Raw genomic sequence first — 132,229 nt, forward strand, 5'->3', positions numbered from 1 at the left:
AAAGACAGAGTGATGACTTGGGGTGTATATGTGTATGTTAGAACAAATGCACTAAAGATATATCAAATGTCAATTGTGGGATGAAAAATATAGGTAGTGTGTATCATTATCCTGCATTAGTCTATTTTCTGCATGTTTGAAATTTTCATAATAAAATTTTAAACCAATAAATAGAAAAAGATAGATAACAGAGTATTTTCTCCAAAATTAATATATACAAACGGATCCGATATTATAAACATAATACAATTATGAAATACATTGTAAAAATAATATAATATTTCCATTGTAAATATAATGTACTTGATAACTGTTTTATTGTATACAATTTTACTATTTAGAGCTGAAAAATTTCGTATTTTTAAAAAAGAGTAATGTTAAGGGATATTTGTACACTGTGTGAAAATGTATTGCTCTGATTTTTGTAATAAAAACCTGTTGGCCAATAGTAAGGCAGGAGATATAGGCAGGACTTGCCAAGACAGGATTCTGGTAAGAAGAAAGGCAGAGTTGCCAAGGAAACATGAAGAGGAAAAGAGAGGTGTATGATGGATGAGAGGTAATATCATGTGATAGAATGTAGATTAATATAAATGGGTTAATTTAAGTTATAAGAGCTAGTTAGGCACAAGCCTAAGCTGTAGGCTGAGCTTTCATAATTAATAACAAGTCTCCATCTCATGAGAACTGGCTGGTGGGACAGAAATAGACTCATTAAATTTCCCAAGCCCAAGGCCTTTAGCTTTGTAACCCACTAAATTTCACCAGCACAATCCCTATGACTGTGGATGTGGAATGACCCATCGCCCACTTTAACTAGCTGCGGCGAACTTCTCCACCAGCGAGGAAGAACAACCACCACACGAGGATTCTTCTCAGATCACACTTTATTGGAGTGCATCTTGGTTGAGGGGGAGCAGGAAGTGAGGGGCCCTGAGAACACTAAGGCAGCTGCTTATATAGGGAGCAGGCACATGGGTCACCCTGTGATTGGTTGTCACCATCAGCTGACACCAGACTGCATCGGGATAGGCCCAAGGGCCCTTATCTACCACGCATGCGGGAAGCAGGGGACACGCAGCTCCCAAAGGCATAGCCATATATGGAGTTGTTTATTTCCAACGGGACAGGATGTCAGCACCATCTTGTAATGGCAATTCTGTCCGGCTCCCTGCAACTAGCATGCTGCTTGCTCTGAGAATGGGGAGCTCTTAGCATGTCCTCATGTGTAGTTTCAGGTATTTCTCCCTGCTCATAAGGTTGCTCCTCACCCTGTTTTCCATTGCCAGTGTCAAGCAGAATCCTTTCAGTCTGATGCACTCTCCTGTGTCTGTTCTTACTCTTGTACCTTGTGCTATTTATCTCTGATGAAAACCATCTTTGCCTCCTTTAAAGTCTTACTCATTTCCTCCTGTTCTACTCTAGCAGTTTCTTTTTGTTATTTTTTGGTTTGATACTTATATTTTAATTCATTTAGACTTGACATTTGTAATTGGTGAGAGACAATGGTCTAGTTTCATTTTTCTGTGTTTAACTATCTCTGTTACTTTATGTAATAGAGAAATTGCCCAACCAATACTCATTATAAACATCCTCACTGAAAATAAGGATGTAGGTGTTCATGTTTTTTTTTTAAGTTTACTATTCTATCCCATTTTTTAAAGTATCTCTTCTTTGGCTGAGCCTCACTGCTTGCATCACTAAAACTTATAGAATGAAGCCAGACACTTTTATGGTTATTGCTTCTTTTTTCTCAGATGACGTTCACTGTGAAGGTTTCTGTCCGGTTCCATATTGACATTTTAACAGGGATTCTATGAAGTTTTGGTAGGATGGACATTTTAGCAATGCTGACTAATCGAATCCACAGCAAGAATTGCCTTTTTGTTTTGTGACATGAGCACCCCTGAGGTGGGCATGGGAGCACATACTGCAGTTTTTTAAATGTGCAGATGTGGGGAAACCAGCTTTTTAAACGCTGGTAAAGGAGCAGTAAGGTCTGTGATTATACCCCAATAACTGCTGTCAAAGCTGGGGTTCTGAAGACCTGGGGAGAGAGAGATTGCATTTTTAAAACATGAGGGGCGTGCCTCCAATCACAGATGATAATGCTGTGAGTTATTTGGGATATGTCAACACTTTCATCATCTGTCACTTACCATTTCATGGGCATTTATAATCTTATCATGCTTTTTTCTATTTCCTTGGAAAAAGAAGAGCCAGGGCAAGCACACTGTATTGCTCGCATGCAGAAGGGCTTAGAAAGGATTCATTTCCGTTTTGACAAATGGGTGGACTGATTGCAATAGACTGACTTAATACTTATTGAGTGAAGTGGGATAATAGTCACCTGGAAAGGCTTTGCAGAGCTTTCATGTAAAGACTGAAAGTGCAGGTGCAGGGTGTTTCCAGGGAAATCCCACCCTATATACCTTCAATCTAAATGCCAAGTGCATGGCATCTTAGGAATTATTGTTTATATACATTTGTATGTATGTATGAACTCATACATACATACATTCAGATGCACAGATACAACATCTTATATTTTCTCTAACCCAACCTGCTTTCACAACACATAGTAGGTAGTCAGCACATTTTGAATAATGCTTCACATGACAATCAGAAGGTTGCAGCTTCTGACCAAGTTTGACTGTAGAAGTCCATCTACATGAGAACATAGATGGGCTTTGTCATTTCACTGTCCAAAATTCACAAGGCTTTTGTTTGTCATCTTTGTGATATATTTGCAGTTGTAGCCTCTCCTTTTATATACGAGCAATTCTGTCTCCATCTGCCAGTGTTGCCAGATGGAGGAAAAGCAGGGAGACCAAGAAATTAATGAAGCAACTTATCTAGTTGCTTTGAAAGCAAGAATATATATGAAAATCAAATCTGTTGAGATGCCCTTTCCAAAGAGCAATGATTTCATACTGTATATATATATGAAGAGTCTGGAGGCAAGAGAAAAAAAAGGAGAAAGAAATAAAGGGAGGGAGGGAGGGAAAAGGAAGGAAGGAAGGAGAAAGAGACAGGGGAGGGGTAAGAAAAGAAAGGAATAGGGAGAGATGAAAAGAAGAAAATAATTAAAGAAAGGAAGAAAGAAGGAAACAAGCAAAAACTTGTGGGAGATAAGATTGTTGATGATTTGTAAGACATCCATCTTAGAAACCTCAAAGTATCTGATTCTCTCCAGCGCCCACGTTAACACCATAGTGTCAGAGGACATTAACTCTTTGTGACCACAAGGGTGAAATTTACCATACTGTAGAAAGCATGGGTCATTAATAGAAATGTGTCTCCAAGGCTCTTATCTGGTGATGGGCTCAGGCATCATAGAATAAGGGTGATCTCTATCTCCAAGGAAATCTGGAGAACAAATGCTGTTACCTTGGCTTACAGGAAGAAGGAAAAGGCAGAGTCTGGAGAACACTTTTCAGTCTAGTGAGACTCTGGCACAACAACAACAAAAACAGACAGCAGCAGACATCAAGCACTGAAAGTTCAAGGACCTCATGGCATATGTTCTTTCCCCAGAACCCAGCGAGAACTGGCTCCTGAAACTTGTCCTCTGACCTCCACACTGTTGCCAGGAAATGCACACACATAAAAGAAATCTTGAAAACATGTTATCATTTCTATCAATGTAATTGTTGTAGTGTCAGCTTGACAAAATGGGAAGACAGTCTCAATGGGATTGTCTGTGTGTTCTTCTTGTGTACCTGTCATTGGAGGTTTTCTGAATTAATGTGGGCACTTGCCCACTGTGGGCAGCACCATTCTCTAACAACGAAGTCCTAAACTACGGAAGTGGGGAGAAGTCCCTCTGAGTGCAAGCACACAAAAGTGTGAACATGCTTTCATTTACTGAGGATGTGAGTTAAATTCCTCCCTGGAACTGTAAACTGTAGTCTGGAACACACACTAGGACAAACACTTTCTATTCAAATGGCTTGTGCCAGGTAACTTTGCCAGGGAAACAGAAGAGAAGCAAAGCAGTGACGTGCACTGGTCGGTTCAGAGACATTGTTCATGACACGATTGTAACTGTGTGATTCTGCCTAGTTGGGGAATACTTTCATTCACGAGAAGCTAAGAAGATTCTTCAGCTATTACTGCTTGTTTCCTGTGAGCTATCCCATGTCTTCTGACTAAATAGGCATATTTATAGTAAGGACATCATATGCAAAAAGCTTCAGCAACTCTCATTTTGATGGGCCCCTTCACCAAACTTCTAACTTCATGTTTGTAGTTCTATGTACTTTTTTCTGTAAAAAATGGATCCTCACGAATTGAACAAGCTTGAAATCCCCCCTCGGCCCTAGTGCTAGCTCCAGTCATTCTCTGGGGTGCATTCTTTGTCTGCTTTTATCAGTTATTTATCCTCCTCTGCAAATTAGTCCTTCCTCACAGAATGGAGGCCAGTTCTGAGAATTCTACCTCCTCAGGCTATTAGACATGAAGGGTGAGTCCCATGCCAAGTGGCTAAAACATTCCTTTCCTGAAGATAAATATTTTATTAGCCCAATTTTGCCCATGGGTATTCATATGAACATGAACACACATGTATTCACAAAGTCCGTGGTACACTTCAGACAGAAGTTGTCTTAGTCAGTGTTCCATTGCCCTGAAGAGACTCTATGACCAAGGCAACTCTTATAAAAAGAAAACATTTAATTGAGGGCTTGCTTGCAGTTTATAAGCCTATAGTGACCATTCTCATTCAAACAACCACAAAAGACATTCTTTATAATGGAGACATCTATAGTTACCAATACAAAGTGAGAAGCCTAGGGTCTTGCGACCACTGACCCTCAGCACAGCTCTGCTCATGAGGTCACCTCCTGTTTTAAACACTTTAGCTGAGACTCTTTAACTTGCATGCTAGGGTCCTTGGAGCTACAGCTCTGGCTCTTCTCAAATGGACAGGGAGGTGTGCTGCTGCTGCTGCTGCTGCCGCCGCCGCTGCTGGCTGGCTGGGAGGCAGAGGATGGGGAGAGGACTCCAGGCAGAGAGCCCATGAGCACCCTTTCCGAAGCAATGATGAAGTGTTTCTTTCCTTACTCAGCTCCAGCAATCACTCTTACTCCTTATCTAAGGAACCACATTTTTACAAGTAAAATTCTAAAAGTCTGCTTTCAGTTGTAGATTTCTCTCCCCTCTAAGTGGGGGAAAGAAAGTTGGCGTTTTAAAAAAGAAGTATAACAGGTCTTTTGACCTAAGAGTTGGCTCCAGTACAACACAGTTCAAACAGTTGATTCACTGGAGTTTGCAAAGTGGGGTTCTTGTCTGAAGTTGTATGGTGCTGCAAGCTTTTGTCTCCGTTTTGACAACGTACAGAATACGAGGGGTGCCAGCGAGCATGCTCAGTGTGTGGTTAGAAATGAACGCATCAGGAGGGGCTGGAGAGACTTCTGAAGTATGCTTACAGCATGATCATGAGGATGACAGTTCAGCTCTCAGTATCTATACAACAAGCTGACATCCAGTACAAGGCTGTGAACCAGCTCTGAAGGGCAGGAAGACTGGCAAAGCACAAGGGGCTTGCTGGATTCAGCAACAAGTTAACTTAGCCTGCCTCAAAGACTAGGAGTGGAGAGACAGAGGACCCCCGATATGTAACACACACACACACACACTTACACACACACACAGACAGTGGGAGAGGGAGAGGGAGAGGGAGAGGGAGAGGGAGAGAGGTGTGTGCCTGTTTCTGGAGCTCAGAGCAGACACTGGTAGCATTTTCATTATGAAAGTGTTGTTTTAAAAATCTCCCTAGACAACGAACCTAGAAACACACACAAAAAAATGAGAAGGCTGCACATGCAAGAGTCAGAGAGGAACATGCTCATGTACCTGCAACAGTGCACCACGGGCAGCCATGAAGACAACACTGGATCCCTCAGCTTGGAGACTAAGAAGTCAAAAGTCAAAAGCAGCCAGACCTGTTGCCAGCTGAAGGCCTGCTGCCTGGTTTGTATAGTTATCTTACAGCGGAAACTGTGGAAGTCACCTCTTGAACTTCCATATAAGAGAGCTTACCTCATTCATGAGCTTTTCTCCCTCATCACCCAGTCACCTCCCAAGATTCCAACCTAAACCCCTCACCTGAAGACTGGTTGTCAGCAGATGAGTTTCATGTGGAGAACAGCTACTCACTCTACAAACGTATCAGCAGCAAACGGGAAAAGAACCGCAGGGATCAAAAACTAAAAGAAAGGGTCTGGAGAGATGGCTCTTCCAAAGGCCCCAGTTTGAGCACACTATGAGATACCTCACAGCCATCAGTACCTCCAGCTCCACGGGATCTGGGCCTTCCTATGGCAGCAGTGGGCACCTGCACTCGCATAGCAGAGGCTCACACAGACATACCATCGCCATACACAAAAACAGTTCTTTAAAGATGCAAGCAGAGTAAGGACTGTGTGAAGCACAGGACGACATGCCGTAGACAGCATGGCAGAAGAGGTGTCACTTTGGTTTGAGAGCGTGCCACTGGTGGGCTTCCCATGCCCAGTGGATGTCCCCCTCACCGTGTCCATATCGGCAGCACTAACTGGACTCAGAGAGTTAAAAATAAATGAATGGGTAGAGTTGGGGGAGATGTGAGATAGGAGCTCCTGGTCGGGGAGTTGTCAGGGGAATGGGAGGAGTGTACAGGATCAAGATGCTCTGAATACATGCATGGAATTTTAAAGAAAATTTAATATAATTTTTAAGGTAAGAGAGGGGGTGGAGAGATGGCTCAATGGTTAAGAACACTTGTGGCTCTAACCTAGGACCTAAATTTGGTTCTCAATACCCACATGGTAGTTTATTTCTAATTCCAGTGCCTTTATTCACTTCTGACTACTGCCGGCACCACACATGCACACGGTACACCTACATACATGTAGGCAAAACATGCACACACATAAAATAAGATAAATAATTCCAAAAAGGAAAAGAATAATAAGTGCTGGAAATTTAGTATAATCAAGTACTTCCGAAAATTCCAGAAAAATAAGGCACAGTCACTGGTAACGCTAGTGAGGGTATTTTCAAAGCCTGCTTGCAACGTGAGGAGACAGAGCTCTGATTACACGGGATTGATAGACATCATTAGACAGGAGGTGATTTTAAATAACATCTAAATGCCTGAGGATGCATACGTTTCAGCAGAAAAGGGATACCAAACAGCTGAATGAAACCTGGGGTAGATAGATTCACCAAAATGGAGGTGGTGACTCGATTATTTCAATACACACATTTATCCTAAAGATTCATATGTATCATATGTTACACCCACATATTTTCTCTCTTTAGCCGTGCTCTCTCAGAATAGTCCTCCAGCTTATCCACTACTTCACAGCTGAGGAGGCCATCAGCAAGTTGTCAATGAAGAACATTTGCTATGTGGGGCACTGCTTTCATTCACACACAGAGGCTGGAAAGAGAAAGATGGCAACATATATTCCTTAGGCATAGACTTTAAAATCTAACTAAGGTGATTAAACAAATAGACAGGTGTCTGGAATGAAGGATTGGGTAGGATACCTGCCATATGGCCTAGTGTTCAATGCTTCATGATTGACCTTCAATCTAATCTGCCTCTAGATTAGCAGAATTTGATTTGTTGCCTCCTATCACTCTGCAATGGTAGAATCACAGCACAGAAAATGTTGATGATAATAGAAAACAGTTTCATAGCCTATCCACTGCCCCATCACTGAGTATAGTGTATTATAGTCATTGTTGCCGAAACTTTCAGGGCAGATATTGTGGTAATCACCGGGTAGGTGACAAAGACAAGCATATTGTGTGAGCATCAGGAAACTTTTTACTTGGCTCTTGGTTGACTATGTGGTAAGCAAAACTCCAGAAAGTCAAACAATGCTAACGTTATATGACAGTGATTCAGATTTAAATTATTTGATCTCTCTAATTTTTGTTGTCATGAGATGGTCCATTCCTCAAACTATGATTTTGCCTGTAGATGCATCTCAAAAAGTGTTATTCAGGTTATAAGAGGAAAAATCTGAAGCCAAGTTACCTAAAAATAAAACCCACCTGCACACGCCTATTGCTGACAGTGCCAGTCACCCTGGAAGATGTCTCTGACCTAGGTCAGCATTCCTTACATAATCCAATCATGCACTGGATTTGCTAAGGGAAGTGAGTGTTTTCTTAATAACCACAGGACAGAAATTAGACTCCCTAGAGACAGATCTGATCTCATAAAATGGAAGAGATTCTCAAAGTCAAAGCACACTGTCATTTGGGAAAACTGCGAATCTACAAAATGAAGACTGTAGGGTTAAGACAGCCCCCTTTAGAGGGCAGGGTTTGCCTCGGGCGAATGCCTGCCAATAAATGGTGCGCGGAGAGGCGGCTCGCTCTCTTTTTTCCTCCCTACCTGTACTACGCTGGAACTTTGGTTCTGTAAGTTTATCATTAAAGTGGTAAAAATTCTTTGATATCTGCATTGCATTTATTTTGCGTGGGTACAATTGGCGCCCAACGTGGGGCTTTGCCGAGAAAAGGCCCCAAATCGGAGTCTCTTGCACCCCGGGCCGCTGCGGCGGTCTCTCTGGGCGTGCGCGGAAGAAGTTGAGATTCTGAGCAGTCTCTCTGGGTGCGCACTGAAGCAGCCGAGATTCTGAGCGACTCGATTTTCCCTGCTGCTTACTAGAGTATCAAGCAGCGGGTTTGAATTCAACAGAGCCTTTTTAACAGCACCTAAGTCGAGCCGCCCCGGCCAGAGCCACCTTTTTAGCCCGTGCCCTCTCACGCCGGCGCGCGCGCTGCCTGACCGGGCTGTCTGTTCCCCTCCCACCGCCGCCAGCGCTCGGGTCACGTGACAGCGGCCTGAGAGCCCCGGCAAAAAAAAAAAAAAAAAAAAAAAAAAAACACCGGCATCCCTTTGATTTGTTTACTTTGCTGGCTTTTCTTATCAGCCTGGTGTCTGTTTCAATTTTGTTTTTGAGTCATTTTATTTCACATTTAGGACACGTGGATTCAACTGGACTCTTTCACCACCACTGGAAGGAACCAGTGTTCCTACCTCTATTTTGGTACAAGAGTATGCTTATATTGTATGGATACATCTATCATATAACAATGTACATTTCTACCTCTGGTACTATTTATGTAATAACATTGTTTACATTTGATAAGTAATGACATTGTTTACAGGTGAAGATCATTGTCTTCATACATTACACAATTGTTTATTCTCTTAGTTTTCAAATTAGATAGGTATTGAGAATTATATGTTTGTCATATTATTTTTAGGTTAATCAGGTCTTTTAGATACATAGAGATTATTTTCAGTATAGATAGTATAATCTTCAGCCTCTTTGAAGAGCTGTAGAAAATGGCCTTTAATCTAACCTAGAATTCTGTGCCATCGAGACACAATTTACTCCTGGCAACACCACTCTACTCCCGAGAGAACGTTGAGCACCAAAGACACTCCACTTGTCTTCTTGGCAGAACTGGCCTTTGGGTTAAGAAAAACCCATACCTCAACTACTGACTAAGATATAAAACAGGATTGTCTTATCTTGCCAAGACAGGGTAGGATAATCCTAAAAAAGTTCCTTACATTTGAGAATGGTATGTCAGTTATGTTAGGCCTTAGCCAAAGTTGGTTGTCTCAACATTGCAAACGAGATTTTGGGTGATTGCCCAGGCAGTCAGTTGTCTCTGTCATTTGTTGCACATTTTGGATATCTCTCAATTGTTAAGTAATATTTACTCCCTTCTCAGATCTTTGATGGAGTTGAAGATTATTTAATTGTAGTTACTCTCTAGCAAAACTTTTGTTTTCAATATTGTTTGTTATATTTATCATTTGTTATTATTGTTTATAGCTATATTTGGTTTAGTTGTGTCTTATTTAGACAAAAGGGGGAGATGTAGGGTTAAGACAGCCCCCTTTAGAGGGCGGGGTTTGCCTCGGGCGAATGCCTGCCAATAAATGGTGCGCGGAGAGGCGGCTCGCTCTCTTTTTTCCTCCCTACCTGTACTACGCTGGAACTTTGGTTCTGTAAGTTTATCATTAAAGTGGTAAATATTCTTTGATATCTGCATTGCATTTATTTTGCGCGGGTACAGAAGACATCTTGAACAATTATACCTCTGATAGAGAGTGTCTAGAATATATAACAAAACAATTTTAAAAACCTAAACATCAAGGGAACAAATAAATAAAAAATGGGATATAGAATGCAGAGTTCTCAAATCGCTGGAAATAAAAGTGTGGTGTTTACCACCACTGCTTGATGTCCAATATCTTTAACCATCAAGGAATGCAAGCTAACATTATCTTGAGATTTCCTCTTTTAAGAAAATGATTTATATTTTTAAAAATCATTTACTGTTGTGGGGGGGGACTTTGTGTTTGTGTGTGTGCATGTGTGTGGGAGAGGAGAGAGAGAGAGAGAGAGAGAGAGAGAGAGGGAGAGAAAGAGAGAGAGAGAGAGAGAGAGAGAGAGAGAGAGAGAGGGAGGGAGGGAGAGAGAGAGAGAGAGAGAGAGAGAGAGAGAGAGAGAGAGAGGTGGCATCCATTTGGAAGTCAGAACATTCCTTTCAGGAGTCAATTCCCATACCATATGGATCCTGGGCATACACCAGGTCTTCAGCTAACAGGTAAAAGACTTCTGCCTGCCAAGCCATCTCACTGGCCATCAAGACTTAATGGGGGAGTGTCGTATTTCAATCTGTTGATTTCATTGGTTAAGCAATAAAGAAACTGCTTGGCCCTCATAGGTTAAAACATAGGTGGGAGGAGTGAACAGAACAGAATGCTGGGAGAAAGAAGCTGAGTCGAGGAGTCGCCATGATTCTCCCACTCCAGGCAGACGCAGGTTAAGATCATTCCTGGTAAGCCAGCTCGTGGGCTACACAGATTAATAGAAATGGGCTAGTCCAGGTGCGAGAGTTAGCCGAGAAAAGGCTAGATATAATGGGCCAAGCGGTGTTTAAAAGAATACAGTTTCCGTGTAATTATTTCGGGGCATAAGCTAAAGCTAGCCGCGCGGGCGGCCGGGTGCTGGGGACGCAGCCCCGCCGCTCCTATTACTACAAAGACTTACCCTTGATCATAAATAAATATGGCAGGGTAGAAAATATTTTCTTCAAAATACACAAGAAAACTTAAGAGATTGATAAAACAGCGGATGGTGTCCAAAAAGTCATTTTTCCAAAGCTGTGAAATTAAGGGCCGGGCGGTGGTGGTGCACGCCTTTAATCCCAGCACTCAGGATGCAGAGGCAGGTGGATCTCTGTGAGTTCAAGGCCAGCCTTGTCTAGAAGAGCTAGTTCCAGGACAGGAACCAAAAAGCTACGGAGAAACCCTGTCTCGAAAAAAAAAAAGTTGTGAAATCTCGGCTATTTTGTACCTACACATCACTGCCATGGACTGAATGTCTTCTCTGGCCTTCTGAGGTCCTAACCACTTTTTGGCATGTTTACCAAATTAAGAAAGACGAAGCTGTGGTGCCTAGAGCGCGTGGGCTAGTATATTGATCGCAGGACACAAAACAAGGACTAATTCCTGAAAGGAAGGAATGTAGAAGAAGGTTGATAACAACCACTAGTAGTTTTGCTCTAAGTTGAGGGCTGCTATCATTGAGAGCTATCAGGAACTATCTTGATAGCATCTCCCAAGGACCCTGAGGCATACATAAGAAGCCAGCTAGGTGTCAGCATCTTATTTGAACCACTTTCAAAGAGAGGCTACAGACTGCCTCCTCTGTGGCCAGAAACTTCTCCAGTCACCTCCTTCTTGGAGAACCTTTTTCTGTTAACATTTGCTTTAGGACCTCACTTTATTTTGTAATCATTTTTTTTCCAAGTTTCTACTGTTCTCATGGCAGTTACTTTTAAACTACTTTCAAGTGAAACTGCATTCACCTGCACCCATGCTTCAGGGTGATTTACTGACATTAGGGAGGTTGTAGTAGGCACTTATTTGAGAATTTTGTAATATTTAACATTTATTCATTTGCAAGAGAGAACCTAGCAGCCTTTCATTATTGAGGTCTAAAACCTACCAAGCAAAAAATACCTATGGAAAGGGTCAGAGGGTTATATCATCTAGGCCAGCTCTAGCTAGTGTGTTCTGGGAATTACACATTCCTGCAGGGCAGCCAACATTGACTACTAACTTATTACCATTGCTCATGTGAGCTGCAACAAGACCTGAGGGGCTGCAACAGTCCCTGTGAGTCATGGAGTCTTAAGCATATACTGATTGATCCTTAGTGAAAACGTCACCCTCTTTTGGACTCCCATCAACAGCAAACCTAGTTCATATTTCTATCCTCAGTATTAATATTCTTAGTAAGCAGGGATGCTGGCATGATCCAGGCTGAGCTATTGTGAGCATAGCACTCTTATTTCTGATAACAACATTCTATGATTTGTAGGAGAAAGAATCCTAAGAGCAAGAGGGGCTGAAGACACCAGGAGAACACATGCCACAGGACCAACTAAGCAGGGCTCATAGAAGCTCAGAAAATTAAAGCGGTAATCAAAGAGCCCGCATAGGTCTATCCTGTTGAATGAGGTTTTTCTTTCCTGCCTGGTTCCTGCAGTTGTTAAGTCCCAAAGAAATCACACAAAGGTCTACACTATTATAAACTGGAGCCTTGTGATGTTAAAGCATGGAAGAATGGCAAAAAAAAATACAAATTAGTTTAATTTTAGTATGTAACGTTAGAAACTTTTCAGGCCTTAAATGGAGGACATCATGTTTGTATTTTGGAAATATCAGACACAGAACTAGAGATATAACCTAGGATACAGATTCTTCAAATTGTGAACAGTGAGAAAGAGTAATACAAGGAGATCAATTTAAGATAGCACATAAGAAGAGAAAAAGTACTGTGTGTGTGTGTGAGTGTGTGTGTTATCCGCTTTAGTATGAAGAGTAGAGGCACAGAGAGAAGTAGAATAGTCATTGCCTTCTAGCTCAGAGTTGTGTGGAAACAATCAAGGAAATTGTTGGTTGTATGTTATGATAAAAGCTGTAAAATACAGAGTGGGAGAACAGGAAAAACATAGACAATGTCAAAACAAAATGAATAAATTGTTCTTGATACATCACACAAATGTGTCTTCCACTCCTTGCTGATGTCTGTCAAATAGTTCCAGAAGACTTCATAAATGCTCCTGTGAGCAGAGACGCATATTCACTCTCCCTTCTGTGGACTGACATCAGCAAATGCTGACACTGTGCTGTATACCATGCTGCCTGGTTTATATTTCATTCCACACCTACATCTTACAATAGCACTAACTGGTATGGGTCACTGCTTCTGTTAAATATATAAAATATACATACACCTTTCAAAAGCTGAATAGAAAGCAGCAGTGAGAGACACTTGCTCACTTGCTGTGGAAGACTGCTCGGCAGGGCTTTCTGTAGCCTACAATATCTCTCCTTGCTACCAAATGATTCCCTTGTTAGTTAGAAGCACAGTGGAACCTGGTGTTGTGGACTTAATAGACAGTTATCATTTTGTGAAAACATTGGCCATACTTGATCACATCAGAGCATTAAAGCACACATGAAACATTGCAGTTATAAAGTGCTTAAGTGTTAGGAACTTGCAAGAGACTGATAAAACCAGAAAGCTTCTGAACATCACAATTTAAAAGTCCCTGCATCTAACAGGTGAAATTAAAGACAGATTTGAGTGGCACCCAGTACCCTGATGTCACAGTGACATGTATTATCCTAGAATATGAAAACAGAGTAAACAAGGAATTTTTACATTTTTGATGTTTTCTACTTTTTCAAATTATTAATTTGAAAAGTACTTAATTTTTTAAATTAAATAATTAAATAATTAATTGGAAAATTCAAATTTAATATTATTAAATACTTAATTGCTATCTCTGCATAGTTTACAATTGCCATGATATAGTTCCATACATTCTCCTGTTGATTTTTCTCTATCTTCCCTGTGCTGACATCTCTGCATAAAGGATAAATGCATCAAAAATAAACACAAGAAATATCACAGTTTTCAAGGAAAATGGCAGAATGTTTAATTGCCATAGTTTATACTGCTGTGGAATACTGGCTTAAGATGTGTTAAATTAATTTATGCTGTGGAATATTTGTATAAAGATGCAGAGATACATTGCAGCCTTTTATGTTGCATTTGTTTAACTCTGTGAAGCTGTGTTACTTTGCCTACCTAAAACACCTGATTGGCCTAATAAAGAGCTGAATGGCCAATAGCTAATCAGAAGAGAGAAACAATTGGGGCCAGCAGGTAAAGAGAAAGAAGAATATGAAGAGGGGGGAGCAAGAAAAGGAGAAGGAAAGAATACCCGGGGCCATGCACCTAGTCAGACAGCCAGTCAGAGAGTAAGAAGGAAAGAAAGATATATAAAATAAAAAAGGTAGAAAAGCCCAGGGGAAAACATAGATAAAGAGAAACAAGATGATTTAAGTTAGAAAAGCTGGCTAGAAACAAGCCATGCTAAGGCTTGGCATTGATAAGTAAGAATAAGTCTCCATGCATTATTTGGGAGCTGAGTGGAGGGCCCCCAAAGAGTGTAAACAAAAAATAAAAAGATACACTATATCGTCTAAATCTTATGGGTATAAATAACCGATACATTGTTGAAACCTGTATTTTTGAAAAAGAAAACTCAGAACTTGTTTTAATAAGATAATAAGGAAATACATTATAATTCAATAAATGAAATTGGGTAATTAACATTTTTGCTGCATATAATGTCTTAATAAAATTCAGCAATAAGAAAGGAAATTAGCAGAAGAAAATTGAAAAGATTTTCATAACTTGCCATCCTCAGAGCCTAGGGAAATCTGCAGTCATTAGGAATCTTCTTCATGGATGATGTCACGTAGTTTTGGTTCCTTCTTGAACATACGGATACATAAAAAGCCTTTACAAGTGCAAACTCATAAAGATTCCAGATTTGCATTATGATCAGTATGAAAAACACTTGAAACCCTTTTCTCTTTCAACCTGAGGACATTTATACCCAGACCCATCTTTTGTAGAGCCCATCTTCCAACTATTCTTTCAAGTTTCTTTAAAGAAAAATAGTGTCCAAATTTATAAGTATCATGGGGTGTGAGCTGGGGCTGGTCCCTTCTGGTTATCTTTTAAGAGACTTAGAGGTATAGTATGTCCTAATAAAGTCAACCTTAGCTTTAGCCTCCTCTAGCCGTGCACAGCCTTTCTGAAAGATGAGTGTATCGATAACAAATTTCTCTTCACAGTGTCTTTTACGAACTTCTTCAGCCCTATGAGGAAATGAAAGAGGAAAATAAAATAGTTGCAGATTACTAAAATAATACAAACTGGGCTGCCATGAACTAATGTAAATGTTTTCAAACAGAAACTTATGAGCAGCAAAAGGCCAGAGCTCAGTCTATATATTATATTACTAAATGGTAGTAAATTCATGTTGTTTCAATAATTGAGATTTCCACTGGAAAAACCTGAGAATCCTCCCACAGTTCTGCTTAGATTTCCCCTAAAGCATCCACACTGCCTGTGTTATAAAGAGCATAACTTCTTCCCAAGAGTCAGGAAGCCCATGTTCCTTTCATGCTTCGACATAGGAGAAGATGTATTTGCTCAGAATTTCTTTGCTATAGCCCCGGCCACCCAGTACCTTAGCATGTAACTGTATTTGGAAATAGGACTTTTGAGACGTAACTGCAGATTAATGAGTTCATGTGGGTGGGTTCAAATCCAACATGGCTAATGCTACAAAGATAAAAGAAACACACACTAGTAATGTGTGCTCAGGGAAGAAGACACATGAAACCAGTGTAAGGTCTTGGCCTTGTCCTCAATCGAGTGCAGAAGCTGGGGAAAGTCACACCTATGTGCACTCCTGTATCACAGCAGTCAGAAAATTAGTCTATCTACTCAGGATGCTCAGCCTACAGTACAGCAACCCACGAGATGAATACACAGTCTACGTTAGGAAGATCCAGATCAGATTACTCTAACACACTCAGAAAATGTCAAAGGATAGCAAAAAAGTCATTCACTCATTCCCATTCATTCATTCATTCATTCATTCATTTTCAAAGTATGAGACTCTCTCCACATGCTTCAAAGAGAAATAAGAATCAATAAATAGAAAGATATCCTCAAGAAAAGTGCACAGGAGATTAAGAGAAAGATACAATGAATACTTGCATCAGATGTCTTACTACAACAGGGAACTCATTACAGAACAAGACAAAGTGAGAGAAGAAGGGAGGTAAATGCTGATGATGGAGCCTACAAAATGAGTAGGGAGAAGACAAAGAAAGATCCAAGCATGAAATAACCACTGTGATTTAAAAAATACACATTTTCAGCCATAAAATTAGAGATGAATCATTTTGTCAGAACTATTGTGTATAGCATGAATGGCTAACACTGAGGCAGAGAGAACAGTATACCACCATATGTTCTGATAACTGAAAGGTACACTCTTTCTGCCCCACTCAGTTCTGGGGAAACATCTCAGTTTATTCATGAAGTACTGTATTTCTACAGGCAGAATCAGAAATCTGGACTCAGGGAGGAGATCAGAAAGTTGGATTATAACCTTGCAACTTACTAACTGGATTTCAGATGGATTCTTTAAATTTGTTCTACCTCATCTTTAAGAAATGGATAATCTAACTCACAAGGTTCATTTAATAAAAGACAAAATTAGTTACACATTATAAATTCTTTTAATATGGGACATAGACCTAATCTACATGGGAAGTAGAAAGTAGAAAAAAACAAGATCTCCTGAGTAAACTGGGAGCATGGGGACTTTAGGGGAGGGTCAAGAGGGGGAGGGGAGAGGCAGGGAGGAGAGCAGAGAAAAATGTAGAGCTCAATAAATATCAATAAAAAATGATAAAAAAGATGGCCTGGCATTTAATGAGTCCTTTACTGGATAGTTAGTAAGAAGTGTAGTAAGAGGCAGATGGTGAGAGAGAAGTCACAGCTCTCTTTGGAAATTTTGATCATCAGGACTATCCCTGTGATCACCTCCCGAGACCTAAGACTGGAGAAAATGTGGCTAACCACGGCAACTCGGGTTGGACAGCCAATCATTTGATATATAAAGTCTATATATGAAATTTAAGGGTTGCACTTTTGGATGTATTTAAGGTGCTTATGTCTGTTTTATTCATCATTGTGGAAAGGACAATCCAGCTTAGACATTTAGTAAGAAGCAACTGAACAAAACAGAGTACACAGCATAGGGGCAGAGATTCTGTCTGACATAAACTCTGCTTCAAACTCCAATGCTGAAAAAAAAGTGGTTATCATTTGATAATCATTCAGCTGAAGTTAGCAACTCTGTTATGTCTATAACACAGATAATGTACATAGCTGAGTATAAATCAAGGCAAAAAGAATGTTAAAAATACAAAGGAAGCAAAATGTAAGTCATAGTAGCATACTGAAATCACTGTGTTAAAAGAAAAATAATGAGCCATGGACAAATCTTAATAAAACAAATATTTAAAAAAAACCAATACATGTTAATCAATTCTACTTGGACACATCATCATCTAAAAATTGAAAAAGGAAGTCAAATCCACCTATCATGCAAAAAAAGCACACTTAGCTATGGATATTTAGGAAAAGCTACAGAAGGTCCATACCTGAAATGATGTCTGCTTTGAAATGCTACAGTGACTACTTGGGCCCACCTGGATAAACCAAGATGACCTTTCTCATGTGGACTAATACCCTTACACACATTGGTGGAACTGCTTCTACCAGCATGTGCACCAGCATGGCTGCTTGGCATCCTATTTGGGGATTGGATCTCGGTCACCTTCTTCTTGGATTCAACGATTCTAACAGAGTTCTCATGTCAAATATAATGGTGATAATAAAACAGGTTGAAACAAATGGAAAATTTTACCATGGTCAATGATTGGGAAACATTATTACACTTCTAATTCTTCTCAAACCAAGATACCCATGTCACACAATCCCAAATTCTACACCAGGAACATTCACAGTAAGAGCTGATGCTGCCTTTAAAGAAGAAAATCAGACAGCGAAGGCAGAAATAACCTAGGCCATTTATAATTTCATAGATGTGGATGTGGGCTGTTGAAGGAATTCAAACTTTAGGGCTAATGCTCCTTAAAGGAATAACTTAGCCTGCTGGAATTCAAGGGTGCAGTTGTGTTTGGATTAAAACTCTACATTTGGCGAGGGCTCGGAGCTGTCCTTGGGGGTGGCAGGAGAGGTAATGAGTAATGAGCGATAGATGAAGTTAGGCTCAACATCACAGAGTGCTGATCCTGCCTACCGTGTGCAGGTAGACCAGATGGAGACAGCTGGAGTGTCCAGCTGGAGTGTCCAGACAGGATAGTAGAAGGTAGTAGAAGACAGCACAGAGAAGGAATACAGAGATATCAGGCAGAATGCACATCACAATCTGAAGATTGTGTGTCCTGTCTTACACAGGAGACACCTAAGGTTGGCATTTGACAGATGAGGGTCATCACATAATTTATGTAAACATGTGGTGAAGGCCAAGGAAAAATATGTTGGTAGATTTTAGGCACAAATAAATAGGAAATAGTTTAACAGCTCAGAGGTAGAGCAGTTCATAATACACAAAGGCTTTTGGATGTGTGTGAAGGTAAGGTATAAGCTGGTATTAATTGAAAAGTGCTTGGAGGACCTTTCACGTCAGGATATTCCTGTCATGAAAAAAGGAGAGGTTGTCTTATCAACTTGGAAATTATAAATCTACAAGATGCTGTTTGTAGGAAAGCTTTATAAACCAGGATATAAAGACCATAGTGAATGCTGCAGTTTGAATATGAAATGTTCTCTGATGGCTCATGTGCTCAACAATGTCCCAGCTGTGGAAGTTTTTTATTTGGTTTGAGTAGGGTTCTTTGTTATCTTATTGGTCTTCTGCTTGTTTATTTTGAAGTGTGTTTGTACGTGTGTGTGTGCATGTGTGTGTGTGTGTGTGTGTGTGTGCATGTGTTTGAGTGTGTGTGTGTGTGTGTGTGTGAGAGAGAGAGAGAGAGAGAGAGAGAGAGAGAGAGAGAGAGAGAAAGAGAGAGAGAGAGAGAGAGACTTTAAACTGGGGTGGCTAGGGAGGTAGGGAGGACTAGGAGGAGTTGGGAGAAGAAACTAACATAATCAAAATATATTGTATGAAAAGAAATTAAATTTAAAAAAATAAGAAGAAATAAACTCCAAAAAAAACAAAATTGATGTGGAAACAGGTGCAAATGCCGTTAGAGTGGATAGCAAAGGAGGTTTTTTTCTCCTCTGTGTTTTCCTTGCATTATAGATGGAGAGTCTAAAGAAGAGAGGTAGACACACAGGAACAATAGATGGAGAGTCTAAAGAAGAGAAGTAGTGACACAGGAACAATAGATGGAGAGTCTAAAGAAGAGAGGTAGACACACAGGAACAATAGATGGAGAGTCTAAAGAAGAGAAGTAGTCACACAGGAACAATAGATGGAGAGTCTAAAGAAGAGAAGTAGTCACACAGGAACAATAGATGGAGAGTCTAAAGAAGAGAGGCAGTCACACAGGAACAATAGATGGAGAGTCTAAAGAAGAAAGATAGTCACACAGGAACAATAGATGGAGAGTCTAAAGAAGAGAAGTAGTCACACAGGAACAATAGATGGAGAGTCTAAAGAAGAGAAGTAGTCACACAGGAACAATAGATGGAGAGTCTAAAGAAGAGAGGGAGTCACACAGGAACAATAGATGGAGAGTCTAAAGAAGAGAGGCAGTCACACAGGAACAATAGATGGAGAGTCTAAAGAAGAGAAGTAGTCACACAGGAACAATAGATGGAGAGTCTAAAGAAGAGAAGTAGTCACACAGGAACAATAGATGGAGAGTCTAAAGAAGAGAGGGAGTCACACAGGAACAATAGATGGAGAGTCTAAAGAAGAGAGGCAGTCACACAGGAACAATAGATGGAGAGTCTAAAGAAGAGAAGTAGTCACACAGGAACAATAGATGGAGAGTCTAAAGAAGAGAAGTAGTCACACAGGAACAATAGATGGAGAGTCTAAAGAAGAGAGATAGTCACACAGGAACAATAGATGGAGAGTCTAAAGAAGAGAGGTAGTCACACAGGAACAATAGATGAAGAGTCTAAAGAAGAGAGATAGTCACACAGGAACAATAGATGGAGAGTATAAAGAAGAGAAGTAGTCACACAGGAACAATAGATGGAGAGTCTAAAGAAGAGAGATAGTCACACAGGAACAATAGATGGAGAGTCTAAAGAAGAGAGGGAGTCACACAGGAACAATAGATGGAGAGTCTAAAGAAGAGAGGTAGTCACACAGGAACAATAGATGGAGAGTCTAAAGAAGAGAAGTAGTCACACAGGAACAATAGATGAAGAGTCTAAAGAAGAGAAGTAGTCACACAGGAACAATAGATGAAGAGTCTAAAGAAGAGAAGTAGTCACACAGGAACAATAGATGGAGAGTCTAAAGAAGAGAAGTAGTCACACAGGAACAATAGATGAAGAGTCTAAAGAAGAGAAGTAGTCACACAGGAACAATAGATGAAGAGTCTAAAGAAGAGAAGTAGTCACACAGGAACAATAGATGGAGAGTCTAAAGAAGAGAGGGAGTCACACAGGAACAATAGATGGAGAGTCTAAAGAAGAGAGGGAGTCACACAGGAACAATAGTTGAAGAGTCTAAAGAAGAGAAGTAGTCACACAGGAACAATAGATGGAGAGTCTAAAGAAGAGAGGCAGTCACACAGGAACAATAGATGGAGAGTCTAAAGAAGAGAGGGAGTCACACAGGAACAATAGATGGAGAGTCTAAAGAAGAGAGGCAGTCACACAGGAACAATAGATGGAGAGTCTAAAGAAGAGAGGGAGTCACACAGGAACAATAGATGGAGAGTCTAAAGAAGAGAGGCAGTCACACAGGAACAATAGATGGAGAGTCTAAAGAAGAGAGGCAGTCACACAGGAACAATAGATGGAGAGTCTAAAGAAGAAAGATAGTCACACAGGAACAATAGATGGAGTGTCTAAAGAAGAGAAGTAGTCACACAGGAACAATAGATGGAGAGTCTAAAGAAGAGAGGGAGTCACACAGGAACAATAGATGGAGAGTCTAAAGAAGAGAGGGAGTCACACAGGAACAATAGATGGAGAGTCTAAAGAAGAGAGGGAGTCACACAGGAACAATAGATGGAGAGTCTAAAGAAGAAAGATAGTCACACAGGAACAATAGATGGAGAGTCTAAAGAAGAGAAGTAGTCACACAGGAACAATAGATGGAGAGTCTAAAGAAGAGAGGGAGTCACACAGGAACAATAGATGGAGAGTCTAAAGAAGAGAAGTAGTCACACAGGAACAATAGATGGAGAGTCTAAAGAAGAGAAGTAGTCACACAGGAACAATAGATGGAGAGTCTAAAGAAGAGAAGTAGTCACACAGGAACAATAGATGGAGAGTCTAAAGAAGAGAGGGAGTCACACAGGAACAATAGATGGAGAGTCTAAAGAAGAGAAGTAGTCACACAGGAACAATAGATGGAGAGTCTAAAGAAGAGAAGTAGTCACACAGGAACAATAGATGGAGAGTCTAAAGAAGAAAGATAGTCACACAGGAACAATAGATGGAGAGTCTAAAGAAGAGAGGGAGTCACACAGGAACAATAGATGGAGAGTCTAAAGAAGAGAGGGAGTCACACAGGAACAATAGATGGAGAGTCTAAAGAAGAGAGGCAGTCACACAGGAACAATAGATGGAGAGTCTAAAGAAGAGAGGGAGTCACACAGGAACAATAGATGGAGAGTCTAAAGAAGAGAAGTAGTCACACAGGAACAATAGATGAAGAGTCTAAAGAAGAGAAGTAGTCACACAGGAACAATAGATGAAGAGTCTAAAGAAGAGAAGTAGTCACACAGGAACAATAGATGGAGAGTCTAAAGAAGAGAGGGAGTCACACAGGAACAATAGATGGAGAGTCTAAAGAAGAGAAGTAGTCACACAGGAACAATAGATGAAGAGTCTAAAGAAGAGAAGTAGTCACACAGGAACAATAGATGGAGAGTCTAAAGAAGAGAGGCAGTCACACAGGAACAATAGATGGAGAGTCTAAAGAAGAGAGGGAGTCACACAGGAACAATAGATGGAGAGTCTAAAGAAGAGAAGTAGTCACACAGGAACAATAGATGGAGAGTCTAAAGAAGAGAGGGAGTCACACAGGAACAATAGATGGAGAGTCTAAAGAAGAGAGGGAGTCACACAGGAACAATAGATGGAGAGTCTAAAGAAGAGAGGCAGTCACACAGGAACAATAGATGGAGAGTCTAAAGAAGAGAAGTAGTCACACAGGAACAATAGATGGAGAGTCTAAAGAAGAGAAGTAGTCACACAGGAACAATAGATGGAGAGTCTAAAGAAGAGAAGTAGTCACACAGGAACAATAGATGGAGAGTCTAAAGAAGAGAGGGAGTCACACAGGAACAATAGATGGAGAGTCTAAAGAAGAGAGGCAGTCACACAGGAACAATAGATGGAGAGTCTAAAGAAGAGAAGTAGTCACACAGGAACAATAGATGGAGAGTCTAAAGAAGAGAAGTAGTCACACAGGAACAATAGATGGAGAGTCTAAAGAAGAGAGGCAGTCACACAGGAACAATAGATGGAGAGTCTAAAGAAGAGAAGTAGTCACACAGGAACAATAGATGGAGAGTCTAAAGAAGAGAGGGAGTCACACAGGAACAATAGATGGAGAGTCTAAAGAAGAGAGGCAGTCACACAGGAACAATAGATGGAGAGTCTAAAGAAGAGAGGCAGTCACACAGGAACAATAGATGGAGAGTCTAACGAAGAGAGGTAGTCACACAGGAACAATAGATGGAGAGTCTAAAGAAGAGAGGGAGTCACACAGGAACAATAGATGGAGAGTCTAAAGAAGAGAGGGAGTCACACAGGAACAATAGATGGAGAGTCTAAAGAAGAGAGGGAGTCACACAGGAACAATAGATGGAGAGTCTAAAGAAGAGAGGGAGTCACACAGGAACAATAGATGGAGAGTCTAAAGAAGAGAAGTAGTCACACAGGAACAATAGATGGAGATCTAAAGAAGAGAAGTAGTCACACAGGAACAATAGATGGAGAGTCTAAAGAAGAGAGGGAGTCACACAGGAACAATAGATGGAGAGTCTAAAGAAGAGAGGTAGTCACACAGGAACAATAGATGGAGAGTCTAAAGAAGAAAGATAGTCACACAGGAACAATAGATGGAGAGTCTAAAGAAGAGAGGCAGTCACACAGGAACAATAGATGGAGAGTCTAAAGAAGAAAGATAGTCACACAGGAACAATAGATGGAGAGTCTAAAGAAGAGAGGGAGTCACACAGGAACAATAGATGGAGAGTCTAAAGAAGAGAGGGAGTCACACAGGAACAATAGATGGAGAGTCTAAAGAAGAAAGATAGTCACACAGGAACAATAGATGGAGAGTCTAAAGAAGAGAGGCAGTCACACAGGAACAATAGATGGAGAGTCTAAAGAAGAGAGGCAGTCACACAGGAACAATAGATGGAGAGTCTAAAGAAGAGAAGTAGTCACACAGGAACAATAGATGGAGAGTCTAAAGAATAAAGGGAGTCACACAGGAACAATAGATGGAGAGTCTAAAGAAGAGAGGGAGTCACACAGGAACAATAGATGGAGAGTCTAAAGAAGAGAGGGAGTCACACAGGAACAATAGATGGAGAGTCTAAAGAAGAGAGGTAGTCACACAGGAACAATAGATGGAGAGTCTAAAGAAGAGAGGTAGACACACAGGAACAATAGATGGAGAGTCTAAAGAAGAGAAGTAGTCACACAGGAACAATAGATGGAGAGTCTAAAGAAGAGAGGCAGTCACACAGGAACAATAGATGGAGAGTCTAAAGAAGAGAGGTAGTCACACAGGAACAATAGATGAAGAGTCTAAAGAAGAGAAGTAGTCACACAGGAACAATAGATGGAGAGTCTAAAGAAGAAAGATAGTCACACAGGAACAATAGATGGAGAGTCTAAAGAAGAGAAGTAGTCACACAGGAACAATAGATGGAGAGTCTAAAGAAGAGAAGTAGTCACACAGGAACAATAGATGGAGAGTCTATAGAAGAAAGGCAGTCACACAGGAACAATAGATGGAGAGTCTAAAGAAGAGAAGTAGTCACACAGGAACAATAGATGGAGAGTCTAAAGAAGAGAGGCAGTCACACAGGAACAATAGATGGAGAGTCTAAAGAAGAGAGGCAGTCACACAGGAACAATAGATGGAGAGTCTAAAGAAGAGAGGGAGTCACACAGGAACAATAGATGGAGAGTCTAAAGAAGAGAAGTAGTCACACAGGAACAATAGATGGAGAGTCTAAAGAAGAGAAATAGTCACACAGGAACAATAGATGGAGAGTCTAAAGAAGAGAGGGAGTCACACAGGAACAATAGATGGAGAGTCTAAAGAAGAGAAGTAGTCACACAGGAACAATAGATGGAGAGTCTAAAGAAGAGAAATAGTCACACAGGAACAATAGATGGAGAGTCTAAAGAAGAGAGGCAGTCACACAGGAACAATAGCCATCTTTGTGCCATGCACCTCCCTGGAGAGAGGAGGGCATCTTCATGTCTACACAGACAACACTGGACAGTCGATGGAAACCAGTGAGTGTTGTCATTTCCCTAACACAGACAGTTATGCTTACACAGCCCTCCTTCACACTGCAGGCTTGCAGGCCCTATCAAATTGCACAGTGGAGAAAAGTGAGACGATGTGAGCATAGTAGGAGGGGTAAGGAAAGGAGAGGTATTTGCTGTACTGTCTGTAACAATGCTTGCTGTTACAGGGAGAGATTAAAACAAAACAAAGCAAAAAGGTAAACAGCAGAAATTTTAAATTAAGAAAACTCCAGATTAAAACAGAATGAATTGCCTGAAACATCCTTTCAGATATCCTGGGAACAATGGCCAGATATCCACTTCAATTAAGAAATTACACAGTCAGAACCACTGAGGAGTTGACAGAGGGTTACCTCAATTTTATGAAGTCCTGACTTCAATCCAAGTCTCCAACACCCATAAACTGGGCGCTGAAATGTGATTTCACATACCTGAAATCCTAACCCTCTGGGGAGGCAGGAGGATCTAAAGTTCAAAGATACCCTCTGCCACACAGATTGAGGTCTACCTATGCTACCTGAGACCCTATCTCACACAAACAACAACAGCAAAAACAGAACCAGTTCATATTTACAGTTGACACACAGAAATAGGTCCAGGGGAGGAGAATAGAGGCGGAGGTCTGGGTGCAAAGGATCATGTGAGTTCTTAGATATGATGCCAGTTAAATTAGGAGAGACACAGGACGAATGGAGATGGTTCCATCTCAGACACTGGCAGAGATCAGAAGACAGGAAGAGCATTTCCAGTGTGCAGGAGGACCTGGGGGGTGCTGCCATCACTGCCGAAAGCAGGACAGCAGTGATTACCTAACTGTGCAACTATAAACAAAGCAGGATTTCTTCAAGAATGTTAAGAAATGGAAGAATTCTTGTGTTTCCCAATCCTTAGTAACAAACCAGCACATAATTTTTGCCATTTAGCTTGCTTCTGTTGTTCAAGTACAAAGTGTCAAGCTAAAAGAAAATGCATCCAAAGAATTCAGCATGGACTGTAAATCACAGCGGACTAGGACTTGGCTGTGCCTTAGCTTAGCCGTGTGCCTACCTGAGCTCCTTCATCTGCCTCATCAAACTTTGCTTGTATTTTTCTGTTTTCCATTTCTTGTTGACATTCTGGCACTTCTGTTTTAAGTTGGCCATGTTTTGCTTCATTCTGTCAACTTGCATGATTCCTCTGAGCAGAAGGGTCCGTTCATTGCTCATGGTCTGCACTAGAGAATGATCTGCAGCATTTAGCTTTTTTTCAGCTAGAAATGTAGTTTTCCGCTCTCTAACTTTTTCAAGGTAAGCAAGTTTTTCCTTCCAAACTTGCCGTAAGCCTCTCTTGATTATCTCATTATCCTTTTCCATTAGTTTTTGTGCCATATACGTCTTCTTCCTTAAGTTCTCTCTAATGTTGAGCCTAGCTCTTTCCTGGGCAATTTGTGCTTTAACTATGGCTGTTGATTTTTCTGATTGTTTTTCTTGATGCTTTCGTTCTGAGTGATATTTATCAAGATCATTAAGAATGTGGAGCTTTATGTCTGTCCTCTGTGAGGTTAAAAACTCTCTCCTTTTCCTCAGCTGCTGTAGAGTCTCTCTTTCAATTGCTAGCTTTGAACGAGTGCTAGGCAGGGGCTGGAGGTAATCCGGGAAATAGTCCTGCTTCATTTCCCTCAACATTGCACCATACTTGAATGATCTAGGGGAATATAAAGGAGACTTCACAGCAGATATCCTAAACTTAATGTCCACTTCTTCATCCTCAAAGTCAGATATAGACTCCTTCTGACCTATAACAGAGCAGACAGAAAAACAACGTAAGAACTTAGCTTAATTTCTCTTCAAAATTCTTTGGAAGCTACATAAAATACATTGGAAGTAATGTAATCACTTTAAGAAAATGTTCCCCATGTTTTAAGTTGTGATATTGCATGAGAAACTCTCAGTACAGCATCTTCCCATGTGAACGCACTTCAGAGGCATCACTCCTCAAAGTGATGTAGCTTCATGGCCTCAGTAGTGCCGCTTCATCTCACACATGCTACTCAGACAAAGCATTTATTACTAAGGATACAGTACTAACTAGGTCACAGCTTTTATGCACTTGGGTGCAGTGTTTACATGCTCAGGAATATGTTTTATGGAGTTAGACATCATTTTTAATATATTTAGACAGAATTCTGTAGTTTACTAAAATGAAAACCTCACATAAATTAAACTGAAGAAGTTACAGGGAACAAGCACAGCATGAGTCAGGTAGCACCCATCACCAGCGGTCCCCGAGAGTCCTCTGCTCTGTGCTATGAGCCGCCGCATTAATCAGTTTATCATTGGCCAATTTGGACATGGTCTGGAGTGGTCAGAGCTCCATTGCTGTGGTTGGCTCTGAATAGTTCTTCGTTCCAAAATAATTCTCCTATTAGGCTATTAGTTTTGTGCACGTACTGAGTGTGTTAGCTGAGGGATCTTGGGCCAGGCAGCTTTAGGTCAAATGTAGAAGAGCAGTATTATCCTGTGTTTTGCAGTGGTATTGTTATTAGTTAACTTTTATTTCTAACTGTAGTGAAATCTAGTAGCTGCCATCAAAATGTTTGTCCTCTATTTTCGAAAGACATTCACAATATTCGGTCCCTTTGCTTTGCTACTGCATGCCAGGGTGAGAGGAATTTCTCCCAATAGGGAACAAAAATGCATTGTCTCATCTTATCCAAGGCCATTAAAGGACATATGTCTCCTCTGCTGTCTTTTGACCACTGTACAAACCTGAGGATGACACAGGCCAAGAAGAAGCAGTGAGACAAAAGAGTTCCTGGTAATAGAGCCACCAGCCAAAACACAAGTCGTACATGAGAATTATCAAGCTGGGACTCTGATGGAGCCAAATAAAAGTTAGAACCAGGCAGAAGACCAAATGCACTTCTGGGTCTCTTTGTTATGACAGCCAGCCTGACTAATACAATAACTAACATTCTGTTGTTTCCATATTTACTCTTTATAAATCTACTGGTAAAGAGGGAAACACAGATATAAAAGATTATATAAGCCACAGATATAAAAGCATACTAATATCAAAAAAGAAATGCTTCCAGTATGAGACTGCCTCCCTTTGCTTGAGCTTGCATCTGGGACTACAGTGCATCATCTCTCTTCCAGGATTCCTTTCATGTCTTTATGTTACAGTGATCATGCTAGAGCACACGGTGGTGAAGTTGACCATGAAGAAAAGCTGCTGTTCGACACAAACAAGCAGACAGAACAGAGAGAAATGCCAAGCATTTTAGCTAAAGGCCCAAAGGATATCCATGTAAGGAGACGAAGCAGTGTATACCATTAAATAATAAAATGAGCAAATAATTAAAATGCAGTATTTGAAGATACAAAGGCAAAGTATCCAAAGATAAATATTTAAAAAATGGCTAAAGCCAGACAGTGGAACCTGTGTTGGTGTCTGCTGGACTAGCCCAGCAATTCTTCTGCATTTGTGACCTGCACTGTACCACAGTATTGCTCAGAAAGCACTCACGATTAGCGTGTACATTCCTGGAGTGTGCCTCTGAAATTTTTGTGCCTTTTGTGCAAAAGAAAACAAACTTTAGTGTCTCCTCACTGGCAGGACAAAGGCCGGTGCTAACTTATAGCTGTGGGTCACATTATGAAAAGGACCAGTCGTATAAGGAGCTGTCCTTACACTTACATACACTATATTCACCAAACACCAGGCCTTTGGGTACATTTATATTTTTGCGGAATGCTGTTTGTTCTGCTGTCTGTTCAGATTATTTTCACTTTTAATGTCATTTATACAGTATTTTTCTATAATCAATAAACAAGGAAGGAATCTTAAGCCTTATGTCAGTTTTCTCACCATGTAGTTGGTCACAAGCCATCAAAGGCAAGCAATGGTAACAAAGTAGACATAGGGCCCTTTAGGGAGATGCAGCTCCTTTGATTAAACTCCAGCTTAGTATTCTACACAAAATTAGTATCATAGAGTGATAATTCGTCAGCAGTTACAGTTGTTGGAAGGAAGGGTGGACAAATGGAGACACGAATCTGGTTCTCAGGAGTAGAATGGCTTCAACTACTTAAAGCCTTGAGTATGGAGCCAGTGTGAGCAGGTGAAACGCCTACTTCTACTGCTATGTGGGCTAGGGACATAACTTGATTCTCTAGTTTCCATGTTTATATAAAATCGTGTGTAATTTATATGCCTAATTCTTTTATACCAATTCATGTAAACCTGTGGACTCTTTTTTTCTGTTCGGGAAATGTTCAGAACCTCTTTCCAATTCTCTTTATTATGTTTGTTTCTGTCACCGAGAGACATGAGTTTCTTATGCTTTTTATATATCTTCCAATATCTGATATGCAATGCATAAATATTTCTTCCATCCCATGCATTATCTTTTGTATTATTTCTTTGTTATGCAGCAAAGAGTTAATTGATGCAGTCTCACTCATTCTTAGTTATGCTACCCATGTTATGTGTATATAAAATAGAGTGTTGCTAGGATTCCTGTCAAAACTCATGTCTCTCTGTTCTCTATAAGTGTTATAGTTTCAGGTCTTATAATAATTAAATTTCTAGTCAATTGAAAATTGCCTATTTGTGAAAGGTATAAGAGAAGAGTCTTCTTTAATTAAAAAGTGCATTGAATTATAGATACCCAGCTTGTCCCACACTGTGATTACTTAGCCTGTTTATTCTTGTTAATTATTTCAGTATCTTTGTCAATTGCACATGTGACTTTGGTTCACGTCTGTTTTGGTGACAATATATCTTTAAGAATTATCGTTATGCTTCTAAATACAACCATTTTAATTAGAGACAATTTCTATTTTATAAGAAGAGTCCCAAGTCCTTTCACAAGATTTAGGAATAAGAAGGAGGTTATAGAGCTCAATAATATGTGAATATGGTGTGGAGAAAGAGCTTTCGCCAAAGATGAGAGATTTCTCCACCATGAAACTTAAGAACATTAACAAAAGTGATCTGAAATATTGCTGTTCATCTCCTCGTTCTGTTCCCTTGTGATGACTCTCGTGTGTTAGTCTTCTCATGGATTTCTTCTGTGTTTTGTCCATGTCTCAACTCTGCTAATGGTATCAAGCATTTCCACTGGACCCTAGTGAGAGCATCATGATAGGCAAGAGAGTGGTTATGTTCAATTGTGGAGATGGCAAAGGGCATTTTCAATAGACAAATTACAGGTGATGTGGGGTAGAAGTTCCTTTGCTGCTGTCCATGAATCCTCTAATCATACACAAATCCACAACGGTGATCATTACAGCACTGTGCACAGGAGTTCAAACCTGAACGCTTGGAGACCACACATACAGCAGCTCTTCTGTAGTCTAGAGTAAGTCAGTGCTAAATAAAATATTTTAGTAATTTGTCACTGCTCAGGTTTGCTTGTTTCAGCAGACGTTTCTAGGAGATACATTCTCACAGCAGACTTCTGCCAAGAACTGAACAATGAAAATATCAATGTACATTTTAATTCCCAACCTGAAGATTCTCAGAGTCCCTTGCCCAGATGACAAGCTACAGACAAGTGATGACTCCCAGGAATGAGCCCCTGAATTGTTTATCTGATACAAAGGGGTCAGCCCTGAGGTCATACACAAAACACAAAAGGATATTCAGCATGACGTATTTACATTTGTGTATCTGTGGGTGTGTGAGTTGGTGTGTGTGTGCATGTGTGTGTGCATGTGTGTAATGATTATAAAGAAAAAGAAGCCATCAATCTGAGAGGGACATAGGGAAAACATGTAACTTATAAAGAAAAAGAAGCCATCAATCTGAGAGGGACATAGGGAAAACATGTAACTTATAAAGAAAAAGAAGCCATCAATCTGAGAGGGAGATAGGGAAAACATGTAACTCGGGGGGGCGGGGGTGGAGACAAGAAAAGGGACACAATTATATAATTTTTTAAAACTAAAATTATATTAACAAAAATGTTTAAGAATATTAGATTTAAAGTTAGCATCCTATTTTTTAATTGGTGAAAGAATAATAAACATAGTTTAAGAGAAATGGGCTAAAGGTTACCTGTCTAGCCCCATGGAGGGAGCACATCCTTTGGATAAAAGGACACTGACAGAAAATAATAGGGACTGTCATGTTACGGTGTGAAAACAAAGTGGAAGAGGTGACACTGGCACATTCCGTTCTGCATGTCTGACCTAGGCTGAGTGCAGGGAAATGCCCAAGGATACAAGGGTGCACATTTTCCAGACATTGCTTGACCCTGCTACTGAAATAGCCTTTTATTCAGCTTACTGCATCATGGGAAATATGACTCACATGGTTCACTTTAACACTCCTCATTCATATAGTAATTTTTTTAAATTTAGACTAAAAAGAATTGGCATTTGAAATGTACTTTTAGAAATCACAGCTACTTCACTGACTTAAATAGTAGTCCTGACGATACATAAAAAGCAGATATTAGCGCAATTCCTAGCTGTGCTGAAACACCACAATAGGGTAAAATATTATGGTGGAAAATTGAGCATGACCACAGGTGTCCCCTGAAACTCCTGTATCCTGGATGCACCAAGAGCCCTTCAACACTCACCAACGATGAATGTTTCTTCCTATCCTCAGGCTACAGCAACCATCTTTAACAAAGCGTGACTTTTGTTTGAGTAACAAAAATGGAAAACCTTCCTGTGTAAACGTTCTGCTTGTTTTTCTCATGACTCATAATGGAGCACAGCCTGCCCAGTAAGCTCCCCCCAGGTAAGATGAGGGCCATGAAAGGCTGTGGTCCCTGCCAAGGAGACATGAGGCAAATGCATCATGGGAGGAAACAATGGAGCCCTCCAGACCTGTAACAGAAACCAGCCCATTCGCAAAGAAACCTTTTCTAGTTTGTCACAATCTTTAACCCCTAATAAGGTTTGTGATTCAAAAATTTTGGGAAAACTTTAGACTTTTTTTTTAGTTTTTTTTTTCCTTTAGAAGAAGCCTAAAATATAAAATAAAATACTGAACTATTATTACTATCTTTTGGCTGGCTAACAGAGGAACATTGGCATGGCTCTTACCCCATACCCGAGAATTTAAATGCATGCCTTGTTTGTAAACCAGGAAGTTAGGCCTACCTGACAAATACGATCCTCCCCTAGAAACTAATAACTGTCCAAAGTGCAAATAAGGATGAGAAGTCCTCACCCTGCTAGCTCTATCTCAAGCTTGTCTTTTCCAGCTCCCTTGTGTTTTGATAATCAGTTGGAATATGTGAGCAGACCTGGGGCTTTATGAAGACCTTCACTTTCTGTAGAATGGAGAACCCAGGATGGCTGTGCTCTCTTCTAAAACAAACACCTTCAAGTAACATTTATAGAAGGATACTGCAGAGGCCCAATGAAGCAAGTTCCAATGCAGAAATAAACACAGTGTTAGAAGCCAGACAGAGCCTTCAAAAGATCATATATATTCACAGTCTCTTATAAAATATCTTGACCTCTTAGTTGCTACCTCAAACCATATTACAGCTAACTTCTCTCTTTCTTCTGAATTATTTGTTTCTACTTCATGTCATAACAATTCAGTCTGATACATTAATTATCCCACTATTTTAATTTCTTTCTAAATAATGGGCTTACTATATTAAAAAAAATATGTGGGCATTTATCTAGTCTTGGGTCTCAGTTCTCAGTTTCAGTGTTTTACTAGTGTAGAAGATGCCAATTTCCTTCCCCTGGCAGTCACTGAAATTAGATAGATATAGCTTTCTAAAATTAATTTGGTTGCATGTTCTAATTTTTTACCTTTCGATACACCTATTCATATTTTAGCATAATTGATACACAGAGGTGGAAAACAAGACATCCCTACTCAACTCCTTCTAGTTCCTAGTTCTTACTTTTGTTGTATACTTTAGTTTTCTTTTTTATTTGAGAATTATTTTTTAATAAATTATACCTATCTTTCTTTAATCCAAAAATTGTTTTCTGTGATAACCATAACCATTAGATAACAACTTTTCTCATTTACATAAATGAGAAAGTATATGAAAAATTGAAAATTTATTGTGTTTCAGGCATATCTTTTAAGAAAGGAGGTAAGTGAGACATTAAGAAATTAATTGTGTCTGGTCTCAAGAAATTTCTCTTGAAGCAGGGAAAAAGGTGAGAAGAAAACCTTCAAATAAGAACTAGTGTTCTAGTGAAGATGTGCACTGATGGTCAAGAGGTTCAATTTGGTGGAAGAGGAAGACATTTTAGGAAAAATTGACTTAATCCCGAATGAGGTCAGTAAGAAGGAACAAAAGAACAGCTGGGGCAGACAGTGATGGGAACTGCAGAAGGAAAGATGAACTACATTAAGATCATAAGGCGGCAAACTGCAAGACAGACCGCAGTGGGCCATGAAGAAGGTCAGGTGTTGCAGAGAGGCCACAGGAAACAGTGAGCTCTGCAGTCACGTATGTACAGAAGATCTGTGTGGTTTGTTTTTACCATAAAGAGAGCAGATTTGAACATGGATCACAAGGATTTAAGAGGGTGACTGGTTAAGAGACAAGCTGGTAGTTCAAACAATTTTTGTTGATGAACAGCAAAGCTATAGAATAACACAAACATGAGGAATGCTTCATATATAAAACCAGAGGGCTTGCTAGTGAATTAGATGGCATCTTAAAAAATAAGCTATCAAAGATTAATAGTAGTATCTAGATTGCATGAATAGGTGGGTAGTGGCAAAGTTTGTTGGGAAAAGGACGTCTGGAAGAAAAGATATGCTTGGTAAACTACATTAAGAATGCACGCAGAATGCTATTCCCACAATGTATAGTGTCTGTACCAAAGCACATACACAAGCATTCTACTAATTAAAAAGCATAATTAAATTCATTTCCCAAAACATATTTTAAATTTTATTAATACATTTTCAAACTGTTGTCTTCTTGCAATAAGAATATTCCTTTGGAGTAACACAAATTGTCAATATACACGGTTATTAATAACTGCAGTCCGCTGTCAATATACACGATTATTAATAACTGCAGTCCTCTGCACGAGTACTGCACGGTCTGCAGGTTCCCTTCATCTGTGCAGCTCTCTCAGTTGTCTCCTGAAAACCGTACTTCTGGAGAACTACCCAAGACCATGTTTGTCTGTAATCTCTCAGAAGAACTATTATTTATTGTAGACTTCACGTAAATCTAATCCAATTTCCAAATTTACCAAATAATAGTTAACATTAAAACAATTAAAATAACTTTACAACTTTTTAGAACTATTCAAATTGATTTTAAATTAAATGAAACACGTGTGTCTTAGTAGCCAACTGGTGAGTGCTTATAGTTACTTCTGTTGTTGTGATTTGGCTTCTACTCCTGACAGCCATATTGCAACACCATTTTTTTTATTTCATAATACTTTGGAGACATCTTTAAGCTACTGTAAATATTAAAGACTGAGCTATCACAATACACACTGGAGCCCATGTCAAAGGTAAAGCAGCTTTGTCTGTGGCATGAGAAAGTTACACTTGTACTCACTACCTTGGTGACATTTTTCCATGAACAAGACTGTTTCCTTGTTAACTGCCTTGTGCTCATAAATATACATAAACACACACACATCATATCCAATCAGCACTCATGTAATGTTGACTTTACACCAGTCTCATAGACTTGATAACTTTGAATTTGCATTATGTATTGGTGAATATGAGTTGTCAAGTTTAGTTTTCTTTATACACTAAATATGCTTTGAGCATGGGGAGGCTGTTGCATTCTATAAACATATATTTAGAACCAATGCTTCTATTTCTAATAACAAAAACTACTCATTAGGATTTTGACAAGGTTGTGTGCACGGCTCAGCTGCTATGGACACTTGCTGATGCTCACATGCGTGTGGATAGAAGTCTTAGTTATCATTGCCATGTTATCTGTTTCTTGATGTGAGATTCTCTTCTGCATGCTGTGAATATGTTTTATGCCATTGGTTAATAAACAAGCTGCTTTGGCCTATGGCAGAGCAGAATAAAGTCAGATAGGAAATCAGAACAAAGATAGAGAGAGTAGGTGGAGTCAGAGAGATGCCATACACCTGCCAAAGGAGACAGACTCTGGAACCTTACTGGGAAAGCCACAGCATCATGGTGATACACTGCATAATAGAGATGGGTTAATTTAGCTAGCTAGGGATACACATAAGCTATTGGCCAAGCAGTGCTGCAATTAGTATAGTTTCTGTGTGATTATTCCCATCTGGGAAACGAAAGAGCAGTCTCTGTCTACAGTTTCTGCCTATCATTTCTTCATGTATGCATTCCACAATTTTCAGAATCTATGTTTCAAAGTTTGTTTATATTTATTGTATATTGCCAAAGTGTTGACTTCGAATTTCAGTAAATTTGCCTCTTCAATACTAGTAACACATTTTTTTTTCAATTTATTTGGGAGGCTATTAATATAGTCACTTGAGACCCGGTATCTCTTTCTAGCAGGTTAGTCACATAGCATTTAAAACTCCCAAACTCAAGCATGGCTACGTTCAAAAATGTACCTGGAATGTTTATATGCAATACGATCATCCTTGTCTTCTCAGATTATCAATTCATGCCCATGACAGTGAGCATTTGACGTGCTTTACACCTGTGCTAGAATGAGGAACAAGTTCCTTAGCCACAATCTATTAACTAGACCTACAATGTAAGTCTCTAACCAAATTTAAGAAAATCTGAGAAATTAATAAAAAATAAAAACATAAAAATTAGTCATTATCAACCTGTTGCTCACCTTGTGCAAACATTGAACACCCTGATAAGACTGCCCAAGAGTCCCACTGACAGCAGAATCTCCATATGTAATGCCGTGTCTCCGATAAGGTATGCATAACATTTTAGTATAAAGATGTAAACCAAAAATTCAAGTCTTGTTTCACTGGTTCCGTGCCCCTTAGACATGCTAGCTACATGTAAATAATGAGAGAGAAATCTCAGGCACAGCACAGCACACACAACAGCTATGCACAGGCCTCACACTGACTTCTGAGCTTCCCTCATACTACTTTCCCTGAGTTCTTTTTGGGCTTTCTGAGTTTCTGCTTTGTTTATCTGCTCCATGAGCTAGGAATCACATGGGAACCTGGGTAAGCACTTCAAGTGCAAGGTACAAGAGCCTCCCATCTGCATGTGTGTAAGATTAGAAACTCCTTGTTTTCCCTGATACCACTCCTTGTTGCTGTGGGTATTTAATCTGTGGCATTCTACCAGTCCCAGATGGCGGGAATCATACCAAGGCTCTTGCCGAGGCATATCCAGTGTTCAGACCTTTTGTGCTCATCGTTGTCTCACTGCTCTCATGAAACTCTAGGAACTGAACAGAAGCTACTATGAGGCTATCCAGGAATGGTAGACCAGAAGTCCGCACACTCAGTACAACTCTTACCATTGTCAGTGTTTTCACAGGTCTAGGAACTGAACAGAAGCTACTATGAGGCTATCCAGGAATGGTAGACCAGAAGTCCACACACTCAGTACAAACTCTTACCCTTGTCAGTGTTTTTACAGGCTTCTGTAGATAGTTTTCCCCAGCATAGGAGGCCTTGATTTGGAAGTCTCCATGCTCACACTTTACTTTGCAAGTCACAGCTTTCCCATACCGGTCTTTTCTCCATAGGGTGAATGGCCACATACCATCAAGTACCACAGACAGAATCACTACTTAGTTTCCTGATGTCTTTGCTTTTAGCTACAGAATATCTGGCATATCAATGGCCTTTCATGTATTACAGGAAAATATATGGTATTCAAAACATATGATTGCCCTCTTTCCAGGTGAGCCAGTGGAGGCACAATATAGAGGTGACTATATTCCTATATTTCATCATTTGATGCTGTGGACTAAGTCTGCATTTGCCAGCATGGTTCATCACAAGGCTCATCACAGACAAACCCTAAATTTAAATAGCTTGGCACAGTGAAGCTGGTCTATGCTTTAAAATGTATGCGTGTCAGGAAGCCCACACAGCCATGTTAGTGGCGCATGTGTGCTCTGAGCATTACAAAAAAGACAATGGAATAATTCAATTTCTTGTTTATGACTCTGAAGTGAGGAGTTCCACTTTTACTCACAGTCAGGTGGAGAGACTGCTCACATAATTCACACCTAACTTTACAGGAGGTTACAACAGACTGGAGCACATGAGCTATGTGGCAATATTGATTAGTTACAAAATAAACCCAAACACAATTTGATTTCTATATAATCTTGTGCCACTCTGTTGCTGTCAGTAACATTAAGAAGAAAAAATGTAAATTATTATATAGTAGGAAAAACAAAATACAACATTACTTAATGTTAGATTGAAAAGGAATTTTTCTAGTTTTACATACATGTGCATTCAAATTGCTCATGTTAAGTGATTTAATTGGCATTACTTTAGCTAAAGGTCACCATCCAAACATATGAGGGGTACAGCAAGGACTGTCAAGATTGTGTGAAGACAAGTGGGCTGAAGTTACCAAGGTATGATCAGTGAATCTGAAGAAAACGGTTGGAGGCACAAAATGGAAACAGAAAATTTTCTGAGATTTCACTTCAGATTCTTAAGTAAATCTAGAGAAAGACAGAGGATGTAATGGAGAAAAATAACTGGAGACTGTAATAGTGTAATCACAGATACCTTGTCAAGATGACCTTCAAATAATTAACCCTGTGACCTTATACTCTGAATAAGATATGTTCTCAGAAATATCATTTATGCTAAAGCTGGTGCTTCCTATCAGAGTTGAGAAATGGCTTCTGTACAGATGCATAGGACATGTAAAAGGTCTTCAGAAATGAAGATCACCACTTCTACAAATTTCTTCCATCCCAATTCTAATGAAGGTTAAAGAATCTTAGCATTTCAGATACTCTGACTTCAGCTGGTTGAAGCCTTTCAGCCATAAGACATGTTTCTGCATTCATCAGTCACATGAAGGCCAATATTACCTGTAAATTTTGACTTATAATGAAAAAGAAAAGTGAAATTATTTTGTTAGACAAATAAAATTAAAATTAGAAGTATCAAAAGCACAAATCTAAGGTAAGGAGATAGGTGCAGATATTTGTTAGTTGCTAAATACCTTGTGTAACCAGTATCTTCGATAGTATTCACAAAAAACTTCAGTGACACCCAGAATCTCACACTGAACTAACTAGTACATTCAGTGTTCTACATGATCTCACACTGAACTAACTAGTATATTCAGTGACACCCAGGATCCCACACTGAAAGAACTAGTATATTCAGTGATCTACATGATCTCACACTGAACGAACTAGTATATTCAGTGATCTACATGATCTCACACTGAACGAACTAGTATATTCAGTGATCTACATGATCTCACACTGAACGAACTAGTATATTCAGTAACAACCAGAATCTCACACTGAAATAACTAGTACATTCAGTGTTTTACATGATATCACACTGAACTAACTAGTATATTCAGTGACACCCAGGATCTCACACTGAACTAACTAGTATATTCAGTGACACCCAGGATCTCACACTGAACTAACTAGTACATTCAGTGTTTTACATGATCTCACACTGAACTAACTAGTATATTCAGTGACACCCAGGATCTCACACTGAACTAACTAGTACATTCAATCTTCTACATGATCTCACACTGAACGAACTAGTATATTCAGTGATACCCAGGATCTCACACTGAACTAACTAGTATATTCAGTGACACCCAGGATCTCACACTGAACTAACTAGTACATTCAATCTTCTACATGATCTCACACTGAACTAACTAGTATATTCAGTGACACCCAGGATCTCACACTGAACTAACTAGTATATTCAATCTTCTACATGAAATGATGCAGAACACGTCATAATTACCACTACCAAGGGAAGTATGGAGGGAGGTACTCACTTCAGATTCTTACAGTCTTTCCACAGAGTACCTACCCCATTACCTGATGAATCCCTACATAGTCAGGAAAGCTCAGCATTGAGGGAGACACTCTGGGGCTAAGAGGTACTGAGAGGTCATCACAGAGTCTGCATGATTACATCACTAAGTTTATGTACAGCAGAAAAGTAGAGAGCAGCAACTTCCAAGGCTACAGTTCAGACGCAGCCATCTAGAGTCATTCGTACTTCATTTATTAATGGTTCTAGTTATCTGCTAAAGAACTAAAATTGCCAACATTGAATATGCCCGCAAATAACTAAAAAAGAAATATGGTTTTGTGGACACAGTGCTCAGAGATATGTGACTTATTACAAATGACATTATGCTAATTGTATAAGGTCAGAAAATATGTAATACAGCATCATTATATGTGGTTTCTAATCAATATTAATAAACCAGACATTGCAGCCATGGGAAGACTGATTATTGGCAAAGTTATTGACACAGGCTTTATTAATTTAAAAGTAACACTTACAAATTGGCATTACCTTCCCAGGTGCTGTTCACTCAGAGTTAGTCCTCTGAGATCCACTGACTGGCTCGTGTCTCAGGTGAAGCTGCCAGGAGCCACTCCTTGGATGTACACATAAAATCACACAGTATGTAAAATTAAAGCTACCATAAATGTTACTTTTTAGAGGCTCTAGAGGGAGCATAATATCCTATATATAAGCAAAAATCTGTGATTACCATTTTATCAACTAATTGTAACTTCAGATAAGATTTGGCAAAGGCCACACACATTTCAAGTTCTCATAAGGTTAAGCTAAGCCCACATGCATCTTTTCAGGATGAGGAGGTGGTTGGTAGTCTTCTTTAAAGTGTTAAATTTCCTTAGAGCTTGCTATGTAACTAGGGAAGAGAAAAATTAAGACGATGTTCAAGCGGGAGGATAACTAGCGCTGGAGTCTGCTGAGAGGCAGCCTGTATCATCAGCACTGCTCAGGCACATGCTCTGGCTGCGGGAGGGGATACGGGCCAGCTGGTAGGAGGTGGGCATCACCAGATTGTACTGTGATTAAAACAGAGTTACAACCTCACTCAGATTCCCCTTTGCATTAAATAGAAAGAATGACTATTACCTGACCAATAGACTACTTTTTTTGTTCACCATTTTACATATTACAAACTCAGCTATTAAGGGTTAATTGCAGGTACATTATTTCTCAAATGCTCTTATAATGTTCTTTTATACTTTAATTATAGTCAATAGTCATAGTATAAATATCACATCAAATGTCTTTGTACAATTCTGTACTTCTTTTATTAATTAATTTGATTTCCTTCTGTCTCAGTTCTGGGGATAGTGTGGGCATGAAATTATGGCCTATTTGTCAAGTAATTTTGCTTTTGCTTTTATGTTTGAGACAGGTTCTCACTCACTGTCAGATTGGCTCACAGTCCAGACTGGCCTTGTCTTCTACTATCATGACTTCGGAGTCATGACACAGTATTAGGAACTTTTCTTCCTTTATATTTACTCTTAACTTTATCCAACAGGATTCTTAACTTGACCACTATTAGACTTACTTTTGTGAATATCAACACTGAAACCCACACCTGAAATTGAACAACTACTATTATGTTATCTTATTCTAAAATCTTTCAGCTGATATTCAATGAAAAATAATAGTCCATTATTGAATTAAATTTGTTTTTATCCAAATTTACACATCATTTTTCTAAGGGAAACCGTGTTACATTTCATTTATTTTTAAAAATATCAACATAAAATAAAATAAGAGATGAACACTAAAAAACTTTGCACTGAAAGTATAATCTTTCTTCCCACAAACTGGCACAGAAGGAGACACGGCTCACTGGTAGAGCACACACTTAGCAGAAGCCAGGCCTGCATTAGTTGTCAGCATCTCACAGACACAGAAGGAGACACAGCTCACTGGTAGAGCACACACTCAGCAGAAGCCAGGGCTGCATTAGTTGTCAGCATCTCAGAGACACAAACAAGAAGCTTCACATAAAAAGTGCTCTTTGGACTGGAGAGGGAGGGGGAAAGGAGTGGGGGGAGGAGGAGAAGGGTGGGAGGAGGGGAAGGGGAATGGGAGGAGGGGAAACCTTTTTTTTTCCTTTTCTCAATAAAAAAAATAATCACTGTCAGAAAAAAAAAGTGATAAAATATTTTTAACTGCTGGGCAATACTCATTGTGCAAATGTACCATATTTCCTTTAGTCACTCTCCAGTGGCATCTAGGTTGTTGCTTGGTTCTAGATATTACGAACAATGCTGCTATGAACACAGTTGAGCAAGTGGCCTTGTGTGATGACTGAAAATCCTGTGGGCGCCCAAAAGTGGTATAGCTGGGTTTTGAGGAAGATTGATTCCCAATTTACTGAGAAACAGTCATATTGATTTCCAAAGTGGCTCCCCAAGTTTGCACTCCTACCAGCAATAGAGGTGTGTTCCCTTTTCCCCACGTCCTCCCCATCATAACTCATCTGCTTTTTGATCTTTATGACAGGTATAAGAAGGAATCCCAAAATCATCTTGATTTGCATTTCCCTGATAGCTAAGGGTGATAAACAATTTTTAGGTGATACTCAGCCATTTGAGATTCATCTTTTGAGAATTCTCTATTTAGATCTGTACCCCATTTTTAATGGATTATTTTGTTTGTTGGTATCTAGTGTCTTGAATATATATATATTGCAGATCAGCCCTCTGTCAGATGTGGGGTTGGTGAAGATCTTTTCCTATTCTGTAGGCTCCTCTTTTGTCCTATTACATTATCCTTAGCCTTACAGAAGTCTTTCAGTTTCAGGAAGTCCCAATTATTAATTGTCAATCTCGGTGTCTGTGCTATGGGTATTATATTCAGGAAGTGGTCTTCTGTGCCGATACACTCAAGGCCACTTTCCACTTTTTCCTCTATGAGGTTCAGTGTAACTGGATTTATGTTGAGTTCTTTGATCCACTTGGGCTTGACTTTTGTGGAGAATGATAGATATACATTTACTTGCATTCTGCATGCTGACATCTAGTTATGCGAGCACCATTAGTTGGTGCTTTCATTATTCCATTGTATAATTTCAGCTTCTTTGTCAAAAGTCATGTATTTATAAATGTGTAGATTTTCATAAGGGTCTTTGATTCTATTTCACTGATCAATCTGTCTGTTTTTATTTCAGCACCATACTATTTTTATTACTATAGCTCTTCAGTAAGACTTGAAATCACAGATGGAGATAACTCCTCCAGAAGTTCTTATTGTTCAGGACTGTTTTAGACATCCTGGGTATTTTGTTTTTCCATACCAAGTTGGGCATTGTTCTTTCAAGATCTGTAAAGAATTGTTTTGGAATTTTGATGGAATTTTGAATCTACATTGAATCTGTAGATTGTTTTGTGGTAAGATTGCCATTTTTACTATATTAATCCTACTGATCCATGAGCATGGAAGATCTTTCCAACTTCTGATATCTTCTCCAATTTCTTTCTTCAAGAAGTTCCTGACATATAGGTCTTTTACTTGCTTGATTTATAGTTACTCCAAGATATTTTATATTACTTGTGGCTATTGTGGTTTCCTGATTTCTTTCTCAGCTGGATTATCCTTTATATAAGAGGGGTACTGATACTTTTTTTTTTAGCTAATCTTGTATCCAGCCACATTGTTAAAGGTGTTTATCAGCTGCAGGAGTTCCCTGGTACAATTTCTGGGCTCACTTATGTATACTATTATATAGTCTGCAAATAGTGATACATTGACTACCCAGAAAGACAAACATGGCATGTACTCATTTATAATTGAAGTTATATTAGCTGTAAAGGATAATCATGCTACAATCCAGACCTAGAGAGGTTTAGTAACAAGGAGGGTTTGGGGGATGGGAGCAGGTTCATGAATCTCCTTGGGAAGGGGAAATAGAAGAGACTGAATGTGTAGACTGGGTATCCAGTGGAGATGGGAACATGAGGGATCAGGCAAAGGGAACTTCCAGGAGTCTACAAGGATGACTCCTAGCAATAGTGGATGCACAGCCTGAACTGGCCATGTCCTGTGCCCGGGTGGAACATCTAGTGGAGAAATTGGACTCTACCTCCAGCAATGCAACCATTGACTTGCAGTCTGTCCTTCCTACTGCATGTTTGGGATATTGGTAACTACCCCAGTTGTCATCAGAGAGACTTCATCCAGTAACTGATGGAAACAGATCTAGAGACCCAGAATCAATAATTGGGCCATGTTTGGGGAATCCTACTGAAGAGAGAGAGGAAAGAATTTACAAGCCAGGGGGTCAAGGTTGGGTGGGTGAAAGGATATACAGTGAAGGAATGGGAGGATAGAGGGAAGAGAAACTGCAGTCAGGATGTAAAATAAATGAATAAATTCAATTAATATAAAAGGAACTTTATTTAAAATGTTGGAAGTTCTTTCATATGGAAAAATATATGTGCACATTTTTGCATTATATATACATGCCTCTTTTTGTCTGTGTGTGCACATATCCACACACACACACACACACATATATATATATACATATATATATATACATATACATATTCCCTAATAATTTGTGTTTTATTTTAATACATTAATATAAAAAATAAACTCCTTTACAAATGCTATACACATTTTGTTTGTCTGGGGCAGGAACACGGCCCCACTTTCAATTACATCTTCATCAGTTTCCCATTTTCAGTGGTTACCTTTACTGCCTAAGGTTGGCTCTTCTGGAACTTGCTGTGTAGACAAGCTTAGCCTGAAACTCAAAGATCCAGCAGCCTCTGCCTCTGGTATGCCAGGAATAAAACTGTGAACGACCACATCCAGCTCTAAGCTTTTCTTTAGTTCCTTTTTACAAGTAGGAAACTTAGCTGGGTGGGATTTTTCCCTGAAGTCATCACTTCCTATATTCTATTTCTTAATTTGATTGTCTCCTTGAACACAGGACTTAGCTCCATTACACCTCCTGGTACTCTTTGTCTCCTCAAATTGTACATTTTGTGTTTTTCCTTCCTGCTCTTGCTGCTTTTCAGTATAAGTCTTCATTACAGGAACCACTAATAACCACACAATAGAGAATATACCAGGCTGTTTTGAGATTTCCTATGCCAACAAAATTAACCTAAAACCCTTTGCTTTAGCTTCAGGCACACTCTTTGCATAAGGGCAAAAGGCAGCTACCTTCTTCATCAAAATATGACACTATTAACATGCTTCTCCTCTGAAATCTCTAAATGCAGGCATCCACAGTTCTTATCACCCTCAGCCCACTGTCTTCCATGTTCCTACTAAGACTCCCCGTTAAGCAGCACTGCAAGTGTTCAGCCTCTGTTCTAACCCACAGTCCCAAGGTCTATATTCCTTCAAATAAAAACACGGTCAAGGCTGCACAGCAATACCCAAGTCCTGGTATCAACTTCTCTCTTAGTTAGGGTTTCTATTGCTGTGAAAAAAACACTATGACCATAGCAACTCTTATGAAGGAAAACATTTAACTGGGTGAATTACATTCAGAGGTTCAATCCATTATCTTCATGATGGGCCATGGAAATATGTATGCAGACATGGTGCTGGAGAGGAAGCTAAGAGTTCTCCATGTTGTTCAGGCAACATGATGTGATTTGTCTCAGAGGGTATAATTTTAGCAACAGAGAACTCAAAGTCTGCCTTTATAATGACAAACTTCAACAGGGCCACACCTACTCCAGGAGAGCCACACCGAAGAGTGCCACTCCCTTTGAAGTCCATTTTCTTCCAGTCTACAACAGTAGTCCAACAACAACTGTCTCACATTGAAAGGACAGAGACTGGAGTAGTTGGTAGTTTCTCAGTCCATGAGGCTTGGTTCCACAATATCACCAATCTGGCACTTCAGACCTGGAGGATTGCTGGGGAACTGCTGGTCTTGAAGCCACATTGGTAATTGGAGAAAAAAGGTTCATTGAGCAGCAACAAGAGAGAAGATCTTGCCAACCAGAGTGATGATATGCAGAAAAAAAATTTCTTTCAGAAAGCCTTCTTCCCATTTCAAAAAAATCTGATCAAGATAGCCCAGTCTTTGGGTATATTCCAGATCCAGTAAGGCTGGCTCTCAGAATTATGCTGCACAGATATGTTCTTCAAATTAACTTACGTCAATGTGATATATGCATGGATTATTTTCAACATTGTGATGAAATTTTGGCAAACACCTCACTTTTGCCTTTCTGAATATTATAAACCAAATGGACCTAACAAACATTTACAGAATATTTCACCCAAATATAAAAGAATATATCTTATGATCAGCACCTCATGTAATTTTCCCTGAACTTTATGACATACTCAGACACAAAACAAGTCTCAACAAATACAAGGAAACTGCATCCTAACTAACTACTATGGATTAAAGCTGAACAGCAACAGAAAGTTTACAAGCTCATGAACACATGCTACTGAATGAAAAACTGTCAGGATGAAAATTAAGATAGAAATCACCAGTGTTCTAGAATGAATAAAAATGAGGTGGAACATAGCAAAATCTACAGGACCCAATGAAGTCACGTCTAAAAGGCACGTTCATAGCACTAATGACTACATAAAAAGGGAGCGATCTCTTACTAGGAACTTCATAGAGCACCTGAAAGATCAAGAACAAAAAGAACAAATCACACACAGAAGAGCAGACAATGTGAAATAATCACGTCGTAGTTGAAATCCATAAAATAGAAACAAATAAATAAAACAATACAAAGTATCGATGAAACAATGAGTCGGTTCTTTGAGAAAATCAGCAAGAGTGACAAAACTTTATGCTCCATCAAAACACAGAAAATATCTCCAGTTGAAACCTTTATAAATAAAAATTTAGTTTCCCCCAAGGAAGTCTCACTGGAGAAACAATAGACTCTGAGGGTGGACTGCATGCCCAGGGGATGATGGCCAACGGAAAACATGCTCATGAGAGATGGATCTGGATAAGAGGGGAGAAGAGGAGGGATGGGAAGAAGAGAGAGAGGAGTCATAATCAAGAGATTATCGTGAGAAACAAAAATCTATTTCAATAATAGAAAAAAAAGGGGAAAGGAAAGGAATCTTACATACACCTGTTCTCCAGTGTTCACTCATAATTACTCGTTGGAAAAGCCAGGGGATGCAATAAAATCATCAAAGTTGTGTTTCAAAGCAACGGAGAGGAAACTTCTACAAAAACAAATGCTTCACTGCTGCCCTGTGATGCTCCCTTTCCTGGGAGAATACAAGATTCACTCTTGGAGATCATTTAAGTCTACTCTAAGCATAACATACATTCAATAAAAGAGAAAAGAGAGTAATAATAAAGTTGACTCGCTTTAGTCAATGAATTAATTCATATTTTGGAAAATGTGCCAAGAATAATAATTTTAAAAAACACAGCATTAAGGTTTGATAGTTACTTGCTCAAGATCAGTGTTCCCATTTCTTGTTGAATTATTTAGTTCACATCAAAACATACCAACCTTTATGAGTGGGAGGTCTTGGTGATTTTGGTTTTCTGTCAATATCTTTTGTTTTCAATTCATTTGAAAGGCAGGAAATGTATTTTATGTACTCAAGAGAGTATTTAAAGTCGGCAGGAGTATATGTTGTCTGTGGAAACAAACAAAAGGATTGATGAGTTGTTTCTTGGTGCTGTATAGAATACCTTGACAAAGGGTTTGCCTCCCAACTCCAGGTTCTAGTTCACCATCTGAGAGAAGTCAAGGCAGCAGAAACTTGGAGTAGCTAGTCATGTCATAGCCACAGTCGAGGGCAAAAAGCATGGAATTAGTGCATAAATGTTATGCTGAGTTAACTTTTTCCATTTGTATTATAGTTCAGAATCCTCTTCCTTTTTTTGTTTTTTGAGCAATATTTTTATTTATTGAGTAATTGTCAGAAGCACAGGCAAGCAAAGCCAAGTGAGATGAATACCACATCAAATTAAAATGCCTCTGACAACAGAGAACAAAATCAATAGAAAAGGTTACCTACGGAATGTGAGGAGGTGTGCATTTCCCCCACTATAACTCACATAGTAATTGTAGCTTGGCATATAACACTAGATGAGATGTGATTCTTTGTCCCTATAGAACTTACAGTTCAGGGAAGAAGAAGAACCACCACTCCAGGGCGAAGTGCACAGCTGTGCCCTGGGAAACAATGTCTCAGTCAAGAAAGGATGGATTACAATGAAATGGAAGTGTTCATATTGACTGGTATTTTTCTGAACCTTCTCTGTGTTTATATCTGTTACATAAACAAATACCATTTGTGTTACAATTTGTTGCAAATATGTTACATAAATTTTCAATGGCCTATAGTATTCAGAACGGGAATTAATTTTGAGCAATAAATTTTTCTCTGCTCCCCTCCCTGCCTCTCCTCTCCTCTTGAACCCTCTCCCATGGTCGCCATGCTCCAAATTTACTCAGGAGATATTGCCTTTTTCTACTTCCCATGTAGATTAGATCCATGTATGCCCTCATTTTCATCTAGATTCTCTGGAATTGTAATTTTAGGCTGGTTTTCTTTGCTTTATGTTTTAAAACCACTTATGAGTGATTACATATGATAATTGTCTTTCATAGCCAGAACCTGGAAACAGCCTAAATGCCCCTTAACCAAAGAATGCAAAAGGAGAATGTGGTACATTTACACAATGGAGTACTATGGAGCAGAGAAAAATATGACATCTTGAAATTTGCAGAATCCTCTTCTTAAGAAATGGCACCACCTATGGTGGATGTGTCTTCCTACTTCAACCAAGATACCAATACCCCAGAGACACCCATAGGCCAAATTGATCTAGCAAATCTTCAGGGAAATTTCCCTTCTAGCTGATTCTAGATCATGTCAATGATTATAAAAACTAACTACAACAGATGTTATCAAATCTTTCAGAGTTCTCAAGGAGCTTTCTTATGTGTGATACAGTGTTATGATTTTGATTTTTTTTAAATCTGTAAGACAAATATCATCAAGGAAAACTTTAAAAGCACAATCTATGAGGCAATCTCATAGAAACAGTTAGTAATATCCTGGGGATAATTCTTTTGTTTCTTATTGTTTTCTTTTTTATTAGATTTTTTTAAAAAAACAATCCAAATTCTCACTCCCTCCCCTCCTCCCATTCCCTCCACACACACTCCTACCCTACCCCTCCAATCCTAAGAGAGGGCAAGGCACCTTGCCCTGTGGAAAGTCCAGGGCCCTCTGCAGATGTACTACAGGTCCTACTACATCTAGGCTGAGCACAGAATCCATCCATTGAGAATAGGATCCCAAAAAGCCAGTACATGCAGCAGAGACGAATCCCAGTGCCACTGCCAGTGGTCCCACAGTCTGCCCCAGTCATGCAACTGTCAACCACATTCAAAGGGACTAGTTTGGTCCTATGCTTGTTCTTTCCCAGTCCTGCTGGAGTTAGTGAGCTCCCATTAGCTCAGGTAAACTGCTGCAGTTGATGACCCCTCATGTTCTTGACCTCTTTGCAGGCAGTGAAAGGAAGAAGCCATACCCATAAATGATAGACAAGATATCTTGTCATAAAGCCTGAGGAATAGTCAATGGAAGAACATTCCATACAGCCTGAGGAATGTTCAATGGAAGAACACAAAATTACCTTACAGAAAACTTAATGTACCATAGACAGGAAGATGGTACTATAAGAAAGAACCTTGGAGCAGGACCAAAATAAATACATGCCTTTTAGTACAACTGGAAAAGATACATGTGGGAAAACAACAGAGTGTGGATTAGAAAGGAGTGTCCTGGAGACCAATGCAGCCTGTGTCATGGTCGCATCTGTGAGGTGTCAACAACACTGTGCTGTCTTCTCTCCTCTGCAGACCGTGCAGGGCAGTTAGAAAAGGCTGCAGGTCATCCAGGACACAGCATCGGGGAAACCCCTCATTCCACTCTCACTGTATCTCCACAGCCTCCATCCTGGAAAATGGTGTCCACATTTGTCTTAGAAAGATGGAGACAGAGAGATGATGCAAGGGCACAGGCTGTGTTTCTAAATGAATTTCCCCATAGGTTCTTTAAAGGCTTCTACTAAGATCTCATTGGTGGCCCACTTACTTAAAGGAACTAAGGGGGAATGTAGTCAGGGGCAAAGTAGGGAGGAGCATGGCTGTAACAAAATGGGCATCCTGGTAAACCAAAAAACAAAACAAAACAAACAAAAACACCCATATTAGTAGATCATTAATAATGTATGTCACAGTGAAAAAATAGTGTTTTACAAAATTTGTTACTGTGTGTGTGTGTGTGTGTGTGTGTGTGTGTGTGTGTGCGTGCTGTTCAAGGCAGGAGCTTTGTACTTTTTCCTCCAGGGACAAATCCATGTTTATTTCTGCAATGAAAAGACTTTCACTTACTAATTTTGGACAATTCATTTTCATGATTTTCATGACAAAAATCAGTTTTTTTGCTAGACATAAAAATAAATAAGGCATTTTCATCACATGGACATTCTGTCTCCTAAGATTGACAAGCACACACTTCAAGACTCAAAACATCAAAGCACAGTAGCAAAATATGGCAAGATTTTAAATAAAGATGTTTCTATTGTCACTTAAATCCAATTCTATTAAAAACATGCTACAAAAAATGTGTATAGCACAACTTTTCGATTAAAGCTGTGATGGTCACCTGTAAGAACAAATGTTTATTCTAGAAACTATCATCCTGATCCTGTGCTATGGTGTAGGGGGTCCTTCTGTCTATTTGTTGCTCTCATTGGTTAATAAAGAAACTGCTTTGGGCCTATAGCAGAGCTATAGGGGAACAGAGGTGGGGGGGGAATAAAATGAATGCTGGGAGAAAGGAGGCGGATTCAGAGAGAAGCCATGCAGCCCCGCCTGAGCCTAATGAAACTTTATCCAATAAGCCACAGTCACGTGGTGATACACAGATTACTAGAAATGGGTTAAACTAATATATAAGAGTTATACAATAAGAAGTTAGAGATAATGGGTCAAGCAGTTATTTAACTAATACAGTTTCTGTGTGGTTGTTTCGGGGTTAAGCAAGCCTACGGTCAGGAGGAACAAGCCGGACCTCACCCTATAACAACCCTGTGTTGATACTCCCTTTCTTCACATGACTGCATATGTAGTTGATCACATGCTAGAAATCAGGTGAAATTCGGGCCACCTGGGGAGGTCACAGGTCCTCAGAGACTACTTACTGTTGTTTATTGATGAATAGAAATAATACCCTATCTTTCTATTTAAATTTTTAAATGTATTTCCTATTCATTATTTTCTCATCATTCTTGTTTTTCAATCTGTCATCTTAATATTCCTGTCTAAGCTCAGGGATCGGTGCAGGTCTCAGCCTTGGCCAGTGAAGCCTCTATTTCAGTAGGGTGTGACTGCAGATGTCCACAACTGTCCGTGTGTTCAGAATCAATGATGGTTGAGTACTACACTAGAAGCTGGACATCTGGATTGCACTATCCAAGCCTTGGGGAGCATCATCGGAGAGGATTAGCAGGACTATAAAACTAGAGGATGGGAAGACTGCCATGAAAGTGGGTAATTTGGATATGACACGGCCACAGAATTCATGAACTGCACAAGAATGGAAACATGACCATTTCTTCATGCTTGGAGAGGAGGGCTGGTGAGACCTGAGCACTCAACGAGAGACTCTGGGCAGGTGATGAGTGCTGGCATTGCTGCCACTGAATATTTGCCTATGCTCCATTAAATAGACTACACTCGAGCTCATTCAAGAAACTATCAGTAAACTCAGCGAGCCTAAAACTATAATAAAACCAGACATCAATGAGGAGAAGGCTGGTCAAGAAGTAGAGTTTGTTCCAAGACAGAAGGCTGAGAGTGGGCAATGTGGAGTGTAAAGTGCTCTAATTCAGTACCAACACATAATATTGACAAAGAATAACAGAGAGAAAGAAAGCATGTTAAATTCCACTTGAAACATAAAACGACCCACTTTTTCTTCTAGATAACTTATTGTATCTGATCCATTGGAAAATGAGCTTTCCTAGCAATCTTGTTTTACTAGTAGTTATCCATTCTTTTATCCAAAAAATAAGAAAGCAAAAGAATACCTGTTAGATATTAGAAATAGTCTTTATCATTAATGATATTAGATTATCAAATATATATATATGGTTAAATAAAGGAGGTCTATTTAAGTAGGGACTTTCTAATATATATGTTATATACATATATAACATACATATAATAAATATACACTTAATTCTCCAAATTTTCCTTCTTCACGTATTCACTTGATGTCTCTCGTCATTTAACTCATTTTTATTTTCTGACTTTTTCATGATGAAAGCATATATGTTAACCTGAGATAAATCTGTAGGAAAATCTTCAAGTAGTCAAATATAAGCCAGGGCTTTCAAAAGCCACCGAGATTAAAGAAAGTGTTTTTTCTGTTATATGTAAGAGGTGAGAAAGTGGATATGAGTGACCCATATGCTCACTGATCCTTGAGTTCACAGAGAAGAAAAGGTATCAAAGTACTGGACATATATAATACAGGCATTGTTTTCACCAAGATAAAGTATGAGCTATGTTATCTATACTGTTGTATACCACAGACTCATTCATGATGGCTTTAGAAAATATTTAGAGCTATTTGGTCAAGGAACATTACAAACTGATGATAAATTAAATAAGTCAGATATAAACTTATTTTAACAGAGTCAGAATTAACTCATGTTTAGATGTGTGGTAAATTTTCATTGAGCAGTATTTGATGACATCTTTGGTCACTTATCAAATGATAACATAATTAGGTAGAGATAGGAGAAGCTGAGTACCCAGAGCTTGTGCTGATGTCATAAATTAATCTGTTCTCAGTGCAATATTTATCATACTTATATGCAAGCTTTGAATGAAAATACAAAAACTCTTTATCACACTTTCTGATGAGAAGGCAAAGGAACAAAATCACTTAGCAAAATCCAGAAATCCTCAGTGCTACCAATGACTGGAGTCATTGGGGTAGCAGTATAGAAGACATTAAATTGGAGTAGATATTGCAGTTGAACAAATTATATTAAACAACTACCATTAAATTAAATCAATTAAATTACAATAAATCATTTGAGTGTGTATTGTGGTTTCAAAGATGGCTGATAAAGACAAAAGCTCTGAGCAGTAGCTGGGAAGCCCTGTGGGAAGTGGGAAACCCTGTGGGGAGTGTGCTACTCTTATCTAGACTCCATCAGACCCTGAAAACATGCTTTCACATACAAATATCCTAGACCATAAGAAGATGAATACCAACTAATGTATTTTACCAACTATGCAGTGTACAAACTAACATATTGTGAAAATAACACCCAGTCTAACTCAGTTCTGTACAAAGACAGGGAAGAGAAAAGGTAGCAGCACAATTCAGACTCCTTCTTTCCCAACATCCTTCAACCTTTAATGAGATTCTGGAGTTTGAACAAAGCTTGGAATGTCCATGCTAACCTTATCCTGGAGCAAATCTTAGCCCTTCTAGCTCTTGAATTTCCTTTACATGTCTGTGCACTTCTGGTATCATCCTTGTAGCCTAGGTCTAGAATCATTTCTTTCTAGTCAAATGCAAACCCATTAGTGGAATGAACAAGATACATTTATATTGGTCAAAATACATTTCCCTGTGGTTTCAAATACTCTGATGGTTTTTTTTTAAGCTGCTAACTTTTTACCGTGATCTACAAAATCTCAGAAAAATATATACTGTGACCATATCACCAAACTCATCTCATCTCTGGCCGTGGTTCAGTGAACCTCCTGCCACACTGGAGTTCATTCAGCCTCATACACACATTCCAAACAAAACAGGCTATTACATGGCCCAGGGCCTTGTGCAGGGCCTGTCTTTCCAGAACTGCGCATGGTCAGCTCCCTGTGCCCAGTCATTTACTACCAAGGTTCTTCTGAGAAAATCATGTCACTGTCTCATGAGAAAGTCTCCCTGCTCCCTGTCTTCATTAAACACCTCATGCATATGTCATCAGCCACCTATCACAGTGTTTGTTTGCCATATCATCAGTTACCTATCACAGTGTCTGCTTAGCTGTTCTAATATTTTCCCTGAAATCTGGTCCTTGGGAAGGACTTCACTTGCAATATTTTCTTGGATCTGTGAATGATCCTGGAACTCCAAACATACTCTACATTCTGATGGCTACGCATCACAACAGTTAACAAGCCAAGTGGGTGAAGAAGTAGAATGTCTCAAATTGCAGTAGTCCATGAAGATTCTAACAAGGAATCCGTGGAAGGCACATAAATGGAGACTTCAACCACATGGCATAAGTCCCGTGCAATCATAAAACCGCACATTTCCCAGCAATAAAACCTCAAGGCATTACTGAACACCAGGCTGCTTAACTGAGGATCAACTGAAGTTTGGCAGTTCATGAAGTACATTGGTATTTGCTTGCAAAACTAAAGCAGATAGAGGGTTATGTTTGGTGTTTCTATTTTCCTATGGAGATACAGGTTTACTATTTTGAAACACTGACAAGTGGGTCTCAGTGATGACACACATCTTCATTCTTGACCCACACTTAAATATTTTATAGCAAAACTTTCTCAGGTTCAAATTATGTGTGGGCCTTTTGGGTTGTTTTCCAACCTGTGGGCTTCTGTTTTCACATTTTCTGCTATGTGATAAGAGATTTTCTATTTTAATGGGATTGTAAAGTATTGAACAATGCAGTTTCATAACAAGCCACTTTATGCTGCTTTGGTATAATCAGTATTATTTCTACATCTGGAAGCATTTGCTTCATCACTATGTTTTAATGTGCGTGAAAGCAGTCAGGTGTTATGGGATCACCCTAGAAAACCACAAAGAATCACAGCTGATCCATAGGTCCTTGATATCTTATCCAGTGCTTCCAGATCTCAAACTGTGAATACCAAAGTGGGCTTCCAGGAACTTTCAAATACTCCTCAAAAGATGTGAGCTTAAGGTTACAAAACACAGGTTATTTCCTTTATCGCAATGGAAATTGTTGGCTCTGCTGTTCAGATCCACTGTCTTTTATCAGCAGAAAGCATTGCACTTCTGGGAGCTTCTGTGCTGTGGTGTAGCAAGAACACACCACTGTCCTCAGAGCTCTAAAATGTATTTGCAGTCAACTTTCAACAGTGTGTGCTGGTTCCCAGAACAAGACACAAAGAAGGGGCATTGTTCCAGATATACTTTTAGGAGTTATGATTATCATTTGAGATACTAACCTTTAAGAACAGTAAGTTTAACCATTGCCTCACAACCTGTTACTACCTTATACTAGATGTCAGTATTACTTTATGTGAAAGAGTATTAAGCAAGACAGTACTCCAACGTAAGGAAGAGAATGAACAAAAGGTGACCTAGATAAGCACAGCAGACTTAGTACATATAGGAGGAAACATAACTCTTCTAAACGAAACCAAACTACAACAAGAACTTGTACCCGCGCAAAATAAATGCAATGCAGATATCAAAGAATATTTACCACTTTAATGATAAACTTACAGAACCAAAGTTCCAGCATAGTACAGGTAGGGAGGAAAAGAGGGGCGAGCTGCCTCCCCGCGCGCCCATTTATTGGCAGGCATTCGCCCGAGGCAAACCCCGCCCTCTAAAGGGGCTGTCTTAACCCTACAAGAACTAGTCAATGGAAATGAGGATGCTGAATGTATTTATTGAAAATTCCCAGTTTCAGGTCATTTGGAAAGTTCACTGTAGAAATGCCATGTTTGCTCAACTTAAGCTTCTTATAGTTTAAGGTCCATCATGAACCATCATGATAGACACCAAACAATCCATTACTGAGCCCTCAATTTTACCATGGAGTTCTTTGTAGTGCAGTTTTTGAACCTAGTAAGAAAAGAAACTGCAAACTCCCATGAGATTTTAGACTTTTACTGCAAATATGAGAGGAAACAATGCTTAGCCTAGGCTCAGCAATGGCAATAACAAACATATACCTCATGGGTTCTATACACAGCACATTAACATACAATGACCACTCAGTGTATGCAAATAGGTTAGCAGGACACATCACAACAAGATAAGAGACAAAAAGTCTGGTCATCTCAACAGATGGAGAAAAAGCAGTCTATAAAACTCAACAGGCTTTGTGGTGAAAAATTAACATACCAGGCATAGAAAGTCCTATCTGAGTGTGCTGAGGACACCAATAATAAATCAACAGCTGAGTTTATGCAGAGTGGGGAGGTGCAGTCAGATCCCTCTCTCAACTTTGGACTAAGAGAGAGGTGCCACTTTCATCACTTCAAAAAACTATAATTGTGGAAGTCCATGCTGGATAAAGCAGCATGAGACCTAAGAATGAGTGAAAAATAAACAAGGAGACAGAAGAGGTTAAGCCACTCAAGTTCTCTCCACACCACATGAGACAGGGTGTGGGGGCAACAGACATAATATATGAACACATATGCAACCTACACTGTCAGAGGATACCAGAGTCCTAAAAATCTTCTGAAACTCGACAGCCAAAGTATCACTTAGCCCAGTTAAATCTGTGACAGGCTTTTGAGACATACTTTTTTCTGTTTTACATTGCAGGGTTACACATGACCAATTTCTTGAAAGTATGTAAAGTTCCCTCTCATACCCCACCCACCACCAGGCTTCTGTTCCACAGACTGTTTGTCTTCCACTGCCATGTCCTCTGGCATGCACAGCCATATGTCTGAAGCTCAGAACCCGCGTTAGAACTTCTCTCTCCAATTGCTTTCATTTTCCTGCAAACAGCAACTTTGTCATTCCATTGACTATTTTATTGTAAATGGAAACTTTTCTTTATTTGCTACTCAGCAGGTGGACTGCTAGGTAGGGTCCCCAGCTAGGCTCTTCTGGATATGAACAGTGCTGCAACAAACACAGCTGTGTTGAGATCTCTGAGGTGTTGACTTGGCATCTCTGGGTAAAGGCCCAGGAGGTACAGCCGGGTCATGGTTAGGACTAGGACTAGTTTTTTTTTTTTTTTTTTTTTTGGCTTGGGGAGGAATCTCCATACTGATTTCTATTTTAGAGGAAGATGTACAAAGATTCAACTATCCAACTAGTACATAAAAACAATATGACTAATAGATGAGTAAATAGAAATCAGAACATCGGTGAAATAGTATTTCACATCAGAAAAGAGGGCCGGTTTATAGAATAAAGACAGCTAGTGCTGACTGGCACATGAGAATAATGACCCTCTGCAGTTGCTGATGGGAAGATAAGTCAGTGTAAACGCTACTGAAAACCAGATGGAATGGTATCCAACAAGGTTTTCCTTCAGAGTCTAGGATAGTCTCTCTACCCTGAGTGTTTGTTGGTTAGGCTGTTTGGTTTTTGGGACACAATCTCTTTATACAGAGTAGGCTGGCTTCGAACATGTGGTCCCTGATCTCCCCTCTTCCCACGTTGGGAGTTCAGGCTGTGTAAAACCACTCAGTTTCATAGCACTGATAGCAGTGATGGAGGGTCAGCACCATAGCACCGGTATTTATTAACTAGTGAATGGATTAGAAATATGTGACAAGAACTTGGCAAGCAAAAAATAGCCAAATGCCATAATTTGTGACAAGGGTGAAAGGAAAGATAATGATGTTAGATAAGCCACGCACAGAAAGATGGGCATTCTATGACCTCACTCACTTGTCGAATGTCAAGTCTATCTCTGAGAAGCTGAGGAGAACAGTGTCTCCTGCAGCTGTGTGGAGTGGGTAGAGAAAGGGCAGTCCGTGGGTGATAAGCTGTACTTAGGCGCTGCCCTAGTGTGCTGGTGCACAGCAGCAATAATGCAGAGATACAGCTTCTTTGATAGAAGCACTGCAAAATGTATATTAACAGAAGCATCATTAAAATAAATTTCAAAAAGATTTAACTACCAGTTAAAATAAATTCAATCATTTAAATCATTAAAATTTAGCAACACTTTAGTTGCTAAAATTTTGCAAAAAAAAAAAAAAAACAACCAAATGGGTGTATTTTATCATTGGTCTTACAAGAAGTATATATTTTACTAATCACAGGCTGAAATGTAACAAAGAGTTAGTTGTTTCTTAGGAGTGCCTCCGGCTTCCTTAGGGGGAATAGTCTCAGCAAAACTGACACTCAGATGTAGAGTCTGAACCCTGTCTTACATACACTACAGAGCAGCCAGGGAGCCAACGTTAACATACGTTCTCCAAGGACACACTACTTAACATGCTTCCTGAAAAGCCACTGCTAGTGAAAAGAGGAGCTGGGAAACAGACAGTTGGCATAGGGGCTTTCGTTGATAGTGCAACACATAGAAACAGACGCTGTCTTCTATCTAAAAGCAATAAAAATTCCTTCTAAGCAAGTTAGGTGAGGAATGAACCTTTTATTGATTTTGTTGTGAGAATAGTATGGCAGCTTAAGGTTCCTATTCTATGTCCTTGCAGAGTAGGGATTAATGCAGGTTCCCTGCCTTCAGCTTGGGACTGGTGACACTAGCAATCTTAGATGAATAATAATTTCACAAGAACTTCAATGCAAGTTTCAATTTGTTAAAATATTTTGTCCTGGATGTATTATTAGGTGCAGTTCTCTTTTCCACCTCACACTTATCTTCTATGTACAGCTGACATCCCTAGTGTCCAATCAGAGACGGGCTTTCATGCTGTTGTCCGGGGAGTGAGGTGCATAATTCCTTTGTACTGCTGAAGGGTGAGTACGGACATCCAGCCCACTTCAGTGAAAATTGACCCACAATTTTGTTTTATCCTGAAGAAAAATACAGTGGTAGAGTTTAAAGACGGAAACATACAGTTAACCCCTTCAGATGTGACGAGAGCTAGCAAACATCGGCACATATTAACTCAGTCTGGGAGACAGTCCTCAGGGACTGCTTTCCAGAGCTCAGGAGATCTGTTCACTGTGGCTCTCACAAGGCAGCAGAAACCAACAATATGAATTTTAACACTTTAATAAGATCAAAGATATATGTGAAAGGCACTCATAGAACCCTTGTCTTTAATTCTACTGCTGTGAAGGGTCTCACTAATGAAATGCACCTTCATTTAATAGTTAAATAATAGTTGAATACATGTGTTTATCAAACATACAGGCTACACAGCTCTTTCAAAACAAAATCAAGAGTGTGAGGATGTATTATAAACTCAGAATATGCCCACTGGTACTTCTCAGAACACACTGATGTGTGGTTTCGAGGGGACAACCAGGCCATACTGAGCCACATCACTGCTCTGCTGTCACAGTTCTTGCTTCTAATCACAGGACAAAGGACTGCCATATGAAAGCTGCCTTCTGGAGTGTTTTCATTTTCTCTAACAGCCCTGGAAGGTCGATTACCCACTACATCAACCACACTTTCTGATCAGTCTGCTGATAGCCCAACCTAAAGGGCTACCATATTGGTTTCGATTCTGATCACAGCACCACGATCCCTTCATTGCTCAGCTTCAGAAAAACCTCCTGAATTCTAGGAGGCCAGGACTGGCCAGAACCCTGCTCTAATCCACATTGCTTGTGTTTTTGTTACATCACAATCTTATTGATCTCTGTTCAGTGGCATCCTTCACTTCTCTTGTTCATTATCAGCATCTCAGTGATCAGGATAGTAGGATAGTATTCTCACAGTAGCATCCTGGATTAATAGTTTTAGAAAATACACTGAATGTCTTTGAGTCATGAAGTATACCCCAAAATCTTATGAATAGAGTTTAGATTATATTTCTTTTTTAAATATAACAATTTTAATTGACTCAGTAAGTATTTAATTGACTCGGTATTATACAAATGTAAAATAATAATATATTTGTATATATTATATGCATGTATATATACATACATACATACATATCTACATATAACTAATATAATCAACATAAAAGAGGCTATCAATTTGAAAGTGGGGAGCCATGGGAAAAGTCTGAGGAAGGGCAACTGGGAGGGGCTGAAGGGAGGAAAAGGAGAAGAGAAGTAATATAATTCTATTCCAACCATAACATTTAAAAATAAAAAAAATAAATTTTGTAATTTTTATTATATTGTTTTAATGTTTCCTACAGATACATTACTGTACTAGGCAACTGGGTGGCCAAAAGAGTCACATCATAAACCCCAAACACACTGTGGCTTATACACACAAAGCTATTCATTTAAAAAGTGTCTTTGAAGGAGGTAGGTTATTAATAAATGTAACAGACACATATATAGTATGAATCTAAACAAAACTCCTGTTAAACCAGACACACCCACTTCTCCTAGAAATACAGAATTTTATTGAATAGAGCAAGTCTTTTCTTTGGGATCACATGAAGCACAGAAGGAATCAGGGAAGGAGGTACAATCCAGGAGTTTTCAGTCTGACCCTCACAGAGAAGCTGAAGGAAAGGGCATATTGGCACTGGCTGTGGAGTTGATAGAATAATTTAAGATGAAGAAGCAGTTTAGTGCCTATTTAAGACTATGGTGTTTGACAATCATTCTTTAAGATGAAAAAAAGCACCCCTTCTGAGACATTAAACATGAGGTATACCATGAAAAAGAGTGGTCTCAGTAAACGAACAATTGATGTTTAGGGGATAAGGTCAAATGTCAATTCTAAAAATCTTGATTCTAATACTAAATCCACTTACCATGTGTGGTATAATGCCTCTCATAAGGGAAACAGGGATGGCAGGAATATGTTGTTCCTACAGACGGGGGATTTATCTCAGTTGACAGAGAGTTTGTCCAGTAAGTGTGGAGTCTTGAGCTCAATTTCCAGCACCACCTAGACTGAGCCAAGAGGTAAGTGTCTGTAATCCCAGCACTAGGGAAGTGGAAGGAAGGAGGATCTGAAATTCAAGGTCATCTTTGGCTACACAGCAAGCCTGAGGCAAGCCAAAAGCCTTTGGCAAAAGATCTTGTCCCCAGTTATCAACAATAAAATGAAACAGATCATAATGAATGAATGGATTAATGGAAGAATTCTTCATCACAATGCTCCGGTGGGGGTACCGAGCTTCCCACACCCCTACTCTTTCCCTGAAATCACAGTACAATAAAGTGAGAGTCCTAACGTGTGTAGGCTATGAGACAGTCTAAATAACAAATGTGACTCCCTAATTAAAAGTGTTTTAAGAGTCATCATGCACACGGCTGCACTGTGGTACTGAAAGAGAGACAGGCAGCCCTACTGCCCAATGACCATTCAGATTCCCTCATGATAGGCAACCTTTCCACTAGTGATCCTATGCAACTTGCTTCTACCTTCTGCCTCACAAGCATCTTGTAATAGGACACTTCCCCTCCAAGTCACATTTGACAAGCTCACCCTAACCTCCACATCTCTGTCCTTCATTTGTTTCAGCAAAGAAGCCTTATTTCTGACCTTGAAGTTCCCAGTCGACCACATAATGCTGCCATTTTCTCTGTGTTAAGCTATTTCCTAATTTAAAGAACAATTTTTAAGGAAAAAGTATCCACTATTGGGTTTCCAAGACTACACAGATGTAGAAAAGACACTGATGACAGAGTATAGAACTTGAAGTTTCTAGAAGGTTTTAGAAGTGATCACGATTGTTATGCTAGTTTTGTGGATGTGCATGTGAATCCAGAGGGAGTACATGGTGTGTAGAGGACAACTTTGTAGAGCTGGGTTCCTCTGGTCACCATCAAGTGTGTTCCTGATACACAACCCAGGCCATCAACCTGTACCAAAACCCTTACCTAAGGAGCCATTTTTCTGGCCCAGAACTGGAAGTTTTAAATGAAACTTGAAATTTTATTAGTCGTATAATATACATATACATATGCCATTATTAATATTTACAGCTATAAACTTACGTCAGCACACAGACACACAAAAATCCTTAAATCATGTGGGGAAAAAAAGCTGTTTTAAAATAAAGCCATTATAGTTGCTGTGCCTTGTAACCCATCAGTGGTAAAAAAAAAAAAAAAGCATTTCTATGAATAGAAAAGTACCATTTGCCTCTAGGATTAGATAGCCTTTCTATTTGTCAAGTATCAGTAACTTTCTGTAAGATATATTTTTATCCTCCTATGAATCTGAGAATTGCAAATTTTTCAAGAACAATTTTTAGAAGAAAGTAAAATAGCACATGTGTGGTTTTGTACGGTAACTTCTGAACTAGAGAATACTGCTATGCAACATTTGAATTATAGAAGACAAGATGGCTCAGTGGGTTAGAACACTTGCCACAGAACCCGCATCCTGAGCTAGCTCAATCCCCACAAAGCATTAACAAGTAAGGGGCAACAAACTCTACTAAGTTGCTCTCTGTTCGACACACACACACATTCACAAACACACATACACATATATGCACAACCACATACATGTGCACACACATACATAAGTAAACACATAACATCCTACACAAAATACAAAACACCTTTTAAAAATAAAAGTGTGTTTGAAGTTTAAATAGGAGACACTGATGAGTCTATACAGCTAAAGACCCTTAGTTGTTGGTATTCTTCTTTAGTAGGGTATTTTTAATAAAATTTTGAAATGTCAAAGTTCTTACACAGATGGATATATGCCTCAAATGGATATTATCTGCAATTTAGGAATAAATACCCATGTATTATGACATGAATTCTGACAAGAGCCCAACATAGCAATGGGTGGAACAGTGAATTTTTTTTTAAAGAAATGATTCCTGATAGTTGGACATCTACATATAAAATAATAAATTCAAATTTTTATTTCACACCATATAAAATGAGAAATTCACAGCTTCAGTCCTGGCTCCGCAACTAAGTGTTAAAGCCCTCCCCTGTCAGATAAGAGCTAAGTGTGAGAACAGAAGCATCAATGGCAGCAGGAGACTGTCAAACCAACACTGTAGTCTATGGGTTGGAATCCAGGCAGACTAGCTGACTCATCTTAACATCACCCTGCACTTCCACTATGGGTTGGAATCCAGGCAGACTAGCTGACTCATCTTAACATCACCCTGCACTTCCACTATGGGTTGGAATCCAGGCAGACTAGCTGACTGATCTTAACATCACCCTGCACTTCCACTATGGGTTGGAATCCAGGCAGACTAGCTGACTCATCTTAACATCACCCTGCACTTCCACTATGGGTTGGAATCCAGGCAGACTAGCTGACTCATCTTAACATCACCCTGCACTTTCACTATGGGTTGGAATCCAGGCAGACAAGCTGACTCATCTTAACATCACCCTGCACTTCCACTATGGGTTGGAATCCAGGCAGACTAGCTGACTCATCTTAACATCACCCTGCACTTCCACTATGGGTTGGAATCCAGGCAGACTAGCTGACTCATCTTAACATCACCCTGCACTTTCACTATGGGTTGGAATCCAGGCAGACAAGCTGACTCATCTTAACATCACCCTGCACTTCCACTATGGGTTGGAATCCAGGCAGACTAGCTGACTCATCTTAACATCACCCTGCACTTTCACTATGGGTTGGAATCCAGGCAGACAAGCTGACTCATCTTAACATCACCCTGCACTTCCACTATGGGTTGGAATCCAGGCAGACAAGCTGACTCATCTTAACATCACCCTGCACTTCCACTATGGGTTGGAATCCAGGCGGATGAGCTGACTCATTTTAACATCACCCTGCACTTCCACTTTGGACCTCTCCTAACCCAGGAATGGAATGGGGTGAGGAAGGGAAGGCAGGGGAGCTCCCAGCCTAAACAGAAGCTGTGAGCTGGTGCACAGCTCCCAAGAGGGAGGACAGACTTCTCAGCATCCTGAAGCTTCAAGACCAGTGGGTGCTATGGGTACAGCCCAGGTCATACCCAGCTTTCCCATGCTGGTCCACAATACACTGTGAGAGGTCATCCACTGCTCAGTGCACTTATCAGCAACCCCGTCGTGGCCAACAACAGTGCTCATTCAACAGGAGCTAGACAAGCTCCCCTTCTCAGCCATGGACTTGGGACTGTGGTTTCTGGTGCTAAGGCCTCAGACTGCTTTTCCTGGCACAGGTAAGAGGACTGACTGCCCATGCTCTTCATCCTCACGGCAACGAGGTCACTAACCCCCAAGACTCCCTCCCAGCAAAGAGCACACTGCAGCAGTGCTCCTCCCGCACCGCAGCAGCTCCCCTCCCACTGTCACAGTCAAGGCCATCTCCACTAGAGAAAATTCTACACAGACCTCCATGTAGACACAGTCACAGCAAGAATTTACAGATAATAAATCATTCAAATTTATTTTAAGACAATTCAACTTGTTTTAATTCAATTTTACCATTTATTAAAGATTAGATTAAGTTTACATATTAATGAGGTGGGTGTGCTTATTTATTTTTACATAAACAATTAAATCCTGGCTGAATATTAGTTTTATCAGGGCTCAGATGTTTTCCAGAGTTGATTGATATTTTGATTTTATAGTTGTCAATCCTAATGAAGCTGCTTCACATAAATAGAGTATAAAATACCGAAAGTCTACCTAAGGGGTCATTTCAGTCACTGTTAGAAATTCTGTATGTACTAATTAATTCTAAGTCAAAATTCATTTAATGTGAGTTGACCACTTGAATTTTATAAACACATTGTTAACAGACAAGAGCTACCAGAGATACCACAGATGCATTATGTGCGTTATTTTGAATTACTTTGTGACATTACATACTCTCTCACCATTTCCAAGGGTTTTGTGCCTCATGTACCATGTTCAGATATGAATCCCAGTTCCCAGTTTGAGAATCTGAACTCTACATAGCCTAGAGCTAGGCTTGCCTCTTGGCTGGAGCTCAAGGAGCATGGATATCGAGTCTACAATTTCACAATCACTATGTTCAATTTTTCAGGCCCAAGAAAGGGCTCTTACTTGTGCACTCCTTCTTAAATAAGGATATTTCTGACATATATTGAGATGTTACTCCAACAAGCTCAGAAACACCTAGAAAATATTTCCTCTGTAGTCCATGGATTCTGGGCTCAAGCCCCCTGCTCCTAATTGTACTTTTTGACTAGGACCTGGGCAGATGTGATGGGGTTACTGAACCTTGGTGAAAGTGGATCATACTATACAAGCCATAGCATCAACTGTAATCATTTTATGCAACATGAGGAAGGTTCTCCTTGGGTTTCAAATCAAAGCTCTACAGTGACCCACTCCCCAGACTGAAGCAAGCCTGTAAGTGTCTGCTCATCCTTTAGGATCTGGGAAAGGACTCATATCCTATAAATCAGAAGCATCGTCCCTCACATACCAGATCAGGGCACATTCCATGTTTACTCTGACATGTAAAGACCATGACTACCAATGTTACCATGTTAGAGTCACCTGTACTTGACATAATGAAGATAGGGAGATTGTCTCTATATTTAATGCTGTTCTTCCTCATGTTGAAATTAGGGCTTGACTCTGTGGAACATGAAGAAACATGGATATAAAAGTGTATGCCCTTCTTAAAGTCATTCAACTCCCTTCATGAGCTTTTAGACATCACTGAAGACAAAGTTGGTCAAAGATAGTAATTCACACACAATCTTAATTCAATTTGGTGAGGTATAACAGAATGAAAACAATATTATAGAAATGATAATTCAGATATAAATGAGAGATAAAAAGCATAAAATAACTAATAAGGAGTGGTAGAAACTAAATCCTAATGGGGAAAAGGTGCACCAGAGAACCTTCAGAAAACTCCAGAGCAAACAAAAGAGGTTATATACAGATGGGCCTTATGAATTAATTTAGATGAAAGGGAAAATGTCCAAGGGAGAGACAGGACTGCAATATGTAAATACATTTGCATTAGGGGAAGGGCAGAAAGTGAAGACAGGAGGAAAGTTCTGGGGACAAAATGAAATCAGAACTGAAACCTCAGTTAATGTGGGATGTCCTTCTGTGTATGTGCTGCTTTAATTAGTTGATTAATAAAGCTGTTTTGGCCAATTGCTTAGCAGCATAAAGCCAGGCAGGAAATCAGACCGAGATATATACAGAGAATAGGTGAAATCAAATAAACGCCATGTGGCCGCTGAAGGAGAAAGATGACAGAATATTACTGGTAAACCACGGCCTCATGGCAATATATGATTAGTAGAAGTGGGTTAATTTAAGATGTAAGAGTTATCTAGGAACACAGCTGAGCCATTGTCCAAACAGTGTTGTAATTAATATATTCAGGTGTCCCAGTCTACATCAGATATCTCTAGAAGGATGTCACATCGATCCAATAACTGTATTTAGATTCCATTAAACAGATCTTTAATAGAATAGTTTAAAACCAAAATGTCATAAGTTTAAGTTTACACAATTTCTCACAGACATTGAAAGAAAAATACTCAATTTCATATGGAAAAACAAAAAACCAGGATAGCTAAAACAATACTGTACAATGCAAGAACTTCCAGAGGTAACACCTTCCCTGATTTTAAGCTGTACTATAGAGCTATAATAATGAAAACAGCTTGGTAGTGGCAAAAAAACACATAGGAGGATCAATGGATTTGCATCAAAGACTGTGATGTAAATTCACAGACCTATTAACACCCGATTTTTGAAAAATAAGTCAAAATTACACAATGGAAAAAAGAAAGGATTTTCAACAAATGACGCTGCCATAACAGAATGTATGAAAATGTAGAAGAATGCAAACAGACACGAAGCTAAAGTCTAAGTGGCTCAACCACCTCAATATAAATCCGCCACACTGAACCTCATCAAAAAGAAAGTAGGAAGTAGCCTTGAATGAATGTTGTTCCTGAATAGAACAACAGTAGCACAGGCACTGAGATCCACAACTAATGAGTGGGACCTCATGAAACTGAAAAGCTTTAGTAAGGCAAAGGACACTGACAATAAGACAAAAATGGCAACCTAGAGAATGGGAAACGATCTTCACCAACCCCACATCAGACAGAGGTCGATTTCCAAAATACATAAAGAACTCAAAAAACTAGACATCAACAACTCAGATAATCCAGTTGAAAAATGGGGCACATATCTAAACAGAATTCTCAAAAGATGGTTATCAAATGTTTGGGATTCTTAAAGAGATGTTCAACATTCATAGCCATCAGGGAAACGCATGGGAGGCCTGCTCCTTTCTGAATGGAAACAGAGGAGTGGATGGGGGGAGGGAGCAGCGGGGAGGCAGGGGCAGCGGGGAGGCAGGGGGTGCCAACAGCAGGAGAGCAAGGACAGAAAACTGCAGCTGTGATGAAACTAAATGAAAGAAATAAGAAGGAAAAAAAGAGTGAATACTCACAGCATAACCTAAGTGGGAGAGGATTTGATGTCATAGATCAGAGATCCATCATTGTCCTGACACTGACACCTCAAAGGGCAAGCACAGAAAGTAATGCAACTTCATTTATGACTACAGAGATTTAGAAAATTCTAAAACTAGTAAACACAAAAGACTACTTCATTCAAACAGAACTGAAATCGAACTCGGCTTACTTCAGCAATGCAAACACAGTACAAGTTCCAGAATGTTCCAAGCTTTAATCCAGTGTGTAAACATATTTATGAATGATTCCTGTAGTCCCTGAGCAGCACATGGTGGTATTTAGACAGCACTTGCTCTCTATGTAAACCAGCAAATCTGTAAGAAGGCTTTATTAGTGTGGGGAGTGTGGAAAGAAAGCACATATATCACATTCAAGGAGGGGAACACTGGAATATTATCAGTATGGTCAGAGAGACAGAAGACACCTATATATTATTATGCCTGAATGTCTAACATTAAATTTTATATTAAAATAATGAAAAATTTAAAACTATGATTTGGGAAAAAGAAGATAAAGGATCCTTGCCTAATTTATACTTGAAGAACTAATAAAATCAACTTAAAATAACTTAAAATCTTAAGTATGAAAAAGAAAATCAAAACATACACTTTATAAAAACTCTAATCTGGAATCATAATTCAAAATATTTGCAAAACTCCAAAAACAAAACTATTTTAGTATATTCCTAGTGAAAGAATTAACTCAATGATGACCAAATATGAACGCACCACACATATTAGGATGTTCTGAGCAGTTCCCTATGTCTGAAGTGTGTCACAAGCCTGTGACCTCAATGTCACTGTGAGACAAAGAAAGGAAACTGTGGGGAACAGACTCAGTGCATATCATACCACAAGAATAAGAATCATTCTTTCGTTCCCATTTATCTGAATTTGACACATGTAAAAATAGTTAGGACAATAACAACCAATAAATGAGCTCTCAGATGCACAAAATTACACATCCTCATCTGCCTGGCAGCCACCATGTTCTACATGGCACTAATGATTCCACCTTCACAGCATTTGATGTAATCTGTCCATAAGCGGGGCGAGGTAGTACTCCCGCTTTCATAGGCCAAAGGACAAATAATAGTTATTGTAATAGTAGGTAGAGAACTGCATCTCACCAAGAGAATATCCAGAAAGCAAGTGGACCTTTATAAACATGGTGGATCCTGTTCTTCACACGGCTAATGAACTAGGGCAGTAGCGGCATCATGTTATCCACAGTTATGCATGATAACATATGTGGAGATACAGTGATTGATGTTCCACTTTTCATGCTCCAGTCTGAGGCGGGACCTTGAGTCTCATATGCACGGAAGAGAGATGAGCTGCACCTAAACCCTCCACCCCGTGAGAGATGCAGGAGCCTCTTGCCGTCACATGCTGACTCACTGGTGTCTTCCTTTCCATTCAACAATGAACCATGTTAAGCATGTTTTCAGGCAGGAGGGGTGCGTGTAAAAGAGGAGAGCAAATGTTACCCTCATCTCTGCTAATCTGCCCCCTTTCATTCAATGAGTGTGGTTTCCTTTTACATTATATCACTCCTGAAATTCCTACTTCTGAAAGCATTAAGAGACCATGTCCACTCATCGTAAGAAAGGAGTGATTATCTAGTAATCAAGTTTACTTACTTTACTGTCAGTTTACGAGGCCGAAGCCTCCAGGAGGAACTGTTGTGTAGCTATTAAATCCTGTGTGTAATTTTTCTCAGTAACTTCTGAGAAAAACAAAATTGACTGTGCCAAAGGATATTTTAAATAGTTTTACTAACATGCCCCCCAAATCCTAACATTAGTACCCAAATTTCCCTCAAATCTTTCAGTATGGTATCTGAGTCTCCTTAAACCTGTGTGCAGCTCATCACTGCTCAATCTGCAGCCCAGCCACACCCTCAGCAATGTCAGGGATAGGGACCAAACTGTCCCGTCCTAACTTCATCAGACCCAGACTCTCAGGGTTTGTTTTATTGCTGCTGCTGTTGTTGCTTTTTCTTTCTGCAGTTGCTGACGGTCCAGTAAGGGACTTCCCTCATGACTCCTAAATTTCTATTTCTTGGGTCATGACTGTCTCTTCCAGAAAATCTGGATGCTAACTTCATATTTCCTTCTGAACGTTATCTGACTTCCTCCTTCTATCTCGTTCCAGCCTTTGTGTTACCAAAGACAGGAGAAATTTTAAATAATTTGGTCATGACTTTTACATCCCAGGCAGGACCATATTTGGACATTTGTTGCTTGACTGAATTACTGAATTCTGAGTGCATTCTGCTTAACCCATCCTACTGGTTTACAGGCAGAATCTACAGAAATTCACTCCCTATATCAGGTGTCTGCTCTGTCACTCCTTTCCTTAGTCTCTGACCTGTTTTCACTTCTTATACCTTAGATCCTGATTTGTCTCGGGTTTCCTCTGAAGAAACTTTTATTACTGAATTCCTAATAAGCCAAACTCCAAGACAAAACGAACTGGATAGGAAGTGGTACAGTAAAGTATTAAAGCTTATGGAGAATTCCATTTTGGCCAAAAAAAGGTTGAAGACCAATTTGCATAGAATGAATAATTCCTTAAAAAGTGAAACTGACAAGAATAGTTACAACTATTTTAAGAAACAAACATGAACACAGCTTGTAGGCTGGTTTGTGAATGGTGATTATAAACAATGGCAGGACATGAGACAGGAATCATGAACTATGAAGGAATGGGCCTTCCATGTCATTAATAGTGATGGCTAACAAACTATTAGTCATAAAGAAGAGATTTAAAGCACTCTGTATTTTAGCAAAAATGTTGTAATATTCAAGATGCTTGCAAGACCAATGTTATATTCTCTGAAACTTCACAGATATTAAATGATCTTTAAATAATGGATGCTATTCTAATTCTTCGCCCATGTGATAGTGACTTGTGCTAAGTTCATATGCGCATTCCCCCACATCCTGACTGTTTATCAGCATAGAGTAAGCAGGTTGTCAGCTTACAACACCAAGAGAGAGTCTCTGGACAAAGCAGATGCCACTCAGATGGTGGCCTGTGTTTTGTTGTTGTTGTTTTGTCCTGCCTGTGAGCTCTAAGTTTATGGCATGCCCTGTCCCTGGAACAAATTCACATAGGGAACAGTGACTTCTGAGGAGGAAATGGTGATAGGGTTAAGGTGGGGTACACTTGCCTTTAAAACAGTCATTGTAGCCCAGCCACTGCCATCAGATTTGAGGAGTGGACAGGAGTCACAACCTCTGTTAACACAGGGACACTGGGATCCCAGTGGGGATGCTCTTCCCATTATGCTCAGGGCACTCAGGCTGTTCACAAGAGAGGTAGGTCCACAGGTACTTTGACCACAAGCACAGAACTTTGGAGGTTGTCAAAGGCAATCACAGTTGATTTTACTATCCTGCTGAATTGTCACCTCTAACATTACCTAACACACAATCAAAACAAAATCCCCAAAATAATGGAGGCAGAAGTCATGTGTCAGAGTACCTGGGTCCAAAGACGACTATAAAGACACCTATCCCTTGGGGAATAAATTATGATCCAGAAGCAAAAGAGTTAGCGCAGTGTCGAGAATATCATAGACATTCAACAAGATCGAGTTTCTTTCTCTTTCCAGTTCTTTTCTCAAAACAATTTCTGACTTGTCAAAAAATACTGGATAAATGTTAAACTGTACATAAAACTAAAATTACCAAATCCTTAATAAGCTAAATATAAATATGATTTTACATTTCAAAACTAAGCGGTTTCATGTGACTCTTACTACTCACAACAATTAAACAAGAGTCATGCGTAGGCAGACACTGTCATGGTTACAGAAAGGTTGGGGGAGCTACTAAGGCAATGTGCAATACTGTTCTTAGCATCACGTGACTTTTCTGACACCAACAGATTCTGAACCAGAATATTAGCGACATAATGAAGATTACTTAAGTGAAACTGAAGATATTTTATTAATATTACATAGACCACAACCCTAGTATTATAAATGATAAGCATGTCAACATAACTAATTATACTTACTTGTTTCCAGTGTGCAACCTTCCCTTTTGTATTAGATTCAGGCTTGAAAAGGAAGATATCCTCCAAGAATTTGTCTTCATGTCTTCCATCTACGCAGGACCATTTTGTTTCAAGTACCTTAATAATTTTCTGTGGAGGCCTTCTACGTGTAAAATATGGTCTGAATATAAGGGAGGAGAAAACAACTATTAATTTTTTCTTAGTGAAAAAGTGAAACTACTTATGATCTAACTGTATCTTAGCACTCATGATGATGAGTCCAGTGAATCATTTGTCTTTACCTTATTGCTATTTATGAAGCAAGGCATGCCACCAACATTCATACGTTCATTATATGTTCAGTAAGCTGCAAAATGGCTGCACAACACACCTAAAAATTGTCCAGTCCTTATATCTCACTCTGTGCCTTACATGACAGTGGAAGGGCTGGCAGGACTGGGTTGTCACTGGGAAGCAAGGGATGAGTGGCAGGTCTTGTCTCCACTCTAGGGAAGTGACTTTCACTGCAGCATGGGAGTTTCTGGGCCTAAAGTTTCTATCTGTCCTAATTGTGAATGCAAAGGAAGTACACAGAGCAGTGATATCCTTAGAACTTAAGGCAAAAAAGAATAGGGACATGTCTGCTAGCCACACTTATAAGCAAAAGTCGAGGTAAGTTGCACTTACTTTTTAATCCTATTATATTATTTAGTGGAATATCGTCTCACAAACACTGTTTATAAACTAGCATCACACTTAAGGATACTGGATACTTTCTCCTCTAAGAGCAGAAGTAACGGCCGATGTATCCTCTCTCACCTAACCTTTTCAACACTGTGCTAGAATTCCCATTTGATCCTTTACAATCATCATAAGGAAAAGGTAGGGCAGCCCTGCCTTTGATTACAGAGTGAAGTGGTCAGTATTAGTGAAGAGATGCCAGCAATGCCAGCAAAGAGTGGAAAGACACTGATGCACGTATACCTCCCAGCACAGCAACACAGGACTGGAGGGAAAGTTTGTTACTGTAAATGGAGGTGGAAGAGATTAGAGCAAGGGCAGCGAGCTTTATCTACTAACAATCCCCGAAAGCATACCAAGTGAACTAAGCCAATCTCATGCACACAAAACCCATCCTATGCGACAGAAAAAGATCATCTGTTAAAATGATAAGCCAATTCGAAAATGGATCCTTAGCAATATCAGAAATAAAGCAATCCAAACAACGCGGCATTCTTACATCATTAACAACCTCTATTTATTCCTCCATCCTCAATCTTCTTACCTACAAATGCACTAGTATATGGTGTAGTAAGACAATAAAACCTTTCCCATTCACAGTTGCAGTGCACCTCTCTGGAGCAGCAGCTCAGCTTCCCAAAGCTGTTCCTTTTGCTCCCCTTGCATACAGTACATGGGGAAAGGAGTGCATGAAAGCAAACAGAACGCAGTAATCACGTGAGCAGGCTAAGCAGATGGGTGCACTCTTCCCTTAGGCTTCACTTCCAAGGGCAACCAGTGATGCAGCCAGATGAACATGTTTATCCACAAGAGAAATTTTGAAGTTATCTCTCATGATCATTCAGTTGTCAAACGTAAATGAAAGCATGGATTTTCATGGGAAAGGAACTGTTTTGCATTATGCCCCAATAAATTATGCATAAACAAACCATTAACTATATTACCATGGCTCAGCACTTGAGAAATGGAGGAAAGCGTTTTGTCCAGAGAAGTGTCAGGCCAATGGACCAGGCAGACAACTGGTGCAGCAATGCCACACTTGGGCTGATCCAAGACATAAAGCAAGCCACTGAGTTTGAAAATAATCCTAGAGCTCTGAGAAGAAGTCACGCTGGGTTGGTGACTTCTGGAACAGAAATACAAAGTACTGTGAGAGAGACCCCACAACTAGTAAAAGCTGAAAGGAAAAGAGCTCCAAGAATTCTCAAAAAGTTCAGGGCAAAAGCACAAGCATTTACTCCAGAAATTCCAAGTGCCCAGTGGAAGGATAGGTGTCACCCAAGCCACTACCTGCATACTCTACCCAGCCCACTTCCACGGGAAGTAAGTGCAGCCACCGACACTGCGACCCTTTACTGTCCAGTCTCCTTACACTCACTAACAATAGTGTTTCTTCTGCTTTCTGTTTTAAACATGGTTTCTACATATGAAAGAAAACATTTCTCTTCCTGGGTCATTCTTATTTCTCTCAAATGATGATTTCAAATTCTACCATTTCTTGGAAATTACATAATGTTATTTCTCTTTATGACCTAATACAACTTCATTGTGAATATATTCTGTTTTCTTCATCCGATCTGTTGGTGGATTCCTCACTAATGCATTATTTTGGCTATTTTGACTATGGACATGATAAATATGGATGGGCAGGTATCTATGCACATCACTGGGGCGAGGACTTGTGGTCGTGTGAGTCGAAGAAAGTCTCTTACTCTTTCCATTGTGCCGACCATGTACACTTCACTAACTAACAGAATCTCTTGTCCGCCTGTGTTTGGAAACTTTGGTCGCCATCTTTTGAAGACAGCCATTCTGCCTGTTTTGAGATGAAAACTCAGTGCTGTTTTCATCGTATCCTCTGGTGGGTGAAGAACTTGAAGGCATTTTCACATGTTTTTAGTCACTTGTGCCCCTTTTGAGAACTGCCTGGTCAATTCACTGACCTATTTACTCGCCAGGTTTTAGGGGGTTGAGAGCAGGTTTGCACTGTTTGTTTGTTTTAGTTATTTGTGTACTCTAGATACTAACCATCTGGGAGATACATAACTGGCAATTTTTTCTTTTTCTCATTCTGTAATCTGTCTCTTCATTGTGTTTACCATTTCCTCTATTTGGAGTATTTTATTGTTGGGGGAGGTTTTTGATTTGTTTTGTTTTTGAATCTCATGAAATCCTATATGGAAATGTTTACTTTATTTCTGGGGTCACTGGAGGCCTATTTAGAAAGTCCCTGCCTGCCTCTGCCTCTCAAAGTGTTATTTCCTGTCAAACCATATATTGATCCATGTTACACAACAAAAGCAACTCATCCTTGAATATACGATGGTCTTCCTCTGTTAGTAGCGTTTGGTGGTTTTGTTTTGAAACTCGGTTCCTATCTTTCCTAAAGTGGTAGTTTGAAAAAAAAAATGGCCTCCAAAGGAAGTGGCAGTTTTAGGACGTCTGGCTTTGTTGGAGTAGGTGTGGCCTTTTTGGAGGAAGGGTGTCACTCTGGGGTTACGCTCTGAAGTTTATGACTGTCAATCAGCCTCCTGTTGCCTCCAAGTTGTGGACTCACTCTCAGCTATTCCTCCAGAACCTTATCTGTCTGCATGCTGCCATACTCCCTGCCATGATGATAATGGGCTCAGCCTCTGAAACGGCAAGTGAGCCACCCAATTAAAAGTATCCTTCAAAAGGGTTGCTGTGGTAATGGTGTCTCTTCAAAGCAAAAGAAACCCTAACCAAGACACCTAACAACCCCTATGTAGCCGTGGCATGGGCTTCTCAGATCTCCTTGTGGAGCTCACTGAGAGATGCACAGCTGGCTGACATCCCAACTTTGTTTCCTTGGAACTTCCTTGCTCCCCAAGGCTTTTTCTAGCCATTGGCCAAGCACATGGAAGACAATGTTGACAGCCCATTTCTGTCTGATGTAGGATACCTGCATTGTACAACCTTGTGCAAAGATTCTCAGATAACCTGGTCAAACGTTCTTCAGTTAGATTGCTGCCTGAGACTCTTCCTATCCTATCCTGTTTTCTCTGTCCTTTTACAGGTAGGTACCAGGTTCTTAAACTTTGTGTGTGAAATGCATTTCTCTAGTACTTGTTTGAAAAGCTCATCTCATGTGTCTACCCTTAAAAGAAAAACCATAAAATGAGTGCATTGTAAGTGTTCATTTTCACTTCTTTTTTCTGATTCCTAACTACTTACATATCCTAACTACCATTAACTTTTGGATTATGGCTGTTAGTTTGCAAACTCATATTGTGACATCAAAAATAATTTTGATTTTATCCCAGGCTTTTTCTACTGAGAACTCAAGAACAATGGCAATGGGTTTTTTATCCTACTGCACGTACTGGCTTTGTGGGAGCCTAGGCAGTTTGGATGCTCACCTTACTAGACCAGGATGGAGGTGGGTGGTCCTTGGACTTCCCACAGGACAGGGAACCTTGATTGCTCTTTGGGCTGACAAGGGAGGGGGACTTGATTGGGGGAGGGGGAGGGAAATGGGAGGCGGTGGCGGGGAAGAGACAGAAATCTTTAATAAATAAATAAATTTAAAAAATAAATATGATTATATTTCTACATTTCTATTTCTTCAGGAACTTTTATTCTTCTCACTGAGGTTCACTAATTTAGAAGACCATGCTAAAGAACAGGGGTCATGGTTGTGACCCCGATGCACTGAGGCTCTCAGGGAAATGAGTTCATTATTTCACTTCTAAGTGATAATAAATCCATTAGATGTCTAATATCTAAATGGAGTCATTATTTATGTTATTGAATATACTTTGTGTTGTTTTGTTTTGTATTGGTTTTTGGTTTGGGGTGGGGGTTTTATTTTTGTTTTTGAGAGATGTAATACAGCTTGCCTTCAAACTACTGTGTATCCAGGGATGGCCCTGAACTCCCAATTTTCCATTCCCCACCACTCACATGTCTGGACTACAAGCAAGCACCACTATCTATGGCTTTTATGGGGTGCTGATGATCAAACCTAGGGCTTTGGGCATATCATACAAACAGTCTACCAACTGAACTGCACCCAGAACAATAAGTCAACTTTTATTTCTAGTTTACTTAATTTTATTTTAATCTCAAAGGGGTGCTAAATTAGATAAGATGATTTTCCTGAGACACTGAGATGGTTTTCCTGTACTTGCTAGTACATTAGTAAGATTATCAAGCTGGGCTGGAGGTCTTAGCAAAATCTCAAAGGAATATTCATTTCTGAACTCACTGAGACCTCCAACAGGCAGGATGCAGACATTTGTCTAGGACTGACTTCTCTGCATTTTGGCTGACTTCTGTCAGGAGTCTCATTCCCAGCTAATGATGACCACTCTCTGGTCCTTTGCAGGTACTCTTCCTTCCTCATGATTGACAGCCACCAGAGGATCAAATTGTTCTGGTGCTTCTGATTCCCTCATGTGCCTTCTGTACCTAGGGAAATTCCTTTTCAAGTCCTCCTGTGACTGGGTTAAAACCACTCAGATACTCTATTTGACGGTAGTCTTGAGAGTGGTAATAGGGAGCAAAGCCATATGAGTCACCTGCAAAGTCTTCTTGCCCTGTGTGAAATGAGAAAAAATAGGATGGAACGTTTGCACCATGGACCCAAGAGGTTCAGTTTGCACAGGGTTCAGCTGACACAGCAATGGACAGATCAAAACTGGTCTGTCTCTCCTTCATTGTTATTTCTGTTAAGCTAACCTCACATTCCTGGGATAAACTTATGTATTAGATTTTTATGTACCACTGAATCTCATGCTAAACTATTTCCAGGTTTTCACATTATGTATTCCAGGACTGACTGGCCTACAATTTTCATTACTGCAGAATTCTCATCCAGTTGTGTGATAATTCCAAGCAACAGACAAGATGTATGTCTTTTCTTTCTAAGAACTTTGAGAAACAGAGTAATTACAAAGACAGCAGTTATAATGTGATCAATTTGTTGTATTTGGTCTCTTCTGTCCTGATACCTTCATTATATTGCTCTCTTTATTTCTTCTTTCTCTTTTATTTATTGCTCTTGTTGGAGAATTATCTATTTATTGCTCTTCAAAAAGGATAAATTGTAGACTTACTGATTTTACATACATTCCTTATTGTCCACTGTATATTCATGTTCTATTTCTTCAACTTCTATATGTTCATTACCTTCATGAACACTCATATTGAATATAGTTTGTTTTTCCTCTTAATGTGACAGATGCTTAATCTTTAATATGTCAGTTTTTCTCCTTTCCATAAATATAGTCAAATGTTCTACACAATACATATGATTTTCTGTTTCTTTCCATGTACTATGTAGCACTGATGGAGAGTGCCCAATTTCCTTTCTCCCTTTCAGCTTTAGGAACAAAGGCCAAGTTTCCTATCTATGAGAAAATGACAATGGACACAAGCTTGGTCACCTCTGCTGCCAGTGTACTAACATGATGAATTCCTTCAGAGGCTGAGTGACATCCCTGCCATGTCATGCACTGCACAAGTGTGATGTGTCAGAAGTTCAAAGGGCACCATATTCTTTTTCTCACCTCACACAGGAAAGGAAGATGTTCTAGTTGTCTCATGAGACATTTGCTTCCTGCTGTCTCTCTCATGATCACATTATATTGCTGAATATACGATGTTTTGCAAATGCAATTATGGCTGCAACAGTAGAGTATCTGAGAGGTCCTACCAGTGCACATGAAGACATGGAAAGAAGGGCTTCCTTGGCATTGATAAGACATCAGAGAATTTGAGGCACAAGAACAATGTGATCCTCCACTGGCTGTCATTCCCGGGAAAGAACTATAATGGCAGAGACGATGGCAGCCACTGAGGACCACAAGTGACTGACACTGGAACTCAAGGTAGAAATGTGAAATAAAAGTAAGGAATCAGGGGTCAGCAACATTGTTTGAAGTCACAGATATCAGCTTCTTTGACTATAAACTTTAATAGAAAAAAAAACAAAACAGAAAACTCTGCTCAGCCACACTTGAGGTAATCTGTGTTATACGCAAACAAATAAATGATAGACAAATGCATTGCTCCTTCTTTGAAAATGTAGTATTAAGTCGGGTAAAGGTTTCAAAAATTATAACGTAATAGTTATAGGGCTTCCTAGTTTACTCCTACTATGAATACAATATATTATCATCTTACTACATTATTATATTGCATAAATGTCTTCCATCATATTCACTTGAATATATAGCAGATATCTTTAAATTATAAATCATAAAACTCTGATCTCAGCTAAAATCTAATTAATTAAAAACCTAGCTCTTGCCATATGGCCCTGTCTATCAAAGGAACTAGTAATGACATAGTGCAGACTACAGTAGCAAACAGTCTTCTCTAAATAAGACGACCTTTATTTTATGAAACTGTATGAAACAATACCTGACACTTTTACCTATTTTATACACAAGAAATATGCAACCACCGGAAATCAGCTATTTGAATTAACCTATAAACTCTGACTATGCTTAAATAACAGTTTCCTTAACTGTTACTCTCAAAACTACAGGATATTTTAAGTATAAAATGTTATTTTCTGAAAACATAAAGTATGAATGATGGTGATTTAAAAAATGATACCTGTAAGACTCTGGAGCTCAGAAAGGAGGAGACAGATGGAAGAACTAAGGCAGGTGATGAAGAGAAAGAAGACAGAAACACACTCCCAACAAGGCTGGAGAGGTAACTTAAGAACGCTGAACCACCATAATGTATTCAATGCAAGAGATGAAGCACAGGGAATAGGATTTGCAATGTTTTTTTATTATGAAGTCCTGATATTAACCACAGTTCAACTCTAGGTCAAAACTCAAAGGTCATAGGAAGTACTTGGGGAAAGACTTAAAATTAAGATGGGAAATATCAAATTGGAAGGAGGTACACAGAAGAAAGGAGATGGTGGGACCCCAGCCACAGGTCCCTGAAGGACAGATATGTTTTAGACACTGCAACACCATAGAGGGGAAAGCTTCAGGACAAGAAACACAAAGGAATCTTCTTACAGATCAGGAAATCCATCCAATCTCATAAAGATGTGTACATAGTAAAGGACAAGCAGAAAACAGAGAACAATAGGATTGCTATTGACAATGAGAGTAAGATCAAGAGATAAAAGCATAATTTAAAAAGGGAAAAACCAACCTATTACCATGAAATGAACTACAAAAAATAGCATGAAATTGCTCAGGACTCAGAAAGCAACACTAACTAGAATCAGGCGGAATCGGAAAATGAGGGTCGAGTGCAGAGAGGGATCAGCACTTTAAAATCCATTCAACCTAAATGAGAAGGGGCATGATTATCAGGAAACACGATGGAAAGTGCTCTAATAAAAACAAATTAAAATATTCATAAATCTAAGGAGAGAGAATCAGTAAGTAAGGAGCTAATACCATTGTGACAAATGAAACAAGTGTTCCGCATCGTTCTTCCGTCTAAACACGTTTAAACATGCAGTGGGTCTGCAGCCTCACTGAGTGCGCTGCTGGCAGCAGTGTCCACTTATGACTCTCCAAGTGCTTTGTTCATACTGTAGGAGTAACTAGTGCTTGAAATTTCTGATAAGTTGATAATCACAGTTCTTCTGGAGGAAGAGGGGGACAGTCTTCACTGCAGGCAGAGAAGAACCTAGTATGGGGGATTATCACATGAAGTCATTCTGGAAAGCAGGATCCATTCTACACTGAATCTCTGGACATGGCTTAGGAACTAGGATGACCCATGGTCACACAACACATCCAGCTCCTACGTCTTACTCTTTAAATGTCACTCCCGTCTGAGAGAAGTGGAGGTCTCTGGTGATACTCAGTGACAGGAGTGGGAAGAAAAAAACAGAAGGTCAAGGTGCACAGGACTCAACACACATGCAACAAAGCCACAAGCTACAGATTCGACACAGCCCCTTTATTCATAAACACCCACCAGTGAGCCATGCAGCAGCTCACTGATGTGCAGTACAGACACCAACACAGACACCATTGCAAAGATCTGGTTACAAACTAGACACATGAAGTGGATGGACCCGTTTCTAACATGAACTGCACATTGCTTAACATCCATGTCCTAGAGTCTCCTCCATCTTCCCTGTGACCTCAGTCTGGATGCCAGTCTGGAACAGGCCTCTGCCTATTTGCTAAGATGCTTCACCCCACCGTCTGTGTACCAGGAGAGCTTCCACTCTAACCTATAGGACTCGTAATAAGTCTAGGCTCAGTCTACACTTGGGGCTGAGGGAAAGTGGATGGTATTTAGGCATTTCAAAAGAAAACCTTTAAGGAAAATGAAATGTCTTGCTGTCAGGAGGCCTTTATCAGGACTAAGACGCTGGGGTGGGTAGGACCCCAGGCTGTGTGGTAATGCCTCTCTTTGGTGCCGCTCATTTTTGCTGTTTCCTAGTCTGTACATTCACTCTCCCGTAGACTGATCCAGAAACAGATGATCCCAGATCTCATGGGATGTTCATTTATTGTGTTCATCAATTTCACAATTTGTGATCACTCAATGGTTCAAGCCCTGTTTTGTTCTAGAGACCCAGAGCAGAACACAGAAACGGAGTCTCTCAGGGAACTGACAGATCAAGATCCAGACAGTTGCAGTGTAACATGAATGGTGAGAGCTTGTCATTGAGAAATTGTCCCTAGGTACCTTTGGAGGCACTAGAGGATTTGGAATTGGAGAATAAATGGATTAGAACTCCAGTCTGACGAGGTCATCCTGTGTGCTGAGGAAACATGAAGGACAAAGGGGGAGCATCCCAGGTACGTTTTCCGCAGAGGTAGATAGTGCAGACAGCCCAGAAACAATGGTAGAGGTGCGTCTACAGCAGTACCTAGTGCAAAGTCGTGGCCACTTCTGCTGGGTGCTGGCATGTTAAATTCATTCTCTCCATTCCTACAAGCAAGTGCATGAGCACTGCCATTAGCTCTGCTCTTTACCGTTTACAGATGAAGAAACGCTGGCTTAGAGCAATAACATGACGTGCCTAATGGAAGAGATCTTCAAGGAAAGAGCTCTCAAAACAGTCTGGCCTGGACACAGAGATTCTGTTTATGACTCACACCCTCTCCACAGCACTGGGACTCTGATTACACGTGCTGGGATTGTGAGCAATGTCCAGTCAACAGGGATATTATCTCAGGTTATAGCAGTAGCAGAGGGGGCCTCGATTCTGAGACAAAAAACACAGTCCTGAATGCATTAACAAAAGATTCCAATAAAACCTAAAATCTTCTTATACTTTTAAGGCATATAAACTTATTTTATCTTATTTACATATATACCCTTATTATATATAAATATATATACATATATTGTATTATGACTTCTATTACCACTTTGTAGAATTATATAGAGGAGAAAGCCACCATTTTATCATATATAAATATATATGATAATATATACATATATACATAAAACTATGACTATGTTTCTAATAAGAGAAAATTTCAACATAGGTTCTTGGTTGGCATCTTTAAATCTTAAAAAAAATATCATAGTATTCAAAAATTGCAAAATTTGTATTTAGAAATTACTTTATAGTCAATTAAAAATACAAATAAAGGCATCAAATTCTGACTATGTATCATAATATGGTATTTTTCTTATTGACCTTTATACAGCTCAAGTATAGTGTAAATATTATTTTGAGAACAGAAACGACAAAGGTGCAAATTATTCTAGAATTTGCTTCTTAAACTTGATATTTTTTATCTCATTTCAACATTCAGATGATTAAGAAAAGGAAACATACCTCAAGTGTTTCCTAACTATGAAACCACGTATCCATCTCTGAACAATCAACACTGGTGAATTATGAGCCAGAATTCCATTAATCCTTGAAATAACACGTTTGATAGTATTAATTTCATCCTCATAGGTTGTACCCTATATGAAGAAATTTTATTCAGTAGTTTTTATTTTTCATTAAAGCATTTACCAAAGATATCTAAATGAATTAATAAAATTTTAACCAACGTCTTGTCAGCATACTCTTTGAATAGTAAATATACGTTGTATTAATTAAAATATAATCATTAGTATTTCAAATAATTTTAATTTTCTGCACAATATGCAAGATTCCTGATAGCATCCTCTATCCCAGACTGTTCTCCCAATATGGAAACATTCGTGAAATCATCCTCCTCTCTGGAAAGCAGTGATGTGAAATGGTGCCTCTTTAAACATGAAGATGGCCTTTGATGTGCATCATTGTAATGGGAGGGGCACAAAAAATTCCTGAACATGACACACTCCTCAGGGCTGTGAAGTTTAGGTGTGCTGTTGGACATCCTTTGTTGTAGTAAGGTTGCTTGTTTTATATATATTTATATTTTATTTCTGTTGTTTATATTATATTGTATTATATTATATCATATTATATTATACTATGACGCTCATGGCCTACTGGCAAGGTTACAACATATCTGTTTCAGGTGGCAGCTCCATGGCTTCTCCTTTGACTCCACCTTCCTTCTCCTAGCATTCAGTTTAGTTTTCCTGCCTAAATAAGTTCTACCTTGCTATAGGTCCAAAGCAGTTTCTTTATTAATCAATGGTATTCACAGTACACCGAGTAGAATCCCACATCACCTTCCCTTTTCTGTTTAAATAAAAAGAAAGGTTTTAACTTTAACATAGTAAAATTACTTACAACAATACAGGTATCAAGCAAGAATGATAGTTATAATATTTATATCTACTTTATTTTTACCATAACTAAGGAAAATATAAATTCTTCAACTTCATCAAAGACTCCAGAAGGCTATAACATTACCTAAGTAAACAGAAAGTGCATTGTAAGTAACTTTCAAAACTCTAGAATTGAGGTAGACATTTTGCTGCCTGTACAGTCACCCAAAGTTCTTCTGTATCATTGTGGCATCCATCTTCAGCCTACAGGCCCACAGTATCCATGAAAAAGCAGACTTTTCCATGAAGCAGGAAATTTCAAAGATAGTTCCGCCTATATTGGCAGTTTGTCAGTCACTTTCCTCTGTGTCCTGCAGAATGTCTGGCAGACTCTTTCATGAAGCAGGAACCCTGAAGAAACATCTCACCTTTAGGCAAGTTCTGTAGTCATTTCTCTGTGTGTTATGACTGTCCAATTCATACAGCATAGCATCAAGCAGTCCAGGCAAGAGCAGTTGCTTGCCCAAATAGCTAACCAACTCCATAAGGAGCCTCTTCGATGAGCATCTTTCTCTTGAAGTAGATTGGTCCTGCCAGGAGCAGATGTGCCTCATTGTCATGATAAGTCCTAAATTCTTAAAACATTTTAAATGCCATATTCTATAGTCCTTGAAAGGTTTGAAGAATACCTATCTATCTGAAATACACCTCTGTACATCTAGAAAATCTAATAACATAACAAAAAACTTGACTATTATAGATGATTATCTATTAACCTACATTTCCCAATTATACATTACATTTTCAAATGAGCTGCACAAACACAATACCTTAATCAAGAGCAGAAATATACATATACACAGTATAACAAAACTGACCTTAAATTTGTACCAATAAACCAAAATCTATACCAATGCAAGATTCTATAGCATATACCCCTTTAAAAGTAAGCAAACATTTGTAAACAATCATTTAGGGAATTTGGGCATAGTTCTATCCAAACTGCTTCCTGCTTTAGAATTGGCAAAATGACATTTTGGGGGTGTTTATGGCAACCTTTCAGGGGATCTTGGCCCATCAAACCACATTAGTCTAGAAGAAATTCACAGGTCCTCATCTTCTGTGTAAACAAAAGCAGAACCTCTTTTCCAAAGTGACATATCCTTAGACTCAGATTCTGAAGACAAGATACCTTTAAAGTATATATGTTGGTTATTTAGCTCTTTCAAAGTATACAACATATATACAATATATATGTATACATTCCATCTTTATGTGACTTATTTGTTTTAAATCTATTATTTTTAAATATTTATTTTATTATCTTTACTCCTTTAATCCATGACTGTCTGTACTCTGTCTCTTTAAAGACTTTATCTTTTTTTCTAAACCATTTACTTCTTTTTATAACTGTCCATATTCTTTTCCTTTTCTAAAGACTGCATACTTTTATCAAAACTGTAAGCTATTTAGAGGTCTTTTTTATCTGAATCTATCTGATTATGTATCTGTAATCTTTTTCTGACCAGAAGTACTTCTTAAAATGCTAAGCCTTAGCATGACTAAGGGCCAAGGCTGTTTTGCCTTTTGGCTCCATCAAGTCCAATATGGAGAGGCAGAGGTCTGTTTAGTGTAAGTCATGCTCACAGCCCTATTTTCAGGCACACAGCAGGTCTATGTTGACATTAAGAAAGTTATAGCACTCTTCTCACAAACTCTATTTAAATGCTTGGCCTCCTGAAAGAGTCAGAGTTTGTGCTGGCAGCACAGTTCAAGAATTGCAGTTTCGGGTTGTTTTTGATTTTTGTTTTTTGGGTTTTTTTTTCCCTACTACTGAATCAGAAAAAGTTCCCTTAAAGGAGCCATGGCCAGCAAACAGAGCCCATCTGAAAAAAAAATGTAGCTAAATTTTGTTTCTTTCAGTGTCTATAATTCCCTTCCATGTCCTCTCAGGTTTTACATGGATATAGTCAACCATGCTGGAGTGCCAATTTGTTGTTGTAAGGCTGCTTGTTTGTTCCCAGCTGCTAAGCCCTGAAATATCCAAACAGAAACTGTATTAATTAAACCATTGCTTGGCTAACTACTTAAGCATATTGTTAGCTAGCTCTTACATCTAGAATTAACCCATCTCCATTATTTTAGATTTTACCATGAGGCTCATGGCCTACTGGCAAGGTTATAGCATATCTGTCTCTGGCGGTGGCTCCATGGCTTCTCCTTTGATTCTGCCTTCCTTCTCTCAGCATTTAGTTTAGTTTCCTGTCTAACTAAGTTCTACCTTGCTATAGGTACAAAGCAGTTTCTTATTAATTAATGGTGTTCACAGCATACAGAGGGGAATCCCACATCAACCCTTCTTTGTGAACTAATTGTCTTTTTGCAAATTCCAAGGCTCTGAGGTCACAACCTCACTCTGTCTCACTGATCACTGACAAGTTAGAATTGTAGTCACTTATATTCATGTTTAAACTATATAATAATACATTAGAAATAAAATACTTACATTGTTTTTAGGTGCTGTTGGGTGACACTATTCCTATGGAGCTGTGAACCAATGACTACTCAACCCTGATAGGAAAATACAACGGTCCAACTTGGGGAACAAAAGAGTTTATTGGGATTATTTACAGGAGAGTGCGTAAGGGTGACTCTAAGGAAGCTGCATCAACAGAATTCTACACAGCATTGGGGGGAACATCACAAAACCTAGAAGCATGGAGCACATTGATGACATATGGGAAGCTCAGCAGATCAGAGCGTGTCTTTTAGGTAGGTCTGCTGGTCTGGGACTCTTCCAAGCTCCTTGCAGTCCTCATTGCTTACATAACCTTGGAGAATGCTGGGGCTTGCACATCTGGTGGGTTTGAGGAACTTCCTGTGCTTTAATAGGCTTCCTTTTGGAACACACTGAGCCTTACCCTAGAAGAAAACTGCTAATACTATAAACTATCAGTCTACATGCATTCACAATCCACTTTTCTTTCTAGATACTCAATCAACATTATCCTTCTAGGAGCCCCTCCCCCAAATCACAAAGCCTGGCATATTTCTACATTCATTACTGGTAATCAAGCTTTTTAATGGTCCATAGTTTCCTTTTTTTTTTCAACAGTAGTAAAAACAGAAAAAACAAACACTCCTAAATGATACGTGAATTAACTCCTATTCTCTCCCTCCCTGAGTCACCATACACACTATTTATTATCAAACAGAGACTCCACAGTACCCATCTGTGCACACTGCATTGGTGCCCTCTGCAGTTTTCTGACCCCACTGGAAGGTCAACATCAGATGTCTTAGAACTAAATGTTTGTTCTTCACCATCTAGAGGTTTCCTCACTGCTGAGTCTCACCTAGGTGTATTATCTGAATATCCCCTCTAACTTTGTCTAAATTGTTCCACATACGCTCTGAGCACTTGATATGAATCAAATTTCAAAGTATTCTACAGTTATCCTAGAACTTTCACATGGCTGAACTACTGTCTCAATGTCTTAGTCTTTTGCCATCAGTTCCTACTTTTTGATGGTGATCTGATCATCTTCTTCTGAGACAGTACCCTCTTGTCAATTCTCCATTACACACCACAATCTTTAGTTTTATCTAACCCCAGCCTCTTAGTTAGTGTTACTATTGCTGGGATGAAATACCATGACCAAAGCAATGTGGAGAGCAGAAGGTTTATTTGGCTTACACTTCCATCACTGCTCATCATTGAAGGAAGTCAGGACAGGTATCTGCAGGCAAGAGCTGGTGCAGAAGCTATGGAGGAGTACGGCTTCCTCACTTGCTCCCTATGGCTTGCTCAGCCTATTTTCTTATAGAACCCAGGACCACCTACAGAAGGGTGTCCCCACTAAAAATGCACTTGGCCATCCCAGATAAATTACTAATCAAGACTACAAATGGAGGCATTTTCACATTGATGCTCCCTATTCTCCAGTGACTCTAGCTTGTGTTAAGTTGACATAATACTAGCTAGCACACCCAGTAATCCTGAAAGTCAATGACAATCCTTGTGTCACAAAATGGCTCATTGCATGTTGTGGTGTAAATGAATGCAGACAGATTGTAAAAAAATATACACAGCTTTAATGGTGAAATTAGACTTAAAGTACCATGGTTCCCATGGAGAACAGGAAACAGAAGGGGCGCGCAGGCTCCTGCGCACCTGATTTATAAGTAAACATTCACCCGAGGCAAGTCCGCCCCCTAAGGGGCTGGCTTAACCCTACATCTCCCCCTTTTGTCTAAATAAGACAGAACTAAACCAAATACAACTATAAACAATAATAACAAACAATATTGAGAACAAAAGTTTTGCTAGACATTTTATCTCAAGGAGTCTAAATGATGTAGAGAGTAACTACAATTATATAATCTTTAACTCCGGCAAAGATCTGAGAAGGGAATAAATATTACTTAACAAATGAGAGATATCCAAAATGTGCAACAAATGACAGGGACAACTGACTACCTGGGCAATCATCCAAAGTCTTGTTTGTAATGTTGAGTCAACCAACTTTGGCTAAGGCCTAACATAACTGACATACCATTATTAAAGGCAAGGAACTTTCTTAGAACTATCCTACCCTGTCTTGGCAGGATAAGACAATCTTGTTTTATCCACTTGGGGATATTCTGTATCTTTGTCAGAAGTTGAGGTATGGGCTTTTCTTAACCCAAAGGCCAGTTCTGCAAAGAAGACAAGATCCCAGTGGAGTGTCTTTGGTGCTCAATGTTCTCTCGGGAGTAGAGTGGCATTGTCAGGAGTAATTCTGTCTCGTTGGCACAGAATTCCAGGTTAGATTAAAGGCCATTTTCTACAGCTCTTTGAAGAGGCTCAAGATTATACTATCTATACTAAATATAATCCCTATGTATCTAAAAGACCTGATTAACCTAAAGATAAATATGACAAACATATAATTCTCAATACCTATCTAACTTGAAGACTAAAAGATTAAACAACTGTACAATATATGAAGACAATGATCTTCAACTGTAAACAATGTCATTACATATCAAATGTAAACTATGTTATTATATAAATAGTATCAGAGGTAGAAATGTACATTGTAATATGGTAGATGTATCAATACAATATAGACAAATTTATAAGCATACTCTTATACAAAAATAGAGCTAGGAACGCTCACATTTAATATTTAATATATCAATATACAGGAAACAGTACCAATACAATTTTCTAAAAACAGTAATTTACAAATACCAATCATCCCATGAAACTAGTTAATCCCCCCCTTTTTTTAATATACCCCTAATTCCACGGTTCCCGCGGAGAACAGAAAACAAAAGGGGCGCGCGAATAAACATTTGCTCGAGACAAACCTGCCCCCTAAGGGGCTGGTTTAACCCTACAATTGCAGATAAGCATTCTTCCTCTGACCACTGATTTATGGAAAGCTCCCTGAGCCCCTTTGTGTTTACCTGAGACCTGATACAAATCTTCCAAATCCCACAGTTTACCTACTGATGACGTGCTGAACTCTTTGGTCTCCACTGACCTATTATAATAAGAAGTTTGTGAGCCAAAAATATTCTTTCCTTCCCCTGCTCATGTGAACCTTGGGCTGCCCTTGATTTGACTCATGATACAGTATCAGAGTATTACTTGAGAAATTCTAATAATGGGACATTCCCATCCACTACCAACAAACACCTTCATCTCATATTCTTTTATGTATTTATTTATTTATTTATTTATTTTTGTTTTTTTGAGACAGGTAGCTTTGAACCCTGTGCTGGAACAAGCTTTTGTAGACCACACTGGTCTCGAATTCACAGAGATCCTTCTGTGCCTGCCTCCTGAGTGCTGGCATTAAAGGCATGTGCCACCACTGCCCACCTCATCTCATATTTTTATGCTAAGCTTTAAAACCAAACCCTTATGCCACCCCGAGGCCTGCACTAAGCACAAGGCTACCACCCTCTTTGCACCATAACAGGTCCCCCTCTGGGACAGTACCCCTTTCTCACAGACAGACTGCTAACCAAGCCTGAATTGGTTTTACATCAGAGTAGCTTATGTCACAATGAAATCACATACACTACAATTACAGTCACTACACAGCTGAGCAACCCTGTCACTTACACAGAAGGACATCAGCAGGTCTTCTGGTTTAGCACTGGCACTTGGGCATCAATTGACTGCTGTGTTACTAAGTAATCTGTACTTAGGCCTCCAATTTTGATTTGACAATGCCAATCAATCTATTCCCATTACACTCAATTTCTCTCTCTTCTCACCACTCCCCTCTCTCTACTTTCTCACTCCCTACTGACCTATTTCTCTCATTTAAAATATCTTGTACTTATATGTGTGCGGGTTCATGTGTGTGAGTGTGCATGCTTTTGGAGGTCAGAGGCAACCTCTGATGTTAGTACTCAACTTGCACCTTGCTTTGAGACTGTTTGCTTGTTCACTGCTCTACACGAGCACAGCTGGCACACGAGCTTCCAGGGATGTTCCTGCCGCTGCCTCCTTGCATATGACCACAGGTGCACAAGGGTCACAGACATGCACTACTGACAGACTTTCAGGTTGGCCTGGCAGGTAAACCTCCGTGTATCATGTTGTACAGAAAGCTCTTTACCCCACTAAGTGATCTCCCTGGTCCTCTCTTTCTTTTTGACACATGATTTTCTCTTTACCCCATGACAATCATGAATTTCTGTCACTCTTGCCTGAACCTCCTGAACATTTATGAGCTACTGTGACCCACCCTTTAGCTTAATTATTTTAATAAATGGCAACTATGGGTGATATTTTATTTGTACCTTAATGAATAAAGTTTGTCTGACGATCAGAGAGTAAAACAGTCCCACTGGTCAACCTTACAGACAAGGCAATGGTGACACAAACCTTTAATCACACTAGCCACACTAGTTTGCCATAGAAACTGGTGGTCATGGTGCATGTCTTTAATCCCAGCACTAGAGAGGCATATAAGATGGGAGGAGACAGCTCTCTCACACAGTCTCATTCTGAGATTCCTGAAGGCAGGGTTGCCATTTCAGACTGAGGTAAAGGTAAGAAACAGTGGCCAGCTGTTTTGCTTTTCTGACCTTCAGGTTGAACATATATATATATATATATATATATATATATATATATATGGGCTTTATTAATCAGGCTACACAATTATACATAACCTACCCCCACCCATCCATATATATGTCCTAATTCTATTCCTTTTCTCTGTCTGAGTTGCAGTTCTACAAATGTTAGACAGCCAAGGGTTTCTATTTATTTATTTTTTACCTCTATTTGCTAACCTCTAACAATCACCTTCTTTGCTACATTTTTCTGCATTACCTATGCAAACTACCCTCACAGTTACACTTTATGTCAGGAATTATCTCTTAAATTACATTCTATAAAATGAATTTCTAGTTCCATTTCTCTGCTTATATATCAAAAGCTGAAACCATTACCCCCCACATATATACACACTGCAACCAAAGCATAGTTCATTCTGTGTTGTCCATAAAGTCATTAAAACCACTCTTGATCATGTCAAAGAAGTTAATAAACCCTTAATTCCTCTTTATATTGCATCTCTGCCCACCCAGGAAATGCTTCAATTCTATTGGCTCTCTTTTCTACCAGTGTACTAAATCAGACCTTAGAAACCATGAGAAAATTTTGTAATAACTCCTTAATTCTACTCCATTCTGTTAAAAAAATGAGAAGCCATTAAGCTAGAATGGGTCTGGTACTTTATATCCCCATGAGAACAAAGCAAAGACCAACATAAACAATGGTATAAAACCAGGAACCGCACCAATCAGAATCTGCCACCTAGCCTCTAACTAGGAAATTCTTTGTCCTGATTCCATAACCACTTCATAAAATGTCTTTCTTCCCATAGACAGAATGCTAGCTGCTGGCACTATGGTGCCCCTCTAATGTGAGAATCAGAGAATCAAACTCATTAAAATTTACATGTGTAAGGTTTTGTTTTCTCTTATCTGGTCATTTTATTCAGAACACAGAATGACTTTTCTCAAATGCAAAGCTCTTCAATATTTCCTCGAGATTTTACAGTATAAAGTCCTGTCTCCCTGTCTTACATCTAACATTTTATTACTGTGTTGTTGACATGCTCAAACATGTTCTGTAACCTCTGAAAACACTAAACCACTTTCTGCCACTCCAATTTGTCAAATTCTTTCAACACCTCTGTGTCTGCAAATGCCTCCTACTGTCTCAATTTCTCAGTACCAAGGCAAACACTTCTATTTGTCCAGAATATTCTTGCATTTAAAAAATCTTAAGTGTAAGCACTTATGCTTTCTTTTTATCTTCCATATTATTTTTAACTAGTATTGAACAGTGTTAATAACTTTCAATTTCATACTTTGTTCAATATTCATAATATTTTCCACTATTTTTCTTTCCCCTCTCTTAGCCTCTAATTTTCTCTTCTCTTTGTTTTTTCCAATTGAGATAAAGTCCTCCTCCATAGCCCATCTGTAACTCACTATATAGCCCTGGATTTTAATCCCTTGGCCTTCCTAGTATTAGCACTGTAAACATGAGCCACCACACCTTCCCAGTATTAGTACTGTAGGCATGAGCCACCATACCTTCCCAGTATTAGTACTGTAGGCATGAGCCACCATACCTTCCCAGTATTAGTACTGTAGGCATGAGCCACCACACCTAGCTTTTATACTCTTTATTTTATCTCTCAAATTTACATTAATTTCTCTGTAGAATTTAGATCTGTGTGTAGATGTTCTAGATCTCAACTCTATTATGTATTTTTCATTCCTCAATACTTCACAAAGCAAATGAACACTTCAGATTCCAAATGTCTTTAGATAATTACAAAATGCTAACAAGAATGTCATTGTTGAGTTATACAATAGCCAAAATCCTTCACTATCTAAACAAGTGAATTCATCCTTTTTCCAAAGAAAAGCCATTTTCTCCATCCCCTTCCCCCTCCCCAAAATGCTGCCTATACAAAAGCTGCCTGGCTTGAATATCAAACAGATCCCTTACTAGCTCTTGGATCTGGGCTAAATCACCTGCCCATCCATTTCTGTGATCCGTAAGATGGAGACAGAAATGGTGCTTTCTCATGGAGCCATGACTGCTGTGGGATAATGCTCTTATACATCAAAAATATTTGTCACCTGTCTTGGTTTAATAAAGTGCTGACTGGTCAGTAGTTTGGAAGGAAGTATAGGCTGTGCAACAAGACTAGGATAATTATGGGAAGAGGAAAGGCAGAGAGTCACTCACCAGCCAGAGGAAGCAAGATGAGAATGCCTCACTGAAAAAAGGTATCAAACCATGTGACAAAACATATACAAGATTTATGGATTGATTTAAGTTGTAAGAGCTAGTTAATAATAAGCCTGAGCTAATGGGCCAAACAATTTATAATTAATACAAGCCTCTGTGTGTGTGTGTTTTTTTTGGGGGGGGGGGGAACTGATGGCTGTGGGACCCCAGGCAAGACAGAAACTTCCATCTACAACATTCAGCAATTACATCCACATAAAATCTGAGAGAGCTTGAGAAGGGCTTCTAGACACAAAAGAACAAGAGTCAAGCAAGGCCTTTTGGTAGCAGCATTTTCTCAGGTGGACTTTGTTTGCAAGAGGCAAGCAGAGGTGCAGCTCCCTTAAGAGAGGCTTCTCTGCATTAGTGGGTAAACCTTGCAGCACTTTAAGAGGCTCTTCCACCAAACACTTAAATGGTGTTTATGAGAAGTCAGCTGTATAGTTCTTGGTGGTGCATGGACCTTGAAACTCCACAGGGTTTTTTTTTATTATTGATAAAAGGAGAATAAAAAAAAACAAATTTCCACCTCCTCCCAGCCTCCCATTTCCCTCCCCCTCCTCCCACTCTTCTCCCCCTCCTCCCACTCTTCTCCCCCTCCTCCCACCCCTCTCCCCTTCCCCCCACTCCTCTCCCCCTCCCTCTCCAGTCCAAAGAGCAGTCAGGGTTCCCTGCCCTGTGGTAAGTCCTAGGTCCTCCCCCTTCCGTCCATATCTAGGAAGGTGAACATCCAAACTGGCTAGGCTCCCACCAAGTCAGCACATTAAGTAGGATCAAAACCCCGTGCCATTATCCTTGGCTTCTCATCAGACCTCATTGTTCGCCATTTTCAGAGAGTCCAGTTTTATCCCATGCTTTTTCGGTAACAGTCCAGCTGGCCTTGGTGAGCTCCCAGTAGATCAGCTCCACTGTCTCAGTGGGTGGGTGCACCCCTCGTGGTCCCGACTTCTTTGCTCATGTTCTCCCTCCTTCTGCTCCTCATTGGGACCTTGGGAGCTCAGTCCCTCCACAGGGTTTTAACAATAAACATGGTTCCAACCAGTACCTCAAACATGAAGCTAGACTCTCAGAAAGCTAAGAAATAGGGTGGAGTCGGGCAGTAAAGCTGCAGCTTTAATCCTAGCCATGGTGCCTAGAAGATTAAAGACACATGTGATCAGAAAAGGATAGAGATAAGCAGTAACGACAGATTCAGATGGAAAAAAACAACTTCTAAATGTTTTACAATGTATTTAAAAATATGTGTAAGCTTGGGAGACAAAATAAAAGAATAGGGAAATGCCTTTTTAAAAAAAGAAATAAGAGTAGCTGGATGTGGTGGCACATGCCTTTAATCCCAGCACTTGGGAGGCAGAGGCAGGTGAATCTCTGTGAGTTCAGGGTCAGCTTGGTCTACATAGTGAGATCCAAGACAGCCAAAAATACACAGAGAAACCCTGTCTCAAAAATCAAAATTGAAAAAAAAAAGAAATAGACTAAAAAATAAAGCCATGTAAAGATTAGAAAATACACAGGGAAGCTGGATACTGTATGTTATTGTGTTGTCCTTGAATTGTTTGGCTGATGAGGAAGTAGCAACAGCTGCTAAAAGACCTTTGATTATAAATACTATTGGATTAATTCAGCCAATATATTTTGAAAATGTCTTGAATTCAAAATTTAAGTCAAAAGTTGGTTTATTTTGTAGAAGAGGTTTTGTTTTTGTTCTCACAGGAAATGAGAGGCTGCAGATTCATTCTGGGTTAAGAAAAACAAGGTTCTATCAAGGAATAACCCCTGAAAAACTCCAGTGGGAACAGAAGGCCCAGATGATTCTTCATTTCAGAGCACTGTTGCAGTTTCTTCTGAGATCTGCATCCAGAACAGCTTCAAGGCTGCTGCCTGAGATGATTCAGCCTCACATAATACTCCAGGCAGGACATGACCATAATCCTAAATTTTCTTTGGGTCCCCATAAGATTATCAGCATTTGTAACCAGCAGGAAGTAGCCTAGAAAACTATGCCCACATTCCCCGAAAATGGATTATGCCTGTTTGTCTCTGTTTAGAGTATTCATTACTAGTTGTTACAGATAATGGTCAGGGAAAAAAAACTAAACAAAGGAAATTAGATTCGGAGTTCTTATTTTGAAAAAAGGGGGGGGGAAATACTGTGGGATAAAGCTCTTGTACACAGTAAAAATTTTTCACTCGTATTAGTTTAATAAAACACTGATTGGCAAGTAGCCAGGCAGGAAGTACAGGCAGGGTGGCCAGACTAGAAGAATTCTGGGAAGGGAAAAGCAGAGACACAATCAAAGCCAAACACAGAGGAAGTAAGATGAGAATGTTATATTGAGAAAAGGTACCAAGCCATGTAACTAAACATAGATAAGAATTGTGGGTTAATTTAAATTATGAGAGCTAGTTAATAATAAGTCTAAGCTAAGATGCCAAACAATTTATAATTAATACAAAGCTCTGTGTGTTTATTTGTGAGTGAAAGGCTGTGGGACCAGGCAGTAAAGAAAATTCCATCTACATGTGACCATCCAAACAAGATATCTCCCCAAAATTTTGTAGTATTAAATAAAAGATATTGATTCAATTTTTTTGAGACCACTAAATATATAATAATCTTTATCACAAAGTTAACAGAGAGTCATTGAGTAAGCAGCTTCATCAATATAATGTAAGCTCTGAAATTAATACATTAGCGAAAAAGATGATTGATACTAATCAGTCTAATGAACAGGATTATGATGAAATCTGGGGCAAACACGCATACCTTTAAACATAAATATCAATAATCAATAAGATAAGATAAATGGTATAATAATAAAAAGTTTATCCTAACATCATGCAGAGTTGTAGAGATTATAGTGTTAATGCTGGCATAGCCCATAGAGAGGGATTAAAGAGAAAATAATAAGGCTTTGTCATATGACTTTGATGGAATACTTAATATTTTGATAATAGGAAAAGCTTCAGAAACTAATTCCAAAAGTACATGCTAGTCTGATTGCATAAAATTCTAAGATGGAATCATTTCAATCCATTTCTTATGCTTTGTAGCTTCTGTGTTATAAAAATATTTCATTCTATGTGTATCAGGTTTATAAGGCTTGCCACTTCTTTTTCTGTCTGTGACAGTTTTCTCATCAGAATCCCCTAACATAGATCACTATTTCTTGGGATATTTGAACACTATAAAACATACTAATATAAGCATAAGTGTTTGTTTCCAACAAATTAAAGCCAATACATCATATCTATTTTGCCTTTTTATTCCTATGAAAGGCATGTTCTCTTTTGAATAGTATGCTCACCATATAAAATGGTGAGAATGTGTGAATTCTTCACATTTACAAGAGAGAATTTTGTAGAATTATAAATTAGTATTTCTAAAACTCTCTTGGTCAACACATGGATACCAGAGGGCACCTGTACTATAGAACTAGGGCACAGAGCAAAACTGTCACAGAATACAAAGAAAGTATAAAATGAAGGGAATGTGGACTATGGTAGGCAGTAAGAATTTTGTTTTCTAATGAGATACTTTTACACAGATAGCTTAAACCGCATTTCCAGATAAATAGCTTGTTACAGAGTTATCTTTACTGATGTCATCACGTGGTAAGGATATACTGGCATGGGAACCATTTCCATTTGGATGTTTGCTATGGCTGGGATTGGGGTTTGTCCCTCAAGAGTCTATGTATTGAAGGTTTTACACCTAATGTGACATTTGGAAGTGAAGGTTTTAAGAGCTGGTTCATAGTAGGGGTCTTCTAAGCATTGAACTGCCCACAGTAGGGGTCTTCTAATCATTTAACTGCCCATAGTTGGGGTCTTCAACTCACTTCACTTCCAACAGAATGGGCCTTCAAATCATTGCACTGCCCACAGAAGGGGTCTTCAAACTATGGCACTGCCCATAGTAGGGGCCTTCAAATCACAGCACTGCCCATAGTAGGGGTCTTCTGACCACTGCATTGCCCACAAAAAAGGTCTTCAAACCCCTGCACTGCCCATAGTAGGGGCCTTCAAATCACTGCACTGCCCACAGAAGGGGTCTTTAAATCATTGAACTGCTCATAGTAGGAGTCTTCTAATCTTTGAACTGCCCACAGTAGGGGTCTTCTAATCATTGAACTGCCCACAGTAGGGGTCTTCTAAGCATTGAACTGCCCACAGTGAGGGGTCTTCAAATCACTTTACTTCCAACAGAAGGGGCCTTCAAATCACTGCACTGCCCACAAAATGGGTCTTCAAACCACTGCATTGCCCATAGTAGGGATCTTCAATCACAGCACTGCCCACAAAAAGGACAGGATAGCTTTGAGCCGATCACTGTGAAGCCAAGCCTGCCCTCACCCAACGTTCTCAGCTTTTCATTTTCAGTGTAACCTTCCCTTCCACGTGTACTCCCCCACTCACTAAGAGGTTGATGACAGAGTTCCCTTAGCTCCATAGTGAGTTAAATAGCCCCATTATTTCATGAGTACCCTGTTTCAGGTGTTTTGCTATAATGGTAAAAATCTAATGCAGGGTACCTGTGGAGAAACTACTCAAAACATTCATGAAGAATTTATGCTTGCAAGATTTAATCCTTTATTTCTCTGAGATGAATTCTGAGACAAGCAACTAGTGAATAAATCACTTGGCCATTTCATAATTAGTTTAAAAGAAACTAGCAAAATCCTTTGTGGAGTATTCTCTGTATACTTATCGGAATTTGGCAACAGTATTTACGATTTTTTTTTATTTTAGTCATAACTTGTACTTAATCAAAATCAAAACAAACAAAAAAATCTGCTAGTTAACTTGTATCTCCCTAATGGATGACGATTTTGGTCATTGTTTAGTAGTTGTGCTTTTTCTGTTCAACTTTAAATGTTGTATTTGATCCATAGATACTAGGCCTGAATCAAACTTTTTTTTTCAGTGAGGTGAAGTATTTATCTGTTAATTCCCCTCGTTTAGTTGTTGAACTTCTAACCTCCAATACTTAAAAATGTAAAGAAACAACTGAATAAATTCTATGACTTGAAGCAATCCTCAAAACATATGTTAATGGCACTGGGATATTGGACCACTGAGAGGGATTATTTCAAGAAGTCTCTGTCCTCTTTAATAGCTTTAAACTTTCATTTGTTGTGGAATAAATGAATTAATGGTATAAACCAAGCTCTCTAGGACATGTTTACTCTCTTGCGATGACATCTTCTTTAGCACTAGGAGGGCATCACCACACTAACTTAAACTTCACCAAACCTGCAAGCTATATGCCTTTGACATGGTTTTCCTGAGACTTACAGCAGTTTATAACCTTGGGAAGCTTGCTCACCTCACTCACAGTGATAGAAGGTGGTAGAACATTTAGAAGGTGTGGCCTCATGGTGCTGATCAGGTGACTCCTGTGATTAGCCTCAGAAGGAATTCTTGTGGAACACTCCTTAGTTCCTATGTTATTAAAGAAGCAAACCTGGCCGCTGAATCTCCATGCCTTCTGTCTCACTGTAATTCCTATGCTTTCTTCTCCCACAGTAGCTCATCTGACCCCATTGCAACTGAACCAAGGGCAGCACCTGCTTTTTAAAGATATGCTGTTTTAAGCTGATTGCTAATAGAAAAGTGGAGAATGGGGTCATTGCAACATCTCATATAGAATATGAAAAGGTATTGGAGAAAGGAACTAGACCACCATCTTCATACATTGGCCAAGAATTCATCTCGAGTATAACCATGTCTGAGGGCTTTATGGAATACAGAGTTTAAGAGAAAGAAGCTAGGGCATCTGTCTAAAGAATAATGCAAGCAAAGATACATTCACATTCTTGCTGCAAGAAGGGAAAATGATTTCAAGATAGTATTTCATCAAAAGGGAGATAAAATAGAAAAATAGGAAAATCTCTGTCTTATCCTGTATTTGAGAAATGAAATCAGAAAGTTGCAGAAGAAATCAAAATCTGGTCAAGAAATCAACTCTTAATCCTGACAAAAGGATTGAAAGGTCATTAAATCAGTCCCTGCCATCCTAAGTCCAGAGCTCTAGAAGGCAGAATAGTTTTGTGACTCCCTGAAAAGCCTCACTGCTCAGAGTACCCTAAGACTCTTCTAAATTCCAATACAGAAATCCAGGTTACAGAAACTATGGCTCAGGTAGATGTGACTCCATCTTCTTCACTGGGCATAAGGTGTATGCCTAGGAAATTGTTGTGAAACAATCTTTTTGTACACTGTGAAGATCTGACTGGTTTACCAAGGTACCTTATGGTTTAATAAAGCGCTGACTGGTCAATAGCTCTGCAGGAAGAGGCCAGGTGAAATTTCCAGGTAGAGAAAGAAACTAGAGGACACAGAGAAGAAACAGAAGGTGCAAGATGGAAGAGATATAAGAAGCCATGATGCAAAATGTAGATTAATATAAATGGGCTAATTTAAGTTATAAGAGCTAGTGGGACAAGTCTAAGCTATAGGAGGGGTTTTAATAATTAATAATAAGTCTCCATATGGCTTTTGGTGAGCGGCACCCCAACAAAAAGTCTGACTACATATGGCACCCAACATGGGGCTCAAATATACAAACACAGAGTCTTAGAAAGCTAAGAAAAGTTCTGGGCAAGGAGCCAGATGTGGCAGTTTAGTCCTGCTGCCTCTCAGGCAGTCCAGTCCTCAGTAAACAGAGGTGTGGATAACAGCATCTTCCTGCAGGTTGTAGCCAGCAGCCAGCTCCATTCGCTAAGCTGGGCCATGAAACAGCTGACATGGCAATTTAAGATTGTCTCACATGGTCAGAGAATGCTGCAGTTGCTCAGTAAAGATTCGGACAGAAAAAAAAAACTGAACAGGTGGTAGTGTTTTTTAAAAAAATATATGTAGGCTTAAAAAATGAAAAGAAAATGCATGTCATAGAAAATTTGTTTATAAATAATAAAATAAACCCTTTAAAGAGCAAATAAAATTATATAAGAAGAATAAGCCACATAAAGATGGAAAATACGCAGAGAGTCTGCATCCTTTATGAATTTATGTTAACTTTGAATTTTTTTCATGCTGATGAGTGAACAACAGCTGCCGAAAGACAATGGACTTTTCCTTCAAGGTTAAATACTTTAACAAAAGAAAACAAGTTTAGAATTCACTTTAGGTCACAATCAAAGGCAAGTAAGAACTACCTATTTTATTAAGTTCAGAACAAAACTTTGAACTCCTACAGGATGATTTCCACTGTAAAAAGCATACACTCCTTACTCTGCATACTCAGGCTCCCCTCCTTTACAGAATGGTAACCCTTGAGAGTGTGTGGGTAATGGTCATTGTTTCTAATTTCCATATTTCTTTGTATTCATTATATAAGAGCAATGTTATATTTCAAAATACATATTTCAAACAATACTCAACAAATGTCTCCATAAACTCACATGTATTCCTTCTTAAGTGTATTCTGCTAAGTCTTTCCATGATCAGTTAGTGACTAAAGAACCCTGTCTATAGCAGCACTGTCCACTCAGAAGGCCAAGCCTATGCCACTGTGCAGCAAATCTCCCAGTTCATCCACAGCGCTTCTGAGCCTGGAGCTCAGGGCTGGCTCCATGTGTACAGTCTTCTGCATAGACTTTCTCCAAAACAGTCTGTAGCTACTATTGAGTTTGTTCTTTGACCATTTCATACATTCTGATTATTATTACACCCATCTTCCTCCATCCTCTATTAGCACCCTCTTTCCAATAAGACCTACACATATTCAGAACTTTGTGATGCTTGCTTTGTTTTTCATTGCATTGCATACAACAGAGACATCTGTGTGATCATGGGGTTAGAACTCTTCCCTGGAGTCAGTCTTGTGGCCCCTTAGTGCAGAAGTGAAGTCAGGGATTTCCCTTCCCTGGACTCTAGCAGTAAGTAATGATTCAGAAGCAAGGGGAGGCCCTAGGAATCTTTCCCTAAAATATTATTGACTCTAAAATGCTTTTTAAACTACTCGCATTTCTGAAATTTTAATCTTTTTACTGTTCATTCAAAATGGTTTCATCCCCGCGTCCTATTTACTGCAGATAAAGCTTTCCCTATGCTCTGTACATGTCTGGGGACACAATCTAGAGTGGCTATAGTGGCAGCCACACTGCCCACTGTCCTTTTACTCCGGGCACTTGCAGGCTGTGAGATTCTCAGTCTGGAGCGGTTCTTTCACACCTCCTGCCTTTCAAAACACTACTTTAGTGTTTTTCTTGGGCCCATTAAAACTTTTTACATTTTCTTTTTAAAAATTATTTTTCTTTTACCAACATGATGGTAATTGCTGTGTCTTTGCTTTTCTTCTCACCTCCCAAGATCAACTGCCTTTTATCCTCACTGGTTCCAGTGCTTCCTACATACAAAGTGAGAATATGCTTCAAGGGCTTCTCATTAGCTCAGTCTTTATTGATCCCTCCGTGGTCCTGAGCATGTTTGGCCTCAACTATGACTTCAAGCATACAACTTGGTTCACAGCACAAGCTCAGAACATTCCCTCTGAATTTTAGCTCTTCATTTCCAGGCATATTTGATCTTTCCCCCATCAAAACACAAAACAAAAGCAGAATGGAACAGGATCAATTTCAGATTTCTCCTGCAAGTTTACACGTAGGCATTTTCCTTGATGCCAGTCACTAAGGTTCAAATATTAGAAACTTTGAACTTTGAGTCCTTCTTTCTCCTCCCACATTCTATGTGTTAAGCATAGACCATTAAATATTGTCACTCTTCTTGTGATAGGACGCCAGATGGAGGACCCTGAAAAGGAGACAGACTCGAATTCACAGCTTTGTGCTGCCCTATCTGGCAATGGCTTGGCTTTTAATGCTCACACTGCTCATCTTCTGTGCAAAGGAACAGCCCTCCCTTGTCTAAGGAGATGCTTTTCAGCAAGGCCTTCTTATTCATTCACGCTGAGGAGCCTAACTTTCCACACTTTTCATTTTGCTAATTCCTTCTTTTCCCTTCCCTCCCTTCCCCCTGATTTGTCCTCTCCAGCAAATACTTTTCTTTAAAAATATCATTTTAATACTTTTATTCAAAAAATACTTTTTAATAAATTTTCTTTAATGAACTTTGGCAGGACTATCCATGTATAGAGCACACAGCATGAGAGAATGGCTGTATTTGCAGCCAGGATAACGGCGGTAGCTCACGTACTAAGAAGGTGAGGCTCTCCACTCTGATCCTTGCTTACCCCTTCTGTCTCACTCCCCAGACTTTTCATTACTTCCTTAAAGGAACCTTCATCCTTGAAGACATGACACATACTACCACCACTGGGCAGAACCTAACTGATTCCCGGCCTCAAGAGTGCAGGTTAAGACACGGGGCTCAAAACCTACCTCACTTTTATTTTATTTTAATTATTACAAAATAATTACCGAACCCCAAATGTATTCAACTAATATTGTGAAACCTTATTCTTCCTCATAATATGTAAGGGCTATAGGCAGTTACAGCACAGCCTTGCAGCTCTGCGCTCAGCTCCTCAGGGTAGGGGCACACATGCCCTCCCGGCTCCATCACTCTTCACATACATTCCTTATTCTGCCTCAGATTCCATCTATAAGTGTAGCCATGTAACACACATGCTTTTGGTCAGTGACAGACCACGTGTGCAGTGATGGTCTTACGAGGACACATCACCTTGTGGTGTTACAACGGTCTTCATCTGTTTGACAGTGCTGGGATCACCTAGTCATCCCTGAGAATGCAGTCTACTGCTGTGCCTGTCCCATCTGAAAACACTTCCCTTCAAATCCATGCAGACGCTGTCCTCTGTGTAATTAATGCTTTCAAAGAGCTGCAGAGTCGAGCCTTCCTCCCAATTTTATCCACTCTAAGATTCAAGGGCTATGAAGGATGGTTATCTTTTTAAGTCTATACAATAATGTGTAACCTCAGGGCTTTGAGTTTTCAGTAGTGAATATTTCATAAAAGATACAAAACAATACTGTTAAACAGATTACATATTTAAATATAGTATTTAGAGCTAAATTTTATACCTGTGACTGATCATAAAGGAAACATTCATTGAGTGAGTTACCTTTATCAATGCCGGGCAAAGGTTAAAGAATAGCCTGTGGTTGAATGTTTTAAATCTCTCCGGAAGATGCCAGTTCTGAATGATTTCTTCATCAGATATAACATGGTGGTCCAGGGCTTTGAGAGGCCAGATACTATTGACAAGAACATGTCTGTAGCCTTTCTTAAGACTCACCGGGCAATCAAACATGGTCAGTCCTATGAGACTTGCACAAGCGGCTAACACACAGATGTTCTTCAGCTTGGCAAAACCATTGTCATGAAGATAGAGGAGTTTTAGGTTCTTGAGTCCACCCCAAAAATTTCGATCTGGAAGAGTCTTTATCTGAAATAATATTTAAAATATCTATGATTATCATAAAGTCTGCAAGGAAAAATGGTGAAACATTTAATATCATCCAAAATTCAATATTTTGCAAATGTCGATTGCCTAATAAGACTAACATTTCCAATTCTCCAAATGATGACTGCAAAGACATGACACACCAGGAATTTGAAATAAGCTGGAATCAATAGCATAATAGATGTATAGCCATACTCACAGGCATATATAGATATGGATCTTTCTGTGGAAAGTACTGAGGACAATTCCAGTTAAAGTTACTCACATCAGAATTGCGGACTCATCTGCAGTGTACATTGAAGATGTAGTCATATGGTGCTGAAAGGGTGGCTCTGTGCTGGGAGCTCCCCTGCTCTTCCAGCAGACCCAGAACCACTCTCACTGACAACGCCCAACTACCCATAACTCCAAGGCATCCACCACGCTCCTCTGGCTTCCATGGGCACCCCCATTCACACAGAGATACATACAAAAGCATACATGAAAATAAAACAAAATAAACCTTGAAAGAAAAATGATGTAAAAGGAAGTCAAACAGACTAGGAAGACGGCTCAGTAACTGAGAGTGTCATTGCACTTCCAATGACTCCCATTCAGTTCCCAGGACCCCTGCAACTTCAGGTACAGAAACCTGGACGCCCTCTTCTGGCCTTTGTGTAAAGCCACACACATTTGAAATAGATACAGAGAGAGTCGATCAGAACCTGGAAACAACCTAGATGCCCTTCAATGGAAGAATGGATGAAGAAAGTATGGAATATATACATATTAGAGTACTACTCAGCAGTAAAAAACAAGGACTTCTTGAATTTTGCATGCAAATGGATGGAAATAGAAAACACTATCCTGAGTGAGGTAAGCCAGACCCAAAAAGAGGAACATGGGATGTACTCACTCATATTTGGTTTCTAGCCATAAACCAAGGACATTGAGCCTATAATTAGTGATCCTAGAGAAGCTAAATAAGGAGAACCCAAAGAAAAACATATAGGCATCCTCCTGAATATTAACCTTCATCAGGCAATGAAAGGAGACAGAGACCCACATTGGAGCACCGGACATAAATCTCAAGGTCCAAATCAGGAGCAGAAGGAGAGAGAGCACGAGCAAGGAACTCAGGACCGCAAGGGGTGCACCCACACACTGAGACAATGGGGATGTTCTATTGGGAACTCACCAAGGCCAGCTGGCCTGGATCTGGAAAAGCCTGGGATAAAACCGGATTCTCTGAACATAGCGGACAATGAGGACTACTGAGAACTCAAGAACAATGGCAATGGGTTTCTGATCCTACTGCACGCACTGGCTTTGTGGGAGCCTAGGCAGTTTGGATGCTCAACTTAGTAGACCTGGATGGAGGTGGGGGTTCCTTGGACTTCCCACAGGACAGGGAACCCTGATTGCTTTTCGGGCTGGGGGGGGACTTAATTGGGGGAGGAAGAGGGAATTGGGAGGTGGTGGCGGGGAAGAGACAGAAATCTTTAATAAATAAATAAATTAAAATAAAAAAACAAAAAAGAAAAATACAAAAAGCAAAACATATCGTACATTTTTATATATCATTTAATTTTTATTACGTGTTATAGTTTATGTATTTGAGCCTTATTTGTATATAATTTTAAGTTTTTCATTATATTTTCAATGGCTGGGAAGAGTGTTATAGATTAACAGGGCAAGTTCACTGACATATGAAAGCAGTTAGTGCTTACCTGGTTTCCATGGAGATCAAGTTTAATTAGCTTTACGCAGCTCTGCAGGGGCTGGATGTCAGTGATGAAGTTGTTCGAGAATATGCAGACTCTCAGAGAGATGCAGGACTGCAGGTTCTCCATGGACTTCAGGTGGAGGCCATTGTACTTTACAAATACAAAGTCCTTCTGATCTTCTATTATATTCTCATTGTAGTGACTCCACTCTTCATGGCTGGTGAGCTCTTTTGTGATTGTCCCATGAAACATCTACAAAAATGGAGATAAATATTTAAGAATGACACTGAGAGGTTGAAGAATTGGCTCAGCAATTCAAACCACTTGCTCCTCTTCCAGAAGACCTGAGTTTGATTCCCATCACCAACATGGCAGCTCAAACTGCCTGTAATTCCAGCTCCTGGGATCTGATACTCACTTGGTGACCACCAAGGATACCCACATGCAAATGCCGTATGAACATATACAAAACACAGACACAAAGTTACACATAAAGTTTAAAGACATAAATATTTACAAAGAATTACTTTCAAGTTTTAAATATTTACCTGAAAAGAAAACACAATATTATCTATCATAATAAAAATGGTAGAATAATTAAAATAAAAATATTTAAACCCTATAGCATCTTCTATTCCACAATATCTTAAATATCTAATGCTGAAAAATTACCACTGTCCTCACCAACAAACCTGACTTTCCACGTAGGTGAGAACACACAATTTACAACAATATCATCTCTAGGGAAGACATCAGACAAAGGCAGATAAACTCCACATAATGTAGCATACGTCACTGTCCTGGTTTAGAGCCAATGATTGATAAACAGTACTCTCAACTATTAGTAAGTTGATAAAAGATCACAGCCATAGGAAGTGCATAGTAAAAACCACCCTCACAGACTGATGATTCCTAAAGTGTAGCCATCACAGTGTGTGTCCTGTGTGTCCTCAATGCTCTATCAGCAAAACAGGATTGAGTCTTATAAAAACATTTGACTATAAAACTTTATTAGTTCTTTATTCTATAACTTTTTATGTCACCTTCCATATCCATGAACTTGCCCTCACTATGGGGTAATTTCACATTTTATAGAAGGCAGTTAGACATCACAGAAAGATCTATAAGCATAAATAACATACTTGGTGGTTTTTTTTCAAGATAAACTCTCCTTCCTATTAGAACCAGTTTCTACCAATAGCAGATAAATTATTCTACATGATCCAGACAAAAATAAATGCAAAATATATATGAAGTTGCTATCAAGACAAAAAATTATATCATAACCTAACACTATAATCCTCAAACTCTAGAGTCACCTACATAATTTAATATCCTGACCTAACACTAAAATCCTCAAACTCTAAAGTCACCAACATAATTTTTAAATAGGTGATTCAAGAAATCCTAATCTAGTGCATCAGGGTCCCAGAGCTAAAGATTTAGGGTCTTTTAATCAGACAATTCATGGACATTTTGACAGATTAGCTCACATTACAAATGAATCACCCTTGCAAATTTAAAGCCACAGACCTGGGATGAGTAGATGTATTCACTATAATGCAGTAGGTTCTGTAGACTCTAAAATACAGGCTGTATCTACATTGGGCCTCATTTGTTTGTTTTAATTATACAACTATAGAAGCCTCTCCCTTAGTTTTTCTTTCAAAGATCCACTTTTTTCCATTTTAGTGTAAAGTTCAGATGACAAGGGTTTATGAGCACCATGTACATGACAAACCAACATAACATGTCTCAAAGCAGAAAATTAGATACTTTCACTTGGAACCAATAACTGTTCCACAAAGAATTATAAAGTGAGAGTCATATAATAAGTGTGCTATTTTTATTATGATCATCATGTATTTTTAATTTTTAAATATTTTCATACAGTATAATTTCATCATATCTTTCCCCTTTCCCAACTCCTCCAAAACCCCTCTCCTCAACTTCATCTTCTCTCTAAAACACACACACACACATACAATCATAAACACACACACACACACACACACACACAGGCACATACAAAAAGAAAGAAAAGCACATGTACATACACAAAACAAACAGAAAACATGAAATCTTTTTTGTGTGGTCAACTATTCCTACAAGTGTTTAATTGGGTTTATGTCTTCAGTGATAGTCTGTATGACAGTGGATTCTGATGGCAGAATGGATGGCTGAGAGCTTCTATCCTGATCTGCAGTGGGAGGCACACTGAGAAATGATGTGTGAAAACCCACTCCAGATGACTGACATCCTCCAACAAGGTCACATCTCCCAATTTTTCCAAATGTTCCACTATCTTGGGACCAATTATTCAAATCTATGAGCCTATGGGAACCATTATCATTCAAACTACCACAGTGCTGGAAGGCACTATCCATGCCACCCGAGGAGCAAAGTTAGCAATCACACCCAGCTCTGAACCCTGTGAGCTGCAACTGTGGCCTTCCTACAAGATATACCCACTGGCTCAACAGTGTCTCAAATGATATGGTAGTAACCAACTACTTTAAAATTTTTACTTAAGGCCCCCTCTATTAGGTAGAATCCATGCCTGATACTGTTACGAAAGCAAAGAACAAGAGACTATGTAGGCCCTGGGCCCTAGAGGAAAAGCTACTACTACTACTCTGATAAATAAACACAGCAGGAAAAGGACTCATGAGCCAGGCGGTGGTAGAACACACCTTTAATTCCAGTACTAAGGAAGCATAGGCAGATGGATCTCCGTGAGTTCGAGGACAGCCTGGTCTACAGAGCTAGTTCCAGGACAGGCTCCAAAGCTACAGAGAAACCCTGTCTCAGAAAACAAAACAAAACAAAATAATAAAAGAGAAAAAGAAAACAACTCTTAATGGCATATTGCTATCCTCACAAATCAGTGTCTCACTCAACCCTCATCAGAGAAGCTTCCTCTTGCAGGAGACAGTACCTAATAACATGGTTAGATAATTGCAGGTGTAAGAGACTTTAGAATACTCTGCCCTAAAGAGAATGTCTGTTACACCCCTCTGGCGACAGATATTTTTTTCTGCTTTAGGCCAACAGAAACCTTGAGAAGTATAGCCTCCCCATCATGACTCGCCACATCAAGTGCTCCATTCTTGGCATCATGAAATAGTGTGGATTTGTTTTAGTGAAGAATCAGGATCTGCAGGTTACAACTAAAGTACTTATCTTACAACAGGGTGCACACTTGTCAATTACTATGCAATAGCATGTAGTTATTACTGTATCATATGGGTATTACTGTACTGATATCTACAGTGTCCTTAACCTTTCATCCACTTGCTGTCAAGCTCCCAACAACCTAGATCTTTAAACTGTTTCCATACCTTTATATCTGTCATAATTTTATATGTGTATAAAAATATACCAAAACTGTATATATGACATAAATTTTTCATTGTAAGAAGTTAAGGGTATATAAAATACATCCACTTAGATTCCCCTTTGACTTAATAGTGTGCACTTTTAAGCACTCTTGATATTTTTTGTTTTTTTATCAGCCCTGTGAGAATTTTCTATTTTGATCCCATTAACCCCCTCCCCCAATACCTCCCTGATCCACGTCCCCTTTCCTACCAACCCAACTTTGTACCTGTTTTATTTGCACTCATCACGGGCGGTTGTGCTGCCCATATATACTTGCACTTGTGTGGCCTTCCACTAGCATGTGGTCAGCCCACAGAGGGTGCACGCTTAGAGAAAAGTGTTTCCCAGAAATACCAATTACCAATAAATAGCTCTTTAGCTAGAGCAGGGACCCTCCCCCACTTCCCTTTCCAGTGCTGGAATTGTACCTGGGCGTCCTTGACAGATCTTAGGCATTCTTTCACAATTGCTGAGTGTTTGAGTGTTCGTATGTTCCTATGCTGTGAGAGCAACTGCCCTGCTGTGTTCATAAAACACTGTTTCATTACAATGGTCCACAGCCATGACTCCCACCCTGATGTCACCCCATCTTCACAATGACCCCTGAGCTTTTGGAGGGGGTTTAAGATGGGTGTCATTTAAAGCTGAGTACTGTTCTGAGTATCTTTTTCTCTGCACCTAACCAGCTGTGGGTTTTTGTTAATTGCCATCTACTGCACCAAGAAGTTTCCCTGAAGAGAGATGAGAGATGCCCTAACCTATGGTATAATGATGTTGTTATGAGTCACTAATATTTTCTGTTTAGCAGAGTAATAGTGGTAGGTTTTCCAGTGAAACTCATTTTTGGCTATAAACATGGCTCAGTAGGCAAATACCTGCCTACTATTCCCACAGACCTCTTTTGATGGCCAGCATTTAATATAACTCACTTTTAAAGTATACAGAAACATTACATTTCATGGATATGGTGTATTTTACCAATCCAATCACCTGTTAAAGAGATTTTAGCTGACTTAAAGCTTGGGAGATTACAAATGAAGTTGATACAAGCATTCACAGGTTTTCATGTACACATTACATTTCAATTTGTTTGGATAAATATCAACGAGTTTACTTTCTGAATCAATAGTATGGTTTATGTGATGAACTGGATCTCTTTGGAATCAGCTGTTTCCATCAGCAACAAGCTGAGAAATTAATCCACATTCTTACTATAATTTGGTGTATTGGTATCAAAGCCAGTCTGATGTCTACACAGAGGTACCTCACTTTTAGAGTTTGCAATTCCCACAGATAGATGATGCTGAACATCTTTCTCTGTGCTTGTCTGCCACCTGAGTGTGTCCTTTGATGAGGAATTTTCAGCTCCTCTGTCCAGTTTTTGTTGGCTGTTATCTTCCTATTGAGTGAGTACCTTGCATTGTTTTGATGTCAGTCTTTCATCACTCATGTGTTTTACAATGTTTGCTCCAAGACCGTCACTACACTGGCCATTTTCTTAATTTTCTTTCTTTCAACCTGTAAACTCATATCTTCTAAAGATGCTTTATACAAACATCATCCATCCACATACAACATCAAGGATCTATCTTTCTATCCAAAGTGACTTTATGCTTCACTGTATCAGTAAACAAATAATGCATATATAGACTGTGTAATTTTATATATTCCTATCACTGTATATAAAGCTTTTATTTCAAGTTATTTACCATACTGATTATTCCATCTTTTATTTCAAAATGCATTTCAGACAATGTCATATAGTTATTAAAACAGATTTATCTCTCTTTTTTTCTTGAAGTTCATTGTGTGGGGGGAGGGGGTCATCGACTGAACATGGTTGACATATCAAAGCCACAGCCTTAAAGAAAACTGGCTGACCCTCTTCCCGCAGCTATGAATTATCCATAGCTCATCTGCTAGGGGTGGGACTTGTACAAGTTTTAACAACCGAGCTAGAAAATGCACCTACTGGTGCAATAGTGAAAAGAATTTCACGGGGGAAATCAACAACTTTCTGATTTGAATTTCAAGATTTAAGTCACCTTCCTAGATGGAGCTCATACCTGACACCAAGAACCTGTGGTCAGACAGGTCACAGGGCTTTACTGGAGAAGCTACTATTGTCAGTCTTATATTGATAATCTCCATTACCCCATTTCCTCCCAAGGCTTAGGGATCACCGTGGAAGGGAAGTAGAAAGAGGTGAGAGCCAGATGCAACAGGGCAGCTGCACTCATGAACTCACAGCAGCTGTGCCAGCTTGTGCAAGCTGCACAAGCTCTGCTGGAGCTCAGGACAGAGAGAAGTCCAGCATGGAGAGGGGAGGTGGGCATGATGCCTATATGATATTTTTAATTTGGTTACTGTAGTGGTTTGAAAGAAAATGCCCCCCCCCCATATGCTCATAAGCAGTGGACTGTTAGGAGGTGTGGCCTTCTTGGAGTAAGTGTGTTACTGGGGGTAGGATTAAGGTCTCAGATGTTCTAGCCACACCCAGTGAGGCATCTCTTTCTGCTGCCTGTGGATCAAAATTTTGAACACAGCTCCTTTTCTAGAACCATGTCTCCCTGTGTGCCACCATGCTTCCTGCCATGATAATGAACTAAACCTCTGAACTGTAAGTCAGTCCCAATTAAATGTTTCCTTCATAAGCATTGCTATGGTCATGGTGTCTCCAGAGCAATTGCTACGCGAACTATTAAGACTATTTTTTTTCAACTTATAATGTGTTGTACTTTAATATGTAGGCCTTTTGACCTTTAATATTCTGTTTGGCTCTGAAAAGAGTTCCACAGTTGAAAAAAGAAAGAAAGAAAAGAAAAAAACACTCCATCAGTATTCTGAGAACTCACAAAAAATTTGATCTCCAGAGCTACACACATAATGCACACAGACACACGAGCAATTTCTACTATATAGGCATACATGTTTGGTCTACATATCTGATATTAAATTAAAGGAACCCTCTTACAACTTCACTATGCTTCCCCATATATGGCTTTCCTCATCTCATTAATCCTCCATCTAGGGACAGATGTTGGTTTTGCCTTTGGAATGTTTCTAGCATCTAGGCAATTTCTCACCATTCCCCATGATAATCTTTTAAATTTCCACTAAATCTTTCCTGTTGGCACTTCGGTAGCCTCCAAATAAGGCTGTCTGCTTGTATTCTCACCCCACGAACTGATACCTTTACTCCGATTCACTCAAAAGTCAGAATCACAAATCTGACTTCTATTGCTGTTACTCTCAGACCCTTTAGCTTTCTATAGTTTCTAAATTTCCTTCAAAAAGAATATACTGTGAAGTAGTCATCTTTCCCCACAAATGTCCCGCCTTCAAATACAGAATTAAAGGCTAAAGTCAAGGCATTAAATAAAAGGAAAAAAAAACTAAGCTTACTTAGAAAATTAGTTAAGTTCAAAGGAAATTGCTTTGCAGAATTCTGAGCAAGACTTTAATGAAGGGAAACTTCTCAAGACAAATAGCAGAGGATGATAGAATTTCTGGGTTTGATACTGAAAAGCCGTCCTTAAATGTTGTTACTAGATGCTATGTGTCAGAATGGGGAGATTAGCCTGTAGAACTCGTTATAAACTAGGCATTCGACAAGAGAAATACATGTTATCGTCCAAGGAAAGCGTGTTCAACAAGCCTGACTCCCCAATATCGGGCACCATTGAGTGTCCTCATCTATGCCTTCCATAGACTTAGAAGCTAGTGAAGACAACTGAGCGCCTGATGCTGACAGAAGGCGCGGGTTCAAGAGGACTGCCAGAGAGAGAGGTGGGCGGACGCGGGGGAGCCCGAAGTTCTGCGACCCAGCCTCCCGGAATGGCAGCTCTGTGCGAGCAGGTCACCTCGGCATCTGGGGGATGGTTCCACTGTCCTTGGCGGCCCGATGGCGGGCCGCCGGCTGTCAGACGTGGGGGGCGGGAACCGACACAGCAGGCCCCAGGCGGCCCGGCGCAGCTAGGTGCCCATCGGCACCACCTGCGTTGCCCAGGCAACGCCGATCGCGCACGCTCAGGACATCCTAGCTCTTTCCAGTCCGTGGGAGGTTCCAGGGGCGCGGTGACGTCGCCACGCGGCCAGGGCGGGGCGTGGTCTTCGGGGCGCGCACGCGCACTGTGCGGGTTCCCGGAAGTCGGGCCATGGCGTCTCTCCGCGAAGCCACCCTGCGGAAAATGCGGCTCTTTTCGGAGATGAGAGGTACCCTGGCGGAACGGAGTTCTCTGGCCCCGTGCTCCGAGGGGCGCCTTCTTCCCACGGACCCCCTCGCCGCTTCCTGTCCTCTGCTCTTTCCTGTCCGCCAGTCCTGCCAGCCTTCCGCTTCTTTGCAGCTCTGTGCGTGCCTCATCCTGGATGTCAGGATGGAGCAGCCAGAGAATTATTAACGTGGCTTGTGAGGCTGTGCATGGAACACACATGTAACATGTGAAAACCGCTTAGCTCATTGATTAGAAGTCAGTTTGCTTAGAGTCTGAAGTAGTGTTTTTGCCTAGTTTTTTTCTCTTTCCCCCCAGTCCCCTGCATAGCTCACCAGCCTATTTATATTTAAACTCCAGTCTGAAGGCAATTATGATTTTAAAAATTCCAAGTTTAAGTTTGCCCTTTAGAGGAAAAACAGATGGGTGCTTGCGCTTCTCAGAATAGCTGTCTGATAAAATTGGTATTTGTAACTGTCTAAAATATAGGGATGTATATTTGGATATCATGATGTTTGGAATTATTAAATCCAAGCTAACGAATCCCTCCCTCTTTTCCTCCATTCCTCTGTCCCTTTCCTTCTCTCTGCCCCCTCCTTTTTTAACTTGTTAAATGAAAGGTCAGGTATCTTCCACAAGACAACTTAAGACCATGTTCTCAGCACCTAGATGTATTTGTCCCAGAGGGACAAACAGCAGGGAATAAGAGACAAAGATTGAAGGTAGAGAACAAGGGGCCTCTTAGAAGAGAGAGGAGACAGGTATGGCCCATAGACCAATGGCAGTTTCTAAAGGTCAAAGAGGAAACCCAGTGTTAGAACGAGGTGTTTAATTTTGATTTTGGTGTTAATTCGGGAAGCCAAAAGGGAGCTTATGATTGCTGGACTTCAACACTTTGACAGCTGTACCTTGGTAATCAGCCTCAGTGGGGAAAGAGTGGCCAAATGAGAGAACAGGCACATACTGGTGACTAGCTTTCGTAAAGTAATCTAATGGTTTTTAGCAAGAAGAGAGAAGAAGGAAGGAAGAGGGCAAAGCCAGTGCCATGATGTCATGCTCAGGCCCCTTCGTTAAAACATTATTAATATTTTTGTTGGTAAAGGAGAGGGCCCCACTGTTTGCCAGTGCAGTTTGTCAATTAATGAGCCCATTGGGAAATTTGATCCTAAGTTCTGAGTAGTTTTCTGATGGCCTGTGTAAGTGTAGTTGTTCATCGTAAGTTAATAAAAATAATGAGAGCTGAGCATGGAGCTGCAAGACTGCTATCTACTTGGGAGGCTGAGTCAGCAGGGTCAGAGTTCAAGGCCTGACTGGGTTATAGGAAGCATTCAGAGCCAGGCTGTCAATTAGTAAGACACCCTCAAAAGTTAATAAAGAGGAGTCTGGGAATGTAGCTCAGTGATGGGGTATTTCCCTGACATGCATAGAGCTCTGTGTTTTGTCCCCAGGAACCCCCCAAAAAATTAAAGAAAAAGAAGAAAGAAAAAGTTAATATACAGCAACAAAAACAAAAAAAAATATTTCTAATCAGAAATAAGGAAGGAGTGTACAGTTAATATTTCTCAGCCAGGGAACATTAAGGACTCTGATTTATGAAACTTTATATATACTGAGGCTAAAGATTATTCTATTTTCTTTATTATTGTTTGGCTGGTTTTTGTATCATCTTATTTAGGAAGCTGGTAATGATTATTCATTTGTCCTCCCCTCTTTTGAAATAGGCAAGCTTACAATAGAGAATTCTAATAATATAAAAAAAAATCTTGCTATTTTTCCAATAGGCAAACCGGCGGCACCTGGGAAATTCTGGGATGTAGTTGCCCTAACAGCAGCTGATGAGAAGCAGGAACTTGCTTACAAGCAACAGCTGTCTGAGAAGCTGAAGAGGAAGGAATTGCCTCTTGGAGTTCAGTACCATGTTTTCACTGATCCTGCAGGAACCAAAATTGGTATATACTTTATGGTCATTGTTATAACAGATTCTGAGCAAGATAGTAATTGCATAGTTTTCTGAGCTTTATAGTTTATAAACTGTTTATCTCCATACACAGCCTTTACAGACTTTAAAATCTGAGTCTAAACTATCTCCTCTTAACAAGGTGAATATCAGAGCAAAGATTCTTAGTCACTGAGACTTGAAGAGAAACTCGTATAGAAAATTAGTTAAAAGATTTTTTTTTGCTTCAATATAATTACAATAGACATCATTGGAAGTTCTCACAAAAACTTTCCCAATCCAGTAGTTTCTTCAGACATTTACATGAAGAAAACAAATGGGGAAATTTATGTATATATTTGGTTTCTTTAAACCAAAATATGGAATACAAACAGACCGGGTCCAGTCACTTAAAGTAACATAGACTATGTACTTAAACCCCATTTAATTCAAACTACGTCATCATTGCAAATAAATAAATTATAGTTTACCTTTGATTCTGTACAGATGGAATTTCAAATCATTTCTTTTACTTTCTTGTAGTTATTGCTTAAAGTGCTTTGAAATTTATTTGCTGTGTTTCCCTTGAAAGTAGTTTGAGATTTATAAAATTTATTTCTAAAATTGTGGTTCATATGATTAAAAAAAAGCAAAAGCCTCTTGGTGCCAGGAGGAGAATGCATGTCTATGACCCTGGGATTATTCTGATGGCCACTGTTGGCCAGCACTTGTCTGATGTCCCTTCTGTAGAGAAGAGTTGGAGAGACAGTGCATTAGCATCATTTAAAATATTTTATACAAACCAAGTTCTTTAACGTTTTTAAAAACATTAAATTTTGAAAATCCAGCTTGCGTGTTGAGTTGTGTCATTTGGAAGACATCACTGAGCAAGTTTCCTGGTTGGCAGCTGCATATGAATTCATGGTCTAGGGACATAGATTATGTAATGTATCAATTCTTTCATTACTATTGTTGAGATTATTAGCTGCTATCTTCCTTGATTATTTGTTTGTTTGTTTATTTGCTGGGATTTATCTATTCTACTGTCAGTGCCTTCTCAGTCTGTCTACCTCATATTGACAATTTTGAAGATATTCACATCTTCAAAATTATAACATTAAATATAGCATCATAGCAAAATTTTCATAGTTTTATGTGAGGCAAATTATCCTTTTAAATTGTTTTTAAGGAAATGGAGGATCAACATTCTGTGCTCTTCAGTGTCTGGAAAGTCTCTATGGAGATAAGTGGAAGTCTCTCACAGTCCTGCTGATTCACTCTGGTAACTGACTGCTTATTCATTTACATTTGCCCTTGAATTTCCTGCCTCTGACACCTTAGGGCCTTTATCTCCCTTGTAAATGATTTCCCCTATATTTTATTTTGTTTGAAAATTCAGTGGTGGTATTTTGCTTTGGAAATAAATGTCCATGGCATTTGGGTTTCTTGTTTTCTGTTTTCAATGTGTAAGTATATTGATCTTCACAAAACATTTTCTTAGCATTGTAGATTATGTTCATCATCTTTTATGGATATTTTATCATTTCATTTTTGGTTTGCAAATAGAGAATTGTTTCACAAAACTCCTGAAAATATGGACATTTCTCAGGAGTCTTGAGGGGGGGTTGTTATTAAAGAGACTGCATAGAACATTTCAAAAGAGAAAAAACAGAAGAATGTTATCAGATTTGTTGGTAGGTTTTTTAATTCAATACATATATAAAACATTTGGTGCTTGGAAACTTCTGTTGTTTATCTCTGTATTCTGTTTTTTCTCTTTTGAAATGTTCTATGCATTTTTCATGTATATATTTATGTATTAATTCTGTATTTTGTCATTTTTCTTCTGTATTTAGAACTGCTAAATATTGTGGCATTTGACTATCAATAATCAGTCAAAAATGCAGGAGGAAGTTTCTATCAATAGCTGATAAATTAAATAAATTGTTCTTAAGTCAGTTTTACTTTCTATGTCTCATGAGTTGAAGGCAATCCGTCCTGAAGTGGATGTTTAACAAGAGAAGTACGTTCTGCAACTGTTAAATTGCGCTAGTCTTTTACAGCTTTTTCTAGTACATCCCTAGCACATGACGTTAACCATGCTTGGAACGTGTTGTTAGAAATGTTCACGGAAGACCAAGTTTTAAAAGTGGTCCTTTTGTTATTATGCAGTTGATTGAGAATACTCGCTAGCCTGTATCAGCGTAAATAAATGCAAGGCAGATATTAGAGAATATATACAACTTTAATGTTTAAATAAACTTACAAAACCGAGGTTCCTGCGTAGCCGTTTCACAGGAGGCAGGAAAAGGGACGAGCTGCCTCCCTCGCACCCGATTTATCCTTATGCATTCGCCCGAGGCAAACCTGTCCCCTAAAGGGGCTGGCTTAACCCTACATCTCCCCCTTTTGTCTAAATAAGACAGAACTAAACCAAATATAACTATAAACAATAATAACTAATGATAAATATAACGAACAATATTGAGAACAAAAGTTTTGCTAGACATTCTATCTCAAGGAGTCTAAATAATGTAGAGAGTAACTACAATTAAATAATCTTCAACTCCATCAAAGATCTGAGAAGGGAATAAATATTACTTAACAAATGAGAGATATCCAAAATGTGCAACAAATGACAGAGACAACTGACTACCTGGGCAATCACCCAACGTCTCGTTTGCAATGTTGAGTCAACTAACTTTGGCTAAGGCCTAACATAACTGACATACCATTATCAAATGCAAGGAACTTTCTTAGAATTATCCTACCCTGTCTTGGCAAGATAAGACAATCCTGTTTCATATCTTAGTCAGTAGTTGAGGTATGGGCTTTTCTTAACCCAAAGGCCAGTTCTGCAAAGAAGACAAGCTCCCAGTGGAGTGTCTTTGGTGCTCAACGTTCTCTCGGGAGTAGAGTGGCATTGCCAGGAGTAATTGTGTCTTATAGGCACAGAATTCTAGGTTAGATTACAGGCCATTTTCTACAGCTCTTCAAAGAGGCTGAAGATTATACTATCTATACTAAATATAATCTCTATGTATCTAAAAGACCTGATTAACCTAAAAATAAATATGACAAACATATAATTCTCAATACCTATCTAATTTGAAAACTAAGAGAATAAACAACTGTGCAATATATAAAGACAATGATCTTCACCTGTAAACAGTGTCATTACATATCAAATGTAAACAATGTTATTACATAAATAGTATCAGAGGTAGAAATGTACATTGTAATATGATAGATGTATCCATACAATATAAGCATACTCTTATGCAAAAATAGAGGTAGGAACACTCACATTCAATATTCAATATATCAATATACAAGAAACAGTACCAATATAATTTTCTAAAAACAGTAAGTCACAAATACCAATCATCCCATCAAACCAGTTAATCCCCCTTTTTTTCTGAATATACCCCTAATTCCATACAATAACTCCCCATCCCCTCAACCCTAAACCAACCACTAAAAGATGTCCCTAACCCTGTGGGCAAACTCTGTTGGGAGAGGGGACATTGTCCTCCATACGCATTCGCCCGAGGCAAACCCGCCCCCTAAAGGGGCTGGCTTAACCCTACACTAGCCTGGTTCTGTGTGTCCTGACCTAGAGTCTCTAGAATTGCATTACATCAAATTGCCTTATGAAAAACACTCTTTGATGGCTTTAAAGTCTAGATTTCCCAATTCTATCCTTAATTTTGATTAGATACTTAGTATTAGATATCTTCAGATGTATTTTATGCTATAACTGGTGCCACCAGATTTTGAAAATCTCTTAACATATTTTTAAATCCTTTACAATTTTTATAGGTGGTTACAGTCAACGTCTTCCCAATGCAAGTGCTTTAGGAAAAATCTTCACAGCTTTGCCAGTTGGTGAGCCCGTTTATCAGATGTTAGAGCTGAAACTAGCCATGTACGTGGATTTTCCCGCACGCATGAAGCCTGGAGTTTTGGTCACCTGTGCCGATGATATTGAGCTGTACAGTATTGGGGACTCAGAGTCCATTGCGTTTGACAGGCCTGGCTTTACTGCCTTAGCCCATCCGTCTAGTCTGGCTGTTGGCACCACACATGGAGTATTTGTCTTGGACTCTGCCAGTTCCTCACAACATGGTGATCTCGAGTACAGACAGTGTCACCGTTTCCTCCATAAACCCAACATTGAAGACATGTACCACTTTAACGCTGTGCATAGACAAGGAAGCGTTGGTCAACAGGACTTGGCTGGGGGCGACACTGCCTGTCTTCCATTGCACTCTGAGTATGTCTACACAGATAGCCTATTTTACATGGATCATGAATCAGCCAAAAAGCTACTTGATTTTTATGAAAGTGTAGGCCCACTCAAGTGTGAAATAGATGCCTATGGTGACTTCCTGCAGGCACTGGGACCTGGAGCGACTGCAGAGTACACCAGGAACACGGCACATGTCACTAAAGAAGAGTCCCAGTTGTTGGACATGAGGCAGAAAATATTCCACCTCCTCAAGGGAACACCACTGAATGTTGTTGTTCTTAATAACTCCAAATTTTATCACATTGGAACAACGGAAGAATATCTGCTTCATTTCACTTCTGATAGTACATTAAGGTCAGAGCTGGGCTTGCAATCCGTAGCTTTCAGTATCTTTTCAAATGCCCCTGAATGCTCCCATGAGACACCCTGTGTCATTCACAGTGTACTGGACTCAGGATGCCATGTGGCCCCTGGGTCAGTTGTAGAGTATTCCAGGCTGGGACCTGAGGTTTCCATCGGGGAAAACTGCATTATTAGCGGCTCCATCATAGCAAACACTGTCCTGCCGCCATATTCTTTCCTTTGTTCTTTAAGTGTGGAGATGAGTGGACACGTAGAGTATTCAACCATGGTGTTTGGCATGCAAGACAACTTGAAAAAAAGTGTTAAAACCATATCAGATATAAAGACTCTTCAGTTCTTCGGAGTCTGCTTTATGTCCTGCTTAGATATTTGGAACCTTGACGCTACAGAGGAACTCTTTTCCGGAAGTCAGACACACCTGAGCCTGTGGACTGCTCGGATCTTCCCTGTCTGCTCCTCTCTAAGTGAATCGGTTGCCGCATCCATCGGGATGTTACGTGCTGTACAGAGCCGCTCGCCTTTCATCCTGCGCAGCTTCAAGCTGCTGTCCATCCAGGAAATGCTGCTCTGCAAAGATGTCCGGGACATGCTGGCTTACAGGGAGCAAATCTTTCTAGAAATTAGTGCAAATAAAAGACAGTCTGATTCGGGGAAATCCTAAATACGATGTATTTTTCCTGTAAACAGGATTGCAAATGCAGGCATTTTCTATAGACCTCTAACCTTCCTTCCTTCCTTCTTTCCTTCCTTCCTTCTTTCCTTCCTTCCTTCCTTCCTTCCTTCCTTCCTTTCTTTTTCCTTACCTGATTTTGCCATGTTTCAGTAAAGCAACATAATTTATATTACTATAACTGCTAAAGCATTATTGACAAAGGTTTTGATAGCCACTTCTGTTTAAAAAACATTTCAGAATTCAGGAAAGTGATGCTGTTTTATATATTTAAATAAATTTTATGTTTTACACTATTATAGCTTTATTTTTGGTAAAGATCAGTTTGTGGGATACTGTTTCACTCACATTATAAAGACTCCTGTTTTAGAGGATGATTACCTAAACAGTTTTAGACTTTTTCTATCTTTGGAAACGTGGACCAATGAAGCTCTAGGTGACATTGATGACTGTTATTTGTCACGAGACTGTACCTAACAAAAACACCCTGTTAAAGTTTTAAAGACTATTGTCCTTTTTGTTATTTCTCCTTTTGAGTTTTTGTTTTGTTTTTCTGTTATGTGCACTAGTCTGTTACCTGCGTGTATGTGTGTGCACCACATACAGTGCCCATAGAGACTAGAAGGGCCGTTCTCAAACTGTTCCATTGCATTGAAAAAATATATGCAGACATAACTCAGTTGTTTGCTCAGAGGTTGTAAGAATAGTTGAGAGCCTTGCTCACCTCACCATGAACATTACTTAATTAATCCATTCCTAACCCTTCCAAAGTTCTCTTGGCTTGACAAGGGATATTGTGCTTTACATAGTTTTCTGTGCACACTGATAGTGATGCTGAGAAGAAACAGTTGGCTCAGCGGAGGAAATTAGAATAGGGAATCTGAGATTAATACCTAGATCATAAGCAATTCCAGGAAAATGAAACTGGTGGAATTCCAGGTTATGTGCACCTGTTTTAAAATAAACACATGTGTGAAATATCTTTAGGTTGAGGTTGAATAGGAGTAAGACTTATCATACTTGTGTTTAAATTACCTTAAGAAAACTACTAACTGCTGTGACAATTTTATTTATATATGAATTTTCATAAATAGATGACAAACTAGATCTGTTAAAACCCTCTATTATATTTAAATGAATTTGTATTTCTTTTTTTTTGAGGTTTCCGGGGGTAAAATATGTGTGATATTGTTTGATAATTATTGATTTGCTTACAGAGATTTCAATAGTTGTTGAATGCTATTAAATGGTCATACTAATTTTACTGGAAGTTCTGTCAAGGATAATTCATAATTTCATGTTCTAAGAAAAAATCATAAATAAAGAAGACCATTGATCCTTTCATTACTTGAAATTTTTGTACTTATTATGGATCTCTTGTAGGTACATTTGGACATAGAATTTTATCATTTCACTGCGCATATATACAGAAAGGAACAAATAACATAATATAGCAATATAATCAATACATTTCTGCATTTTAGAGTCAAGGCCAGCGTCTACTAAAGCACTAAGAAATCAATTCATATTTGTTGATAAACATCTGTCCCCAAGCACCAGCCACTGTGACTTCAAAGGTATTGGTCAGGCTGCAGTTTAGATTTTCCTCTATTCTTGAGAATGTTTTACATGTACACTACAAACTAAATCATAACTATCCTTCATCCCTCAACCTGTGTCCCTCCCAACTTCATGTATCCTTTGTTTTAATAACCTATTAAGTCCAGTGAGTGCTCCCCATGTATAAAGGAACGTGGGGCCATCCACTGGGACATTGTGCATCTATCAGTAGTCACATCCTCCCAAAAGAACAATTCTCCCTCCTCTAGAAGATAGCAACTTTAAATTGCTCCCTGGAAAGGTATGGTTCCTGGAGACTATCTACCTCCTCTGCTGATTTTTGTCTGGCTTGATCTTGTGCAGGAAATCCCAAAACACTGTGAACTCGTGACAGTAACCGCCATTTCAGGACCAGAAGATGGCATTTCTTCCCCATCCCTCTGTTCTTGCTGCCTCTTCCACGATGCTGCCTGAACCTTGGTGGGAAGGGGTTGAATTAAATATGCCATTTAGACTTCGACTTGAGCACTCATTCTTTTATTCTCAGAACCTTGACCAGTTAACGCTTCTTCTTCCTGCTGATCAACATGACAGCAAAACTAGGAAACATACTGTTGTTCCTCACCTTGGTCTATGTACATGAAAATTTCTGATTTCATGCTTCTGTGTAATAAAGACGAGTTACTACAGTTTGGTTGAAAAACACCAGATCTGCTTCTGGCAAAGTTATCTTTTATCTACATGATCAAAAATAGATCAAACTTAGCACATGGCTCAGAGTTGTCAATTTGGCTGTAGTTTGGCTGACTACCATTTTGTGCCAGAGCAGAATTTAGCATAAAGGAATACTAAAAATTTTCAGATTCCTCACTGCATTGATAATTTGAAAAATTAGAGCCATGAGAGAAAACTTAAGAGAAATAACTAGCACCAGCACCATCTCCTTGTACTGCAGCATTGACACCCATACCTGAAGATGTCGGTCAGAAGGCAGCCTGCATATGCAGTGTCTAACAGTGTTTCCTTCCGGGCTGTTTGGGTCAGTGGATTATGATCTTGAAGACTCTGGATGCACGGATGTCTATGTCATCCAGCATGAATTTGACCAATCAAACCACCTTTCCTATTGCAGTCGTCTGCTGGTGTCTACTTGGCCATCTGTGCTGTGATTATCCTTCAGCTGTGCTCTAGTGCAGTTCTGAAGCAATCTACGTTTATGTCTTTAAAAAGAATAGTATCCCACTAAGTCCAGTGTGTGCTGCCCACGTGTGCATGGTGTGGGACCATCCACTGGAACACAGCCCAGCGTCTCCGCTCTTCAGGCGTTTTCACACACTGTGTTTCTGATCTACTTATTAACTCTCCAGACTCCTTCAGAGCTTTCAAATTCTTGACTGCAACAAACAGCCTGTGAGTGAGTCAGTGTACATAACTCTTTTAATTCAATAGCATCCACTCTTCGGTAGAGTGTTTGGGTGGTTTTGGTCTGTTTTAGTTTACCATTCCCTTGCCTGGCAAAGAATTGAAGCATTTAAATCTTGAGTCAAAATCTTTGAAAACAGCTCTGTTGAACTCAACTTTCATGTCATTTGCTGTACAGCTCAATGAAGTTTTACATGATTGGTTTTCTTCCTATTGCTTGTCGCCTTGGGGTTTGAGAAAGTAAATTCAGCCACAAATACACTGTTTTCAGAAGGGTTTCAAAGTAGTTGTAATAAAACCTAAATCCCGAGAAAATATAAAAATATGTTTATGTTTTATAGTGGTATAAATGCAAAAATACCAATATGCTGCCTTACTGACAAAGTCATAACTTCTAGTTTTTCTAATTGCATATTCCTAAAATCAATTTCATTAAATTTTAAGAAGAAATCTATATAATTGGTTATCATCGGTTGAACTTCTAAATACCTAAAAATCTAGTCCAAAGAAGAGCTATTAGCAAAAGCTTTCTTGTGGATAAAGAGGAAGAAAAGCAGAACTTTAGTGACATTTTTCTCTCTTGTTACAGCTGATGCCCAAATGCACCAAAATTTATGCCATGGGTTCAACAAAAGAAATATTTTAAGTGGCTCCTTCTTTAGACAACCAGATCCTGAATAATGACATGGAGACTTCTTCTTAAGTATGAAAGCTTTACCTCTGTCTTCTTCCCAACCAGCTCTTAACATTTAAATTAACTGGTTTATATTAATTCATGTTCTGCCACGTGGCTCCTTACCTCTCCTCGATACCATACATCTGACTTCCTCTTGTTCTGGTTAATCCCGACTCTTCAATTCTTCCCCTGGCTTCCCCTCTCTCCCACAGACTCCATCCTACCCTTTCCTGCCCAGCTATTGGCCATTCATCTCTTCATTAAACCAATCAGAAGGTACCTTAGGCAATCAAGAAAAGACAGAGACACATCTTCACATAGTGTGGTCAAATATCCCACAACATCCTCCCCTTTGCCTAAATAAAATGAAAAGGTTTTAATTCTAACACAATAAAACTATATACAAGTAAGAATAATTATCAAGAAAGCAAAACTTTAACAATATCCAGACCATTTGAATTTGGCAATTTCTGAGAAAGTACTCTACTATCAATCCTATTTTGGTGAGTATAAAATTTTGTACCTAAATCACTTTCTATCATAACTTTTAGAACTAACCTTAAAATATCGTTTTAGATATTTTTAAATTGTTTTTATTGAGGTATATTTTTTCTCCACTCCCCTCCTTTCCTCTCCCCCCCTTACCCTCTCCCATCATCCCTGTGCTCCCAATTTTCAGGAGATCTTGTCTTTTTCTACTTCCTTTGCCGATTAGATCCATGTACGTCTCTCTTAAGGTCCTTTTTGTTATCTGGGTTCTCTGGATTGTGAATTGCAGGCTGGTTTATCTTTGGTTTATGTCTAAAAGACACTTATAAGTGAGTACATATGATATTTGTCTTTCTGGTTCTGGGTTACCTCACTCAATAAAATGTTTACTAGGCCCACAAATTTGAAGATTTCATTACTTTTTTTCACTGTGTAGTACTCTAGTGTGTAAATGTACACATTTTCCTTATCTATTCTGCAGTCAAGGGGCATTTAGGTTGTTTCGAAGTTCTGGCTATGACAAACAATGCTGCTATGAATATAGTTGATTGCATGTCCTTATGGTATGATTAAGCATCCTTTGGGTATATACTCAAAAGTATTGCTGGATCTGGCATTTTCTTTGAAAACTTAAACTTTTATGACTCTTTACCTTTCTAAACTTCACATCTCTTTTGTAAAGTTATTACAAATGAATGTAGAAGATTGTTATTGAGTTGTCTTGGACACTGAAAAGAAAAGGACTTCAACTTTGCTGATTCAATCTGCCTTTAATTTTCACTTTTCTCTGTCCAAGACTGACTTTAAAGAATTACAATCATACCTATCTTTAATATTATGTTTATTCCCTGTGCACTTGTGCCTGATAATAGTGAAAAATGTCTTTCCTGTGCACATTATCTTTTCTATTTGTAGACTGGAATTTTAGGTTAGCTGGATTGCTGTTAGATACAAGAAACTGTTGTCGGAAGACTGCTGGTTCATTCCTGGCTCCCCGGACCCGAAATAATCACACAGAAACCATATTGTTTGCAATTTGGCCAGTAGCATTATCTGTCTATTTCTAGCTTGCTCTTAGGCCCTAAACTAACCCATCTCCATTAATCTGTGCATCACCATGAGGTTGTACTCTACTGGCAAAGTTTCAGCGCATCTGTCTCTGGTGGCAGCTACCTGTCTCTTCCTGACTCTGCCTTCTTTCTCCCAGCATTCAGTTTAGTTTTCCCACCTAGCTCTATTCTGCTAAGTGACTGGCCAAAACAGATTTATTCATTAACCAATAAAAGCAACACATAGACAGAAGGACTTCCCCATACCAAGAAATATTGCCTTAGACTAAGCTAAATTACATGGATGTCAAGATCTCCCAAATGTCTGTGAAATTCTTGCAGCACGTATCTTCCGCAGAACATGACTACAAACACACTTTTCTGTCTAATGCACTGTGTCTTAAGGGACTTGGCAAATGGTTCTATCAGTTTTGTAACTCTCCTGTCTATTGTTGAGTATGTGTGAGTCTGAAACTTTCGTTGTCATATCCCATTTCCTTAAGAAAATAAACCATCTTTACACAGATTGCATATTAGGCAAATTGCTTAGAATAATTCAAGCCACAGAGCAAAGTGGCATTAGAGAAAAACCTATGACCCAGCGTTATGTTCTTGGGAATCCCTCAACATGCTCATTATGAAGAGAGTATATTCGCTGGCTATTTTACTGTAATCCAAACTTTTTTCCCTGAAAATTTCTCTCTCTTCTCTTGGCTGATCCTTTTATGTAAGCATGAACACCTAAATTGTTCTGATACGAATAGATCCCCCTGTCCTGCTCTCTCATAATCCTTTAGGCCAGTGGTTCTAAACCTGTGGGTCATGACCCCTTTGATGGTCACATATCAGATATTCAATAATCAGATATTTACAATACAATTCACAGTAGTAGAAAAGTTACAGTCATGAAAAAGCAACAGCATAAGTTTATGGCTGTGGCCTCCACAACAGGAGGAAACATATTAAGGGCCCAGCATTAAGAAGGTCAAGAACCACTGCTTTAGGCTTGTTATCATATCAAAACTATCAAAACTTGAAGGGCTAACTCAACTGAACCAAAGGACTTTTCATTACCAGGGTTCCCTTTCCTTAAGTTTGTTTCCTATGCCTAGATGATGTATTTAACCTAGCAGACTAGTGCAAAGATGGGCTCCTGTGGTCCCCATTTGACTGGTCCCATCAGTAATGTAAACTCTTTCTCTATTACTGACTCTGTGTAATGAAGGATGATAATCTCTGTGGTGATAGAAAGATCTTATGCTGAATTAAATGGATCCTCTGAGTAGTATCATAAGGAGAAATGTCTTAGACAATGAGAACTATGAAATCTTACTTTCATCAACTGAGTTTGAGACATTTTATCATCAGCTTCCCTGGTTAAAAAATACCATAGGGCCACAGTGTGCCAAATACCAAATATTACAGTGTACCACGGACATCAGAGATGCTAAAACTTATGAAATTGCCCTACAAATATATCACATAGCTCCCAAAATTATCCTCTAATTTGCATTTTAATGGATATTTCTCCAAAAGCATCATAACTTAACAATAATGTTTGACTGAATTTGACAATTTCTTTTTTACATGTAATTCTTATAAATGAGGACACCATCTCTACCTCCTAGGTACTCTTCCTTTCCCACACTACTGGACTAATTTCACAGTCTCACAAATCAATGGTATTTTCCAATTAAATAATAAAAAATGCCCTCTCAGCTCTTCAGCAATTATTTTTGTGCACACCTTACACTAACATCCCTGGGATCGATGACTTGAACTCCTATTCGCTCTCCAGCATTGAGCCAGTAATTAGCCCCTGTGATGGCCTGAAGAGAACCTTCCCATAGACTCGTGTGTTTGAACACTGAGCCCCACTTGGTGGTGTTGTATGGGGGAGATTTAGACGGAAGCATAGCCTTGTTGGAGGAAATATGTCACTGGAGGCTTTGAGGCAGTTAAACACAGACAGCATCTGCAGTTTGTTCTCCCTGCTTCAAGCTTTCTGGTTCAAGATGTGAGCCCTCTGCTTCCTACTTTGTCACCATACTTTCTGCTTTTTACCACATTTCCTTGTCATGACGGACTCTAAACCCTTTGGAGCCATAAGTCCAAATATATTCTTCTTGCCTATAGTCATCATATATTTCTATTTCTTATATAAAACAAGAATATCTTAGGGAAAGTATTGGTAAATTGTCCTTTGGTCAATTTTCCTCTGCTTAAATATTTCTTGTATTATAGCTATTTCAGGAGTCAGGCATGGTGGTACACACCCTTAATTGCATTAATTGGGAGGCAGATCTCTTGGACTTCGTAGCCGTCCTGGTTTACATAGAAAATTCCAGGCCAGACAAAAATATATAGGGAGACTCAAAAGGAAAAAAATGTTGTCCTAGAATTTAACAAACTTTGCTCTTAGACAACATTATTGAAATACTATGGATTTTTCCTTGAAAATCTAGGACAATATAAAATTTTTTCTTCAGCCTGCTTGTAAAGAATTAGTGGGAATAAGTGGAATCCTTTGGAATAAATGAAAAACAATTGTGACGCATGTTCACACTTCACAAAATTATATTTTAATATTGACTTATACATTGATTCCTATAAACTGCAACATGGAAAACAGCAGCACATAGATATGAAAGCAAATACCTTAAAGTTATTGTGGATATAGAAATCCAAACACAGGGAATTGTTACTGCCTTTCTGTGATACCAGGTAAAGATCATAATGGGGAATCTACCCAAAGAAACTTAAAGGGAATGACTAATGACCTTGGGAAAGAATCAGTAGTCTGTCCTACCGAGCAGTCCCCTGAAGAGAATATTAGAGAAGAGGCATCCAGTTAAGACAAACACATTCTGTTACCCACAATACAGGCTGCTGTGATCAGCGAGGACAGCTAAGCTCAGAGGGAGTTCAGTAGAACTGTGGTTGAGTAAGGTGGGCTGTGCTAGTAATTTTTCTGTTGCTACCATGAAGAATTCCTGTAAAGTAGTATCTGAGATATTTTTCTAAATGTTAGAATACAATGCAGTTCTTCAGGAATGCCCTCAGAATGAACATCACACAAGACACTGAGTAGGATTGCCCATGGTAAAAGTAGAGTTGGATCGACAGTCTTGACTGGCTTATGATGGGGAACTCTACCTCAAGGCTAACCCACAGAGGTCATGACCCATACAGCATATTCCCCATAAAGCACATGGGGAAGGACCCTGGGCAAGGGGTTTTATGTGGCTGAGGCTACTTGGATGGGACTCACAGCTGAAGCTCCACTTCCAACGGCACCGCAGGAACTAAGGTCGTTTTTTCTATGGAAGGATCTGGGTGTCGTGTCACAGTGTAGACCACAACTTACAAACCCAGTCCAGCTCCAAGACACAGTGCTGTGTGGAGCTATTATTTTTAACACGCCTGTCCTGAGAATACACGATGAGCAGTGATGACTCATAATAATCATGTAATATCATTCACATTGTGGTGGACTCAGTTTGCAATAACAGAGAGAGAAGCCATACTTCAGTAAACGTGTCAATCACTGACTTAGAGATGCAATATTTCATAATGCTGTCACAAATCTACATGATAGTCCCTATTGCCGGATTTTACTTTGCCTAGCTGAAAAAGCTAAAATATTCATAAATTCACACAAAGCCAGATGGCTTCCCACTGAATATGCATTTGAATGATCTCTTTACATTATTTATTCTGAGAAGCACACAAAATATACCATCATCGTGGCACAGACTGATAAGAAGTTCGTTGACAAAAGGAACCAGGAATAACAGGTGTTCAACGCTGACTGTATTTTACACTGAGCCTTGATTTCACATGTATGTGTGAATTACAGTAAAATCAATATAATTATTTTTATTAGTCCCTGAAATATTCAGAATATTAAATAAGGTATTTGAGAAAGATGAGACTTTAATTTTCAACTAGAATTCTTAATGTTTATTAAAATATTCCATAATTAAAAATAAAAGATAATATTAAAATATTTTTCTTTAGCCTCTAAAATTTCACATGTATAATAACACTTAAAGGAACAGCCATTCTTATTAAGTTGGGCAAACAGTTTTGGAGAATGCATGTTTTTTTTTTCTTTTTCAGGCTGAAATTACACATGGGATTTGAAACAAAATGCAGTTTCCTCACTGCGGTAGTTCATGGGTGTATCCTGCTAAAGCAGGGTGGCTTTCTGTTTTTGACTCACAAGGTTTTGTACTTACGTGCTAGTGTTCATATATGTTCATGTTCATGTACATGTGTGTTTGGAAGCCAAAGGAAAACCTCAGGAACATCATGTACCTCTTGTGAGACAGTGTCTCTTAGTGTGGAGTTTGCTGGTTAATGCCAGTATGGCTTGCCAGCAAACCCCAAATGTTTTCCTGTTTTCCCTCCCCACTGCTTAATGCCTTTAAAAATGAATTCTGGGAATCAAGCTCCCATGTTCACGCATTTGAGGTGAGCACATTACTGAGTCATTATCAAGTCCCTGGGGGTTTCATATATACCAGTATCCCTTTTTAGATTTTACCACTCCATGTCCACAAACATCTATTCCATGCGTGTACACAAACACATGCACTTACTTCCTTTGAATCCTTGTGATGAACTACCATTGTGTGAGAAACTTAATTAGATAGCTCTGTGCTCAGAATTCATGTATCTGTTTATGGGGGTTGCTACTTGAATAATTGACACCTTACCTTCTCAGTTAGCTGGCCATTTGTTCAAGTTCATTGCCCTTGGTAAATCATAGTCTAGCAGTTCTGGATGGTCTAACATAATGGGCCAGCACACAATGACTTTGTGTTTGCCTCTATCTGGACTGAGAGAAACACTGCACCTTATTAACAACCTTAGATTAATTTAAACCTGACATATTTTCTAGCCCACCAAGTATTTCATACCTGGATGGGGGAATCCATAATGACCACGACTATACCAGCAATTTATCAGGGTCCTTATGTTACTTTTTCTTTCCTCTACACCAAGGCAGCCTTCATCACAGTACCTTTTGGTTGGAATGAAGGACGTCAGGCTTACTGTTGGGTGATGTCTGCGTGAGGCATTTTTAGGAAGATAAATTCAATAAGTAAAAATCCCCCTATGGAAATTCACAAACCCAGAATTTTGTGTGTTCTCTAATTTCTCAGAATGGAAGTCCCCAAATTTATTTTGGCAAATGCCTTAGAGCAAAGAACTAGTCCATATCCTGCCCATAACCCTGATTTTGAGCTTTATATTAAAATGATGTGCACATAAAATCTGATTGTTTTAGCTTATGAATATGAGTTTCATAGTTCACAGTGTTAAAAATGATCCATTCTCATTTTTTTAAATATCAACAATTGTTTTTCATTAGTTGGTTATTATTTTCTCTAGTGACGAAATAGTTTTGTGAGTGAAGAGGATTTGGCAAAATGGATGGTGTGTGTAAATGATAGATTATAGGAATATTATGAGTGTGGAGACTAATGACCTAAAAGGGTTACATTTATAAAGAAAGTAAAGAAAAGGGTCAAGGTAAAGATGTAGACCCCACCCCTCTCAGTCCATGTAACATTAGCTCCATGAAAGATTAGACACCCATCTTCATGATGCCTGAGGGAGTGGGAATGCATCCATTTAAGTGTTTTCCAGAAGAAGTCAAAGCAGCATATAAAGACAAAATTATGTTGAATGTCCAATTTGGATCTTAGAAAATGAATTTAAAGAATTCCTTCAAAAACAAGGTCACATGAAATTGATAAATCAGATAGACACTGCTTTAGACTCCGACTTCACAAAATCAAATATATTTCAAATATTAATTACATGTCATTTATGATAAACATAAGGGATATGTCATCCATATTTCACCTTATTGATGACAAGACAGAAAACTGTCCCACAAATGTATGATTAGAACCACACGGAGTGAAGGGCCTCATCAGAGGAGCCAGCCAAAGTGACCAACAAGGCTGCATCATTAAAGAAGATCCCGCAGAACTGGCCTAAAGACGGTAAAGTATGGTCCTGATTTGGTCTTTGGGTGGAAAATCAAAAAGAAAGGGTAGCTTTGGGTTCCCATAAACTGCATATTTAGAACTGAATATAGGCAGGGATCAACAAAAACCTCACAAGGACATAACAAATAGTGATCAGAAGCTTGGAAATTTACTCTGAGCTGAGAAGTTAAACTTCAAAAGTTTAGTTTTAAATTTATATTCTAGGAAATGTTTTTGCTTAGATGTAAATATCACCTCTGGTATTTACAAAACTTCATTGTGTATATGGAACTAAAGGTTCCCTATGCAGGTGATTCCTTTGATACAGAAATGTCACTGCAGGGGCTACTGTTTTGTCCATCTGTGTTTATGTATTTAACTTCTCTGCACGAACACCTTCCATCACAGTTCTCAGAAACAACATCTCAACAATCAAAGTATTTACATAAATCTGTATTTTATAGTGCATCAAAAGTTAGATAAAACAATGACATTGTCTTCAAAGTTGTTCAGGGAATGAAAATGAAATATAATCTTCCCATCTAAGAAGACTCAGCAGAGGAAAGTGTGCAGACTGGACAGGAATCTGGCTCTATCCCTGGCAACGCCATGAGTTCTTCCCATCCGAGTGAGACCCAAAGTCAAGGGGACAAAGTCAGACTGCACCAGGTGATATGATGTGGGGCGTCACCAGAGTTGTTAAGAAACATTTTTGAAAGTAAAAGGGAAAAAAATCCTTCCAAATGTATGAAAATATACTGTCTGTCAGCTATGCTGTCTAGGAACTTCTAATAAAATTATTTAAAACACATGTAAAAGGCACATCAAGACCCCCCTGAGACTAGAATAGATATCTCATGGACCATATCCTTATTTCTAATCAAAATGTTCTCTTTCCTGCTAATGAGATAGATGTCCAGCATCAGAAAGATCCCAAAGATGATCTCTACAGATTTAGGTAAGAAAACTCTTCATTTCAGTTTCTTTTTTTAAAATCAGGATGTCTCCGTTTAAATCACCCATCTTCCTCAATGTGCCATGAATTTACATGTAATTTACATGTTCCTCCCATTCATCAAACACTGCCTTCTGCCCTCACTGGTTCTTTTCTCTCCCCATAGCCATGGTCTTCCTTGCTTTCCTGGGCTGTCTTGGTTTAATGGTTTTTCCTCTTGAAACTTATTATCTTTTATGCTCATATTTCACACCATTGCTGCCACTTTATGTATAATTCCTCTGTCATTTGGTATTTATGACTTTGCCTAACTTAGCCTCATCAATTTTTACTCTCAAGAAAAAAAAGTCCAAGATGAAATTTAAATTGCTTTGGTCCCATCAGTTTTGTTTAATTTGTTTTAGTGTGTAGAGCAATAATGGAGACTTTAATGAACATCATCTTAATAATTTCTCCGAATCCTCTGAAGTGATATAATGATCTAAATAGTGTCCAAGCTCTCAATTTATCATATGCTGGAGATTAAATGAGGTTGTTTTTTAAGTTGTTTTTCCTATATGATATTTAAAACTTTAGAAGCAACAAGATGCATTTCTGTGATTCTGACTCCGTGACTAGCGCAACTCAGCTCCTCCCCTTTTTAAACTGCAGAGCTTGCAAGTTTCTTCACCAGTCATCACTAACTACTTTACAGCAGGAAAGATGCTCAAGCCACACCATGTTATAAGCTCTGCAGGCAGTGACTGTGTGCTGTCTCTACGGACAAACTGCACACAGCACTTCCTTTGGAGTTTTGCTTTGTTTATTCTTCATTAAATTCATTCCAAGTGCAAATATTCTAATGGTGTTGACAATGTTAAGTCCTGGGAGTGCTGGTGACCAAGCTCAGCAGGGAAAGGCACTTGGCATACAAATCTGGTAACCTGCATTTGACTCTCAGAACCCACAAAAGCTGGGTTAGGAATAAAGACCAATTGTGAAGCTCATTGTCCTGTTAGTCTGGAGTTCTGGGGTCAGTGAGAATCGACAGTGGTAGCTCTTCACATTCACGACTAAGAGATTATAAGAGGGGCCCATTCCCTTACTCAGAGCTAACTTCTATCTTCTCATAACAAAAAGAAAAGAAACAAAAGATCCTGCAACATACAGTGATTACAGATTGTCCTTGGTGATGTGAACTAGAAGAAAGCAGTAATATTATAAGGAATACACCTGCAAATTTTTCAGAAGTTCTGATTGAGTATGTAAATACTTGCTCTAACAAGTATTCTAAGTATTTGGCTTTAGAGGTGAGGGTCTCTGCCTAACAAAGTCAGAAATTTCTGTGGCCATAAAGTGTACTTTCTGTTGACTCACTAAGTCAATGCCATGACCTGCTAGCAGGGTCATTGTTGAAATCGACAGTACCAGCCACACTAATCCTAACTCCTCATTGTCCTTTCCACTGTGATTCAGGATTTCAAGAACACATGTATAAAATGTCCACTGGGAGCTGCTGAGCCTGGTCCCACAACTGAAGTAGAGAACGAAAACAAGGAAACCAGTGGAAGGCACTAAAGAGTGAGGGAGCTGAGAAGCACAGCTTGCTCTGAGGGCACATCTGGACAAATGCTAAGGCTGGTGCTCCAGTGATGGAAGGGAGTGAACACAAATGGCCTGGTAATCGTGGCTACCAACTTCCCATGTGGAAGATTACCAGGAGTTGGTTCCAGAGTAATGGTGGAATAGGTTGATTACTGAGGCTGCCTCTTCTTGAGGGCATTGAGCAATGCACCCCTGGGAAGCATCCAGCAAAGTAGCTCAGGATCACCCATAGAACCAGACTCCCCAGTTCTGCACCCTTGCGGAAGCATCCAGCAGAGTAGCTCAGGATCACCCATAGAACGAGACTCACCACTTCATGAGGCTCTTCTGTCCCAAGACCTGGAATGTGTGAAAGAGTAGGTTTGGAATTCCCCAAAACTTAAGCACTGCTACAATTAATTGACTACCCCATCTTTTGAGGCCACAGGACACTTCAGCAGATTTAGCAGCCTAGGGTTTTCTCTAATACTGATGTCTTTGTTTGAAAGAACAGGGAAACCGCTTCCCAGTAAGCTCCCCACAAACCTCCCTAACTTGTTTGTCCAAACTATCCACATAGTAGCGAGCTACATGTTCACAGATTCCCTAGCAAGCAATGTAATGTGGTGAATCTTTCTGAAACTTGAAATAATTTGCTGTTTCTGAATGAGGTTAGTTTTCTTTGCAGTTAGAAGCACAGAACGGGTGAACGTCATTGAAAACAAGAAGAACTCAAGATAAGTAATATTAAATTATTTTTCTTTTAACCCTCTGTTGTGTTTTTTTTCTATGAGAGAGGATTTTAGGCATGGAAATGATTGCCCAGAACAGTATTAGCTCCTTCTCGAGTAGTAATTAGAACATTGTGCTATTTCCTGAGCAAGTCAACTCTCAGGAAGGGAGAATGAAGGCTTAAGGCGAAAGAGTCGTGGAGTCCATATTCTACTAACAGTGAAGTGCCTGGAGAGAGTTTTGAACATGATCCTGTGCCCTTATCACAGAATGCTTACATGCTACATATGCCTGGTTTCTTGGGCCTCAAGAACTCT

At 39.3% G+C, this 132,229-nt stretch overlaps 2 protein-coding genes across 2 annotated transcripts; one reads left to right on the top strand and one right to left on the bottom strand.

Annotated features, from left to right (window-relative positions):
- Positions 1-15,126: 15,126 nt before the first annotated feature.
- Lrriq3 (leucine rich repeats and IQ motif containing 3) lies at positions 15,127-110,067 on the bottom strand. Its single transcript, XM_075981027.1, has 8 exons — positions 109,893-110,067; positions 102,652-102,900; positions 100,601-100,924; positions 80,353-80,486; positions 69,879-70,038; positions 46,081-46,210; positions 25,743-26,469; positions 15,127-15,274 (listed from the first exon to the last, which is right to left on the bottom strand). Exons 2-8 carry the CDS (start codon positions 102,898-102,900, stop codon positions 15,127-15,129), a joined length of 1,872 nt encoding a protein of 623 aa, XP_075837142.1. The 5' UTR covers positions 109,893-110,067.
- A 79-nt stretch (positions 110,068-110,146) lies between these two features.
- Fpgt (fucose-1-phosphate guanylyltransferase) lies at positions 110,147-118,805 on the top strand. The gene is made up of 4 exons (XM_075981031.1): positions 110,147-110,244; positions 112,022-112,189; positions 113,366-113,458; positions 115,999-118,805. The coding sequence occupies exons 1-4, from the start codon at positions 110,187-110,189 to the stop codon at positions 117,450-117,452; spliced, it is 1,773 nt and encodes a 590-aa protein (XP_075837146.1). The 5' UTR covers positions 110,147-110,186; the 3' UTR covers positions 117,453-118,805.
- Positions 118,806-132,229: the final 13,424 nt, after the last annotated feature.

The sequence above is a fragment of the Microtus pennsylvanicus genome, chromosome 7 (genome assembly GCF_037038515.1).
Source record: "Microtus pennsylvanicus isolate mMicPen1 chromosome 7, mMicPen1.hap1, whole genome shotgun sequence".
Classification (NCBI taxonomy): Eukaryota; Metazoa; Chordata; class Mammalia; order Rodentia; family Cricetidae; genus Microtus; species Microtus pennsylvanicus.

Coding starts and splice junctions, on each gene's coding strand:
- Lrriq3 (XM_075981027.1), bottom strand. CDS start 102,900: ATGTTTCATGGGACAATCACAAAAGAGCTCACCAGCCATGAAGAGTGG. Junction 80,487..100,600: donor TTTGCCCGGCATTGATAAAG/GTAACTCACTCA, acceptor TTCTTCATATAG/GGTACAACCTATGAGGATGA. Junction 15,275..25,742: donor AGGCAGATGAAGGAGCTCAG/GTAGGCACACGG, acceptor ATTTCCTCATAG/GGCTGAAGAAGTTCGTAAAA.
- Fpgt (XM_075981031.1), top strand. CDS start 110,187: ATGGCGTCTCTCCGCGAAGCCACCCTGCGGAAAATGCGGCTCTTTTCG. Junction 110,245..112,021: donor GCTCTTTTCGGAGATGAGAG/GTACCCTGGCGG, acceptor TTTTTCCAATAG/GCAAACCGGCGGCACCTGGG. Junction 112,190..113,365: donor TCCTGCAGGAACCAAAATTG/GTATATACTTTA, acceptor ATTGTTTTTAAG/GAAATGGAGGATCAACATTC.